Source organism: Taurulus bubalis, assembly GCF_910589615.1.
Source record: "Taurulus bubalis genome assembly, chromosome: 4".
In the NCBI taxonomy this organism is placed as follows: domain Eukaryota; kingdom Metazoa; phylum Chordata; class Actinopteri; order Perciformes; family Cottidae; genus Taurulus; species Taurulus bubalis.
In genome coordinates this window covers 31442356-31586534 of record NC_136592.1, presented here as the reverse complement: position 1 = coordinate 31586534, position 144179 = coordinate 31442356, and the positions used below count along the sequence as shown (strand labels likewise).

The 144179-nt window shown below is 44.5% G+C and overlaps 7 protein-coding genes across 8 annotated transcripts in view; 2 read left to right on the top strand and 5 right to left on the bottom strand.

Moving 5' to 3' along the window:
- syt14a (synaptotagmin XIVa) overlaps positions 1-15392 on the bottom strand; it is a gene marked incomplete at its 3' end in the record, with an annotated part of 23707 nt that extends 8315 nt beyond the window's left edge. The window contains exons 1-3 of the mRNA XM_079216609.1: positions 15350-15392; positions 9615-9767; positions 4704-4928 (exon numbers count right to left, since the gene is read on the bottom strand). Coding sequence (XP_079072735.1) covers positions 4704-4928; positions 9615-9714 — 325 coding nt within the window. The 5' untranslated portion in view covers positions 9715-9767; positions 15350-15392. The remainder of the gene's footprint in view (positions 1-4703; positions 4929-9614; positions 9768-15349) is intronic.
- A 21132-nt stretch (positions 15393-36524) lies between these two features.
- Positions 36525-39492, top strand: LOC306735207 (tripartite motif-containing protein 16-like). The gene has a single exon (XM_079216657.1). It carries the CDS (start codon positions 36540-36542, stop codon positions 38220-38222), a length of 1683 nt encoding a protein of 560 aa, XP_079072783.1. The 5' UTR covers positions 36525-36539; the 3' UTR covers positions 38223-39492.
- Positions 39493-42219: 2727 nt separating this feature from the next.
- On the bottom strand, positions 42220-45358 carry sdsl (serine dehydratase-like). The gene is made up of 9 exons (XM_079216610.1): positions 45288-45358; positions 44282-44469; positions 44144-44180; positions 43895-44034; positions 43696-43784; positions 43384-43617; positions 43183-43313; positions 42951-43037; positions 42220-42650 (listed from the first exon to the last, which is right to left on the bottom strand). Exons 2-9 carry the CDS (start codon positions 44426-44428, stop codon positions 42547-42549), a joined length of 969 nt encoding a protein of 322 aa, XP_079072736.1. The 5' UTR covers positions 44429-44469; positions 45288-45358; the 3' UTR covers positions 42220-42546.
- A 268-nt stretch (positions 45359-45626) lies between these two features.
- Positions 45627-78581, bottom strand: LOC306734971 (apoptosis-stimulating of p53 protein 1-like; the record flags this gene model as incomplete). Its single annotated transcript, XM_079216387.1, has 24 exons — positions 45627-47441; positions 49773-49972; positions 50069-50235; positions 50650-50783; positions 52229-52366; positions 52473-52810; positions 52910-52947; positions 53197-53347; positions 53626-53832; positions 53958-54179; positions 54926-55136; positions 55261-55328; positions 59221-59349; positions 59691-59886; positions 60002-60142; positions 60222-60431; positions 60548-60627; positions 60820-60940; positions 61146-61202; positions 62808-62903; positions 71486-71547; positions 73426-73533; positions 75782-75929; positions 78450-78581. 24 exons carry the CDS (start codon positions 78579-78581, stop codon positions 47400-47402), a joined length of 3396 nt encoding a protein of 1131 aa, XP_079072513.1. The 3' UTR covers positions 45627-47399.
- Positions 78582-85413: 6832 nt separating this feature from the next.
- LOC306735771 (protein tyrosine phosphatase type IVA 2-like) lies at positions 85414-89531 on the bottom strand. Its single transcript, XM_079217320.1, has 7 exons — positions 89462-89531; positions 89234-89359; positions 88254-88919; positions 88052-88144; positions 87650-87780; positions 87285-87359; positions 85414-87179 (listed from the first exon to the last, which is right to left on the bottom strand). Exons 3-7 carry the CDS (start codon positions 88347-88349, stop codon positions 87068-87070), a joined length of 507 nt encoding a protein of 168 aa, XP_079073446.1. The 5' UTR covers positions 88350-88919; positions 89234-89359; positions 89462-89531; the 3' UTR covers positions 85414-87067.
- A 4492-nt stretch (positions 89532-94023) lies between these two features.
- Positions 94024-99397, top strand: LOC306735095 (gap junction beta-4 protein-like). 2 transcript variants are annotated; one of them, XM_079216535.1, is made up of 4 exons: positions 94024-94152; positions 96676-96868; positions 97575-97876; positions 97996-99397. In XM_079216535.1, the coding sequence occupies exons 2-4, from the start codon at positions 96698-96700 to the stop codon at positions 98336-98338; spliced, it is 816 nt and encodes a 271-aa protein (XP_079072661.1). In that variant the 5' UTR covers positions 94024-94152; positions 96676-96697; the 3' UTR covers positions 98339-99397. The 2 variants fall into 2 exon arrangements, with proteins under 2 accessions (XP_079072661.1, XP_079072662.1); XM_079216536.1 differs by having other exon boundaries at positions 94030-94152; positions 96679-96868.
- Positions 99398-101431: 2034 nt separating this feature from the next.
- marcksl1a (MARCKS-like 1a) lies at positions 101432-104266 on the bottom strand. Its single transcript, XM_079217594.1, has 2 exons — positions 104161-104266; positions 101432-102891 (listed from the first exon to the last, which is right to left on the bottom strand). The coding sequence occupies exons 1-2, from the start codon at positions 104251-104253 to the stop codon at positions 102337-102339; spliced, it is 648 nt and encodes a 215-aa protein (XP_079073720.1). The 5' UTR covers positions 104254-104266; the 3' UTR covers positions 101432-102336.
- Between the last annotated feature and the right edge of the window lie 39913 nt (positions 104267-144179).

The following is a 144179-nucleotide window of genomic DNA, read 5'->3' as shown; positions in this document are numbered from 1 at the left end:
AGGCAAAGGAGTCTTAACTAAGTGTCATGGAGGGCTTGATAAAAGGAGCAAATCCATTTTGAGCAGCTTTTTTCCCCTCTCTCTCCCTGCTGAGCCGGGGGCGGTTGATTTGATGGAAGCTGCTGTGTAAAAGCACTGCTCTTTTCTCCAGCCCGCTAATTGGGATGGTTACCATTCCTCCTCTCGTCTAACCCACCCTTCCTTCAGAGTTTCATCCCCTCTGTACTGCCACTGTGTCGCCTTGTTTTTTCCGTCTTGTACCTCCCGTACGTGGGGAAACAGTTTGTGCTTTTGTGAGTTTTGACTGGGGAAAAATATTGTTGGTGACAAATGAGCAGAGCAGCACCTCATTGCCCTTTCCGTGGCTCCAAAGCACTCCCTTCTTGAGTGGCACCTCGCCCAAAACATCATCGGTAGCTATCAATAATACAAGCAGTAAAGGCTCCAACACCTTGAGGCAAAAGGCCGGCATCAGTTTAGGTAGTACGCTACTGTCTAACGAAGGTACATTCAAACAAGTAATACGTCATAATGCTATTTTTATAGCTCTACACATAGCTAGACAATAAGCACACTGCTTAATTTATGAACCTCAATCTCGGGAAAGGTGTACATTTTAATTCGCAGAGTAAGATCAGATGATCTCAATCTCTGTGCGTTGAGTGTGGAGATGGAGTTAGCATGTAATTAGCTTAGCATAGAGATGAGTAGTAGGAAGAAGGGAAATACATCTGGATGGTTACTAACTAATGCATTGTGTTGTGTTGAAGACCTTCTAAAAACAAATACAGTATGTCTTTATAAATGTTTCTGGAAACGCCACCGTTCCCTTGTGCCCGGTTAAAATTGTAGATTGTGTTTATTATCCGCGCCAACCATTTTTCACGAGTTGAAAGCCACCAGTTAACACGGCCACTCGTTAAACTGAACCGCCTGTCGCTCTGAACGAGCGGATCCCCTGGGGATCCCGGAGAGCTCGAGACCGGCGTTGCAATATTGGTTTTTCACAGCAACACAATGTCCTCATCGGGGCGGCCATGACGGAGAGGAGAGGAGAGCGGAAGCTCGGCACGGACAAAACCTCCCGATTATTTCTTTCTTGCCGCTCACTTCCTATTTCGGGCGGCTGCACCCGCCCTGCCTGATACTGCAGCCTCTGCACAACCGTCCTCATGTATAATACATATGTCCCGAGGATAGAGCTCTTCATATTCACAGACAAACACGCAGCGGTGGGAAGCCGAGAGACAATAACACAGACCCCATTAGACTCTTACGATAGGCTGTTTGAAATGGAGTGCGTCTGTCGTCCGTGTCACGGCCGCCACCTATGTCTACATTTCTGATAATGTCTGTTTTTTTATTTGGAGGGAAAGCGTGACCTGATGTCAGGGCTGGTGTGAGGTCACCGGGTTGTCGCTGCTGATCCATGACGGGTTAGCGGGAGAGAAAAGCGCAGCCATCAAAGCCTTACCTCGGGGAGGGAAATAACGAACCTCTAATACTTTCAAGCACAGTGCAGTCATGGATGAAACGGAGTTCTCGCTCCACTTCCTCTCCGGACTGCAGATCAGATTACTGCGTTGCTTATTACGAGTAAAGTGATTACAATAATCTGATGATCCAAACAAGTTCAGAGAAACTGCAAGCGTGTACGATTTTCTTTCCCCTCCATGGATACGTTTCTCTTAGTGAAGTAATAATGTGCATATTCTATATAATCCTACAAACCTTGAAGGCCGTTTGACTCAAAAACAAACACAAGACCTTTCATGGCTAAAATGTTGGTATATAAATAAGCAATTTCAAATGATTGCTGTCGGGCACACATGACTCAAATCCCTGCCTCTCTCTCTAACTGCTGTCTAGTCATATTTCCACATGTGTTCTCAAAGGACTTAAGAATATAATAATACAGCAAATGCCTTTACACACGTGACACATTGGTGACATTTAGGAGGTAGACTATGCATCACATACTTAGACATTGCATGGGACATTTGAGCGGCCTGGAGATGATGAACAGAGGTAGAGAGAGTGTTTGTGCTACGAGACGATACCCTTCATATTTTAGACTTCCTTCTAGTCTTTGCTTTTGTTCTTGTGAATTATCTCCTAACTACACTTTGGGACTTTGATTCGGATAAAAGAAGTAAACAATTGAGTCTGGTAGACATGGGGTTGGGAGTGGAGTGGAAATGATGTCTTGATTAATTGATCAAAAATAAAATAAAAAAGCAATTTAAATTTGTCCTAAATGACGTCTACGCTATTGAGACATTTATAGACAAAACAACGACTCAAATAACTGAGTAAATAGTTGTAGTTTCAAACAAATATAAAAAAGAAATATGTTGCAGTGGTCTCCTTGAACTACATTGCTGTTCATAGTTAATTCATTTAGACGTATTTATACTAGTTTTTTTTAAAGAAACTGAACAGAATATTATGAAACATTAGCAGGCCAGCAAAGAATGATCTCACTGTGAATGTGCCCTGTATTGTAAGTGGACGCTATGTTGTTAAAGACGACGTGTTCTCACCCTCGTCGGAGACACACTTGACAAGAATCACTGATTAGCTCGTGTCCTCCAAGTCTCAAAGCGAAGAATTACCGTGGTGGCGAGACAGAATCAAATCAGGCCATTGTGTCTTCAGATGTGTGCAAAAGAAAGGACCATAACATATATGTATGCAGCCCATCTGGTTCCACATCTCTGAGCCCAGACTGAGGATGACAAGGACCATCTAGTGGCGATGAGGAGACGTGCAGCTGTTGCGTAACGACAACCTCGTTCAGCGCGCCGCTTCTTTACTAATGGAGACAGAAGCATGTCATGCGCTACTTATCCCTCAGCTACACATTCAAACATTGCCTTAAATAGATTGCGCCAGACACTCTGTCTTGGAACCCAGTGTCTTATGTAACTCAGAGCTGGTTCAGACATGATTCACCGATCGAGGACCCTGGCAAAGATTGCATTGTTTTTGTCTTTGAGAAACACTGGCAGACTTTGACGCGGCTGCTTTTCTGTCGGAGGGTGTTACGAGCATGTCAGATGTGCATCTTAGTGTGCGTCCAAACATAAATACAATGTTCGCCTCCGTTTTTGTTCATTAAAAAGATCATTTGCATCCAGCTTTACATTTACAGTTCTTATGACTGTTTTCATCGATTCATTTCCCTGATTTCATTTTGTTCTAGTCTAAAATTTGCTCGGAAACAGATCAAATGCTCTTTAGTATATATAGTTTGACATTTGGGCACATATGTTGTTATGCTATTGACAAAACAATAAGATGGTGGGGAAAGATACAAACTTCAGCCAACAGCCAGTTAGCTTAGCTTAGCATAACAACTGGAAACAGGTAGAAACAGCTAGCCTGGCTTCATCTGACAGTACCTCTGAAGCTCACTATGACTTTTGTTTTTTGTACGAACTAAACAAGATAAAAAACATGTTAATCAGTGGGCTTCAGAGGTTGTGTTCCCTTTAAACAGAGCTAGGCAAGCTATAAAAGCTAAGCTAACCGGCTGCAGCTTCGTGCCTCTGAAGCTCACTATGACTTTTGTTTTTTGTACGAACTAAACAAGATAAAAAACATGTTAATCAGTAGGCTTCAGGGGTTGTGTTCCCTTTAAACAGAGCTAGGCAAGCTATAAAAGCTAAGCTAAGCTAAGCTAACCGGCTGCAGCTTCGTGCTTCTGAAGCTCACTATGACTTTTGTTTTTTGTACGAACTAAACGACATAAAACACATGTTAATCAGTGGGCTTCAGAGGTTGTGTTCCCTTTAAACAGAGCTAGGCAAGCTATGAAAGCTAAGCTAAGCTAAGCTAACCGGCTGCAGCTTCGTGTTTGGCGAGGTGAGAGTGGGATTGACCGTCTTATCCAACACTCAGCGATCAAGTGAATGATGGCATTTCCTTTCCTTTCTTTCAAATACTTGATCACAGATACATTTTTTTCTCCAATAAATTAATCTTCTCCGCCTGCCGCTCATTGAGGCGACATTCCACCTGAATACACAAGTCCAATATAACAACGACTGCAGTATATCATTTGATGTCAAGGCTAAATGATTGATTCACATTCAATGTGTGTCAAATAAAAGACTGATCCAAATAGGTCAGCGCCGGTTTTCTCCTGTGTCGAAATAAAAGAAAAACCTGCCTTGCATCCGCCGCGGTAAACGCCTTGTGATGGTGAGTCGGGCAGATGGGAAACAGAGATGCATCAAAAGAAGAAAAGAAAAAAGAGAGAGAAGTGGGAGGCTGCGGCTGTGTAGATTATGCAGACAGTTGACTGCTTCACAACCCTCCCACGGAGAGTGTGCTGAACGGGAGCTTCGCTTTGATCACCTCTCTGGATTAACTGACAGTGGGAGTGTGTGTGTGTGTGTGTGTGTGTGTGTGTGTGTGTGTAGTGAGGTGAAGGAGAGTCTGTGCATTTGGCTCAAGCCTGCTGCAGTGATGGGGGAGAGGGTTAGGGTCTAACTTCTCTGTGTTAATCAAGTAAACAAGTGCACTTGACCATTGTTTCCTTTGTGGATGTTTTTGGAGAAATGAACCCAAAAAACAAATCAAAGAGATTATGAATAGCAATGACCTTAAAGCTGCTGTACAACTCTGTAAGGAAAACTTAAAAAACAACAACAACAAGACTTGCTTTCTTTTTATTCCCATACAAGTTGAGGGCTTACCGTCTTCAGCCGAGGCTTCGCTGCTGTATCCGTCGTAAACAGCCGTCAGAGCGCTGTACTTCTGCCGGTTCTCCCAGCTGAAGCCTCCTGCGTGTTTGGTGGCAGCGGGCGCCTTGGCTGCTCCCCGGAGGCCTTGGGAGCGGCTGACCGCCTCCTGGTACTGACCCATCAGCTCGTCCTCGCTGTCCGACGACGAGCCCTGCAGGTCGCCGCCAGAGGCCTTGTCTGTTTGGGGCAAAGAGAGACCGCCTGGTTGCTGTGGCCTGAATCCCCAGCCTCCACTCGAGGACTCACAGACGTCGACGCCCGCTCCCCGTGAGGGTCTAGAGGCTGTCCGCCTGTCAAATCGTCTGCTGTTTATTACCCACAATTCATAGCAATGTGCCGTTAAACACGGGGTTACCAGTGGAAGCGTGGAGTCAAAGAGGACGGCACCTGTGTGCTCAGCCTGGCATATTCAATTTAAGATGGTACATTAAAAAACACATGAAATCAGAGGAGCGGAAGCAGAGATGAAGATATTACACAGCTGGTTTATTCACCAACCATTTATTTTCATTTTTGTTATTAAAGCCGTTTTGACAAAAACGAGTAAAAAGATAATTTGACAAATTACTCATCTCGTGAGGCAAACCTGGAAGACGTTCAAATTTAGGGAGTAAATATAAAATAACATGTTATGATAACTGATATGTTGCAGTAAAGTTGTTTTCTCGATTTTACACACTGCAAAAAAGGAATTTCAAGAAAGTAAAAAAAGCCTTGTATCAAGAAAATAAGTCATATTTGCCCAAAAAAAGAATATTAATCTTGTCAAGTATGTTTTGATTAGAAAAAATATCTAATTTTAGGAAAGTATGCCTTACTTTTTCTTGATTTTTGGCTTATTTTAAGAAATCTTGTCAAGCAAAAAAATCTGCCAATGGGGTAAGTTTTTTTTGCTTTGATATAGAATGATTTGATTGAATATAAGAATGTTTTGCTTCTTTCTAGAAGGGCTGTTTTTGCAGTGCATACTTTCTTAAATTCACCTTTTAAGGCACTTGCATATAAAGCTACATACGCATGTTTTACATCATAAATTGCAGAACAATCTCAGCTCTCTATATAACAAGGCACCATTGTCATAAGGCAAAAGTGTAAAGAGAAAATATGGCTAAAACTGAAAAATGGAATCTTGATTTTGGGAAATTCTTCATATCTCTTGTGAAAACTCGTCAGCAAAATCGCCGCTACAGCTTCCTGCGTAGTGAAGAGCGTCCTTCGCCATAATCTCTCTCTGGTTTATGAGTGAGGAACACCAGTGTGTTTTCAGAGCTCAGGTGTGTAGATACATGCTGGGTCTTTGTGAGTTTCTTGAGTGTTCATTGGTTCGTTGATTTCACCAAATGTCGACGGACACGTGATTCAACAAATCACGGTGAAGGATTTCGTGTGACGAGTACTTTTTTGACCCGCGTCATATGACACGCCGATGCCCCTACCTCTTGCCTGAATAATGGTAAACTGTTGCTGGGCGCAGGCAGCGGAAGCAGGAAGTAGGAAGCAGGAAGTAGGAAGCAGGAAGCAGGAAGTCTCCTCTTCCAGCTAGACGTCAAACCATATTTATGCAATGTATTATCGCGAAGCTATGAATATTTTAGAAACGTAAACGCAGTGTTTGAAGAGTTAAGTACAAATCAAGTGTCAGAATAGATTTTGTTTATGAATGTGTCAAAACTAAATTTGGCAAACGATTTAGAAGAACAAGAATGAGACATCTCGATTTGATACTTTCTTATTTTACTCTATTTTGTTTGACTATTTTTTTTTGCATTTATTTATTTTGTATTGTTCCTTTGTTGTTGTTAAATGTCAGGATTCATCATCTTATGTAAAGCACTTTAAATTGCCAATGTGTGTTGAAGGTGCCAGACATGAAACATTATGTTTCAGTGTTTTATTAATAGCATGATATCAAACCAATTATAATTACTGTAGTCGGTGGCATATACATTTGGGGGAAAAATGGGGGACATTTACTTATTTGTTTGGTCGAGGCAGCTGCTGCTGATTGATCATTCATACGGAGCTTTGTGAAGGTGTGCAGTTAAAGAGACATCTGCTCACTCAGCCTCCTGTTTTCTGGAGTTTATGTCGTTTCTCGTGCACCGAATGATCTAAATGATCCTTCCCGTGTTTCGCACGTGTTGAAAATGACCCGGCGTCGTGATTCATTCTGGGTGTCATGGCTCGCGATGTCATCCATTCTCAAAAGACGATGATGATTAGGTATTTTAGGTTTTTTTCCTGGTTCAAGTGATTCGGAGATGCTGAATATTGGGCGAGATAAAGGACCTCCTGACATCAACTTTGGATATTTGAACAGTTTAGTGTAATAATATCCTTTTCTTCCACTTAAATCCTTCATAAAAACATGTTGTGAGAATGGCTTTTTTTTTGTATTTTCTATGAAGCAAACTTTCAGGCAGGGAACAATATATCATGTGTGGTTCGGTTTCTGAAAGCTTCTTTGGATAACGTGTGACAACCCAAAGCTGAACAGGCCAGATGGTAAAGCAATGCTGCAAAAAGCCTTCAACCTCATCCACGCTTCCTCACGCTAGCACACGGCATTGGACATTTTGAGTCATAGATATTTGCACGCAACCACAAAAAATAAAGAAAATTGCCAAGGAGCTCAGCCCCTGATTAGGCACATTATGCAACAAAGTGCTTTGTTATGCAACAGAAGTATATTTATAGAAGTCAGCCAATAATGTGTTATTAATAAATTGTGGAATGCAAGTTTGTTAGATGCATGTCTCTGTTAAAGCTAAATATTCAGTGTCTCTGTGGAGATTTTTGAGGCTACAGTGACGTAATGTGGTGGATTGATTTGGACTGCTGCTGTTTCTAATATTTGGCCCACCCGAGGGGGAATGAGAAAAAAGAGAGAGAAAGTAAAAACAGTGGAGAAATCTAAAAAAGCAGGGGCTGAAAATCAATATATTTGAGTAATAGTTTGTCAATAGTCACTACAACACTCTTTCTTTTCTATCCACCAACCATTGAAATGCCAGTTGTAGCTTTGCGTGTGTTCCAGCAGGGGGCAGCACAGCTTCAGGTACTAGTACTTCATGCTCGGCGCAGACTGAACAATTTCTGTCCTCTTACTAACTGTATTTCCAAAAATACATTTAATTTCAAGAGCATTAAGTAAAAAGAACAAAAAAAGTATGCAAGTATGCATCTATCAAAAAAACGGCAGATATTTGTTCACTCGACTGCATTATGATTTAACACAATCAATGAAAAATAAACACAATTGTCCCATGTGTTTGTTATACCGTGGTCATTGCGCTAAAAGACAAACAGGAAAAGACACCAGGAACAATGGCCTCCCCCCTTTACGCTGCCTCCCTTTGTTTTTAACTGAATGTTTATCGGGTGGGCGAGCCAACTCCCTGTGCGGGGCTCCCTGGGGCCACCGGCCTTTTCAACTCCTGAAGCCCTGTGGATGGACGACAAGTAAACAGGCCCTACATCTGTCAGCAACAGTAATCCCTTCCCGGGTTGAGAAAGGCCAGCGCCAGTGGAAAATGTCCCCATGCAGAGGTCAGGCCTCCTGGTGCAGGCGGCGGCATGGGGTCCATCGTTTAGAGGCTGGAGGACACACATGACTTGACTCTAGGGCGTCTAGGGTTGGATATCTGGTCAATCTGGTGTAAACTCTCAAGAAGGGCCACTGTGCCGTTATGAATCTGTGCCCTAAACTGCAAATGTAAATTATATATTTAATACATGTCTCCTTTAAATCTACTTGGTATACACAACATAACGCTTTTGTTGCATGTAAGTGCCTCTACCTTTGATAATTGTGGACATAGTAGGATATTACATTTACAGGATATCAATGCTGTCCTCAGCTGTCAGATGGAAGGGGAACATATCTGAATAGACACATTAGTGTCACGCTAGTGGCCTAAACTCACCAAAAACAGTGTAAAGGGAGATACATAACCCGAGTGGAAACTAACATGGACATTCAGATCCCAATTGGGCCCTGGAGTATTGGTTGAAACCAATCCAAACTTAAATAGAAGTATATAAATCCTATTTGCCTAGGGCAGGGGTCGGCAACCCCCTTTTTTTTTTGCCAAGAGGAACATCTTTCAAAGGGAACTCCTCCTATCTTGGAGTTTGAGGTGATATTGGTTCACTGAAAATAACATTTTCCTTTTAAATATTTGTAAAATGTGCGTCACATCCTGTCACGTCGCTGTCAAGCCTCTTCCCCTGCTGGTGCGACTGGTGATTCCCAGAGCTCCGTCTGACCTGTCTGCTTGATGTATGGTGAGACATTATCAAACAATAAAACATGTAATGTTGAAAGACTTCCAGAACAAACACACAGCATCTGCTGAAAAGGATCAAGCTGCAGAAGAAGAAGAAGAAGAGCGATTCCTCAACTGCTGCAGCAAACTGAATAAAGTAAATATACTTTCAGGAAGTGGATCCGTCCTCTGGAGTGAGGACGCTCAGTGTTAACGTAGCAAAAGATATGCGTATTAAAATAAAAACCTCACGTGGGGATCGAACCTGCTACCTTGTGGTTCAAAGACAATCACTCTGCCACTTCAGCTACACATATTGATAGGAATTAAAGTCTGCAAAGTGGTGATCTCAATTGACCTCAATGTAGGTTGTTGTATACATAATTAAAATGACTATATATACAACTTTACAAGCTGTGATATCAAATAGCTTTTGCGGCTCCAGACACGTTTTTTTGGTGAAAAGGTTCTTTGGATAGGAAAGGTTGCTGACCCCTGGCCTAGGGCAATAATATGTGAAACATGTGTGAAATGCGCCTTGAAACTTTGAGTACTTTGAGTGCACAAAAGCGCAGACGTGTAACAGCGGGCTCACCTGGCAGCTCTTTCTTTTTCCTGAAGTCATCAAGGCACTGGAGGCTCCCTGGGTTCTCGAGAGCCAACTTGTTGTTGAGGTACCAGAACAGCAGCGTCATGAGGATGATGAAGAGTCCGATGGCCGTCAGGAACCCCAGCACCTCTGGAGAGACTGGGACGCAGAAAAAACAATCAAACTGAAGTTCCTGCTGTTAAATATCGCCAAAAAAGCATCGGCATACATTTTGGTAAACAAATTAGATCATTGGCTGAACGTATTTTCCCCAAAAAGCTGCAGTATTCTTTCAATTTGTAGGAGAAATGTTTGCATAGTAAGCTAACATTCTGGAGGAAATTAGAGCGTAGCCCAGTCTTCTCAGTTAGGTGAATTCATGTTAAATATTATAATCAATGTGTGGGCTCATGATGCATTTTTACAGTGTAATTAATGTTTTTACTGCAACACTCGAATGCACCTTAAAAAAACAAACATTTAACCCACTTTCCAAAAACGTCAGTTCGAGACAGACGAGAGCAACAGAGGCAGATAGATGGAAAGAAGCCCGGAGACAGAAAACAAGACCGCTTTGTTGCCATGGCAACATGTTCAGGTGCAGCGCCACTCCAGACTCCAGACACACAGGCGAGTCAGACCTCATTAAACACAACGCTGGCCGCCGCCACACATCAGCAGATACGGTTTGGTTTGGAAACAAAACGCCGAACGAAGACCCGTTGATGAAGACAACCCGAGGGCGTTCTTTCCACAGATGACCTTCCACCTCACACTCGACCTTCGAAACAGGGCGTTTGAAGGTCAAATGTGAGGTGGAAGGTCATCGTCGGGCGTGGTTACAGGGGAGGCTTCCCGACTTTCTGTCGCTTGTCTCTCTGACAGTAGATCAAGTCCTAGCAATCAAATGAGCCGACAGTTTAATGTGACTCTTTCAAACTTAAAATACTCAGGAAATTTATTTCACATTTTACACCTGCAAAATAGTGTGCTGTATGTAATGTGAGACATTGCTCCATAATACTAAAACGCATTCCTGCTTCATTCCCCCGCAGAATGATGTGTATCTGGCTCTTGTCGTACGCGGTCAGCAGAGTTCACTGTCCAACAAGTCAGAGCATTTTCACAACTATATTATCAAACTCCCCCAAGCTGTGAATATTGTTGAGAGAATATCACAGATCCAAGAGACTCTATCTGCTACTTCTTCAGCACCACGGAGAGCACCGCGGATTTATCACACAGCAGTCAGGTTGCTGATGTTTCAGAGCCGTGGGTTCTAACTTTTGTGTGTGTGTGTGTGTGTGTGTGTGTGTGTGTGTGGTCAGTAAGGACAATAAAGGCAAATACGGTGAAACAGTGAATTATGGGATGAAAACGGTCTGGTTTCTCAGCGTTGCAGAGGAGAATTGTATTCACACTTTTGACGCGTGAACACTGAGCGATCTTGAACGCTGCATACAAACTTTATCACACAGAGTTTGTGATTGGAAAATAAAGAAAAAACCTCATGCGCCGCTCCGTATTCTCTGCAGGACGGCATGAGGGGGATTTGGATTGTGGAAAAAGTGACAAAACCTACAGCGAATGGTTGAAAATGAACAAAGAAAACTCTCAAGGATTTCAAACGGTCAAGTTTAGTTATATAGTTCCATGTTGCACAAATACTGCTCTGAAGGGGAACTCTATCTATCCATGAAGTTTAGTGATTTATGAGAGAGAAACCCCCACAAAAGACATAATACGACTGATTAACACTGTGTGTTTTTACTCTACTAAAAACTAAAGCATCACCGGAGGACTGACATAGACCTCACTGGTAATCATTTACAGAAATCAAGTGTACATGTAGTTAGATTATCTACATTAGCAACAATCCGCAGCGCAAAATCTCACTTTACAATAAACTACTGAAGGGTCATATCAGTAAGAAGTGAGAGGGGATGAAAGAGATAATATAAGAGCAAAGGAGAAAAGGTTTTTTGGAGCAATCAGAAAGAATAAATTGTTCACTCCTCAAATGACTGCTGAGCTCATTCACAATGATGCGTTAAGCTCTTTGCAGCAGCACGGAAATCACTCTATCCATTTAGTTCAATTAAACCAAGTGGTGCAGATGGAGGGTAATGAGCTCATTTGACAAGAAAAGTGGACTTATGGCGATGATGTTTTCTGCTCATTATAATACCCACATAATGCCTGCAACTATTAACTGGACTCCCGACTCCCTGCCTGCTTGCACTTTTGCATTTGTGCGAAGGCCGGTTATTATCATTTTACACACATACACGATAAGATATGCTTTTTAAATGTTCTACATTATGAAAACAAGGGAGCTGCAAACTGTTCTCTCGCAATGCTACTGTTAAATATGAGCAGCCAGATCTAGAAAAGAAGGACACGTAACCTGCTGTGCTCTTATTTCCAGCGCCTGTTGGACTTGTTCAGCTGTACTTCTGTGTTTTATGATAAATAATAATAATAGTAATAATAAAAAGATTGAGTTACGGTCTGTAAAATGTGCCTGGCCGTGATTATTGTCGGTAGCCCACAATGTTTGGTCACATGGCGGCGTGGGAACAGGAGGATTCATCCCACAGGGATGCCCGTCTGCTGCACCAGCTTCTCTCTGTTGACTGACTCTTTCACAGCACAGATGGAGCACGATCAGCTCTCCAGAACGCCCCAACTGGCTCCACCGGGGTAACCAGGAGTCCGTTTCTCTCTTTACTTTGGGCTTCCTGACTCAAGAAGACAGTGTTGGCTTTTTGTTTGACTCTGTGTGCGTGTTCAACGTTGGACGCGATGCCAGCGCTGCGTGTTAGTTCTCCTCTTTTACCAAACAGAAACTCACTAATTAATTCAAATCAAACCAGTCGTTTAGAGCGTTTCAATTCTCACCTTACATAGGTACAGGTTGCTTCTCATTTAGTATTCACTAGCCTGAAGTCAAACTTCATGATTATGATTAAAACGAGACCTATCAAACATGATCTACATTAAACAAATGAGTCAAAGTAAGACGTTTTAACTGTAAATTAACTAAGATTAAGAAAGAAATTAACAGTTTATTTGTGAAGAACAAATAGCCGGCATCACTTTAAGGACACAACTACTGCAGCCACACACACAGAGCTCAGTTTCATGTGTATTCTGCTGTATTCCATGAAAGCATAAACGTGTGGGGGACTGACTCTGTTACACAAGCAGTTCAGGGATCAATAACGTGTGAAAAGCAAAGAAAGAAACTGTATCCCACACCTTTGGAAGATTATTTAACGTGAATGTGTGGAGTGGATTTGGAGGTGAGAAGATGAGAAACATGAGAATACAAAACATAAATCGAAACAGCATGACGGCTCCCGCTTGACACTGCTCCATCATGTCATTTTAAATATACGAATACTATGCCGTGATAACCTGTGATGCAAAAAGAAAATGGAATCATCAGAGGTCCCTGTTGTTAACGGGAAACTGTCGGTGGTATTTCTCATCAAAGGACAACTGAACACCGTTTAATACAGACTGTGTTTCAGATAAAGAGAGAAAGATTTGCATGAGACGCTCAGTCATGGATTAACTGCTGGGTTAGAGAGGCGATGGTAACTTAGCTCTAGCTCCCCCAGGACATGATGCGAGAGATTTCAAATCAAGAAGAATGTAAAGGGCAGTTACAAGACTTCCCTTTCACCGTCCAAGGACACAATGACCTTGTGCTTACAAATGGAAGGTACGGAGGTCGTAGAAAGGCTTCTGCACCGTGCTCCACAGTCACAGATTCCCATTTTGGGATATTGATATCGGAGCATCCATAATCATGACCCGACCAAACAGAAGGAGCTGAGTCTCATCCTTAGAGCTGGATAACCTTGACTGGATCTGACGGCTGTCATGTTGGTGTGAAGTGAAACGACAGTGGCTACAAATACTGTACATCTTTAGTTAGAGCCAATAAAAAGCATGTTTGTTCATCATATCATCATCACAATCGGGACAATGAAAGACAACCAACAATAAGAACGAGAGCCGGTGTCCCTTTCTTTCACGCTTCGGCAACACTGGAAGAACTACGTCCCCCACAATGCCCGGGAGCACTGAGCAGAACCCCCAGGAGGAAGAGGACGTTGCCGGGGGAAGAGGACATCTGGGTTACTCGACTGACCTTGTTGCCATGGCGATGTGACTCAGGTATGTAGGATGGCTGGTTCACGATGCCAGGCTCTTAAAGTCAGTAGCGTTTCGGTTTGTGGGCGTACGGAGGTTTTTGATGGGATTGTACAAAAACAACAACTGCACATCAGTGGAAAAATAACGTGAATGTGCTTCAGTCGAAAGTTCTGGGAGGCGCTTTGTCGTCTTTGTTGGTTTCTGTCCGCGTGGAAACAGTTGCCATGTTGGATGTCAAAAAGCACAAAATCATCTCGAAACCACAAAAAACACCCACACACTCCGCAGGCAGTCGGTCCATAAGCACTCCGCACACACTCCCACGCATGTTCATACAACGCCTACTATGTAGCCACACACACACATGGAATAACCCAAGTTATTCAACATGCACACAACCAGACAGACCATTCTGGCCCACTCACTGCGGTGAGCACCCTCTGAAAGTCCTTATTTCAGAGGGTGCTCACCGGTGTGTGTTTGGGGTTCATCTCCATCCAGAATATGAACACTGCCGTGGCAAAGCGAGGCCCTGAGTGCTCTGACTCAACACGCAATAATATGATTATTCTAACCAGCCCCGATATGATAAAAGCTTGTTATTACAGAACTTTATAGCAGCCGGTTACATAAAAAAAGAAATAATCACGTCCACTCACTTTTGTGTGATGACCAGAAGCACAACTTGTCCCTCACAGTGTGTGTTGCAAACTATAAGTTTAGAATCACCAATATAGTGAAGTATGGTTCATCCATGTAGGTCTTAATATGTTACGGTTACACCTCAGATTACCACCTGCAGATTACAGTGTCATTTTTTATAATATACTGGGTAAAAAACATAATAAATGACAGTGTAGGTACCCCGTAATTGTTACAAGCCATCAAGACAGGACAAATGGCTAAAACAGGCTGACAATGCAATAAAATTTGTTCGGACACTAACTATGACATAAAACTAAAATTATGCTAAAATGTACTTACTTATTATTATTATTATTATTAATAGAGTGTAAATCATTTTTGCCTGGGCAAAAGATATTAGGCTCCACCTGTGAAGAGGTTGTAGCTGAACAGTTACAGTCGGTTTATGCTTTTTAAATGATTATAAAACACGAAACTGCTTCTGGCTTTCTTTCTTTCTTTCGGTTTTAGTTTTCTTGTTTTTCGTAAAAGCGCCACATGAAGCATGTCTCCTTCTTTGCTATTGTTAAAGACCATAAAGGCAAAACATGTTATTCTTCTGTCTGCGCCCTGTAATTATTCAAGACATGCTCTGTGATGAAAAGATTACATATGATGTCATGTATTTCTGTCAAATAAAAAAAAAAAAAAATCTTTCATGCCTTGAATTTCTTTCTTTTTCTTTTTTTTTTTACTTGATCCGCCTTGAGAAAATATGGCATTCATTTTTTACATTTTCAGTTGACAAAACAATGGACACAAGCAGTGAGCACATACAACAACACGAGGCTGAAACAAACACACAAGGAACAAGCTCAACAGTAGCAGACGCTGATGAGGAAAGGGGGGGGGGTCAAAGGTCAACCTCCCAGAGCTCTGATCTGCCCTACCTTTTCTGACGCAGACCAGCTCATGCACTCCACAGTTACGCTCGCCACCTGGAAAGACAACGCAGTTTCAATGAGCCACACGGACGGCGGAGACGGGAGACAGACAAACATCACGGCAACGTCCCTGAAGAGGACACGGACAACACGGACAACACGGACAACACGGACAACACGGACAACACGGACAACACGGACAACACGGACAACACGGACAACACGGCGCTGACAGAGACGGGGTGGAGGCGGTCTGACGGCACAAAGCTGCTGGACACTTAGGACGTAGTCAAACTGTACATGAAGGCTGACTCAAACGCATCTTTGTGTGGCACTGGCATGGAGATTCTTGCCAGATCCTCTGTGGATTAACCATTATCTACACTTCACACTTCACATATTACATACATAATTTGCATTTTTGCACTCTCCTATTGCTTGATATTTTTATTTACACCTCACACACTTAATATACACATACATACCTGCACTTTTGCACTTCTACTGTTTAAGTTAATTTAATTCCTAAATTAATACTCTGTTCTTTTTTCTTTCATCCAGCTATTTTCATTTTTATTAGTATTATTAATGTAAATATCTTATATATCTTTCATCCCTGTTGTTTTTATATCTTATCTTATTTCCTGTGTAAATGGCTGCTACTCGACACCAAATTTCCCCTTTTTAATAAAGTATATATTCATTCATTCATTTAATTGTATTTCGGTAGCATTAGCTAAGCATGAGTAAACACTTAATTCATCATTTATAAAGCATTGTTCCCACATGAACCCGCATTGGTAACTCGTTAGTATTCAATTCATAAACACAGTTATAAATGTTTTATTCTTGATCGTTTCATGATTGGGTTTTCATAACAACATATAACTGTGTTTATGAATTGCATACTGATGAGTTACTAATGAGTGTCCATGTTGGATTAAGTGTTTACTCATAAATAGTGTGTAGTTATTATGAAGTGCTACCGTATTTTCTAATAATACCTAGAAGGCTCTAAATGCCCACATATGGTCCCCAAATGTTTTAACAGCAGACTGACCGCTCCAGCTTGATTTGTGTTCTTCTGTGGACACAAAGAGCTTCACATGATTGAAGGCTGGGATAAGCACTTATTATTATGGAGCATGTGTCTATACGGAGTAATAATAATTACCAGTTGCAGCATAATTAGGTGGACATCAACTCTTTTTGATCTTACGTCCCTCCCGCCTCAAACCTTTCCCTTTAGCTCCACTTTCAGTCCCTTTATTTATGATCTATGGCACTTCAAACAACACAGTTGCTGTGCGTTCACTTTCCTGCCGCGAGTCAGATGAACACTCCTCTCATGTTGTCCGTGAAGGAGGGTTAACAATGGAGATGTCAGGGCTTCATATCGTGTCATGTCACTGGGGTTCAACACAGCTGGGGTCAGCAGAGATTCTCCGTCCATGTGGAGGAGACCTTTGTGTCCTGAGACTCCACAGAGCATCGTCCTAAAGCAGGAACCGCTTACAGATCCTCCACCATGAGCACATTCTGGAGTAGAGACTGTCCTAATTACCAAGTGAACCTACAGTCTGGTTGATAGAGATGGAAATATTGTATTTGATACACACCGCATGTTTGTACTGTACGCTGATATCGTGTCCAGTGGAAGATTTAAGCTTAGGATAAATTACAGGTGCGAGATTCTCTCCTTTCAAGTGTGCTTCTTGTCATAAAGCCCTTTTCCTCATGTGCAGAGTCAAACCTTTGCAGTGGGCTGCACACGTGAAAACCGCTGGAGTGAAACTAAAGGGTCTGAATTGGGCCTTCTGTGAATTGCCAAACGCTTGAGGCACAAGTGCTTTGAACTAAATGCTAACTTAAGCGTGCTAATATTTCTCACATGCACTCACATGCTGCTGTTTAGCCGGTACAATGTCCACCGTGTTCGATATCTTAGTGTAGCGTGCTAGCATGCAAATATGTGCAACGTAGCGTGTTAGCATGCAAATATGTGCAACGTAGTGCTGCAAACTGAAGCAGATTTTTGGTCATAAAGGACAAAAAAAGACATTTGACCTGATTATGGCATTTTAAGGGGGTCACCAAAGTGATGTAGTATTCATCCCCAATAACAATTATTGAAGTGAGATGAAACTTGATCTTCTTAGATACAATATGTTGACGAAGTTTTCCTTTGGGGACAATTTGCGGTGGAAAAAAGGGAATAAATCGCAATACTCAATATATCGCAGTATAAAATAGAATCATGGGACCTCTGGTAGGTACAACGTGATTAAGGTATCACAAATATCAATAAATATAATTTTGAATTATAAACAAAGAAAGAAAAAAGTTATAATTGTTAATAGCTGTTTAACAAAATGTAATAACAATGAATTACCACAAAGAAATAAGAATACAATTGAATATGATTGTCTGATTTATGTTTTCTGTTTGTTCTTTTGTTAAAAAAATCTAAGAAAACACTTTGAATCTGTAGACTACTGTCTAATAGTCTTATGATTGCCATTTGATGACAATTGCTCATATACTTTAAGCCTAAATAAGTATATTTATTATTTTGAACAAAGGTTAAATGGTATTTCACAAGTTTCAAAAAGTGCCCCCAATATTTATGGCAGTGCCTCCTGGATTTCAGTCGGTGGGGGAAATTTTTGCAAATATGTAAATTTCCTACCCTGAACACCACAAATGTAAAACTATTGATGACGTCACAGGCTTCACAGGATTCATGCCATAAATACAACATTTCATGGAAATCCCTTTAATAGTTGTCGGGACTTAAGTTAGCGGCCAACAGACAGACCAACGTCGCTCACATAGCCACTAAATTGAATTCAATAAAAAAAAAAAAACACCAAAAGAAAATGTGACATTACAAGGAAAAAAGATAATGGCTTCCACGGTAACTGTAATTCAGTGCTATTAGTCACACTTGTGAGGGCCTCTCGGTCTCTGAGCTCTGCCTCTGGGATCTGCCTACAGGTTGAGGTTTCAAATAGCTCGGCTGCCTTCTGCCGTGACGCTCGGAAGATTGCAACCGTCTGAAATCTTTCCCGCTCCACCGGGAGCTGAGGAGACGAGCTGTTGCCGTGATCCGGCAGATCGATACAGCAGCTGTGTGTGGGAGGCGCCCCATCACTCCTCTTCCACTCACCAACATCAAAAATAACATTTCTCTCGCATGTGCTCTTCAACACGGTACGCAGTGCTGGCCAGCAATCTCTCTCCCCGTCTTTTAAATAACTCGGAGGTGGAAGTTCAATTCAATTCAGTTTATTTTGCAAAGCCCAACGTCACAAATTACCTCACATCGGATCAGAAAAAAGCCCTTTCACGGGGAAAAAAGGAGAGCAACAGAGGAGGATTCCTCTCCCGGGATGGACAGAAGCAATAGAGGTCATGTGACCAGAATGCACATTACATGAAGCATTGAACCAGCGCTCAAGTTTCCTCCGTGGCCTTCACAAGATCTTCGACAGAATTCCTTTCTTTTCAAGACAAAACATGAAGCGCTTTCACCTCCTAATGTCTCGTTTTAATTATCCACATGCACGTCTCAAAACAAGCTCTCTGATGCTAATTAGACGTCCAATGAACGCCTTAATGGGAAAATGTCTTGCCTGGAAAGAGCTAACCAGGGAGTCTGTTTAAGTTTGAAACTACGATTATATTTCAAGAATATTAGCAGAATGTTTACAGGGCTAATTATATAATGGTCCAAAATGATGTGAAATTGCTACATTAATTGGCAGCAGTTTTGATAGTAGATTCATGGTTTCATCTTTATGTCAAAGAAATAGCCTCATTGACAAATATGCTGCTTTTGAGGCCTCTGGCGGTAGATGGAAAAGATCAACCAAAAACAAGGTCTGCCTCATATCAAGGCCAAACAAGACCAGAAATGGGGTGTACGGCTTTGGATGGACCCCATCTGTTCATAGCACTCCCAGCCTTCCCTCCTGCAGACATCTGAGGCCCGCCTGGCACTATTTTTTAGGATTCGTCCCAGTTTCTTTAAGGAATCTCCTCGGCCCGCCCCCCCCTTCCCTCTAATCAGGTCAATGCGTCTGGGCTAAGGAGAGAGGGATGGGCAAAGAAAGTCGGGCTGAAGAAATTGACCTGACAGATATTCGGGTGTTTGGGGTCTTTAAAGGTTTGAGGTGGACATGGGGAAGTTAGCTGTCCTAATGTGCAATGTCTCAGCTTGGGTTAACTTCATAACCCTTCCATAATAGCGAGAATTCATGAGCCACATTTCATGTCAGCGGCTGTTAACATGAGCATCACTCACTCTCTCTTTGTTGGAACCGGCGGCGGGATTTGCATTCAGTGAGGTTGATTGTGAATAACGTGTTTGTATTGATATGATGACAGGCGCCAGGGAGACATTTCCGGATGAGCTCCGGCTAAGCCAATTAGTACACGGGGGATGCGATACGCCAAAGGTTAACAAGTTTACCCGACGGTTCTGCTGAAGTTCATGAAGCAGCAGCCGTGTCCTGCACCACAGCAGCCAGGACCAGTCACAGCCAGCTGCTGCTCTATATTACATGAGCCCGTCGCTTTGGGCCTTGGAAACACACTTTCAAAGTAGCGCAGTTGATACCTTATTTTTAGAACGGTCAAAGCAACATACACCCAATTTAGAACCAGAGTACTCATTTCACAAATACTGTGAAGTAGTGAAAAATAGCCAGAGCCTAGAAACAAGCAAGCAGACAACAATACATGTTTTTCTTTGAGCAAATCTGTTATTCCCAAATCAAACAACAGTGTCAAACACTTTTTTGGTGTATATTTATATGGGGATTAACGCTCCCTCCCGCTCTACAAAAGGATGAAACGATCGGCGCTCAAAACACGCCTCTGTTTCTTGCGATTCCGCTCCAAAGCCTCCCTCGCCGGAGAGCTGATCAATGGGTCAACTGCACAAAATTCCTCCAAGCAACAAAATCCCTCGCTTTGTCTCACAACAAGCCCTGAAACATCAAATATTAGGTTTCCCGCTCTCTTCTAGAGGACACTTTGCAGCGATGACCGAGCTAGTGCGACGGAAAAATGAATTATATCAACCGTTGCTGCCTGAACACAAATGATGGTGTAGCTTGAATATCAATATCTGACATCATAGTCTACAATCTGACAAATCTAGACTGAACTCTTCACACCTTAATGTAAGTTTGCAAGGATTACGGTAGCCTTCTGCTAGTAGTATTAAGTCGAGTCTTTAGGATAATGAAACCACTGTGAACGAAGCAACAGGGTCTGCGTCCACGATCACACTTAGCCTCTTTAAGCTAAGCGGTTTTATGGATTCCACAGGCGATGTCCACCATCTTCAGGGACTCAGGACGTTAAATGAATTAGTCATTACTTCAACAATCATCAATCTGAACCAAATCGACGACAAGTTGAAAAGCAGCATTAGCATTCAGAGTCGTGCTTCTCATCTGACACATAAATCCACTGTTCATTCTCCTTTTGGCTCCGTCTCAAGTCCCCACTAACTCCCGTTGGAATCGGTCTCGCTGCTCAGGACTTCACAAGCTCGTCTTCTGACCAGCCGCTACGCTGGTTCAGGGGTCCTGCCTGTCCGCCTTTTAGTGCCATCCTTTTCATTGAAAACTGCTGCTTGCGGGCGAAGGGAACAAACGACCTTTTACATTATGCACAGTCGTTTCATCCATTTTTAATACAAAAGATATTGATGAGAGCAGCTTTAATCACATCATAAATAATCAAGACTGTCACTGTAGAGACCGGCAGCCTCCTCTCGGCTCACTGAAATATGCGGGATAGACTCATCCACAACAGCAACCAGTTTCAAAGCAATGCATCGCTCCTCTTCCAGTAACACGGATTCATTGGGCACATTAGCTGGAAATGGTCCATAGACGTATTGGCTATTATCGCCACATATCCTGTTTCTCGCTCTACAAAAACAAGCAGCCATGCCAGGGAGGAGGATGGGGGAGGAACTGAAGAAAGAACGAGAAATCTTTGACAGGAAGCAACGTGGTTAATGGAAAACACGGTCTTAATGTTGCCTGAACAACATATGTGATCTACCACATGCTTCTTTATTGGCTTGAGCTCAACAGGTTTACAAAGGCATCAGAGGACAAATCACACGGCACAAGAGATTTAAAGGACGCTGTCAAAATGTCAGCACGGAGAACATATCATATTTCTACCTGCTAAACACCTCCTGCTCTGCCTTGTCTGTACTGGGCTGCAGCTCAGGGCTCGACAAGGCTTTCCACACACACACACACACACACACACACACACACACGCCAAATCTTAAGGCCCTTACTCACCATTGCTCCCTGCATGCTAGGGTTGGTTGGCCTGCATTGTCCATCCGTAGACTAAGTCATTGGCATCTCATTATTTATAAGGCAATTCTTAATGTACTTCCATCTTATCTGTGTGGTTTGATTGGTCAGAAGAATGCTGGAAGCTACCGTCTTCGCTCTGTGACACATGCACAAGGCCGACTCTTGCTATCTGTCCCCAACGTCCGTCTGGAAATGGGAAAAAGTTTTTTTTAGGTTTGCTGCAGACTGATTTGGGTCTCCGGCAGCCGGTCTCTTGTGTTTTTAAAAAAAGATTTGAAAGAGTTGGAGGAAGGTTCATCTGGTTGTAGATGTTTTTGACTGAGGATGTGCACCGGTGTGAACTAGGATACGCTGACTTGAGACTTGAGTCTTAGTTTTGTTTTTTTACTCATGCTGTGATCAAAAAATGTTCTGTCACTGTTTTATGTTGTATGTCTGAAACTTTGTTTTAATGTGCTACTGCTGTCTTGGCCAGGTCACTCTTGTAAAGGAGATTTTTAATCTCAATGAGGCTTTTCCTGGTTAAATACATTTTAAAATAAAAAACACACACACACACACACACATGGATATACCAAGTCGGGTTGTGTTTTCATCTGCCGGCCAGAAAATCCCGGGGCTCAAACCAGGAGACGTGAAATCCATCTTTGCCTCTCGAGATAACGTTCACACGAGACAGCCTTCTTTTTGACGAACGAAGGCAACGGCTTCTCTGAAAGTCAGCCGATTTTGATTCGCATTTTTCCTTTTTTTAAATTTCTATTAAACGGAAAGCTTTCGTGACTCTCAGTCGCTCGGTGATCTAGCCTCAGGAGCTCTGATGTTTTTGGGATTCAAGGCAGCGCACTTTCATGATGGTAGTTTTACGATGACGATTGGGGGGATTAGTGCAAACTAGCTAAAGCGACAGACTTGATCGCACGCATGGATGTCAATTAATACATGAGGAAAGTCTTGAAAAAGCTCAAAATGTTGCGTCACACTTGAGGCTGTTTTATAAAACTACTGTAAGTGGAAATGTTATACCGTCTAAGAGAAAAATCTAAACCTAATGCAATGCTTGAAATGAGACTTCATCAATATGCTCAATGAGTAAATTATTAATTTAAATAATATGTCATCTTAATTGAAAATGGAAATATCTGTTACGTGCAGCTGTATTGTGCTTTTGTATGTGTGTATCTGTCGTATAAGTACTTGATTTGTTATTTAGTGATGGTGTCGGCACAGAAAGCATGTGAACTTTAAATGAGACGACAAGTTGAACTGTAAATAATTGCTACTTTCCTACTTCCTAGCCCATTACGGCCATCTTCAAACTCAACCTTTATTTTGATCTCAACTACACAACTGTAAAGTTCCATGAACACATCTTGCGATACAACCGTGGTGACAAAACCTGTCCAATCCAAGCGCTTCTCAAAGTGTCTCCAGGACCACAGATTGCCTCGATGACTCACACACACACACACACACACACACACACACACACAGACTCACAAGGCAAAAGCAATACCTACGTAACTGGGAACAAGAGAATAACTTTCAAACACGGATTCTTGCAGCCACCAAAATGTCAGGCCGAGACAACTTGTTCTTATTTTTTGGTGACACCTCATGATGTTCACCCAACCTAGCATCACAAGTGCAGACAAAAACCCTGGATGCTGCTGGTGTCAGTCAGCCCAACAGCTGCTGCATAAAAACTAGCAATGATGAAATGTTGCTGACAGGAGGAGTGACCTGTAATCAGGGCCTTTAAGGAAAGGGCACTTTGGGCGGGGCAGAGTTAGATAACCCAGGTGAGGTGGGGCGGCTTGATGAACCAGAGGAGGTATGATGGTAGTGATTTAGTAATGCAGGGGTATAGAGCTGACCCTTATAATGTGTCCTATGGGGACGTTATGGTTATGGTTAAAGGACTCTGTTCTTCAACCATGAGGACTTCTTCCCTAACGTGTGGAAAAAAAAGACTCAATCTCGGGGGTAAAAATATAAAAGTCTATGATGCTAAGATGAAATTCAAAAGACTGGGATCAGATTTGTTTTTAATACCTCCGCCCAATGGTTAAATGTCAGCAAAAACTGTTCAATAAGGTCTAACACTTATCCACGGCTCAAACCAAATTAATCGCACTCTTGGGGCGACTGGCATTCATTTTAACTTCACTTGTTTTTGTCAGACTCTCCTTCATGCACTCGATGAGTCTCATACTGAACAATAATGTGTTTCTGAATTTCACAAGTGGTGTCAGCGAAGCCCCGAGGGCCTCTGGCTGGTCTAGTTGCCTCGTTCACAGCAGGGACTGGATAGTTCACATCCACTGTGCTCGTTTCCAAACACAGCCATCCTGTTTTCCTCGTGGCCTACTACTTTCTCTCTTTCTCCTCAGACTGGTGACCTCTAACCTCTGCAGGTTTGGGGCGTCCTACTGGTTTAAATGTATACTATACACCGTGATTACAGCGTTCCCCGCTCAGCTTCCCGGCTGGGAAACTTCTTTCTGTATAATTTTCCATCCCTCTCCTTCCTCTCATGTCTTGTCACCTCTCTGCTGCCCACTTATGAATAAAGGCATCACTCCACATGAAATCAATTCTAAATGTTAACGGCCATCAGATAATCACACAATGTGACGGACCAAGCATAACGTTGACTCGTTTTGGGAACACCCCGACATTTTTTTTCAAAACACAGCTTTATAATCTGACTGAAACGTCAAAATGCTTCCACTCCGTCCATTATCCTGAACCAGGTCGTTTGTAATCGAGCTATGTGACGTCCTCCTTTTTGGGTGACATTTAAAGCTCTGCAAGCACTGGGATATTTAAACTGATTGAATAAACACCAAAGCTGCTTACAACCTGTGAAAGTTACATAAGCAGAAGGTGTACAAAAAAATCACAGAAGCTATTAAACGCAGAATGATACACACAGGAAATAATAAACAAACACATCTAAAGCTGAAATAGAGCTTCTCCAAAAGCAGAGGCTTCTGTCCTGGCTCTGCTTTCCACAGCTGCACCCGCTCTGAATGAACCCCATCTGAGGGAAGTTTGCCCTCATCTCGACCCAAAGTTGTGAAGTACCAGCATGCAGTGGGGCGACAGGACGACCGGGCAAAGACCGAGAGGAAGACGGACGATTTTTTTTTTTTGTACCGTCGAAACACGACCAGCGGATGGAGGCGTGACGCGTCCGTCGCTCTCCGGCTCGGTAAAGGACGGACTGGAGCTGTCCGTTCAGCACCGCCGTTATAAACACACCGACACGAGGACCGTCTGTCTCTGCTCCTCTCACACACACACAGCGGTGAAAACACACACACACACCGCTTCAAAGACATGCAAAATCTACTTTTCACGGATTCCAGCCGAAGCGAGTATCATTTGCACTTTTTTTTTTTTTTTTTTTTTTTTGTTGAAAGAATTCTGCCGTGACATTTGTTATTTCCAGCCGGAGTCAATCACGAGGAAGGGAGAAGCGTTATTGGCCTACTTACCATCAATCGCCATGATGTTCTGTTTGGGCTTCCACCAAAGCGGGCGGTGAAGAAGGGGGAGCGGCCCACTGCCGGGGCGAGGGAGGGGAGCTCCATGGCGTGGTACAGTCCACGAGGCACCGGCAGGATGGGTATACACACACATATATATATATATATATATATATATATATATATATATATATATATATATATATATATTGTACATATGCAGTTTCAGGTATAGCTTTATATGTATACACACATATATTAATATACTGTATATATATGTACTGTACACACACACACACACATACATACACACACAAACACTGTATATATATATATATATATATATATATATATATATATATATATATATATATATATATATATATATATACACACACACAGTTTCAGGTATAGCTTTATATACTTGAAGCTATACCTGAAACTATATATGTGTGTGTGTATATATATATATATATATATATATATATATATATATATATATATATATATATATATATATATATTGTACATATACAGTTTCAGGTATAGCTTTATATGTATACACACATATATTAATATACTGTATATATATGTACTGTACACACACACACACATATATATATATACATACATACATACACACACATATATTAATATACTGTATATATATGTACTGTACACACACACACACACACATATATATATATACATACATACATACACACATACATACACACACAAACACTGTATATATATATATATATATATATATATATATATATATATATATATATATATATATATATATATATATATATACACACAGTTTCAGGTATAGCTTTATATACTTGAAGCTATACCTGAAACTATATATGTGTGTGTGTATATATATATATATATATAAATAATGGCTCAAACCATTCACTTACAGTTAAACGCTAATGTGCAAATTATTGTGGACAAAGCGCTAATTCATCGTAATATTGGAACTTAGCTGACCAAAAATCTACTTTTATGAGAAAAGAAAGGTATCTTATCCTTTATCCGGATTAATGATGAAAGATAGTTTTGCTAACGCCAGAGTTAATACATATTTAAGATTTATTAGATGCGAATACAGCAATAGATGCTAGGTTAATACATTTAGCTACCGATGCTTGTTTTAGCCCACCGAAAGATATATTTTTAGGAAGGTTAATTTAGGTTATGACGCTTCATAGATTCTAACATGCTTCTATTCTAAATCGGCAACGTTTGAGAGGCCCTAAAGTGACGTTAATTAGGTAATTAACTATGTCTTCATCTTGTTTTTGGGCTTAAAGACAGAGTGGCATAGTGTCCATGTACTTGGTTCTTAATGCTTCCTAGAGCTGCTGGCTCACCCAGTGACGGTACCTTGGGTCTAAATCACCCCCCTGGTTTGCAGATGATGGGAAAAGCGACCAGCAGGGCTCTGATTCCTGAGAGCAGACTGCCGGCAGACAGGAAGAAATCCGTCATCGGTGAAAAGCATTCTGGGAGTGACAGGAAGTCAGTAACAGAAGTACAACTACTAAACAACAGGAATAGCAACTCCTCATGTATCTCCTGAAATGTTCTGATTAGCGTGATGACTTACGGGAGTGTAAAAGCATGGGACGCTTGAGTTGTTTCCCTGGAGCGAGAATCCTAAAGGTCAGGTGTTAAATACAGAACTGGAGAAAAATATTCAATTATTATAAAGTGTTATTTGTGTGTCTTTGTAATATTGGGTCACGTCAGAGGCAGCAGTGGCCTAGAGAAGTCTCTCTCTGGCAACACTTTATAATAACTAATGCTTCATAAATGATGAACTAAGTGGTTACTCATACTTAACTAATGCTTCATAGTGTGCAGTTATCATAAAGTGTTATCAGTGCTTGCTTTCCATTTGTCATCCAATCCCACAAGCTGCAGCACAGCCCAGTGTATTGCTTCAATATGGTATTAATGTTCATAAGAACCTCAGTGTGAAAACCCAGTCAGTCCCAGTTTGAGGTTGGATTTACACTCCTGTGCCGTCACCAGGTTTCCATGGATATAGCAACTGCTGAGCTCTACCGTGTGAAAAGAGAGACGGCGGATAGAAGCCTCACAGTAATCAGGGAGGAAAGAAAACCATTATGCTTTTGGCAGTATATCTCCACAGTTCCCTAACTGTATGAGTGCAGCTGAAAGATGTCTGATGTGTGTATATTACACTGGCATGCTGCATGCTGAACATGATTTAACACACAGAATGGTAACCTTTCAATGGAGGAATTATAATAACTATAATAACAACATTAAGCTGCTCAACACCTCTTTGTATCATTCTCAATAACCCTTTGTCATAGGTTGCATATGAATCAAAGAGTGATCCCCCCCTCCACTTACATTGTTTTAATATGAATTATTTTTAGTGGCCTTAAAGGAAATAAACAAGTAAAGATTATAGAAAAGTCTGTTAACAAACCATATTTTGTGTACGGGATACAAACAAGGAATAAATCACCAAAACATGTCATGATTAATACTGTTGGCTTCAAACATGCACAGGAAGGAATAGGTTAGATTTTTTTTAAAATCAAATTATAGTTCACTGGTACCAAATGTTTTTTTTTGACAATTTTCACACAGTCTGCTGGTGGGAGATCGTGCAACACGAGCCGAACAAATGTGTGCAGGAACATGTCCCGTTTCCATCTCCGCCTTTCGCTCCATTCATTCTTGTTTACTTCATCCTATTTTTAGCCGCAGCTCGACTCAAATGCCCTCTGCTGGGTTTATCAAAGCAGCTCCTTCCCGTTGTCATAGAAATGAGCCGGCACGTGCGTTCGCTTTTCCGGTTTCCTGTCCAAAGAAGCACCTTCGCCAGCGGAGGGGGCGCAGCTGTGGGTCAGGTGGATCTTTTACACCAGGAGAGGGGTCTGAAGAAAAAAAAAAATATATATATATATATATATGTATATATATATATATATATATATATATATATATATATATATATATATATATATATATATATACATATATATACACATATATATATATATATATATATATTTCTTTTTATTTCAGACTCATAGGTCCATAGAGCAAAAAAAACACAAATACAACAACAATATATAAAATACAATACGAGGACACAGGTATAATCATTGCATTTAAAAAGTCACTCGTGTTTAAAAACATACAGACACTTGTTCCAATGTTTCCAGAAACAGGAAGAATACCTCGTGTCACTCTGTGTTGGCTCAGTTAAGGCTTTTATGATTACATGTTCCGAGTCATTTAATCTACATTTGAAGTGGGAACATTAGGGGTCACAAACATATGCCTTCAAAAGATCACTGCGCCAACACAACATCACAACATCTCCCGTTTCCCCTTCAGCCGTCTCCCCGATGGACTGTGTTTTCATCACATGTTAAATCGTGGTTGCACTGGAGAGCAGCATCTCCCAGTACAACCATGACAACTCCATGCCCTTGCGCTGTGGAAACCAAGGGAGCGCCTGGGGGAATCACGCACTTCAATCAGGCCCCATGCTGCTGTACGGTGCTGCTGGGAGGAGGGCTGCTTGTTCAGAGGAATAAGAAGCGTTTCCTAACTGCAACATACTGGACTAATAACACCTGTTCCATATTGAATTTACTCAAGCCAAGAAAGCAAAAGGTATTGCTTAGCAACATGCGCCTCGGAGTATAACTAACCCTTTTAAAAATGTTACGAACCGAGTCAGATCCCTTGCCAAATGCAAGGGATCTGACTCGGCCAAATAAAGCTGATTCTGATAAAGGTCATGACATGTTCAAGGCTGTTTCAAAATCTATTCATACACACAGGATGCACAGAGCTTTAGGAACACCTTCCCTCGGGATGGATTTGACACGAGGGAACGAGTGAGTGATGATGGATTTTAAGCCCTTTAATATTCTCAGCAATCATATATATGGAAGGAGGAATACTACAGTTGGTAGTGTTCCTCGAGGTAAACACACCTCCAGTGCATGAAGGTTGGAGTTGTATTTTTGCCCCCATAAACAAGCCAGGTGATGCTGTACATTGTAGATTTTTTGTTGTTGTGGTTTTTATCTACTTATTATGAAAGCCTACTGCCAGCAGGCACATTTAAATAAATATAAATCTGATTGATTGGCGTGATGACGCACTTAAAATTAGCCGATACATTTTCCCAACACTTAGCATTTAACTTCACACTTGGTGTGAACGCAGCTTTAGACTTTGCCATGATTATGCTCTTCACTTCCTCATATGCATCCATGATCATCTGCTCCAATTATCCAGAAGACTGACGTCTGGTTCGAATTAACAAGACTGATTGAGCGCGGATCAGCCATAGAGAAACCGAGTCAGCCTGACGTCAACCATCGGGGTAATTTAAGACGGATAATAGGACATTTGATCGACGTAGTTGAACCACGTACGAGGAACGGGGCCCTGTTGCCAACCATCTCCATCTGCAGATGAAAGCTCCAGAACAAAAGCTGATAGAAGAATTTACCAAAGGGCAAATACCAGTTCACGTTTATTTCAGATACGTCTTTAAATATGGAGTCGCTTTCTTTCCAGGTTCTTGTTTGCTATATTTCAAAAGGAAATCTTCTGTTTTGATCAATAAATCCCTCGAGGAGCTTTTTAATAAATAAGGCTGTGCTACAGAACGTCACCGTTAGCTGTGAAGTATCTTCTGCTTGTACTCCGTGAACCCGATGTCTTATGCAACCGTCTGAGAGTGAAGAAGGCAAAGACTAACAGCGGGTTGTTAAGTGCAACACTTTCCACCGACTTCTGACGCAGACACAGCAGCGAGGAGCCGTTTCCATAGTAATAACTTCCTGCATGCAACTAAAGAAATTGACTTGAGCTGCTTACTTTCATGAAAATGACACAAAACAATTCAGCACTAAAAAAGGTGCCGAGGCTGTTAATGTAATTAGAAAACGACCACGGGGAGACTCGCTTCCATTTTCTCCCACCCTTCTGTTACCTCGTCAGCTCCATCACTCTCACCTGCCCACTCTCACAATCAGGTAGTCACACCCATCTCGTCAGCTCCATCACTCTCACCTGCCCTCTCTGCTGCACATTCCCTGTATGTAAGCCCAGCTCCACTCAGTCACTGCCAGACAATCCAGCACACAACATCAACTAGTGTCTGTTTACAGCAAAGGAAAGAGCTTTTTGCTTTGTGTTCTGCATCAGACTCCAGTGTGTTTCTGAATAGTGAACGCTGACACCACCGTCTGGGGGAATGTAGTCATTGAATTCTGACAGTTTATTGAGCTGAGCACGGTTAAAAACACATTCACACGTAATAACTACATTATTTGTCACTGAAGAAATGTGTTTTTTCCTCCTGAAGTCTCATTGCATTTTTGTATTTTGTGACAAAAAAATAATCACACCAAATCACACATTTGCTTCTAAATGAGATGATGCATATCTGTAGTTATTTTATTATTAACTGATCTTCCTTCCAGTCATCCATCCACACATCATTCACTGAACTGATGCTATCTGTGTAGCCGTTGTAGCTTCACACACACACACACACGCTGAACAGAACCCTCAGGGACACCAGCCTGCTGTGAGTCCTCTTTCACTTAACCCTGCAGACATGGGGGCCTTGTTAGTTTGCGACCCACCTTAACCTCACCAGGTCCTTGTGAAATAGAGCAGTAGGGTGTGTGTGGTGTCCAAAGCCTTGTCTGTTGTGCAGAGCCAGTTTTGAAACTTCCTTTTTTGGAGAGAAAATACAAGGTAAACATTGCCCCCTGTAGATTGAATCGATAAGCAAATTATATTCAAATGTTTCATCATAAAATCTCTCAAATAAAATATTTGCAAATATAATACCAAATGAATGACACCTTGAGTGGGATAGCCTTCGACCTTCAGCCCCATCGTTCCTTCCTTTAGTGGAAGAGTTCAGAAGTTGTGATTCTGTGAAAGTCATCATAGATCTGTAAGATAAATAAGGAAATTAGCTTTAAAGCAACTCATGTTTGATCAGTCATTAGTCTATGTAGGATTTTGTTATTTTCTTGAACACTAATTCAGTTTGGAACACCTACTGTTAAATGGGATAAGTTGTGGCAATGTTCTTAACTTCAATTTTAACATTTTACTATATATTTAAGAATGTGATGCAATTAATGTCTGAAAGCCATCTAAAGTCCAATCTTTTATTATTGCAATTGTTTTCAGTAAAACAAACTGAACTACAAAAGTGAAGTGATATGTACTTATTTTAGAAAGGAAAAACAAATATTTGAATGTGTTCTAAGTTCTACTGCTTCTAGCTAAGCTTGTTGCGGTGGGGGAGGGGTGGAAACCACGTTAGCTGACTTGTGACTTAAATAAAGTTACAGGGCAATAAAGTTGGCATGATTGTTTACTTTCCAGGAGCAAACAATGTTCAACTGCTGCAACAACTTAGTAATAATTTGTTCATTAACTAAGAATAATTAAACAGGTCTTACCTTTGGGAAAGCGGTATCCCTACTGCATGTGGCAGAAGATGTCCATGTGGAACAAAATGCGTTAGGCGGAATTTTAAGTTTATTAAAAAAGACCTCCAAAGGAGTAAAATTCATTAATTTCCTGCATCTTTGGCTCACCTGATAAAATATAAGTAAAGTCTACTCAGTGATTCACAGCAGATTTTACTCAAACAAAATGAGGTAAAATGTAATTAATAAACAACATTTCTTGAATTCAGCTCAATGTAATAAAAAAAAAAAAACTGTACAGCCTTTTTTATTCTGTAAAGGTTACTATTTTTTAGTAGATATTAATCAACACGAATCACAGGTTGTACAGCGGAAAAAATATTAAGATGGGCCATGAAACGAATTAAAGTACCGAAATGTGACTTTGAGAGTGTACCGAGACACGAGCGCTTCCCTTGCCAGAAAGAGAGCGGCTTTCAATGACATTACACAAGAGCTGTAAAAGGGCTGCGCTTCGGACTGTTGCACCCGGCCTGGGTCACCCTTTTAACTCTTTAAAAACAGGGTGCGAAAATCCCCCTGCAGCTATTATCAGACAAAAAACAACAACATATTATCTCCGGAACCACATCGTTGTTTAATTTATTAATGTTCATTTAAATTGCTACAATACCGCAACCCTTGTGAGAAGATGCATCTGGTGTGAAACATAATTCAAGTAACCGTTACGTTTAAGTATTTACGTAAACTCAATTTGACACCCACATGCTGTGTTCCACTATTATTTTTGTTGAAGATTCCGATTCTTTAGGTCCTAATCGTTCCAAAAAGCTGTGTTATTAGTATGTGGGCTGTTGTTAGGGCTCCATAATACAGTTTGAAAAACTCGGTGACCGCTCAAGAAAGGCATTTTTGGGAAATCTTGCTCATATCGTGCTGGATCAAAATATATATTGTAAAAGTGATTTTTTTGCAGATATACATTGTTTTCGCAAGACTTTGCTTAACAAATACATACAATAAACACAAGTATTGGAATTAATTTGGGATTCCTACGACGATTCAAACACAAGGAAAAAGAAAATCTTATCTTCTCCAGGGTGTCATTTAGTCTCTGGGTCAGAGTAGCCTGCAGTTGATTGTTCTTCTCCCTTTGCTGAGCCAGGTTGATTTCGGTTGCTTTCTGGCTCTTCTTTTGAGTCTGAAACGCCTCCTCCAACGGCTTTAACTCATTGCTAGTCTCAGCTTCAGTGACCTTTATTGAAAGTTGAAGCTCCAGGTAACTGATCTCATCAAATGTCTTCAGGCCAGACTCCTTTTGGAGAGCCTCCCTTAAACTGCTCCACTTGAGCTCTCAAAGCCTCCACCTGTCACGGGATACTCGGAGAGTGAGGACCCAAATGCAGATGCGTGGGCAAACACGCCCGGGGGCACCGAGCTCAGGGGGACCGGGCTCAGGGGGACCGGGCTCAGGGGAGCAGAGCTCGGAACAAGACTCGGGGGAACAGGACTCTGAAGGGGAACCCGGGGACACCGGGCTCAGGGGGACCAAAAGTTAATTTATTCTCAAAAACCTAGCAGGATACCAAAACACAAGCGGGATTCCGGTGGAATGGAAACAAAAGCAGCCATAGGAACACACAGTAAAACCAGACAAGGGGACAAGAGACAAACAGGGTTTAAATACAAGGGGAAGGTGGAGGTAATGACGCACAGGTGGAAACGATGAGGGCAGACTGAACTGCCTCAATTGTAAAAGCTTGCAGTGGAGCATCCTGTGGTGTAGAGGCCGGCTGGACAGAACCCTCGGGGACCCCAGCGTGCTGTGAAGGTTGTGATAAGTCCTCAACGGTTAGTGGATCATTCTGTTGCCGAGTATCATTGTGTGAATTAACCTTCTGGCGAGCATCCTTCCATGAAGAATCCTGCTGGAAGAACCCTTGGGTGCTCCAGCTTGCTGTGAAGGTTGTGATAAGTCCTCTTTCCTCACATGGTCCTTTCTGGTTAGAAAGGTTTTGGTCTATTTAACACACTATCAAATCCTGCACCATACTTAATAGCAGTTTGCAGAAGTGTTTTAAAGGATTTATAATCTGTAATGTGGGCTACTGGGAATGTGATGGTGTCTGTGCAAGCACTGACACTTGGGTAACACACAGTGTGGTCAGGCATGGCGTTCAGACACCAATGATCACATTTCACTTTGAGTTTGAATGTATGCCGCTCTTCCAAAAGCAGATGTCCGTGAGCTTGACCAGTCATCCACTGCATGACTGAGGATACAGTCAAAGCCTCTCCTGCAGTGTTGCCATCAGGTTGTGCATCTTGTGTCAGGCCTGGACTAAAAGGAGGACCCAGATGCAGAGGATATACGTACAAGTGCACTTTATTGTTTTTCTTGATCCTTTTTGAAGAGTGACAAAACCATTGGGCTATGAAAACAACTCACTAAATCCTTAAACATAAAACTAGAGATGGGCAAACAATACCAGAGCTCCGAAGCTTGTGTCAGTCTACTGAACCGCTGTGTGTCGGCGCAAAGTGTCGGAGCTTGTATCAAATGACAACTGTCACGTGACTGGTGACGTCCGAAGCTTCGGACGTCACCAGTGCTTCACGAAGCGTTTCATCGGTTTGACGCGTTTGACAGCTTGAACGTGTTGGCACCAAACTCTGCTTCATAAGATGCCTCAGTGTCAATTAACAATGTGGGTTTGAGAGAAGAGATACCGATAATTGTGAGTTCATAAGCACGTTCCAATGCCACTTCCATGAAATCTTACCTCACTAAAATGAGCTATAAAGGACAAATACTATTTATAACTCTGTTGGCATAAAAGTTTAGCGCGATAAAAATATAAAGAAATCTACTCATTTGTAAATGTCTCCATAGTATAGTGGGTTATGTATATGTAGAATAGTCTTTTTTGTTCTGTGTGGAGAGGTTCGAATCCCATCATGAACACGTCGTTTCATGTTATTGACCTGCATTTAGTTTTATTACAATGTAAAAAACAACAGAAGCAACATTGATAATGGTTGTATATAACTTCAAATCCGTGAATGAACACGCAGCTTTCATTGACTTTTACTGCAAAGATGTGAGATTGAAACATTGAGGTGTTCTAGTGCTTTGGTCACACTGTTAAAGGGCTGCTTTGACTCCAGTCGGCCACCAGATGTCGCTGTTTTTCTTCAAAGTGAAGCCCCAAAGCTTCGAATCATTTTCGGTACAAATAGGAAGAAAGCCTCAATGCTTCACAAGGCTTCATCCGCCCATCCCTACATAAAACTCTCCCGAAGGAGGGAAGAAAACAGACTACAGAAACACAAATCAAAGCTAGACTAGAAAACTTTAACAAAACACAAAATCACTCTCGAAGGAGGAAACAGAAAAAAACAACTTACGTGGCGAAGCACAAAAACTACACAACTAGGACTGTGTATACGGGCTTAGGGACAAGGACAAAGACTTTGGCACAAGTCAAAGGGGAAGCACAGACTATAAGCACATGAGGGTAATGGGGAACAGGTGGTAACAATCAGATGGTGACACATGAGGAAGGGCAAGTGACCTGAAACGAGAGGAGAGTCAGGCTTCAAAATAAAACAGGAAGTTACGAGACCAAACCCCAAGACGCGACAACGGGGAGCCAGTGGGTGTGGGTGAGCAGGCGAGCAGCAGAGTTCTGGATGTACTGGAGTTTATTGAGGCTTTTGGATGATGTGCCATAGAGAATCCTGTTGCAATAGTCAATTCTGGAGGTGATGAAGGCGTGGGTCAGGGTTTCGGCAGCAGATGAGGAGAGAGATGAGCGTGGAGATGGACTGTTACACCTGTTTTCTTGCTGAGTCTTTCAAGCTGGCGCTTACGGGATTTCATGATGTGACTCAGGAGTATACCAGGGAGCCGAGTGTGTGAAAGAGACCGTTTTGGTTTTAATGGCAGCCAGCTGATCAAGACAGAATACTCTTTATTGCGCAATTTAAAGTGTAAAATAAAGTGTTGCCATAATTGATTCACAACCTTTCTTTGCAATGCTAATTTGGATGTATTTTCCAACAGCGTGGAGAGAAATGCCTGTGGCAGTAATGCATGCTGGACGTAAGATAGATCTCACAGAAGAAGCCCACATTGAAGACGAGTGCGCGGTTAGCTTTGTAACACATGACTCACCTTGTGAAACGCTCCCTGTTTACGTTCACACGGTGGTTAGCGACAAGGCAAGGGCTATTATTGGAGGCTCTGGCCTAGCTAGCGGAAGTCGGGCCGAGACGTCCTCTCCTCTCATTGTTAACAGTCCAATAAGCAACAGAATAACTTCATAGAAGTTACCACCAGCACAAAAGTGCAACAAAATAAGATAATTAAATGTGGACTTCTGAATATAAGATCTGTCATCGAAAGTAGAAATAAATTATAACTCATTTGAAAGCTTGGTTCTTAGTTTCACACCAAACCTGGTAAAACAATACAGCCACATCTATTTGTTATAGTGTACAGAGCCCCAGGTCCGTATTCTGAATTCTGAAAAACATAAACACTTTCAAACATGCAGCCGGTTTCAACCGAGTCTCCGTCTGAAAATGAGGAAACAAAGTTCACATTCACAGCGCGGCTCTTCTTCCTGGATAAGCCCCTCCCTCTTCCTCCTGCTCTCAAACACAGCAGCTGCACCCTGTCCACATGTTTCCTCGTTCCCTCCCCTTCAGATCTACACCTTCAGAGATGGGTGTAACCGACATGGTGGTGAAGCAATAGAGCTGACGCGCCCCGTTCACTGAACATCAGGTGTTGTTCAGATCAAGTCAAAGCAGAGTCGCTTCTCAGGAAGTGAAACTCAGACAGTCGTTGCTACTGAGAGCTGAAATGGCGCAGCAAGGAGTTCAGCTGGATCGGGAAAGCTTCTCTTGTCCCATCTGTCTGGATCTACTGAAGGATCCGGTGACTACTCCCTGTGGACACAGCTACTGCATGAACTGTATTAAAAGCCACTGGGACGAAGAGGACGGTAAGAAACTCCACAGCTGCCCTCAGTGTAGGAAGACCTTTGCACCGAGGCCTGTGCTGCTGAAAAACACCATGCTGGCAGTTTTAGTGGAGCAGCTGAAGAAGACTGGACTCCAAGCTGCTGCTGCTGATCACTGCTATGCCGGACCTGAAGATGTGGCCTGTGATGTCTGCACTGGGAGGAGACGGAAAGCCTTCAAGTCCTGTCTGGTGTGTCCAGCTTCTTACTGTGAGGAACACCTGCAGCCTCATTATGAAGCGGCTCCATTAAAGAAGCACAAGCTGGTGGAGCCGTCCAAGAAGCTCCAGGAGAACATCTGCTCTCGTCACGACGAGGTGATGAAGATGTTCTGTCGTACCGACCAGCAGTGCATCTGTTACCTCTGCTCTGTGGATGACCATAAAGGCCACGACACAGTCACAGCTGCAGCAGAAAGGACCGAGAGGCAGAGAGAGCTGGAGGGGAGTCGACTAAACATCCAGCAGAGAATCCAGGACAGAGAGAAGGACGTGAAGCTGCTTCATCAGGAGGTGAAGGCCGTCAATCTCTCTGCTGATAAAACAGTGAAGGACAGCGAGAAGATCTTCACCCAGCTGATCCGTCTCCTGGAGAACAGAAGCTCTGATGTGAAGCAGCAGGTCAGATCCCAGCAGAAAAGGGAAGTGAGTCGAGTCAAAGAGCTTCAGGAGAAGCTGGAGCAGGAGATCGCTGAGCTGAAGAGGAAGGACGCTGAGCTGAAGCTGCTCTCACACACAGAGGATCACAACCAGTTCCTACACAACTACCCCTCACTGTCACCACCCAGAGAGTCTACAGACTCCACCGGCATCAACATCCGTCCTCTGAGATACTTTGAGGACGTGACGGCGGCTGTGTCAGAAGTCAGAGATGAACTGCAGGACGTCCTGAAGGGGAAGTGGACAAACGTCTCACTGGCAGTGACTGAAGTGGACGTTTTACTGTCACCTTCACAAGCAGAGCCCACGACCAGAGCTGGATTCTTAAGGTATTCACGTGAAATCACTCTGGATCCAAACACAGCACACACAATGCTGTTATTATCTAAACGGAACAGAAAAGCAACATCAATGAGTAAACATCAGTCTTATTCTAGTCACACAGACAGGTTCACTGGTTATCCTCAGGTCCTGAGTAGAGAGAGTCTGACTGGACGTTGTTACTGGGAGGTGGAGTGGAGAGGAACAGGAGCTTATGTAGCAGTCTCATACAAGAATATCAGCAGAACAGGGAGCAGTCTTGAATGTCTGTTTGGATTCAATGACAAATCTTGGGCGTTAAAGTGCGACAAAGAAAGTTCTACATTTGTTTACAACAACATCACAGCTCCCGTCTCTGGTCCTCCGTCCTCCAGAGTAGGAGTGTACCTGGATCACAGCGCAGGTGTTCTGTCCTTCTACAGCGTCTCTGAAACCATGACTCTCCTCCACAGAGTCCAGACCACATTCACTCAGCCTCTCTATGCTGGACTTCTGATTTATCAGCATTATAAAAACACTGCTGAGTTCTGTAAGCTCAAATAGACAGACGTGATTGAAAGAGCAGAGGGTTAAATTCTGTGTTTTAATTCTTAAACTCATTTTGTGTCCATCATAGTTGCCGAGAGCTGATTGTTCTTCACCTGTCAATCAAACATTGTGGGCGGTACTTTGACGTCTCATTATTGTCCTGTAAATGTTTGACTTTCTTGAGGCGGCGCTCCGTCTGTTTAGTCGTGGAGGCTCTCACTGCTCATGATGCTCTTTGTTTACCTCAACTCATATTTCTCTGCAGGAAAATGTAAACTTCTCTGAGCTCCAAATGTTTGATGAATATTGTTATTGATGTCTTTGTTGGTTGTTGTGTCTCTTCCTCTGCATGGGTCTTAAGAGTGAAAGCAAAAGAGCTTCTTTGTCATAGATATTTTATTCTCACCACTTTCTGTAAAGTATTCTATGTTTACATTTGTGTTCATTAATTTGAGACTAAATGTTGTTGTTGTCGTCCGATTCAACATGCAAATGATGTACTATGTTGTATGGTAGGTTGGCTCCTTCCTGTCTCTGTGTCGTCCTGGAGCCGCTCACTGCTCACGATGACCTTTGTTTAACTCATAATTCTCTGCAGCAAAATGTACAGTAAACATACAGGGGTTAGCATCAGTTATACGTGTCTTTTAGTTAGCATTTTAAATATGTTGAAATGGTGAGAGTTGTACTTTGCGCTACGTTTTATCATGCATGTTAAAACGTTTTCATTTTTTTATTATAATAAGTTAATTAAGTTTTGTCATCAAACTTGAAGCGATGCAGCATTTGAAGCACCTGACGTTCCCCAAAGCGTATCATATCTCGTGGAATCTTCAACTGGCACACCTGTCTGTCTTCCTGCAGCTCATTAAACAACGAGTATGCACTCTTTGTTTGTCCGACAGCTTTTGCAGAACTGGTTCACGATAAGAAAATCTATATTCATACACAGTGACTGTATACTGGAAGTACGGCCTCACGTGTCCTCGCCTCCTGCGCCGTCTGGATGTCTGAACTTATCTGATCCAACAGGAGGCGACTGTAGCAAAATGCCTGGTTCCTCATCTCAGAGTGTGTGTGTGTGTGTTGACACCGTTGTTGAAGTGTTGCATGTTTTTTTCTTATTTTTATTCATTTACTTGCTTAAACAAGCTTTTTTTCTTTCTTTATGGCCCTTCTTGGCCAGATGCATGGTTCATTTATTTGATTCTTTCTTATTTTCGAAGGATTTATTTCTTGTTAAACTGTAAAAATACCGAAATAAAATATGAAGTATCAAACAATATCAAACTCTTTTGAAGAGGAGAAAATAAATACACTGGCATGTATTGGCCTACATTGAAGTCAATTAAACACACAACTATGCAGGTCTATTTGGGACCTCCCTATCCTTTTGGAAAATATATTAGATAAAAAGTCAGTCAGGGTCAGAAGACAACTGGGGTTTAAAAACAGGTGCAGGTGATGAGACACAGGAGGAAACAAACAGCAGACAATGGCCCAAGCCCAATCTCCACCCTGAGGGACTCACAGACTTTGAGGGTTTAGGGGTGTCCCATTGTCACATCCTCGAGTGCTTGAGGGCTCTCTGGCAGACATGTTGACCCTTTATGAACCCTTTCCGCAAGTCGGAATTAAAGATGGAACATAAAAACACATAAAATCAGAGGAATGCAAGCAGAAATTATATTTATAATATCTATTTACATTCATCAAACATTTTGCTTTGACAAAACGAGTAAATAGATCATTTCAAATGACTTCTCATCTCGTGAGGAAGACGTTCAAATCAGTGAATAAAAAGTATAAAATAAATACACAATTGTACACAATATTTTTTTATGTAGTCACGTGATATGTTGCAGCAAAGTGCCGTCATTCATATTCACACCAGTTCAAGCCCTCACAGCCTCTCACACTCCATTACCACACAACTAGCAGCAGCAGTTGAGTTCAGAGACTTGATCCACTTATATATATATATATATATATGTATATTTACTTTGCTGCAGCAGTTGAGAAATCGCTCTTTTCCACTTATTTCCCGCTTGATACTTTTCAGCAGCGGCTGTGTGCTTGTTCTGGAAGCGTCTTTCAACATTGCATGTTTCATTGTTGTTAGTTTTCACATATCAAGTATACAGGTCAGCCATGCAGCATCATTGGCAGTGAAAGCAAATGAACACGTCCACACAGAATTAAACTATGTAGTTTACCGAGGGCGGGAATCTGCAAATCATTAAGAGCCTCCTGCAGGGAAAGACGCTTGACAGCGACGTAATTGGATGTGACTCACATTTTAGTTGACAAAATATTAAAAACATTTTTATTTTCAGTGACACAGCATCACCTCAAACTCCAAGATATGAGGTGTTCCCTTTTGAAAGTGTCTACTGTGCAAAACATGTATTTACATTCTACTACAGGCTCATCAAAACTGCCTTTTCTATCCAACGTCTTAGTGAAGGTTGTTGCCAGCCAACTTACTGCTGCACTAGAGGGATAACATGTTCGACAAGTTCCAGTCAGGGTTTAGAAAACACTCGACTGAAACCGCTCGGGTGACATATTAAAGTCCTCTGACGCAGGTGATCTATTGTTTGTCTTTACCATGTAAAGTGCCTTGAGTACTTTTTTTAAACGCTATACAAATCAAATGTATTATTTATATATATACTTTTTATTTTTTTATTGAAATTAAAATTGTTGACACTGACTGGATCAGATCAGATTTTACATTTTTGAAGTTTATTTTGAAGCGTTTCCCTATTGGTCACTAACCATGACTCCCAAGAGGACATTAAAAAAGATAAAACCTGTTAAAAGCTACAAGCGTACCTCAGAGGATTCATTGATCTGTTGCTTCATTTGTTTGACTGTTGACACGATTTACAACATTTACAACTTACACTCACCGGCCACTTTATTAGGTACACCGGTTCAATTGCTTGTTAACACAAATGGCTAATCAGCCAATCACATTGCAGCAACTCAATGCATTCAGGCATGGAGACGTGGTGAAGACGACTTGCTGAAGTTCAAACTGAGCATCAGAACGGGGAAGAAAGGGGATTTAAGTGACTTTGAAGGCAGCATGGTTGTTGGTGCCAGACGGGCCGGTCTGAGTATTTAAAACACTGCTGATCTAGAGAGATAGATCTATACTTTATTCATCCCCAGGGGGGATTTGTTTGTGGCAGCAGCAAGCGCGTTACATAGTAAACATACAAATATTAAGTATGGGAAATAATCAATATATACAATACAATAGCAGAGCAGAACATATTAATTTAAGAAAATTAAATAATAGAGAAGTTGCAAGTGAACTACTGGGATTTTCACGCACAACCATCTCTAGGGTTTACAGAGAATGGTCCGAAAAAGAGAGAACATCCAGTGAGCGGCCTTGTTGAGGTCAGAGGAGAATGGGCTGAGTGGTTCAAGATGATGGAAGGGCAACAGGAACTCAAATAACTCGTTACAACCAAGATCCCAGAATACCATCTCAACACGTGGAGCCTTGAAGCAGATGTGCTCCTGCAGCAGAAGACCAACCGGGTGCCACTCCTGCCAGCTAAGAACAGGAAGCTCGCACACATGTGACACTAGAAGATTGGAAAAACGTTGCCTGGAAACGGGAGATCGGCATCAGGGATGTGCAGCCGACAAATCTGCAGCAACTGCGTGATGCCATCGTGTGAATCTGGACCAACATCTCTGAGGAATGCTTCCAGCAGCTTGTTGAATCTATAATTTGAAGAATTAAGGCAGTTCTGAAGGCAAAGGGGGTCCCAACCCGCTACGAGCAAGGTGTGCCTAATAAAGTGGCCGGTGAGTGGATATCACATCAACTGGTATCTGTATGAAGCAAAGACAAGTTTTTGTTTTCATGAAGTGTTCTGGATCAGACTCCAGTGTGTTTCTAAATAGTGAACTCTGACACCACCGTCTGGGGGAATGTAGTCATTTCATTCTGACAGTTTATTGGTTAAAAACACATTCACATGTAATAACTTTCAATTATTCACTTAAAACATTTCTTTTCTTTTCCTCTAAAAAAAAAAAAAATCTCATTGCATTTTTGTATTTTATGTGACTTAAAAAAATTAAAATCACACATTTCTAACACATTGCAAATTACACATTTGTTTCCAAATTAGATGATACATATCTGTAGTTATTATCATTTTGCATTATTATTAATTGATTTTCCTTCCAGTCATCCATCCACACATCATTTACTGAACTGATGCTATCTTTGGAGCCGTTGTAGCTCAACACACACACACACACACACACACACACACACACACACACACACACACACACACACACACATTTAAGCCTGCAGTTTGTGTTTGAGCTGGGTCAGCTGCTCCATGTCGATGCAGCTGCCACCGCACACGATCACCAGCAGGGGGCCCAAGAGAGCCGGCAGCCGACCTAAAAAGTGGTAGTATTGCAACGAAAATTATTATCTTCTCTCAGAAAATAATTACATTCTATACAGTAAGTTTAAATTCTGCTGACATGTCTGTAGTCTGAAAAGATTGCTATAATGCCCAAATGTAGAAGAAAAAGATCCACGATAAAAACAAAGTAAAGTACCACAAAGTACCACTAATGGTGCGTTCACACCAAAAGAGTTGCGAAATATTCACAATGGATTGTGCAACAGACTGAAAACGCTGCGACGTCCCGTCTCAAACACGATGTCACTGTTGTATGTTGACGACTGGTTACCTTCATCCTGTAATCTGCGTATGAGTCCGCTGTAGACGGCTGCTAGCGCCGCGCCGCACGCCATCTCCACCAACACACGCTCCTCGTCTACAAGGGGACACCAGACAGAGATTTAACTTAAAATGTAGAAAGGAAAAGAAAGGATTATTTCATTTCCCCAGATGTTAATTGGGCTGTTCGTTCCCGTCTTTTAAGCACACACACACACACACACACACACACACACACACACCTAGGAATGTTTCGACGGCGCTCAGGGCCTGCTGGTCCGTCACGAGTTCAGAAATGACGGTGATCTCGCTGCTTTGGCTGTATTCAAAAGCTCTCCTGCAAACCGTCTTTGCTCCGAGACATTTGGCCTCACTGCGGAGAAACAGAGGAGGATGAAGTAAAAAAAAAAAAATGTAAAAAAAAAAACTTTTCACCCTCTCACCTGGTGATGTCATCCAGGGTGACCAGCCTCCCGGCCTTGACCGCGGCGTTGAAACTGTCGGCCCCCGCCGTCTCCATGGCCACGATGGGTACATCCGTCCAGCCGGCGTCCTTCAGGCCCTGGGCGACGCCGCAGAGGAGCCCTCCTCCGCCCACGGACACCAGCACCGCTCCGGGCTTGGCGCCGGGACCCATGGAGGCCGCGACCTCCGCGATCACACTGGCGTGGCCCTGCCTGAGGGAGAAGAGCGTTTTGCAGTCGCATCGCAGGAAAACCGTAAAAAACACGGATCGTGACCGAGCGCGTTCGTACCAGAGCAGCGGGTGATCGAATGGAGGGACGTAGGAGAGTCCTTCCGTCTCCTGCAGCCGGAGAGCCTCTGCATTGGCGTCATCCCAAACCTAAAAAAGAAGATTAGAATTCACTTGCTCTTCTTAACTTTGTTTATTCTGAAGACGGATGTCTGTGCTACAAACACGGCACATGCATACATTTGACATTTTGACTTTACTTTGCCTGCAATCTTGACAGTGGCCCCCTGATCCTGGAGTCTCTGAACGACCAGCTGAGAAGACGAGGAGGGAACTACGATGGTGGCCGGGACGCCCATCTTTCTGGCGACGTAGGCTGCAGCCAATCCTGCATTACCACCTGCAAAAAGGACAATATAATGTTGAGTTATAGTCAACGCTGTCGCCTACTGATACTGTAGAGTGCATAAGTATATATATTCTTTATTTATTCTGTGTTGGTGTGTCACCTGAAGAGCAGACAACTCCTTTGGACTGGCTGCTGAGCTGCAGAAGAGAGCGATACAATTAAAAATGGGCAAGTTAGGGTCTGGAGGAGATGTAAAAAAGCTCTTTCCAGCCCCAGCGGTGACGTACACGGCTCCTACCTGCTGGCAGAGGAGTCCGATGCCCCGGATCTTGAAGGAGCCGGAGGGCTGTGCGTTCTCCATCTTCAGGTACACGGGGGTTCCCACGCGCTTGGCCATGCTGACGCTCTCCAGCAGCGGAGTGTTCAGGTGGAAATGCGTGGCCATGGCCGCACCGGGTTTCTTTTTGCCGAAATATGCAAAATGATCTGTCGAGGCGAGGAGACGGTGGAGTGTGTGTGATGACAACTGAAGGGAAACGCCATTAAACCACCTGAGGGGGACTGTGAAGTGTGTTGGAAAGCTCCAGAAGAAGAAATAAGGAAACTACTACAGAGTGGACCTTGAGTTGAGGTCAAAGTAGAAAGTCTTTCAGGACATATTTCAATCAAGGCGGTTTGGAAATTAGCAGGAGGCAACAGGTACAAATACTTTACTGCAGTTATGTATTAACAGGTGGTCATACTGTTTCCTGCCCTATTGTGCGCCAGGCACGGCCAATGCTGCCTTCAAGTGCGGCCAGTAATAGTAGTGTGTATATATATATATATATATATATATATATATATATATATATATATATATATATATATATATATATATATATATATATATATATAAATAAAAGAAGGTGTGTACACATGGAAAAGCAAGTTAAATAGTTGGAAACATATTGAACATCACCGAGCGACACATGAAAACAGGCTCAAAGTTCAAGCTGGGCAATAAAAGTCACGTTTGTTTAATCATTGTTTGTTGTTGTTCAATGGAAACATTTTTCTGATTTGGCCGACAGAAAGTACCAAACCAGAACAAACTCCCGCCACGTTGCTTCCACAGTAAAATCATTTTCATCCTGAAGTAAAAGCGCATGGAAGCTAGCTGGCTGGACCAGATGAAAGGTTGTCGCTGACGCACAGACACAAAGTAGCGCGACGCGCAGGACGTTCCCACGTAAAAACCCCACGACGTAACGGCGCATTGTAGGTATCGGTGACACGTGGTTGACTTGAAACGAGCCTCTGACCTTTGAAGGAGAAGTTGATTAGTTGACGCAAAGGGAACCACAATGCGCGCGCTGCGTTCTGCTCGGCTTTATGCGGCGTCTCGCGCGCAGCGGAGGCGTTTCTGAACGAGACACACTACCACTTCCGGTTGGATTTCCAAAATAAAGTCCCTTTTTCAGGAAAGGTTTCTAAAGTCCAAGGCTTATATGTGCATGTTTTTGTTCCGTCTCTCTGCCTGTTTCTTCTTCTTTGTGTTTTTATCACACAATCTTGAGTGAGTCAGTCACAGCCATAGTTCTTGGTAGGGATTATAATATCTTTATTATTATTATAATACATTAACTGAATAGTTACAGGTTGCATATACACAAATGAAATGAATGGTTCTCCACTCCTCACACCAATATGACATTCACACTTCAAACGTCACTCATCCCATTGCCTCGTCTTTTACGCAGCACGTGAAGGGAAGCGAGGCTTTGTGTCAGAACCCTTTCTGAACACTGGGGGGCAGCAGTGAGTGGCGTCAGCACTGACTGATACAGAAACAAGATCAATGTGTCTATTAGGAATAAGAATAGTAGCAATAGAACCCCCCACAAAAAAACAACAATTGTTTAAATAAAACAAAAAAGCGAACCGAAATTTGTAAGTATGAAGAAAACAAACAGTTGTCTTCACACTTTGGGTTCTTCATTCAATCTTGGCTAATTGAGCCCCATTTTAACACTGAAGCCGGTAGCCCAGAGATAATGTAAGCATCATATTTTCAACTTCTTTTTGTTTAAAATGTGCTGAGCGGTTTTATAATATTGTTCGTGTTAGAGCCCGGTACCTGTACTTCCCCGGCATGAGGACCAATATGTGCCAGGCCCTAGTCTGGGCTAGGTGTAGCTTGTTAATGGGCTTACAACTGGCAGATGTTTGATGAGGACAATATTGTCTCTTCAATCCCCTCCCATGTTGTAGCTGCTTTGGTTTCACAAAATCCTTTCACTAACACGTTTCTCACTTTCTAGTTTTCCCTCTTTCCTCCACGTTTCCACCTCCTCGCAGCAGCAACCATGTTGCCGTTGAACAGATGTTGCCGTGACGTGCATGCACCACCGCTGAGTCGACATAAATAGACTAGTAGTGAAGGGTTGAGACATCCCTAACTATTCACAGATGCTTCTTTTATCATTTTATGTGAATCGAAATATTCTTCTGATGTCAGTTCAAACAAAAACTTTTTTCTTCTTCTTTACCATGCCATGATATTATTATATTGTCAGCATCTGTTCGTGCTCGCGTGGGTTGATGTGGACCTGAGCCACCATGCATCAAAAGCTGGCTGGATTTAGTTTCTTAGTCTTAGGGGTTGCACTTCCGTCATTATTCCTGACCAACACTGCTGATAGCCGCTCCGCTTACAACCTGAAAAGAACCCACACTTCCTTTAACACACATTCAGAGTCGCGCTTTCCGTTGCTCTCCTCTCACCTTCCTCTCTACCAACTTCACATCTCACACATACGTTCACCTGATCCGGCCTGTAACTGGACTGCACTTAAAGCTTCTCGCCACACAGTGTGAAAGCGTTTTCTTGTTCATTGCCATGCGGTCGGATGGGCTTGGCTTCACGAAGATCCATCTGCGTGTTGTGAATTAACACCGTACAAAAATAAAGTGGCGTTATTGGGATGAATGTCAGATAGAGGCCTTGTAGAATCCAAGCTCATGTTTTCATGTTCTGACCTCGAAGAGCCCAAAGCTGCTTCCAAGCGATAGATATTTTCTCTATGCAGCTTCTCTCATGCGGCTGGTGTGAAGTTGCCAAACTACTGTTGCTAAAAATGAGATCCAGGCAATTTCTTCTTTTTTTTACTGCAGCAACTCAGTATAAATATATATTCATGATTCTACCATGAAGTGGCTCTGTGGTTCCAGCATCCAAACAAACAGGGAAAACGTTGCTTCATTAGAGTCGTGCGCTCCGGCTTCGTTTCCCTCCGTCTGCCTCCATTGTTCTTTCTTTCCCGGCTAATGCTCACGCCCAGATGCCGCTGCTCCTCTCCTGCTCCGCGTGCACGCGCCCTCCACGAGCGTGCACGAGCCCTCCACGAGCGTGCACGTGTATCCCGATCTGGGCTTTACGCCAGTGAGCGTTGTCTGGGTTTGATCCTTGGATACAGCTGGAGAGGGGGAGAGAGAGAGGGGGAGAGAGAGGGAAAGGTCATTGCATCATGTTAACATTGTTCTCAAGGTGGCTGAACATCATGAAGGCTGAGCGTAACACGACTGTGAGGAGTCCTCTGCTGAATCGGTGAATTCTCTCAACGCATTTTGGTCTTTGGTGTAAATTGAAACTTCACATGTACCTGCGACTGTAAATCCAGCATTCAGTCATTTACACCGAATGTAACTCAGTACAGTCGGTTGGAGGTTAAGGGGCACTCTGACGTACGGTTATTTCAAGCTATATTGTAACTGGAACAATAACTGCGTTCTCAGCGTCAGAGTGCGTACATACTGAACTCCACGAGGCTCAAATGGCGCTGAATTGAATTAACTATCTAGTGAACATTCCTTTTTTAACCACCCACTGATGAAAGCTGTTCATTCATTCAGCTCGATCGGTTCACCAAATTCAATTTAATAGAATTTCTGAACCATGTGAAGGTGCCATGAGACGAGAATAACCCATGTGAAGGTGCCATGAGACGAGAATGACCAGTGTGAAGGTGCCATGAGACGAGAATGAACCAGTGAAGGTGCCATGAGACGAGAATGAACCAGTGAAGGTGCCATGAGACGAGAATGACCAGTGTGAAGGTGCCATGAGACGAGAATGAACCAGTGAAGGTGCCATGAGACGAGAATGAACCAGTGAAGGTGCCATGAGACGAGAATGACCAGTGTGAAGGTGCCATGAGACGAGAATGAACCAGTGAAGGTGCCATGAGACGAGAATGAACCAGTGAAGGTGCCATGAGACGAGAATGAACCAGTGAAGGTGCCATGAGACGAGAATGAACCAGTGAAGGTGCCATGAGACGAGAATGAACCAGTGAAGGTGCCATGAGACGAGAATGAACCAGTGAAGGTGCCATGAGACGAGAATGAACCATGTGAAGGTGCCATGAGACGAGAATGAACCAGTGAAGGTGCCATGAGACGAGAATGGACCATGTGAAGGTGTAATGAGATGAGAATGAACCAGTGAAGGTGCCATGAGACGAGAATGAACCAGTGAAGGTGCCATGAGACGAGAATGACCAGTGTGAAGGTGCCATGAGACGAGAATGAACCAGTGAAGGTGCCATGAGATGAGAATGAACCAGTGAAGGTGCCATGAGACGAGAACGAACCAGTGAAGGTGCCATGAGACGAGAATGAACCAGTGAAGGTGCCATGAGACGAGAATGACCCATGTGAAGGTGCCATGAGACGAGAATGACCCATGTGAAGGTGCCATGAGACGAGAATGAACCAGTGAAGGTGCCATGAGACGAGAACGAACCAGTGAAGGTGCCATGAGACGAGAATGAACCAGTGAAGGTGCCATGAGACGAGAATGACCTGTGTGAAGGTGCCATGAGACGAGAATGAACCAGTGAAGGTGCCATGAGACGAGAACGAACCAGTGAAGGTGCCATGAGACGAGAATGAACCAGTGAAGGTGCCATGAGACGAGAATGACCTGTGTGAAGGTGCCATGAGACGAGAATGAACCAGTGAAGGTGCCATGAGACGAGAATGAACCAGTGAAGGTGCCATGAGACGAGAATGACCCATGTGAAGGTGCCATGAGACGAGAATGACCCATGTGAAGGTGCCATGAGACGAGAATGAACCAGTGAAGGTGCCATGAGACGAGAATGACCCATGTGAAGGTGCCATGAGACGAGAATGAACCAGTGAAGGTGCCATGAGACGAGAATGACCCATGTGAAGGTGCCATGAGACGAGAATGACCCATGTGAAGGTGCCATGAGACGAGAATGAACCAGTGAAGGTGCCATGAGACGAGAACGAACCAGTGAAGGTGCCATGAGACGAGAATGAACCAGTGAAGGTGCCATGAGACGAGAATGACCTGTGTGAAGGTGCCATGAGACGAGAATGAACCAGTGAAGGTGCCATGAGACGAGAACGAACCAGTGAAGGTGCCATGAGACGAGAATGAACCAGTGAAGGTGCCATGAGACGAGAATGACCCGTGTGAAGGTGCCATGAGACGAGAATGAACCAGTGAAGGTGCCATGAGACGAGAATGACCCGTGTGAAGGTGCCATGAGACGAGAATGAACCAGTGAAGGTGCCATGAGACGAGAATGACCTGTGTGAAGGTGCCATGAGACGAGAATGAACCAGTGAAGGTGCCATGAGACGAGAATGAACCAGTGAAGGTGCCATGAGACGAGAACGAACCAGTGAAGGTGCCATGAGACGAGAATGAACCAGTGAAGGTGCCATGAGACGAGAATGGACCATGTGAAGGTGTCTGTTGTGTGTTCACTCACCCCCAGCAGGTTTCTGGGTATGTATCCCTCGCGGTCGTTAAGCCGCGCCCACCACCACTCCGTCTCAGTGTCGTCACGCCGACGCAGCACGCTGAGGGCGTCCCCCTCGCTGAAGGACAGCTCGTCAGCTTGCTGGGCCGGGTAGTCCCAGAGGGTGTAGACCAAGCCTTTGTTCATCACGCCCAACTTCTCTTGAACACCTGGGAGAGATGCAGAGAACTAGGTTCACATGTCTCTAGTGGAGGGGTCCTGTTTCGTTTAGTCGACCCATCGCGTGCCTGTTCGTATCTACGTACCGTAGAGAAACTGAGAGCACTGTGTGTAGCCCTCCTCCATTTCTTCACATTTGTCCGCCGCAGTTTCGACGTCGCTGATCGTTGTGGCGAAAATGGCGGCCCCCGACTCCACCAGCATCTTACAGAGGTGGACGCTGTTGCATGAGGCCGCACAGTGCAGAGGAGTCCTGTGAGGAACAATAAAACAATTAATATATACATGACTTTAAACCGATTTACTGAACAAAGTTCATTCATGACAGTGTGAAGATGTTCAAGTGATGCACTTGAGGCTGACATTGAATAGACATGAGTTCAGACGAATGCATCGGTAATTAAATAAAGTAACTTCTGAATGCGGATCGGCAGTAGCTGCTAATCTCTTCCTTCAGTACAGCAAAGGCAGCTCGAGTCCCAAAAAAAAAAGAATTTAAAAATGCAATTATCTCTCGCCATTGTTGCCTCTGAGCTGAGCTCCAGTCTCGCCGCCACAGAGCGTGTTCATTACCCAAACACCCTCTGGCCCTGCAGCAGCAGCCACTGTTCTATTATTAGCCCGGCCTATTGAACGCAGGATTGAGTGGCTTGCTGAAAGCACTGACCATCCGTCACTGTCGGCTGCATTTACGTTGACTCCGAAGTCCAGCAGGAACTTAACAATGTGGTGGTGGCCGGCGCAGACGGCGTTATGAAGAGGAGTTATGCCCTCGTCGTTGGGCATGCTGGGGTTTTCCACCTTAAAGACAGAGGTGATGAGAAAATATACGGAGAGATATTATACAGAGAGAGCGATTGGCTATCACAGCAACAATGAAAGACATCAACCTTGAGAAACCCTTCCCTCAAACCCACTAAAGCACTTTCTTTGAGCAGCTTGGGAAGCGTTGAGTCTTACTGCCTCTGGGCTTGATGACGTCAAACTGAGCTGGAAGCATCTGCATGTTTCCTTGAGAGTATCAGCTGCAGTTTGCAGTCTTGGTGAGTCAGTAAGCACTTTTGTCCGCTCTCCAACCGAGAGATGGTTGCCTTTTAAAGATGTCAGACTTTGTTCTTTGTTCTCAGCTGTGCTGCTGTGATACAGAGTGTAAGTGCGTCCTCAACATTAACTTTCCCCCGCCTCACAACTGAGACCACCTCTCCCCCGACAGAGCCGCCGAGGATCAAAGCCGTCTAATACGTGCGGTCGTGAAGGTTTTGGAAAGCCTCAACATCTCCCAGCTATCTGTTGAGGAACGTTGTGTGTGGGTGTGCAATCATCGTTGGCTTGTACCAGTGTTCTTCGCTTGCATAAGGAAAGGTGTTTTTCGCAGGAAGGATTAAAACCAAACGACGGACAACATTTGAAGATTATATTGTGAGATTACCGCGAATATATTCTAGAAACCCTCTGTGGCTCCAGAAGAGACCTCTGCATTGCACGGGCCTTTGGCTGTCGCCGACCGGCCCACGATATGTCAATAGGAAATTAGGACTAAAACGTAAATAAGTGTACATAATGCACGGAATACAGCTGCATTGCTTTTATTTTTAAGGCGACTATTACTGTTTTTTTTTCTCAATTTCCGTACGTTAGTACGTTGGTGAATGTGTGCGAGCAGCAGCGTCACTGCACTGAGCTTTCGGGAGATGTGAGCTAGCTGTCAGCGCTCAAACGTGAAGCTCCAGAGTGTAGATTTTTAAGAAAACACTTCTAAATATGTAGTTACTGAAGTTGAAGGTAAAGCCGTGTGCTTAGTTTGTGGGGAACAGATGGAAGTGTTTCAAGATTACAATTGAAATCGTCATTACGAGCCGAAACTCACGGAGCAACACACAAATTATAATCTTTGGTTCAGAAGACGTTGTTTCTCTTTGGATCTACCTCCATGTGTGTGTTCAGATAATCACCTGTCTCACCTGTCTGCTGTCCTTTGCATATCCACCTCAGCCATCAACACACTGTGCAGCTCTATTTTGAATCACTTGTCCGTACAGTAAGTGTCTCTATAGAATTTCTCGGGGGTGTTTTTGATCTGTTTTCTTGTGAAACCCTTCGACTCGCTCTAATATTGAGCTGTGCAAATAAACGTGGCCTGGATTTGATTTCCAGCTCTGCATCCAGGAAACACGCATTCCCCCCTCCAAAAAATCGAGAATGTATTATAATACAAATACCGTGACAACAACGTAATCTTGTGTTACCTCATATATAATCCTCTGCACCAGATCAAACTCTCCCTCCAGCGACGCGTCCAGCAGCAGAGCCAGAGGGTTGAACTTCACTCTCAGACCGTGGCCGGTTCGCTCTGACGACGGCTTCTTCAGGTTGGTTCTCTTCACCTGCGGCACCGAGGGAGGGAAACGGAAACGTGTTAGAGCTTTCACAGGGAGGAGGCATTTTGCTCAGGTTCATATGTGCACCCCATCCCAGATACACCATGCCTACCTTAGGCAGTGAAGGGGGGGCAGGAGGTGAGGGAGAAGGGGAGGCCTGCGCAGGACTAGACCCTCTCTTGTTGTTGTTGTTCTGGTCCTCTGGCCTCTCCGGTGCCGGGGCCGGCGGCGACGCGGTAACGGCGGTGTCTGCTTTTGCCGTTGTCTCTTTGGGGGTTTCTATAGCGACGGAAGGAGGGGACAAGCGGCGGGAGCTCGCGTTGACGTTTTGAACCTCGCCCTCCACGGCTCCCACGCTGGCGTGCTTGTCACTAGATTCTACATTTCCATTTGCTGAATGGATGTTGTCCATTTCCCCCAAAAGGCAGTCCGGCTGGTAGAAAGTATTGCCTGAGAATTAAGAGGGAGACATCACCGAGCCCTTCAGATCAAAGGGAAATACTAGACAGACCAACTTATGCCACCTTCAGTGTCACATCAGTGTCTTACCTGAGCCGCCTTCCATGCCTCCTGCTAATGTGTTGAACCTACACACCACAACAGAAACCAGCTTTAACTATGCGTCAGAGACCTTCATTCATGCAATGTATTTATATTTATGGTACAGTACGCAGCAGGGGGTTTCACAGGGAAGGGAACACATCAGATCCCTTAACGTGGGCGGGAGTAACGGCCACAATACGCTTGTTTTATTTATTTATTTAATTTCGTAGACCTCCTGACAGAGTGCCACGGAGCTCCCTTTGAGAGTAACTGTCATGCAGTGAGGAACAGACCTCTGGTACAGCAGTTTTTGGATGTTCGGCCCCTGAGGGCCCTCGGGCTCTGTGATGGAGCTCCGCTTCTTCAAGGGCCGTGGAGCGTTGCTGAGGCGACGGCGGAGAACCTCCAGGTCAGCGTCACTCTGGTAGCGCAGCTGGGAGTGGGCTGTGGAAAGGGATTCGGTATTGTGTAAAAACTGCACTTCTTCTTCTATTATTTGTTGATTGAAATGTTGTTATGAATTGATCAGATTCCAAACCATTCACAGTTTGGCACAGAGGAGTTTTAGTACACAAAAAGGAAATGATCACAGGGGCAAGGAGCCCTTTAACTCGTCATTACAGTCACACATCTACACTCAAATTAAACTACAAAATCTAAGAAATCTGACGGAAACGAGATTCTGGCGGCACACGGAGTTTGATTTATTTCCTGGCACCTACCAACTGGGGTGAGCTTAGTGGGACTGAGGGGACGAGGGATGTTGTCCACAGTGGGCGGTGGGAGGATTTGCCCATCGCTGCTCTCGCCTCGCCCTCCTTCTTTATCCGTAACATCCTCTCCTCCTGCTCGCCCTCCTCCTCCCCCCTGGAGAAAAGGGACGGGGGACGGGGAGGTGGAGGAGGTTGGGAGGATGGGTTTACCATAGACTGCGGAGGGAAAGAAAACGGGACAGAGCTCGGTTGGATTATTCATTGTGGACATTGTTTCGCCGTAAAAACCTTCATATGTGGCACAATCTCCCAAAACGCATCTTAATCTGCTGTTAAATGACCTGCTTTGACCGTAGTCCTGTTGCTGAGAGAGCCATAGTTTTTGGCCTGAGGCTGCTGGAGGTACATGCTGTAGATGGAGCTGCTGTTCATAGTGGCGGGGCCCTTCCTGGGGGACTGGGGTCTGGAGGGGTGGTCCGGGACGTAGGGACGCACAGCCACTGCTGGAGGGGGGTCTGTTCGCTCTGTTTGCGAGGACAAGGAAGATGGCTGGGAGGTGGAGCCTGAAGGGAGAGGCAGAAATATACAATGAATTCCCAGACGCAACACCGATATCTCCATTTTTCTAGAAATGACCCTTTGTGCATAACTAGGGCCATTTTGTGGCTTTTTTACTTCTTTTTTTAATATCATTTGTCATTCAAAGGGTTGACACTGAAAATTAATGAATATTTGGTAGTAGTAAGGGGATATTCTTCTCTTCCAATCTGACAATGCATCAATAATCAAGGTTGTTGCTAATTCTTGACATATTCCAAACTGATATTTTCTTTAATCAGAATCATGTATACTCTCGTTAAGAACCAGGATATCAAAGTCAGGATATACACAGACTTTGAGAAATCGACTGAGGATCATAACAATGTCGTGAACTCGCCTCAAGCGAGTGTCATTGTGGAGCCCTGAAGCGTAGCTTAGTGTAATCGAAAATTATTTTTAGGCAATGGCTGAATATTTTGCTGATTCGACAACGTCCTAATCCTCCCACGAGATTTTAGAGGAAGACTTTTCCTTGGACGAGACTTGGTGAAACACAATATCAAACTATATTCTCTATCGGGTGCTTCTTATAATGTTGTGGTGCGGAACAGCCGAAGGATTACATTGCAGCACGTTTAATGGCTGCCGGCTGCAATGTTCCTGAATTAATCTGAACTGTTGTCCAGATTAGTCACTTAGACTAGAATAAACATGGGAAGAAATAGGTTCAGATTGAACATTTGTCCCTTTAAGTAACTCTTTAAATTACCTTGCATTGAACTTGGAGGGATGGAGATCCGCTGCTGTATTTGCTGTAAAGCAGACGATGACGATGATGATGATGATGAGGTGGCATTTGCAGCATTGGATCGGGGCCAGCCCAGTGTACCAGGGGCAGAACGGGGCAGGGAGCTGGTGGCACAGTGGTGCCCTGCCACCTGGTGGGTGGCACTGGGGTACGTACCATAGCCAGAGGGAAGCTGGCGAGAGGGCGGGACATTGCAATGAAGAGAGAGAGAGAGCGAAAAGGAAACCGATTTCAGAATGACTATTTCCATGATAACTTTCCCCACTATCTCCCCATGTGTAGAAACAGTTCAGTACCTGTTCTGGACTGTTGGTCCTCCAATCCGACACATTCTTACTGATGCTAGGCCACGACGCTTCATTAGCTGAACAGACAGAGAGAGTGTGTCGAGAACGGTTCAGACGAGGAGGGAAGGAGGTAAAGACAGACACAAATATACAAGTACAACAAATGACTAAAATCAAACCATATTGTTATCCAAATGTATTGTTCAACACATGAACATGGCCGTCGGGCTTCAATACCTTCAATACCTAGGTAAATAGCTGAAAACCTTTTAAAAACAGGGTGTGAAAATCCCCCTGCAGCTATTATCAGACAAAAAACAACAACATATTATCTCCGGAACCACATCGTTGTTTAACTTCATTTAAATTGATACAATACCACAACCCTTGTGAGAAGATGCATCTGCTGTGAAACATAATTCAAGTAACCGTTAAGTTTAAGTATTTACATAAACTACATTTTTGAACCGGACGACACAGTTTTTTAATTGAAACTCCTTTGAACACCCAAATGCTGTGTTCTATTATGATTTTTCCGATTATTATTATTATTTTTGTTGAAGATTCCGATTCTTTAGGTCCTAATCTATCCAAAAAGGTGTGTTATTAGTGTGTGGGCTGTTGTTAGGGCTCCATAATACAGTTTGAAAAACTCTGTGACCGCTCAAGGAGGCATTTTTGGGAAATCTTGCTCATATCGTGCTGGATGTTAATAGTTTTGATCAAAATATCTTTTAAAAGTGTTTTTTTTGCAGATATAAGTTTTTTTCCCAAGACTTTGCTGAACAAATAAATACAATAAACACAAGTATTAGAATGAATTTGGGGTTCCTACGAAAAGTCTGGAACCAAAAGTGGTTCCACCATGCTTAAAGTTAACAACTACTCTCCATGTCTACATTGGTGATTACAGTGTATTCTCCACTGCAAACATGTGTTTAGCTTCCTGTAAGTAGCACAGAGCTGGGACTGAAGCATCTGCTCATGTGCCTGGTTGCTAAATTCATGAGGAGCGTGTAGTTGTTGTCATGACTGTATCTGATAATAAAACAATACAAACAAACATGCATAGTAACTGTCATGAAATTGACTCTCGGTGCTGTTCTGATAGCTTTTATTTCGGTTAGAAAGCTGCTACCCTGAAGCTTTGACACATGAGTGCTAAAAAACGCTGAGCTCTTAGAACAAGAAGCTTTCTAGTGATGGAAGATAGCGGTTTAACCGGCTCTTTCTCCACAGACGGGGCGATGCATGACTAAGTGGCACCGTTCAATACAGCACTAAGGTCACAGTACAGGTCGATCGCTAAATCTTGATCCACTGTTGCTTTTTAACTCGTGACAATCCTGGAAGTCAGGGGTCGAGATTAATGCTTTACAGTTTCACGGCAGTTTAACCTCACCTTGCCTCCATATGAACTGAAGACTAGCGGAGAGGAAATGGCCTTGTGAATCATATCACGAAGACGTTTAGCTCTGATGAAGAAGAAAAAACTGTATGGCCGTATATAGCTAGCAGGCTTTTTAAGACTGATACTGATACCAATATTGTCCTGAAGCTGTTGGCTGGCTTCATGTGTACATTAATATTTACAAAGCCTTTGTGTGAACATGCTGAGAAAAAAAAAAAAAATATCTAACACAAGTGCTGTACTTTGGCCCGGCGCCGCTTTGAGCTCAATGCTAATGCCAGCATGCTAACATGGTCCACTGAATGTATCCAGATGGATCCAAAGTGTGTGTGTGTGTGTGTGCAACCAAGTGGACAGGCACACATTGCCGTCTTCTGAGCCACGTTGCCAGACTGGCTAACAAGTAACTGAAAAAAAGTGAATTGAGTGAAATATTGGAGACGCGTCTCAGATGTTGTCAAAGTGTCACTTTCCTCTGTTACCCAACCATTTGGCTTAGCTGTCGGTGGTGCAGCCGCGTCACAGCTGTGGCACATACCAGACTAATGCTGATTAACTCGAGACCCTGGATGTCCCGTTCACTGCCGCTGTAAACTGTTGACCTCGGGATGAGAAACGTTCACGACAGGAAACAAACAGCCAGCTCTGTGTGAGGTGGAAACTTGGCCGTCTGCCCGATTGCCGGATTATAAGCAGTCATGCAGTGTCTTAGAGGAAAGGCAGTGCCGTTTGCAGCACTGCCACCATCACAGTACGCCCTGAGGCCACAGACTGAAGGACTACGGTTGAGATTGAGGGTTTTCAGATCACTGCTCACACCTCTTATTTAGGGAACATAGAATCTGAGTTTTTGAAGATCAATCTCTGTATTCTTGAACTGAGGCAAGGTAATAATTATGGGCAATATGAAATACAAGTTAGTCAACATAACACACACTCAATAGTGGGACTCTCTCGTATCTGTACCGTAAATATAAAGCTACTGCCAGCAGCTGGTTAGCGTAGCTTAGCATAGTTTAACATGAGGACTGGTAGGAGGGGCAAAGAGATAGCCTGGCTCTCTGTTGATGATATGAAGAAAAATGCTCCTATCAGCGTAGTAATCAACAAGATAAGACTTCAGGAAGTCACTGATTGCAATTCAGGTCATTGGAATACAAAACTATTTCTCTCAATCATGCAGATTTTCAATGAATTAATAAATGATTCCCTTCTAATGCTCAGAGTGATTCAACTGTAGAATAAGCTCACGCTAAAGTAGCATTCATACAGTATAACAGGTATTCAGCACCAACATTAATCTGTCTGATGAAAGCAACAACAGCTACTTTGACCCTCCCCTTACCACACACACACACACACACACACACACACACACACACACACACACACACACACACACACACACACACAAAGCTACAAGCGTACAACTGTGTGCTTTCCACATTACATAAGTTGGGACAAAAAAATAGCGCTGTGGTATTTGTTCTGGCATTCAAGAGCACAAAGGGATTTATATCAGAGCTGCTTCCACACACTTATACACCCAGTAGTTAATCTAAGTGAGTAGAAATACTTTGCTGGGTGTACTGATGTAGTACTAGAAGTATACTGCAGAATGAGACAGTACAACACAGCAGTGTTAATGAGGCAATGCTATGTTGAGGAAGGGGATTCTAGCTATTGGAAGTGGATGTTGACATGAATAAGTTAAGTTTGCGTATTTATTAACCAGACTCAATAATTGGCCATGTCCCACATTTTGGGTAATACACTCATTTGCATGCCGAGCCTAGGAGGGAGAGAAGATTGACACCAGTCTTCACATATTACATACATAACTTGCATTTTTGCACTCTCCTATTGTTTATTATTGATTGTTTATTTACACCTCACACGCTAAATATACACATACTTACATACTTGCACTTTTGCACTTCTATTGTTTAAGTTTAATTTAATTACTAAATTAATACTGTGCTTTTCTTTCATCCCAGATATTTTTATTTTATTAGTAATATTATTGTATATATATTTCATCCCTGCTGTTTTGATATCTTATTTTCTGTCTGTAAATTGCCGTTCATTCATACGGAGCTTAGCTTAGCGTAAACGGTGGAAACAAGGGGAACCGGCTACAATTCCCCTTCTCACACCCGGCAGGAGGACAGAAGAAACAATTCAAGGCGTCTCAGTCCAGACTGCCGTCGGTTTATTTTCTTATGCTGGGCGTCCTAACCCTGAGCAGCTGCTTGGCTATCAGATGTCATGTGACTCATGTCGGTGTCCTCATACACATGACCCTTACATTCGGAGGTCGTCTCTCTGTGGCTCATTCAATTATGTTCTCCTAACCATCTGTTCGGGTTAGTTAGGTTTGAATGCACCTTTTGATTTTCCAGCCCAGGACGTCTCTGCTTTAGGATTAAGACTCAATAAAGTGAATTTAGAACAGACCCACTACACCTTCGAGTGCAGATAAAAGGGTGAGGAAGCAGGTGATGGAGCTCGTGGTGGTGGGAAGGGGTACGTTTCTCTAGCGCCTTCTAGGGACTCACTGTTGTTACCGCCGCCCCCCTGAGGGGACCGAGGTCCCGCCCACGTCTCAGTGGGCTCTGATAGGACGATGTCTAAATCTGACTCTTTCCATTGGCCGGGAGGCTTCTTGCTGCTACTTCTGTCCTCTTCTGCACGGCCACGCCCAACCACGACAGACGGTAACAAGACCAAACCACGACAGTGACAGCCATCGCGATGAACAAAATCGGCACGTGACGAAAACAACGATCACGACATCCAACACAATATGAAGACATCACATTTAAGATAACGACGACAACAACGACAACAACAACAGATAAGGGAAGAGAAGAAAGAGGAGGCAACACACGGAACAAGAAAACAGACAGAAAGTTAGAGCCCAGATAGAAATAAGAGATTTATGAAACTCTGAAGTAAAAAGGCGGCAAACAAATGATACAAGGCGAGTGCTGCGCCAAAGGAAAAAGGAAAACGTGACTCTACCGACCTGAGAGGGAGCGGATGTGGCCGAGCGGCGTGGGTTTGGGCGGTGGGTCGGCTGGCAGCGTGTAGCCCGCCTCCTTTCTCCCCTCCGCCGGAACCTGGATGTAGGGGCAGACGGCCGCCACTCGCCCCGAAACTCCAGCACCTGGGTGGGACGAGGTCTGCGGCGAGGACGGGCCCACGCCGTTCATGCGGCTCAACTGAACGCGTGCAAAGACAGACGGACAGAATGTGTATCTCCGGGAACTGTCGAGCTCATTTCCTGCCAAGCGTCGAGAGAAACGAAACGCGAGCCTCATCAGGCGAGTTGTGTACCTCTGCCCTCTTCTTATGCAGTCGCTCCCTCAGGTCTCCGATGCGTTGGTCCATCACCGTCACCTGGGCGTTCCTCTTGTTCAGCAGCTCCTTGTTCTGGGCCAGCTTGCCGCTCTGCTCCAGGTTGTGCCGGTTGCGAGCCTGAAAACCGGAAGTCTCAGTCAATCTCTTCTCTTCTTCCTCGTGCTGGAAGAAGGAGATTATGAATCGGATCATTTACCTGCAGCTCCTGGTAGAGTTTCCTCAGCTCCAGGGCCGCGGGACCGGACAGGGGTGATCCTTTCTGGCCAGCGTGCGGCCCCTGGGTCCCGGTGTGTGGCCCCTGGGTCCCGGTGTGTGGCCCCTGAGACCCGGTGTGTGGCCCCTGAGCCGGTGCGACCGAGTGCAGCTGAAGGCGACCCCTCCTCAAATCCTCCAGCTGCTGGGTCAACTGGTGAGAGCATTTAGAGACAGCTTAACAACTCGGCCGACCTAAACTCAGTGTTGCTTGATTTCGACATCCTGAGAACTCACTCCACCTCAGTGACAGAGGGGCCCCCGCATTACCTGGTCGACTCTGACCACAGCGGACTGCAGTTCTGCCTGCTTCTCCTGAAACAGGCTGCTGACATGGTTGATCTCTGCAGCTGCACACGGACAGTAGAAACAAGACAAATGAGATCGCTACCATTGTCTTTGCCGACTAATGAAGCCAATTTAAGTTTGCCTCTATGTTTGATGTATAAATGTCCAGCAATGAGCACGGGGTTCCCTCACACTATTCAATATGATATGAACGTGCAGTGTCTGTACGCCATAGTGCTACTGTGATCTCTTACAGAGGTTCCCGTTGATCAGCTTGCTGTAGTCAACTTGTCCCCTCATGGCTCGGATCTTCTTCAGCTTGGCCTCCTGAGTCTCCACTCGCTCCTTCAGCCGCTGCAGCTTCTCAGCTTCAGACTGAACAAGAAGGGAGAAGAAGAAAAAGCTTAAATACCCGTTTGTGTTTTTCAACTCATTTTAAAATCGGCATCTAACGTGGCAAAAAACTACAAAGTGTCTGGACCGACCGCCCCACAGTGTGAATGCAAGATAAAGGGTTTCAACCTGAATAGGTTTGAGTGCTTTGTACTGTTTAAAGACTGATAAAAGACAGACCGCACACCTGCGTCTGTGCCTGATTAGGTCTGCCTCCCTGGTGAAGGTACCTCAGTCTCTGCTCCTGGAAGAAGAGAAATAAAGGTATAATAATTTAATGCACATTTTTAGATGTTTATTTCCAGACGTTTTCGGTTTAGGTTTGAACCGTTTTGATTATTTCACACGACAAATATCACAATTTGTATATTTTTTTTACCTCACTTTTCTCACTGTTTTGGACTGTCGGTTTGCTGTCTGACTCTTGAACCGCCACTTAAGCTGTTGCAACTTATTGCCACACACAAACCAATACAGTTGACTGGTTTGCTGTGTTGCAATCGAATCACGTATATTTCTCAGTGAGGAAGTGAAATCCAAAAGGCTTGAAGGTGGCTTGAAAATGTATGGTCTCAGTGAGGCCTTATCGGTGCCTGAACACACTGAGATATGCCATTCCTCATGACTTTGTACCAGCAGCATGGGGCATCACCCTCCCACCCTTTTCAACATATCATGTAAACATGTAAAAAAAAAAAAGAGAGAGAGAGAGAGAGCGCTGTCAAGTGTGATGCTGACTGAGGCAGTTTGCACCTCTCTCTGTATCGTGCTGGCACGAAGTACAGCTGACCTGAGTGTCCACACACACACACACACACACACACACACACACACACACACACACACGCAGGGAAAGAGGGGAAACGGAATGTTGGCAAGAAGTCTCCCATCATTCACTGGCAACACACACATTCACACACGCTCACACACACACACACACACGCTCTGATAACATTACATAATGGTAGCTTGTTTCACAGCACAGACAGTGCGGGAGTAAACGTGCATGCTGTGGGTGACACAGCTACAGTACAGGAGCTGTGTTCAATAAATCATTTTAACGGTGCGAGGCCAGATCTGTTGCCACATGGCAGCTGGGAGCCGTTTCCATTCGGTAAGACAAGGGAATACTAGAACACTTTAGGACACACTTTATAGCTGTCGTTTAGTGGCGTAAGGTTGCCAAATTACAAATTAAAAAATCGTCTGTTGGGTAAGTGGCGGTTGTTGAAAAAATCCCAGTTCGCTTTCGACAAACGTACCGAGAGACGTTTAATAATTCAAAAGAATCCGATTGCTTTGTTGGCTTCCCCTCCTGTCTGTTTCCTGGAGTAGAACTCTGCTTCAACTTCCCAGCAGCTTCCCCGATGACCTCATTTCCTGTCAACGCAAAGGTCACTTCCTAGTGTGGGAATGGCCATGATCGGTCTCACACACACACACACACACACACACACACACACACACACACACACACACACACACACACACACACACACACACACACTGAAGCTGAAGCTAAAAGGTTTTCAATTTGCTCAAATGGAGCTGTTCTTTCCTGCCAGTCCTTAAAACCTTGACCTGATCACATGTCCTGTTTCCAAGGAAGACATATGACCCGAGATCCTCACACACGCGTGCACACACACACATACGCATGCACACACACACGCATGCACACAAATTCCTACAAGGCCGAATGGTGCCTCAAAGCCGACCTTTTCAGACAGACTCTAAAGTAGATAACCTTACACCAAGTGACAGGCAATCCATCTAACAGCTCTGTCTGTGTGTGTGTGTGTGTGTGTGTGTATGTGTGTGTGTGTGTGTGTGAGCGTGCATAAGTTACCTTGGCGACCAACATCTGTTGCTGAGCCTCTATTTGTTGCTGTTGTCTTGTGGCCATTTCCTGGAGCTCAGAGAGGGTCAGCTCCACACGGGGAACCTACACACACACACACACACACACACACACACACACACACACACACACAGTACATATATTAATGCATTGAGCCCACAGAAAAAGCCTTGTGTTTCCCCCCTCTGTGTATCTCTGATTCAAGTCTCCATACATCACATATAACTGAGTTACTGACGAGATGAAAACCCCAAACAGCGGCAGGAGATAAATGCTCGACCACAGCGCACAGCTGCACACACAGATCACCTCACTTCAGGTCACAGAGCCCCTCCAGTGTGCTACAGAAATGTTATTAGGCCCGCAGCTGGTGGCCTTGGCAGAGTGACAGAATTACAGTATTGGTTTGAGTGGAAAAACTGGCAGAATCCTATCCACTCTGGTCATTTCAGGGGCGTGACACAGACATCAACATCAGCGGAAAAAAAAGAAGTAAAAAAATCTAGTCTCGCTGATCATTTTCTATCGAACCGGGAAGAAAACTTGCTGCATACTTAGAAATGTGTATATAATATGCGTGAGGGGCGTGGGGAAGGAAATGCCTTTTTGCAGACAACAACGGAAGGTTTCTGCCCAGTCACATCCTGCTATTGTGCACGGTCACTCACGGACACACACACGGACACACACACGGACACACACACGAACACACACTGCACCTGGTCTGTTGTGTCCATTTACAGCATGCCTTGGAAAATGACTCTCCTCCGTGTTAATAGTCAATACGTCGGATAGCATTTCAACGGCTTCTAAGCGGTGTTTGATTGATTATCTGAACAACGGCTGTTTCCAGAAGACGGCTTGTTTCTAGACCCGTGACTAAATAGTTGGAACGCCTTACAGCTTCATCCCTACGCAGCTCTGCACAGCATCAAATAAAACCATGATGTGGTGTAGATAGAACACAATACAGTGGCAGGACGTCCACCCGATCTTTGATGTAACATTATCAGTATAGCTTATTGAGTAATGTACATTCCAGGCCTACTTAAACATGCCTGGGACCAAAGCTGTGAACATGTAGTTTCTAACTGGGATTAAAACAGACTGACGCACCGCCAAATGTTGTTTAATTTCTGTCTCAATCCAGACGAGGAACATTGATCGATGCACCTAGAGAATACGTATCAGTCATTACGAGACTAATGATTACGCTTGATATGCATATCTTATACGAAGGTCGCAAAGTATAACTGTTATGAGTTTAATTTTCTGAAACTCTCTTTGAAAGGATATAGAAATAAATAATAATATGGATCACAGAATACAAATGTCCATTAGCTCACTTGCAGTATACTGCTCTCTGTGCAACAATACATCTTTTTGACGTTTTATTGGCTTGCCTATGCTGTCGAGCGCCTCTGTAAAGGGAAATGAGGATGAGAAAACATCAGCGTGTTGAAAATAGAATCGTCCAATACGACACCATCTCAAAGTACAGGGTCAAAAACGACAAACAACTACAGAAGTAGCCTCAATAGACACGTGTTTAGGTCAAATCAATTGCAGTCCATTGCGCGGTTTCTTTGAAGAATGTAAATAGATCGGGAAGGGGCCTAAGATGAAACCCTGAGGAACTCCAAAGTTAACAAAGTTGAACCCTTTTCTACATTTGTGATCACTGCCAGCCTTCCGGCACAGCGCTCCATTCAACCTCTTTATCGAAAGAATAACATCGCAGTTACACTCAATAACACTTACGTGCTGTGAATTTGAAATCTGAAAAAGGTAAAACTGTCAAAATGTTTTTATGAAATAGATTTTTTGGGGTTGGATATACCAGTGGAGTCTTTAAATGCCACAACTCAGAGAGGAGCTGATGGAAAAACGCCATTACCCTGAACTGACTCAATTCATTGACTCAAAAAACATAATGCAGAAGCACAGTATTTCCAGCATCATGCATTTTAGGCGACGACACTGGTTTTCCAGTCAGCGGTGACACGTGTCATTAGCTAATTGCTGACCTGTGGTATTCTGCAGATTCTCACCTACATGTTCATTATGAAGAGTCTGCAGATACAAACTGCTCTCTTGCCAGAGTATTCTAGTTTCATCTTAAAACCCGGCACCGGCAGTATGATGAGAGAACACCACGGTCTCCGTGAGCACCGGTGCAGGGATACATCAACTTATCCCTGAACATCTATCATCACAAAACGTGAATGTACCTGTATGGAAGCACAGAGAGGACATAATAATTAGAATTGGTGAGGGGTTGGATATGACATTGCGAAAATGTAATGCTATGGAATACTGAAAGCGGACATTTTAACTGAATAGCATTGAGATGTTTTATTTTGAAAAACATCAGGGTGGATTTATGTGGTCCAAACTCTTTAAAAAAAAATCTTGATGGCGATTTCAAGTTTGAAATTTATGAATATTTCCAATTCATAGAAAGCGACAGTTTCCGAGTCTTGGAGCTACACATCTGGCTCTCAGGTAAGAGGACAGACATCTGACATCCTCGTCCGTTGCCCAGATGTTTGAATATTCTTGAAACTTGAAATTTGCAAACAGGATTTTTCTTGATTAGATTGATTGATTTACTTGATTTATTTTTGTTTTTTTATACAGCCTATTGTAATGGACTCCTGTCTGAATTTGCAAAGCCTAAAAACATATTTAAAATCAAACTATGTAAACTAAACTATACTTACCACAAACCTTTACAAAAATGGTTTTGAAAGCTACGAATTCAGTGGAATCCTATTCAATTCAATAAGCTTTATTGGTAAACAAGCAGAACAATCAACAATGAAATACTATATATACGTTTGATAATAACATCACATCTTTAAACCTGAATAGTTCTAATCAACTTGTTTTCTCTAGTACGTTGGCAGAGTATTTACATAGTGTGCATATTTTCAACACTAACTATAAAGTAGTGACTCAATTTCACATTTAGTTGCTTTTAAGATAAAAAAATCCTTGTGGCGTTTCTTTTTGCTTCCCTTTAATTGCACACGATGCATTCAAAAAAAGTGAGTGAACAGATACTCTGAGCTTTCAAAACTGCCTGGTAAATCATCGACTCCTCCCCCTCCCCCAAAAAAAGCAAAGATTTGAAAGAATATGTGGATACAATAAGCCACACTGTCTGTGTTCTCAACACTCAGGAGTTGTTGAATGAATGAATGAATGAATATGAAAGATTGCCATCGGTTGGAATAAAGATCACTTGACTGCCCAAACAGTTTGGTCAGCAGTGTGACTTTTGTGTCCTGCTCTTCCTAAATCTCTCTAATGATGACGTGCACCTCACGGCTACAGAAAAAAAGTTAACCATTTATCCAGACGCCCAAACAACGGCGCCATTCATTCCTCTGCGTCTCCGCTGTCAACACACTCCCCGCCTGCGGACTGCGCTGCCGTTAACGCGCTGCCGCTAACGCGCGGTCCTCTGCCAGCCTCCCCCTGTGTGCCGTGTGCGTTTACCTGCAGGCTGTCCCATGTGATCCTGCAGGAGCGCACTTTAATTTTGCTGCATTGTCCTTCAACAGTAAACTCCTGCACCAAATCCACCTCGTTCCACTCCATCCTGGCGGAGAGACAGCGTTGTTTTCCTGGCGGGAGGAAAGGCGCTGCCAGAGGCTCGGCACGGAGGAACGGGAGCGAGATCCTTATCACAACTTTCCCTTCTCGCCCGCCCGCTGATGTGCTGTGATTTACGACACACTCTCTTCCCCCCCTCTTCCTCTCTCTCTCCCTCTTGCTCGTCCCACCTCTCTCTCTCTCTCATACAAACTCTCTCCAGCATTGGTTTGCTCTCATGTGATGTGTAAAGCCCACTAATGTGACACTGCGTTCAATTACTACAGTAAACAAACATGTACACCTATGAACTAGTCCAAAAAGAGGAGAGGAGGAGTCATCACTATCCCTTTTTTGTATTTACTGTATCTATCCTTCCATCTTTCCATCCCTCCTTCCCTTCTTACACCTCTCATCATTTTTCTGTATCACCCTCCCCCTTCACCTTCTCCGTCCTTCTTAATCCTCTTTGTATATCTGCATTCCTTCATCTCTCAATCTCTCCATCCTTGTCATCCATCTGCGGCTGGCTTTTTGCTGCAGCGACATCCCCTCCTCCCCCCCTCCTCACACCTCCCTCTTTCTTTCTCCTACTTTCTCTCAGAAGGGGAAATCACTGCACCACAGTAGCTGCTCTCACTCAACCTCCCAGATGCTCCAGATGTGTGTGTTATGAAGAAGAAGAAGATGATGATGATGATGACCATGGTGGAGACGGCAGATTAGCAGCCGCGGCGCACATTCCCTACCGGCCGCGTCCGACGACACACACACACACACACACATGTCTGTGTGCACACAGTGGAACAACAGCTGACCGCTGCAGCGTCATATTGTCCTCCTCTTTTACACTGTCTCTTTCTCTCTCTGCAACACACACACACACACACACACACACACACACACACACACACACACACGTGCCTTAACTGCTGCGTCACCCATTTTTGTATTCACTCTGTGAAACAGACACACATCTGTCTCACTCAAATAGACACACACACACACACACACACACACACACACACACACACACACACACACACACACACACACACACACACACACACACACACACACACACACACACACACACAGGACTTTTTGCCAGTGCTGCTGTTCTGGGTGCAGCCATCTGTGAAAAACATTAATATTGATGAGGTATGACTTTGCACATTGCATATTCACAATTACGACGGATTACGGATCTGTTTCCAGGAAACCTTTTTAGTCGCTTCTGCCAAACTTACTTGTAACTTGTTTGGGCTCTTAACTGGTTTCACAGCGGGATGTAAGCATGTCATTAATCTAACGGCTCAGAAGCTGGACTTGAGTCATATTTCTTGCCTACATGTGAAACACTATGAGACCTTGGCAGAGTTTAGGATTGGAAGTTTTTTCTTCCCAAATTGGAAAATCTTCTTTAAAAGTTGATCAGATAGATGCAGATGGCTCCGGGTGACTCGTGAACATTTGGGGCTACTTGGTCAGTTTCCCTTGATTAAATGTTAATGTGAATGTCGGCCGTCAGAGATCGTAAAGGACACCGTAGCTGCTGTCCAATCTGCCGCAATTTCAAGAAAAAGAAAAGGAAGAAGAGCCATGAGGCTCGGCCTACTGTGATTACTCCTCATAAAAGCTTCCATCGGATCCTACAAACGACTGTTTCGTTGTTTGACGCGACGATATCCGAGAATTCACTTGGATAACTAACTTTTTCAACACAATAACCGGCTTTGAGTTTCCCCAAACCACAAAGCCCACTCTAGTGAAACAGAAGAGCCAAGGGAGCACGTCTTCTGAACACTGTCAGTGTGGCATGTACAGACCATGTGACCTCTGTATCTTAGCGGGACCGATGCCATGCATTCAGCAACGTAAGGTGCAGGACAACTCAAGAGTTGGGTTCACAACTGTGAAAAGCTCAGAACATAGTACATTGTAATGTCGTCTCGTGTCGCAGCTGTTGGCTGGTCTTCTGCGGTCTGTTTCGTATGTTTGCAATCATGGATATAATCTGAAGCACATGGGGATGTTTGACCTTCTCAGTGTGCGAGTATTGCATTTCCAAACAGTGTGTATGCACACATATACGAGGCGCACACACTCACACAAAGGCAAACACAGACACGTTGTTCTGATCACACGTCCCTCCAGTAATGGAGAACCCATCCCCTTCCCATCTGCTGTACGCCTCCAGTGAAAATATTCCTCCTAATCTGCAATAACAGCCCTAAGACGCTCCTGCAGCCCTCGGCCGAACCAAACGGGGAAGCTCTTGTTGTGGGAACCGCTCCGGTGACCCGAAGGTTCGCAAAGGTTTCCTCCCTGGGAAGAGCAGTGATGACCGTCGCCAGGATTTAGCAACGAAAAACGGGGACTTTCCGACAACTACGGCATTATTTGAAATGTTCTGGATGTATGAATAACGTCAAACCGTCATCACAGCATTAGTGAACTTTAGTCACATCTAGGGATCCGAGTCCCTGAGCCCAGACTATCGCATAACATACAGAGGCCTGTCTAGCGATGACATACAGTGAAAGCATTCATCTCGATCTGCGTCAACACGACCCCTGACATGTGCGTTTCGTCGAGAGCGTACAAACACACACAAATGTGCACCTGACTTCTCGACATGTCCGTCAGCAGCTGCGTGGGGTAGAGTTACTCGCGGTCGGATCAAGAGACTTAATCGAGTTTGTCCGTTTGTGTGAACTCAAAACTCGCGGCAGTCTCCTGTTGTCGTTTTGACTTCGGGGGCGGGGCTTAAGAACATTGATTAAAACAACGACATCAACACAGACCGGTTTCCCGTTTACAGACGGGAGGGTCGGCTGCCTCGTCCTGAATTTACTGCAAAGTGAGATTGAAAACACATTCTGCTGCAATGAGTAATGTCATTAGTGCTGAACTGAGTGATGAACAACACATTTCAAACTGCTGTGCACTACATTCGATATGTATCTCTCACACACACATGTCAGCGCTGTCATGTTGACATCATCCTGTGGGAGGAAACATCATCTGACCTGAGTGTGTGTGTGTGTGTGTGTGTGTGTGTAAGTGAGAGCTTTTGGATATGATTATATATATAGCTAAGAGTCACACCCTGACTTGGAGTCATGCATCCACACACCTACACACACACACACACACACACACACACACACACACACACAGAAAATAACACTGTCAAGCGTAAACACAAATGACCAAAAGATGCCAAACCTCGCCTGCACATAGCGTCCACACACACACACACACACACACACACACACACACACACACACACACACACACACACACACACACACACACAAGCAGTCCCGCCCTGACACACAGACAAACTGCCTTGCCAATGTGTGTGTGTAGTAGTGTATTTTGGATCGTGAACAAAGTCAGAGAACAACTTTTAAAAAACTTAAAAAAGGAGGAAAGAAAGTTAGTGTGTAAGTAACACTTACACACACAAAAACACATTTCAAAGTCACCTCTACATTCACTCCTACTTCCTGTTTTGGAAGTGTTCTATTATGTACGGCAAGCTGATGGGAGAAGAAGGCAAAAGAGTGGATGTGGGTAGACACGCGCACACACACACACACACACACACACACACACACACACACACACGCACAGAAAGGAAACACATTTCCAGAACTCACCCCCAACGCTGCTGTCTTGTCTAAAACTCTCTGTTTGGGCTTTGAACCAAATGTTTAAAGGCAGAGGACGAAGGAAGACGAATACCTCAAGGCGACAGTGAAGGAGTGTGTGAAGTGAGAGGAAGAGGAGAGGGAGGAGGAGGAGGAGGAGGAGGAGGAGCTGTTTGGCTAGCAAACAATCCTCTTAGCCTGGTTATGTCATGGGACCAGGCTAATCCCACCTTCACTGACTGACCGACACATACACACTAACCCGCAGACTGACCAGCACAGATACGCACGCCAACGCGGTCGGTGGCTGGCTAACCGAGGCCGAACCAACGTGCACAAAAGCAGCCTCGTCTGGGGTTGAACACAATAGCTGCCATGGTTGAAAATAGCCGTTAGTGACGAATAGAAAGCTGCCAGCATGAGGTCAGCTGCTCTTTTTACCACATGACACATTATTTTGCAGAGAAGATAACAGGATAAAGCTAGCAAAACAAAACACGGTTAGCTAACGACAATTAGCCAGGCTACTGACAAACGGTTAATTCCTATTTTATATATTTTCTCTCAGTCTGTGAATACAGTAATTATACTGTATGTATATAATAATGTGTGCCATGTGTGTGTGTTGCTTTGTACTGGTAGAGAACTATAATCATCACTGTCACTAATCCGTGGGCTAATCCGCTAGACTACACATACAAACACATGCGTTGCACTGTATATATGTGGACACTCACACGCACCAACAACCTTTTAAACGTAGGAATGGCATTAAATGAGCCGAGTTTAAGAACTCGTAAGTCCAAGCTCTCTCTAACATTAAGCTCAGAACACTTAATTTGAAGTCCGCCAAATATCCAAAGCAGCAGTTTATATGAAAGGAATTTCAAAAAACCTCACTCGGTGGATTAACAGTGGGCTTTTTTCAAAGGCGGGAGTTTTTTTTTAACATTTAGACAGAGCTAGGCTAGCTGTTTACCCCAGTTTACAGCCTTTATGCTAAACTATGCGCTAAACTATTCTTTTAAATAGTATTTGTATGTGCAGCTTTAAGGAGGCTTGCATGGGCAATAGGTTTAACATAAGTGAAAGATAAAACAGAAGGTTTAATACATATTGTTCTTTGAAGGCTAAAGATAATGGACACATATATATATATATATATATATATATAGTATTTGTGTCTATATACATTTCTATCACATTTGGGAGGATACATTTGGGTACAGATCTTTACCGTAAACCTGAGACGCAGGTTGCAGTGTAGAGATCTTAATATACACAATGCACAATAAATCCTGGATGTTGAGATTGAGTTTATTAGAGATGCATTATACGGACTGTCCAGTGTGTGTGTGTGTGTGTGTTTGTGTGTGTGTCTGTGTGTGTGTGTGGGTCTCCCCCTACCTTGTCATTAGCAGTCTCTGCTGTTTCTGTGGTCCAGCTCTGCTCCAAAGGCTGCGGACTTCCTGCTTATAGATGAACAATGACAAGAAAGTCTAAGCATGAAATGTTGATACAAGGTACGGGCGAGTTGAGCCTTGTGGCCTTTTCAAGATAAATGGAACATATTTTGATATTTTTCCCCCATCAGTCAGTTCTACAGTGTATTCTGGTGCTGTGTACACGTTACTGTGTGTGTGTGTGTGTGTGTGTGTGGGTGTCCTGTTATGTTTCTCACACAAAAACTATGTTGTGCTGCTGGATAAAGATTAAAGCACATTTCATTTTGAGTGGGAAAAAACAGTTGAAATCTCCCCCATCTTATTTGTTCCTAGCTCCATCTTCCTCTCTGTGAGTAATCTATGAATAGCATCATTCCTATCATTCTATTTAAACCAGATAGGCTTAATGTGAGCTAATCCCAGCCAGCTCCAAGTTTCACCTCCAGTCAATAGAGCAGTCGAATTAGTATCTCACAATCAATAAAGAACTCAAAACAGTATTTACATTCAGTTGAGGAGTATATTTAACAGAGAAGCTGTCGTTAAAATAATATGCTAATAATCAAAAGTATGCAAACAGGTAGAAATACAGCATCATTAGCTGGAGTGAGTCGGGATTCACTTGTGCCTGATTAAATACCCCTGATCCATCCCAATACGACCATTTCGCTGATTATCTGGAAGGTGAGCAGTGTCAGCTTCTTAGAGGCGGTGTCCTTGTGTGGGAGGTGCAAACTCGCAACGGGCCCCTTTCGCTAAGCCACAGAGGGCGGATGATGTTAAATTAGCCGGGGTGGAGGCAAGTGCATTACAGTAATGTGTTGCTCCGCTCCACGGAGAGCAGTTGGCTAGGTTAAGAAAGTTATTTTATGACAAGAGGTGAGGAACACAAGTTGGCAGCAGACTGCGGGGACGGTTTGGCCGACGCAGGGGAGGGCGGGCATCAACCTGCCACTGACTATTGCGTGTTGAACAGTAATCATTCATATCAAAAGCACATCTGTGTTACAGCGTGCTGCTGGATATGAGAAAAAAAGCAGTATCTCTCTCCACAGCTGCACTTTTTTGTATTTAGTTTTTTTTTTAATCTTACTCTCGATCTCACACTGCTGATCCTAAACCCATTACAGATCGGCTGGCACGCAGACTGTGACTGGGTGGGAAATTACAGGGATCGGAAAAACCTTCGCCAAAAGTCTGCTCATTGTCGCATAAACGCGTTTAGATGCAGCCACTAAAGCTCAGATGTTATGACAAACAATCAAAACACACGAGGGAAAACTTTAACCGCCTCTTTGACTCAGACGGGACCGAAATAGGGTTGTGATTAATGTATTAATGTATTATTCACAATACACTTCACAGCTCACAAGCATATGATAATGATGGGATTCTAATGAATGGTAATGATGTTTTTTATGGGGGGGGGGTGTCCTGTCTCTCCCACTAACATGCACTAATATTACACTATACACAATAATGCAGCATTCATTCATTATGTTTTGCTGAATGCGTTTAACAGAGAAAGGAGAGCCATTTTGGGTTAGCATCAATGTTAATGCTGAATCTATAGTGAGCTGTCTGGTCTGGTCTCTGCCCCCCCTCCCTATTCCCCCCCCCTTCTCCCTCTGGTTTACCCTGTTCATGTTATGTAACACTAATCATCTTACCTGGCTAATTACTGACCGAGCCCCTGACCTCACCTCTAAATAGACACCACTGGCTCTCCGTGTTTGCGAAATTTCTACATTTTAGTTCATGGTGCTTGATACTGGGAGAAAAAAATAATCTAATTGTAAGCTGTAGCTGAGTCAGCGAATATATTCATATGAGGCATATGGGTAGAATTGTTGTGTGTGTGTGTGTGTGTGTGTGTGTGCATGTGTGTTTGTTTTGCTGTACCTTGGGTCCAGGAGGGGCAGTGTCGGAGGTAGAAGCTGACCTCCGGCCTCCTGGCGCCCCACTGCTGGAGCAGATCCAACAATAACACCTCCTGAGGGAGAACTCGCTCTGAGGAGAGACAGAGGGTGAGAAAACAATCGGCAGGTTATTGCAGAGTCTGCCTTATTGTGGTTTATCCAGAGAAGTCACGGAAAAGATCACTGTGTTATAAAGATGAATTTATATATATTATGTATATGACCATTACATACTTTAATATGAAGTTCTATCAGGTTTTCTTTTATGTATTGGTATTTAAATAATATTTTATTATCATTATTATCATCAGAGACTTGTTCTGTATTTTTTCTTTCAATTGTAGATCCGAAAGTTCCCAAAGATGTCAAATATGTCCAGCTGAACTTTGTGAAAATGTGTATGAAAGTCTTTGGGTTTGAATATTTGACTCAGTGTAACGTATCGTATATTTCAGCTTAAGTGGGAAACTAAAAAGGGACCTGGATGTTGACAGTTTGTATTAAACACAGTATTAAAATAATACCTATTCTTAAAAGCTCACTCCGTGATACAAATCTAAACAAGGGTTCAAACCACTTCACACAAAAATGACTTAGTTAGCATTCTTTATCTAAAGTGTTTTCATAAACCGAGCAGCGACATATTTTACAGCGAAATCAATAAATATCTAACAATACACACACATAGACAACGTCTTAGCGCCCACACACGCACAGACACCGGTGGTGAGGCCAGTTGTGGCCTTGAGGCATCGGCCTCTCGTTGCACAGGCGACACAATTTACACCACCGTTTATTATGGGCTGCTTCACGGCGTCGCCCTCTAAGAAACAGCATAGTATTAGAGCCATTTATAGCCTTCCAGACCGCTCAGTCACACCACAGGGCTGCACAAACACACTGTGTTGTCGCGCGGGTCGCTACTTCAACAGCTACGATTGACTGAATGTGGGCCACGCTTTAATAGACACCGCGGCTCCCAGTGTTTGCATGTGTCAGACTGGTCTATTCACCTTTACAATGGCGTGCGGGTACACAGTCTGCACTCTATTGATTTCTCGAGTTGTAGCCGACATATAGGCTTGGCTTTGTTTGCGGTCAACTCCAAAAGGAGGCGATCTAGGCCGAAACCAGACTGTAATTATCCTGTCATCTAATTCCAGATTATAATCATGTAAATACTTGAATGCTCGGAAGATGGTCAACAGGATGTCAATAGTAATTATATTAGTAATTGACATGGTGATGAATGATGTCTGTGTATAAATACAGGTCTAACTACTGTGAAAACAGCAAAACAACAACAATAATTATTATCATCACCATACTTATTTAATGGAGCTTTATGTTTCCCAATATCAATGTTCAACAAAAGGACTCAAACAAAACAACTAGATTAGAGTAATATCCGTTTAATTCTTCTAATTATCGACTAGCAGTCTGTTGGCGACTTATTACATGGCTATACTACTATTATGTTACTGAAAAGCTTCAGATGAGCTCATGTGCTGCAGGGAGCTGATGCTACAATTGATTTAGATCTTTATTTATCATCTGCATAGATGGAGACTTTCTGAAGATCATATTTTACCTTTCTTAATTATGCTTTTCATCATCCCTGGCTAAATTTGATTGCTTTAGAAAAGTTCAAAAGGTCCAGTTGACTAATCTGACATCTAAGGGTAGATGTCAGATTAGTGTAGATGTATAGATGGGTGTAGATGTATAGATGGGTGTAGATGTATAGATGGGTGTAGATCAGGGGTGCCCAATACATCAATCGCGATCGACCAGGCGATCGCGCGGGTAGATCGCATTGCCATTAAAAAAAGATATATATTTATCGACAAAACCCAGCTCCCAGTGTGCAAATTAGTGTCAATCACCACGGACGCTGCGCCCCCAATGGTCGGCCGGTTGAATGGATTTATTGCCAAGTACAGGACTATGTTTCCCCGACTTCCTTAATTACCACTGAATAATACACCAACAAGCATTATGCGCTAAAATGCTAAACATGAAAGAGATCATGGATGTGGCAACGAAGATCGCCTATAGATATATATAGATATATATGTGGCAATACACATATAGATATATATATATATATATATGTATGTATATATATATATATATAAATAGATATTTAGCATTATTAATGTAGGTAGATCCTTTTGACTTGAGCATTTCAAAAGCAGCTCGCGAGCCAAAAAAGTGTGGGCATCCCTGGTGTAGATGTACAAATGGGTGTGGATATATAGATGAGTGTAGATGTGTAGATGAGTGTAGATGTGTAGAGATGTACAAATGTGTGTAGCTGAATGAACGGGTGGACTCACCATGCCCATTCCATACTTCAGCGAGGTGACACTCCCCCTCTCCGGCTTCTTTGCAGTATTCGACAGCGTCAATCACTCTGGTTGCCGGAGTAACTGGGACCTCAGTTAGCATCTGCTGGGTGTCATTGAGGTAAACCGTCAGGATCACCTGTAACCACGGGAACAAAGATGTTAAATGTCGTGAAACATCTTAACGTTTACCGTCCTACCTTTTCGGGAACCAGATGGATGACGTATTTCTCATTGATTACTAATTGGAATCACATAACTAACTCGGCTAACTATGTGTTTAATCACTCAAACACATCGTCAATGATAACGACAGATGAATGACTCCGCCCTGTTCCAATTACAGCAATAAGGCTTTAAATAACTATCAAAAGCAGCTTGGATACACACGGACACACACATGCAATTCCCTCTGGGTTTAAGCAATATATGACTTTAAAGTATCAGCTGGGCAGTAACGTGATCCCCTCTGAAATCATTTGGTTATCAAATCCTCAGAATTCTGCAACCAAAAGATTAAAGCAGCAATCAGAAAAAGGACATCCTGTGTTATCGCCAGTGACGTCATTGCCAGTGTCACTGGTGATGTCATGTCAGATAGTCAGTCGGCAGTTGAAAGATAAATTTAGGGTAATCTGGGATAGGAGCAGCCAGGCACACGTACAGATACACTTTTACTCTCCCAATGTGGCCTTTTCTCCCTCCCTCTCCCTCTCAAACATTATAAATATACACTGTATAATCCACAGTATTCCATACACCTGTCCCAGATCATGTGAAGCAATCTCTGTTTGCATGCAGACGGACTGAGCGGGCACACATCCTCTAAAGCTTGGATTAGACACACACACACACACACACAGAGAGAAACCCCGTAGACACAGCAGGGGTTTTACTAGTCCACAAATCGTTTGAAGCGCGGCTAACCGAGGCCTCGTGAGGGCTGTAATGTTTCTGTTTTACATGGTAGGAAACAGCTTTCGTTGCCGCCAGAGATGAAAGGGCGTTTCATGTACTGAAAACCATTGGTGGTTTTCTCATTTGAGGCAGATAGCAACAAGATAGTCATTGTTTTAACTTCAGGCGCGATCCAAAAATGTCGCTTTAAATGCAGTGCGCACTATCATTTGGCGTTGGACTCTCCGTGTGTTCTGATATCTGCCACCACACACTCACAGTGACAACAGCCGCCATCATTGTTTGTGCCCGTAATGATAGTTTTGGGTGAGAGGCTTTGGAGGGGAGGCCTGGAGTCTGTCAGTGTTGCCGACTTGGCAACTTTCTTGCTGGATTCGGTGACTTTTGAAGCTAGTACTGCTCGCTACTTTCATTGGGAAAGACTTGGCAGCACTGGGCCGGGTTTTCCACTTGGATGCTTTTTAAAAATCTAGCTTACTCTTGCTAGTTTCTAGTTTTCTTAACATTTGCCAACCAGTTTCAAACTCTGGAAACGTTTTTGCACTACAGAACTACATAAGAAGCAAGAATCTTTTTTTTTTAAAGAAGAAAGAAAAGAGGGTCATCTCTGAGATCACTGAACTGGACACTCTCTGATATTTTAAATTTCACTGGACTGCATTCACACGGCGCTTTCCCCAAAGCACTTGACATTCTCCCACGCAAACCATACATCGAAAGTGTCAACCCTGCCATGCAAAACAGGCCTCATTATTGGGAGCATTTTTATGGTTATGGTTCATGGTTTCCATCCCTGCTGTGTACCTTTGGTACCACAAATGAGCTGCTTTGTGCAAATGTCTCAAATTCCTTGCTTTTTAGTATCAAATTACGCTTAAAGATTAATACTCAATACTTGTGGTTGTTGTGAAATTATGATTTTCCTCACGTATACAGACCATTTTCACAGCCTTTTGACTTTTCAATGAAAGAGAAGTACAGGTGTTACTAATAAGTGTCCCACCACGTCAAGGCACAATACCAGGAAGCAGCTCAATGGAATTCCTCCTCAATCATATTAGAAAGCCTGTGTGCTGTTAACACACACACAGGTGGACTTTAAATATGGCCACTACAGTGTAGGTTACAATACTGTCTCCCACCCGAAGAACCCTCTATAGATAGACCAGACTATATAGGTCAAAAGCAGGCCAGATTTACCAAAGCACCCGACCCCATAGTTTGGTGGCTCCCATCAGCGCACCGGCATATTATAGCTTCCGCATTATATCTGTATGAGACGGAAGGTGTCCGTGTCTATGCCTGCTTAATTGTGCATCCCAGAACATGTCATGAAGCGGCTTTCTTTCTATCTTTGTGCATTTTGAACATCTTGATGAGGACAACTTCTTTCTGTTTATCAGTAGATAAGACTCACATAGAATAACACACACATGGGCAGATTGAGTTGTGGTTCCTAAATGGCCCCTGGTGCTGAATGGAGAGACTCTATTTTAGGCATTAGCGAGGGAGAAAGAGATGGAGTCAGACCGCCGGAGAAAACACACAGCCTGGTCTTCTCTTAGTTAGTGTTGCTGCAAAAACCACATCAGGGCTCATTTCATCAGTTACTCCAGGGCAATGTCAACACAGGGTTTTTTCCTTTTCGGCGGTTGTACTACTACTACTCCTCCTCCTCCTCCTCCTCCTCCTTCTCCTTCTTCTTCTTCTTCTTCTTCTTCTTCTTCTTCTTCTTCTTCTTCTTCTTCTTCTTCTTCTTCTTCTTCTTCTTCTTCTTCTTCTTCTTCTTCTTCTTCTTCTTCCACTGACTCAGTTTGAGGTTCTTAGACAGAAACACCAGTCGCTCCAACACCAGGCCAAAGAAACACTTCATTGGAGAACCATCGGCCAATAAAACACACAAACACACACACACGTGCACGCATGTGCACACGTACATATGTGTGTGTGTGTGTTTGGTATCGATAGCTATTCAGTGGGGTCCGATAGAGAAAAGGTGTGTCTCTGAAGGTTGAGAGTGTGTGTCAATGCGGGAGGGAGGGAGGGAGTCGCCTTTCAGTAAATATGAGGAGAGGGAGAGCGGGTGATGGGAGAGAGGATCGGACACTTTTCATGGATGTTGGTGGGAGTGGACCGTGATATTGAACTGATATTGCTTTTTATTAGAAAGACGATGCGGTCCATGAACGCCGTCCACCTCTGATGTGACGGAGGTGCTTCTGCTCTTATTGTTAGAAGTCGGGCGTGACATTAAAAGTGATTTGAGTCTTGTGGGAGGATTTTACCCATCAGCCTTGAATGTAATCCTTCAGAGGCCTCGTGGACCTGTAGCAGGTTATACTTATACTTATCACAGAGTAATGAAACGGTTAAAATGATGCCATAATCAGAAAATCTCATGTAATGTAAACTTTTTATGTTGTGAATATATTGTGTTTTCATGCTCATTTCTTGCCATATTTTTTCACCACTTATTATTTATTTGTAGTTGATGAAAAAAGTATATTTGTAATGCTTAAGTGTTTAAAAAGTAGAAAAGTCTACACAATCATCAGATATGAAGATTATTACACAACTGATTTCTTGATTAGTTCGAGCATGTGACAGCTGATTTGTCCAGCATGCCTGCAGCCGGCCGGGTCACTTAGGGTCAAGACCAACACCCTCACTGACAAGATCATTAATATACACAATACTGCAACATGTTCAATTTTAACATGTTTGTTTAACTTCTACTTGCATACTAATAATTTGTGAGCTTTTTATTTGAATGTAATGTCATAATTGTGCTTAATAAGTATATTTAAAGAAAATAATAAGCATATATTTTAACTGTACGAGCTGGAGAGGATTTATCTTAACCGTCTGTTCTGGTAAATCTGTTATCTTCTACAAATCTGAGCTGTATAGAACTTTTTGTTTCGCAGGCAATTACTGTAAAACAACAAGAAAAAGGCTGTAACAGTATTCTGAATGACAGGCATGACCACCAGTATTGATTTGACATGGAATGTAACTTATTACTGGCAGCATTAATGTCCTAATAAAAATATGTCTGTGTATTTGTTCGTGTGTTGCTTGGTTGTGGTGCGGAGTGAAGCTGTCCAGAAGCAGCAGTGGAAATGCAGGAGGGGAGAGATTAGGGAGGCTACACTGATATACTGCAGCATGACTGCACACACACACACACACACATAAAATAAGGTCAGCTGACCAGTGTGAATGTGTGCGTCTCGGTTCGGCTACTAGAAGTGCTTTAAAGTCACATGGGCTCACCAGCTGCGCACTGAAAGGACAACTGTTCCAGGTTCTGTTCCAGGCGTGAGAAAAAAGAAAGCCTCATTCAAAAGCCTATTGACAGTCTAACGAAGGAACAATACCAAAATAAAAAAGCCTTGGAATCGAACCTCACTCCAAATGTTTAGAAAACGATGCTGAATTATGATATAATGATGTATTATTTCATTTTTTCTTCATCTTAGAATATGAAAAGTAAACTCTGAGTGGAGACCTATTCAGTTGATTATGCATGGTGAAGACATATACATGTTTTTTTTGTGTGAATGTGAATTATGTAATAGATATGATTGGATGCTGTCCAGATCGCTGAAGCTTTTTTTGTGTGTGCCAGTAAATCATTTTAAATGATGAAGGACTCTGTTGGGATCTGGGGTGTAGCGAGCTAATACCTGCTGGGCCGACCATTCAAGGACAGTTATCCTCCTGGGAGTGAAATAGATTCACAGTCGGTTCATCTGTCAAACTGATCTGGTGTCAGTCCAGTCCATTGTCCCGGCTCTTACCATGTGCTTCGTTGCGGCCCCCAAAATGAATGAATAAAATCTCATCCTCCGCGATCTCGGGCTGCACCTGAACTCTCTCTGTTCTTAAATCAAATCGGGAAGATTATTTGAGAGCAGCTGGCGGAAGCCCACATAATCTTTAATTTGATTTCTGAGACATTTCAAACAACGGTCGGCTCGCTAATGATGCATCATGGGAGGGCAGAGCAGCGAGGTGTGGGAGTGGAAGAAACGGCTGCCATTTAAGCACCACACGTGAAGACGTCCTATTTGTATGCAGTGCATCAACCGGAATTAGGAAAGTATTACACGGCGGGGAGAAAATAGCTCGGCACGCTGTGTCTGCAGGGAGGTCAGCTTCAAGTAACACCTGCTGAGAGTCGACGATGAACCAACAGTGGGAGAAACTCTGATCACGTCCCCGAAAGTGAATGTGCTTCCTAAATCTGCACAATGAAAAAACAAATATATATATAGATATGGTATTTATCTGACAGCAGAATGAAGGCTACAAAAGACGGAAATACATTTGAAGGTTATAAGGGTTTCCAATGAAAACAAGAAGAGTGGAGCTAAAGAAATCCCAAAGACCAGCGTTCCCCGTTGGCTGTGTGTGTGTGTGTGTGTGTGTGTGTGTGTGTCTGTGTGTGTGTGTGTGTGTGTGTGAGTGAGACACAGTGGAACACAGTGACAGCTGGAGGTGATTTGCGTTTCAGACACCCCCAGCTCCCACTGCCCACACACACACACACACACACACACACACACACACACACACACACACACACACGGTGCCGTCTCTATAGGAACCGCATGTGACCAGTGAAGCACGAGCTTCCAGCTCATCTTTCTCATTGAGAAAGAAAACAATCCCGACACTTCTGAGTAATACAGTTATACGCTGCTATATTGTTGCTCCCCGTTTTGTGCGTCAGCGGATCAACGTTTGATAATAAGCACTGAGCACAACGTGAGCTTGGCGGTCAAGTCGGCAGCTATTTAGTCCTAATCCAAAGTATTGGGCCAATTGTGTTGGCTGCTCAACATTTCAGAAGAAGCCCTAGAAGCTGAAGAAGCTGTCCTATGTTTTTGAAGGCAAAAGCTGAGATGAGAGACGCGGAAAAGGCTTCAGGAGCAGATACGGCTTTCCAAGCTGTCCGAATAATATGTTGTAAGTGAACTTGTTGAAAGCAGCTTGAGGCAAATACGTTCACAAGGGAAGTCAGAACTAGAGGTGGACGCCGGATGGTAGAAAAAAGGATGAAAAGAAGGTCTGAACCAGGAAGAACATTCAGGGTGAGGTCAGAGGTCGAAGGGTTCTCTGTCTCTCTGTCTCTCTCTCTCTCTCTCCGCTGTAAACACATCTCTACATCTTCAGTGCATTGTCCGAAGCTGACAGCAGCCCAGGCCAGCCACAAAGCAGTGTAGTGTTTTCAGTGAGAGAGAGAGAGAGAGAGAGAGAGCTATGAAGAGAGAGGAAGGACAGGATGGAAGCAGGAACACTGATGGTTTACTCATTTTAACAGTTGGTTTTGCAGGTTTTTACAATAAAGATTTTTACAATAAAGTGATACAATTTGAAAACGTTAGCCTCCATGTATGCTACTAATATCTACCCATCTACTGTGTTCGTCACCAGAAACGTATCATGCATCAATAAGACATATTTAAAACTATTTGACAACTTCATAAAAAGCATGCACGCGCCATTTTAAGATTTTTCAAGGGCCTTCAGTATTTGGGCTGATTAATGGTACATGAATGCATTTCTATGTTTATGTATTATTTATATATGCAAATACATTTCTCTTAACCCAATATGAAAATGTTTCAACCAATTATGGATGAGAGAATCTCTCTCTCTCTCTCTCTCTCTCTCTCTCTCTCTCTCTCTCTCTCTCTCTCTCTCTCTCTCTCTCTCTCTCTCTCTCTCTCTCTCTCTCTCTCTCTCTCTCTCTCTCTCTCTCTCTCTCTCTCTCTCTCTCTCTCTCTCTCTCTCTCTCTCTCTCTCGTGTCAAGACAGCCAGAAGAAAAGTAGGACTTCTGATTGTAACCTTCAAAATAAAAGCCTCATTCCTAAACATGGCACTCCTTTTTGGAGAGGTGCAACAAAAGTGAAAACCTCAAGCGCTTTTTCAGGCTATCTGGCAGTTTCAAAGTCCAGGACATTTAACTTAAGACTGTGGCACAGGTTTGAATTCTGCAGATTTAATAATAGTAGTTTACAACCATCCTGATTTGTTCGGATTTTGTTTTTTAAAAATGTGACTTGAATTTCACCTCAAAACGCAAACTCCAATACTTACTAAAAAAAACCTGCTTAGTTAAGTTTCCATTTAAAAAGCAGAGCCGCAACTTCCGGTTTTGATCCGTTAACATTGTTGCAGCTCAGACACTGAATACACTCACGGTGATTTATTGGTGTGCAAACGTTTGTTTCTTTGTGCATTTAATACACATTACCGTAATTAAATAATAATTCCGGGGGGGGTTCGAACATTCACAGGTGAAATAAAAGCACACTAGCTAACGTAACGTCAGCTTCTCTCTCCCAGCGGTGACGTTAGCTTTGAAGTCTTTTAGCAGGGAGTGTGGGAGTGAAGACGACACTTCTTAACTTTAGTGTATCAAGTTGTGTAACTACATGTCAAGAAGGGAAACTCACCGGCAACATCCCTGCTGGTCAGTCTTCCTGTCCCGTTAGAAAATACAACTTTCTCCTCTTCTCTGTCCTCCACTCTTCTTCTACTGATCTTTTTCGGTCTTTATCGGGTAATTGTCCATACATCCAAATTCTTCTTCTTCTCCTTCTCCTTCTCCTTCTTCTTCTTCTTCTTCTTTGCAGCCAGATATCCAGATGCCCAGACAACTAAAACTCCTGCTCCTAACCACTTTCCTCTTCCAATCCCTCCCTCTTCCTTCCCCTCTCTCTCTCTCTCTCTCTCTCTCTCTCACGCGCACGAACACACGCGCGAGTCTTCTGTTTCACTCCGCGAGAGGAAATACAAACTGGATGTGAGGAGGCTGGAGACACAGACGTGTCCGTGGTTTCATCCTCCGGTTGGGTCTGCGGGGTGAACTGGGTCACCGTCCCGGTGATCCCTCCCATCTGCCCCCGGTCTCCTCCTCCTGTGCGACGAATAGCCTCCAGGTTTAGTTACAAATGTAGCAACAACGACACAAACTAATAGTTGGTGGAACGATCACCAATATAAAAATCGATACTATTTTCCGGAGATGTGATTTTGAGCGAGAGCGCCCCCTGCGGTGTGAAGATCAATGTTTACCTTCAGTGTTACAGCTAATATGTGACAGTTCAGTGCTCCAATTTACAGTATGTGACTCTAACACACTCATAATAATGATCTTTAATGCAGATTTTAGTACAACGTCATGTCATTATATGGTATTTCTAAATGCAATCCTTTGAGGACATGTCTATAACAAACACCGCTCACATCCATGTATTTCTAACCCTAACTTTCGTCTTTATATCGCTCCATTTGTAATGTTTTTTTAAATTTTTTAATCAAATAAAGAAAAGATAGCAGTGTCTTTTAACTCCACGGGACCCACACACACACACACACACACACACGGTGCCGTGTAGCTTACAGCGAGCTTAGAGATGTTCAGCTGTCATATATTCAGCAGATTATCACAGAGCTGTCCTCTGCTGCCAAGGACGCTGTAGGCCTGTGTGTGTGTGTGTGTGTGTGTGTGTGTGTGTGTGTGTGTGTGTGTGTGTTCTCTGACTGATCAAGTGACATTGTACAAACTCTAATAATATGGAGCGTCACATTGCAGTTCAGTAGTAACTTTGCTGTATTCGTCTAACACTCTGAACTGCAGGACTTAATCAGTTATTCTCACTGTGTTCGACCCTTGAGAACAGAATGGAATCACCAATCAGCGCCCCCAAAAAACATGTCAAAATATTGAGAAAGTGGTATTTGTTTTACATTTGAACCAAAGTGCAAAATGACTCAATTATAAAGTTCACTATTTGGCAGGACGTTACCGCCCTCTGCTGTTTGTAGTTGGCACTACAAACACGCCTGACTGCAATTTGTACTATTTCATTTTTTTAATGGTAGTTGTGCCAGAAAAGTGTGTGTTGTCTGTATACCTGGAACAATCTATTTTCTGTTTTATCACTCTGTACAACACGTTAACTACATTTCAATAAGATTGTGCTCAACAGATCAAACCACACTTGAGCGAATAAGGGAAATGAAATGTTACTTTCCTCACACTATGAAGTCCACCTAGATAATAATCTAGGTATAATAGGACGTAGAACTGAAATCCAGTGAGGCGTTTCTGTCTGAGCATGAACAAGGAAAGCAATGAAAAGCAGCATTGTCGATACGCCTCTTCCTCGGATATGTATTTTAAGAATGAAGTCGCGGTCATTCACTGTGGCTCTTTTGTTCAAGGTTGGTTCATGTGTGTGTTATCGGGTCAGTCAATAAAACCAATCAACCTTGAATTGGCTCCACGGGATGCTGTCACTCCACTCTGACGGCCACAGAGAGAGAGAGAGAGAGAGAGAGAGAGAGAGAGAGAGAGAGAGAGAGAGAGAGAGAGAGAGAGAGAGAGAGAGAGAGGCTTTGCATCACGTTGGGCAGCTGCCATATTCCAGCTACATCCCTATACGCCGTCCTGTTAGCGCGACCTGGAACTGTTGTGGACGCAGATGGTTGAATTCTTCAAAAGGGATGTCCCTGTTGTTGACCTCTTATCGGAAACAGATCGGCGCTACGCTAGTGGCTGATAATCGGGAATAGTTTTTTGAGAATTTAATCAAATTAAGCTGGAAAATAAAATAAAGAACACTGCTTGTTCTCTAAACTTCCATCTAACTAAAATCAGGGTGATGAAACATGTTCCGCAACAAGCAACAATTACTAAACACTTTAATTGTTCAACAAGACTAGATTTCTTCTTCTAGCATACAATACATTTCACAAAAAAGAAAAAGAAACACTGTGGAATCAATCAATGACAAGTACAAATAGTTAAATAGGGTACAGGGAAAGAAAAGAAAAACCTAGATGAATAATAACATCACAAGGACCCAACAGCATCCTACAAAGCACAGCAGCTGACCAGTAGCTGTTAAGTATTCTTAGAACCTTGGGTGCGAAGAGAAGTACAGAGTTCTAGCTAATAGGTACAGAGCCGGAGAGGCGAGAACCAAAGGTTTCCGTGGCAGCCAGGCGTCGGCTCGGCAGTCCGGTTCGGTGGTGGTCGTCGTCGTCGTCGTGATTCAGAAAGTATTCAGCAGATTGTCCTGCTTGTACTCATGTTGCACTACATGGTGCAGCAGTGAAGTAAGCTAACGGGACAATCCACCAAAACCTTAAAGTGATCCACTCGTGAATATCTTAAACGCTGGCCCTCTTTGCCTTGGCGACATTATGAAGGACAGTGTTGAACATTTACAGCCAACAACAGGTGTGTTTTCTAGAGAAGCAGACGGCCGCTGCCTCCGACATGAGACATACGGCGGACGGGGCGGATGGTCGCGCTCGTTGGACACAGCACACGTCACATGTAGAACTCGCTAATGCCTTTAAATGGCGGACGCTTTCTAACTCGTCCGAGTCGTCCGGCACCGTTCCCGGTGCAGGGCATCGATTTGGTCGAGGGGGAAATATTGGAATGAACAAAATCCAGTCTGAACCACTGCGTGGATTGATTTGCAATAAACCAGCAGGCCTCTGCAAGCACAGATCAGCAGACGAGCTTCGACATCACAAGAAGGAATCTACGGCCGACCATACCCGACTACTGACACAGAATGTTCCATGTTCGAGGAATACTTCAACACTGAAACGACTTCTTTGATTTACACACCTATTACTCGCCCCCGTGTTACCTTGAATTCTCCACGGCGAACAAAGAATCCAAAACCGGAGGAAACTCTCGATGGACCGAGGGAAACTATATCCCAACATACGCGATGTTTTTGCTGCGGTTGAACGCTGCCCCACCCTTCTGTTTACTTAAAAAACATCCGGACTTTCCTGCATTTCATGATTCACGGTTCCCTGTGGAGGCCGAGAGGAAAAAACTGAGGGTGACTGACTAACAGAAGGTCATTTTGGGGGTGAAGTATTCCTTTAACATCAACAGTATTTATTGTAGCTGCAAGTTTAATAGTGTTTTTAACTGATTAACAGTGACGCTGACAGTTCAAAATAATTCTGCGTGGGGTCTCGTTTTAATGGGCTATGTGTGTGTGTGTGTGTGTGGGGGGGGGGGGGGTACATATGAAGGTGAGGTCACAGACCAAGGAACAGTAATACAAACTTTTATACAACCTCTACTTTTTTTAATGTAAAGTTGCCTGCCTATGTTTTCAAAAGATTTTCAGAAAATGTCACATTAGGTCCCTTTTATTTTGGTAAATACATGAAATTTTGATTGGATTCCACCGGCCCCAATGTTACCAACCAATGTTTACCCTAAAATGCCAACTCTCCATTTGACGTCACGCGGTGAGAGTCTCCGATGAAGCTGCGGTGAAGATGCATGGGGTTGTAGATTCCTACTGTATAGAGCAGCTCTGACCGTTGGCATCCTTGGAGCGCAGACACAGTTTAGCTTTGTAGCTCTCCAGGTACAGCAGCTGCTTGGAGTTGAACGCTCCGCGGCGCTTCCTGACAACATTTAAAAAAAAAAGAATATGTGCTCAAAACATTTCTTTCCTTCAGACGATAACAGATTGTGTGTTTGTGTATGTGTATGTGTGTGTGTGTACTCACAGTCTTATGAAGTGCACAGCATCTTCATACTCCATCCCACACTCGATTAGAGCCAGGGCCACCAACACAGGAGCTCTGAGGACAAACGGCAAATAGATGCAAGCGTGCAACCATCTGTTTGGACAATAGTCCTGTGGCTCCACTTCAAAAAGGCGGTGGCCGGTATTTTACAATTTTGCAAATCAAATCAAGTGCAACAGAGCTTTATACTGTGCAACACTACTACAACTGACAATGATTGCATTAAAACAACAGGTTTTGTGTACATTGGGAGACAAAAACAACATCTGAGAACTAACAGACCTGGGTAGATATTAATATGTGGTAAACACAACATATCTTTCCCGTGTCTCGCGCATACTAACCTTCCTAGTCCAGCGACGCAGTGCACGGCCACGCAGATGCCCGGCTCGTCCCTAAACTTAGTCTGCAGCAGGTTCAGCCAATCGTCAACCAGCTGTTCCGGGGGAGCGGAGCCATCGTCAAACGGCCAATCCTGGAGGGGACATCGAGTCGTTATTTTATCGCATCAATTTGTTGAAAATGTTTGGGTTTTCCTGGTTATGACTAAACTGACAATAACTTTCCCCATTTTGCAGTGCTGTCCAAATGTATAGTGAAAATAGTTATACGTTATATAGTGGAAGCAGTGTATTAAGGGTTCATTTCGACCAAAACCTTGTTGGATTTAGGATTAGCATTGTATTTTAGACGTTGATAGTAAGTGAATGAGTAGGCGTGATCTGCTGTGTGTCTGTGCCACTTACCAGGACTTGTATACCTTCTTGCTCCACTGGTGTCTTGTCATATGTGGCAGCACACACTCTCACCAGGGTGTTAACTCCATATGCCTTCAGATCCTGCACATCAAAAACACGCTTTTAAAATGCAGCATGTCACTGTTGCTCCCTCCATTACTAAAAGAAAATGACTGATGGATATGCATGAATTATTACAAAGGTGCGCTACCTCAATAAACCTTCCGAGTTGTGCATTGGTGGGGTTGTGCGTAATGAGAAATCTCAGGCAGTCATAAGAGATCTCCACTGGAGCCGGTCGGTTCATTTTTAGACCCTCAAGAGGTTTATTGACACAGGGAAAAAAGGTGAGAAAAGTTCTATGCTTATAATGGAGAAGATAAAGAAATAATGAAATAAGTGTTTCAATTGTTTAAAAATGTAAAAAGCAAAAAATAAATAACTGTTTGCCAATAATTTAATAACTAATGCAGCCGTATCAATTATGGGCACAAAAACTGTAACTATTCTATTAATAAATAAAAAATACAATACAAATTTCCTGGGGGTTTAAATTGTTCTTGGCAATGAAGAAATAACTCAAATTGGCTTGGTTAAAAATAAATATTAAACTCAAAAAGACTGGAGCGGACAGCCAAAATCCAGAAGGCAAAAATAAATAAAAATGAAGACAGAAAAAAAGATCTGCCCTTCCTTCCTTTCAAATCTGCTAGCCCATTCAGAGAAGACTTGGCCGAATCAAGGCAGAAGCAGAAAAGGAGAAGAGCCGTGAGGAAACCCCTGGGTTAAACCCAAAGCCTCTCCCACTCCCCAGGACAGGTGACAGGCTGAAGGTTGGCTTGTCTTCATATGGATTGAACACGATGGCAGTAAGGACCTATGAGGACATGGAGACGGCCATTAAGGTTTCCTTCCAAATTGCTTTTTGTTTTGTTACTGTATTATGATATTTTCTTTCTGTATAGAGCTTTTAGTGTGAATAAGAACTGATAACCATATACCTGTCCTTTTTCTAGGCCAACACTGGATAACTTAAACGACTAAGTACATATATGAACATGAACTTACATCTCTTCTGATTCATTACACCGCTACTCTCTGCTGCCTCATATACATTCAACAGTGGGAACTGTATTCCTCCCCATTATGCACCTGAATAAATGACACAACCAAGCCATGACACCTACACACCTGTGCACGTACACGGCAGTGTTTGCGCGTGGCTGGCGTCTCCTCTTCACTTGTCCACAATAAACAGCAGGTGCTGGGCTTGGCAAAACTCCCCTCCGAGCCTCGCAAACGCCATACATGTGCACCCTGAGAGAGAGAGAGAGAGAGAGAGAGAGAGAGAGAGAAAGTAGTTTGCATGGCAAAGATGCACAAGAATGGTTTGCAGCGAGTCGCGGGCGAGACACTCACTGTGATGAGCGCTGAGGAGGTGGTTCATTGAGCGTACACAGGAAAATGTGTCGGCTCCGGGATGTAGACACACCATTGATGATGATGCTGCTGCTTCTCTGGGTCCTGGCTGACAACGGCCCGCTAGCGTGCTGCTAACCTGCTGCGAGAGAGAGAGAGAGAGAGAGAGAGAGAGAGAGAGAGAGAGAGAGAGAGAGGACGCGTTAATAGTGGCTCAAGTAACGCCAGCTAGCTCCCTGCATTGCGCGTTCACGAGACCGTTTGGTCACGTGAACGCGGAACATTCCATATTCAACCTGTGTCTTATAAAATATATACAAATAACTGACTTTTAGAAAGCTAAGATGTTCCGTTAGCCAGCTAGCTAAACTATACGAATTGACACAATTAATAAACGGCTCGCCGAGCACACATAGCTAGCTAGAGGCTACATGTTTCTAGCTAGCTCGTCATGTAACTATAGTTACGCCCCAAAAAAGCTACAACGTTAACTTGGCATGTTCAGAAACGACTTACGTCAACGTTATTTAGAAACTAGCAACGTCATATATACTAACGTAACGCTATATATATAACGTATGTGTATGGGCTCAGCCGCCAGCCAGGGCATGTAAGCTAAAACCAGGTCAACGACCATGTTCCTAGAATAAACTTCCACGTTAATGCGTTGGCTGGTTTTCAATGGCAGCCTAGTGACAGCGGGAGATGGAGGTCTGTGACACGGTAGTAACGGTTGCTAGCTGTATCAAACGCACACGACTGACACAGGTAACGTTACTTACAAAACGCAGGTGTTTCACCGAAAATCCAGACGATTCTACTGGCAGGGAAGAGTCTGCGGAGACATGTTGAACAGAAGTGTCAAGTTAGCCCCGATTTACAAAACAAACGCGACTTCCGGTTGCGAGCTTTCCATAATAAAACTAATTGGAAAAAAAGGAATTCACCCTAAAACTGTTTGGAAAATCAAGCCTGACCGTTTTAATTTGCAAGAACACTTTATTTATTTTTTATCATTCAATCTTCACATTATGTTGATTTATTAAAAGAAATACAAAGTGCCATTTTATTCCTTTGTAGTTAGTTTTAGATAGATAGATAGATAGACATATACTTTATTTATTACATTTCTTGTCATAGTAGCGCTCTACAACTTGAAGATACAAATAAACACACAAGATACACGTTAAAATATATAAAGAAGCAACAGGGATGAAAGATATATAAAAATAAAATAAAATAAAAATAAAGTAAAATATAAACGTATATATATATATATATTTCATTCCAGTTAGTTGTATTCTATTATTTTGTGTGTGTATATATATATATATATATATATATATATATATATATATATATATATATATATATATATATATATATATATATATAAGGTAAGTAAGTAATAAGAAAGTAAGTCAACTTGAATGGATTGGTATATGGTCTCTCTCCTGTGTCACGTTGTATTAATCCAGACATAACAGTCTAACTTTCCAAGTCATATTTACTTCATGTACTATTACTGTATGATCAAATAAGGCTGCGTGCAGGCAAATTGTGACTGTCAAGCAGATGTTGAAGTCATTGCTGCCATCTACAGTTTGCAAAAAGTAAACAAGATATATACTGGCTGTATTACATATAATAATCCTCTATCAGTCTCTCTATCTCAATTATATTCAATTCAATTCATTTTAATTAAATGTTCTTTTGGCTAATGCATCATAACATGAAAGTAAAACACAATTTTTCTCTTTCTCTCTCTCTCAATTAAACTAAATTAAATTCAGTTCAATTCAATGTGACTGTCTTTGGGACTTTGTCACTGTGTTGAAGGTACAGCTGAGGCGGATAGGAATGTCATTAGTTTTGGCATTTAAAATAACAAATGTGACCGGATGATGTTGATGGATCAAAAGTCCAGTGATCGGCCAAGTCATTTCACTTAATACAAGTTGCTGGTTGCACTGGTGACCTGGTGACCTGGTGACCTGGTGACTTGGTGACCTGATGACTTGGTGACCTGATGACTTGGTGACCTGATGACTTGGTGCAGACAAAACAACCTGCAGCTCAACACTGGAGATGGTTGTGGATTTCCAGAAGAACCGTTTCCTTCGTGCTGCAGTCGGGTTCTTGGACAAAGCCGAGACCCCCACTGACGCCCAGGACTGTCTCCTCCAACATCTTTTCTTTTCTTATTAAAATACACTTGCCACTTTTATTTTATAACATAAACTTGTTTAAAGTACTGTTATCGGTTTTAAAGTACTGTTATCTGTTTGTCGTTTACCACATTTATCTATGTTTATTGTATTTATTATATTATATTTATTATTTTATTTTTATTGTTTTATCCTATGTCTATATATATATATATGCATATATATATGCATATATATATATATATATATATATATATATATATATATATATATATATATATATATATATATATATAGCAGAAATACCTTAGTTACAATACTGTTAACTTTTGTGTATCGGTGTACATGAAGGTTTCATTATTTGCTTTCTCTATTTCTCCATGTCTACAGGTGCTGGGAGGGAATTTTTTATTTAATATTTTCCAAAATGATTGGGAGGTCCCAAATACCTGCATATTTGTGTGTTTTATTGACTTCAATGTACATGCCAGTGTATTTTTTGTATCCTCTTCATAAGAGTTTGATTTATAGTTATGACAGGTACAACAACAATACAATGACCAGAATTGTCTTTATTCTTGGTTTGTAACTTCATAAATACAACAAACTATAGTTTTATATATAATATGACTATATATAAGGCTTTATAAGCTTTGACGACCCCTGGTTTAAACTCTCGAAGAAGCTACATATCAAAATGTATGAACAAGTGTGATTCAGAGACATCATTTTGAATATTTATACTCATGTTGAAGTCATACCTCAGACTGTAAACGCTCGATGTCCTCAGTAAAAACAATCAACATTTTAACATGTTGGTGACGTGACATTAGCCACGTCTCTGTGACGTTATTATAGGCTACTTTAAATCTAATTCTGCATGTGTCCCATGATGTTCCAGCAGGACAGGTGAAGGACAGAAGGTCCCAGATGTGTTGATGCATCGATGTTAACGCATCAATTATGGAATGGAACTAAGTACATTTACTCAAGTATTTTGAGTTGCTTGTACTTTATATGTTTTCCATGTTCTGCTACTTTATACTTCTACCCCACACAATATCACAAGTAAATATTCAGCTTCTTACTCCACTACATGTAACCAACAGCTTAAGTTACTTCACGGATTTATATTTTTTTAATTTGCTGCAAAAGTATTTAAAATGTGCCACAGCATAATCGTCTGCAATATTCATGTGTTGCATACAGTAATGCACCAATAATCATAATCCAATAATGTTTATTATTGAGTCATTTTATATTTGATACTTTAACTCTATTTCTATAATAATTATTTATTTTTATTTAAAAGCAGTTTTTCAAGGACTTTCCCTTGTAGAGTATTTAAAGGCGCTCCAGGAACAACTTAACTAGGGCCGACAGTCATTCAAAGACTATGACACACACACACGCACGCACACACACACACACACACACGGGTATTTAACATCTTGTAGTGAGCATGTGAACCTCCACAACATGTTTTACCAGTTTGACCTCCCAATCACATAATCTGTGTCCTATTAAGCTTCTCGGCTCGTTTACCGATAAACCTGAAATGCTACAATTAGAGAATATTGTATGTCCGTGTATTCCATGATGACACACACACACCAACAACGCAGACTTTCCTTTTTTAAATGTGAATGTGTTGATGCTTTCTGTCAGCCGTATTTACAACTTGACCTCTAACCTTTATCTCACTGGCATGACCATGTTTTCTAAGATGTTTAAACGAGATCTACGGGACGAAATTGTTATTTAATTCAACTTAACTTTATATATATATATATATATATATATATATATATACAGATATTACAGCATTTATTCTATTTTATTTGATGCAGTTACTCTATTTCTCTACTGCAACAAGTTCCTGGAAACTGTGCCAGAGTTTGACACACTACTTAAAAAAAAACTAAAAACCTGATCTAGTTCTGTGAGTCTGTTGCCATGTGAACACACACATTGCTCACTGTAAAAACACATCTGCATTACTCCCTAAAGGGTGTGGCATCTGCCTGCCTCCTTCTTTCTTACTCTATTTTTCCTACACACTCACACACACACTTACAGACACACTTACACACACATACAGACACACAGGCATTCTGTATGGGACGGATGGATGTTTTGTCCCCCCGGTCAATAGAGCATATGTGTCTTGTTTCTTTCCCAGTGAGGTGTTGGGTTGCATAGCTCACAGGGAGTGGAGCCTTCCTGTACCGTGCAAACTGACAAGACAGGGCATGTGAAGTGTGTGTGTGTGTGTGTGTGTGTGTGTGTGTGTGTGTGTGTGTGTGTGTGTTTGGTGACGTAGCAGCCCTTGAATCTGGTTTGGCAGGATTTTTGGAGGGAAGGGCGAGGGAGCAGAGGCAGAGACAGGGAGAAAAAGCAGCAGAATAGTTTAAACCAGTTTTCACGGAACTGTATTTAACTGTAATCTCCTGTGTTTATCAATCTCCTCCTGCTGGTGTCGACATACTGGATTTGGGTATTTGAGTCTGGTTTCAGCACTAGGTAAGGATCTTTTGGTTTGGTTTTCATACATTTTGTATGCTTTAAGTGAGGACTGAGCGGTAAACAAAATAGCCAGCAGTGTTTAGACTGAACACAGGCTGAGTTACAGTGATGTCTTTTTCCCTTTTCACCCTGAAACAGAACGATACTGTTATTATTTGTGCCAACATGTGTGGAAAACCTCCAGGTTATTTCCACCTAAAACGACAAAAAAAAGGCCCAATGAGAGTAACGTTTCCTTTTGCTATGACTAAGACACATAGTATGTATGGCAAGATGTTGCGCAATCAGTTTAAGGAAAATGTGGTTTTCTTATGGAGATTCTTATGGTTTTCTTATTTCTATAAGGAGAATGTAGTCCTCTTAAAAGTTTAACATTTACACACACAAGCTGGTGTATATCAAGCAATCAACTTTATAAATAGCCTACCATGCAATTGGTATTTTAATGGTAGATTTAATGCCTTCATGAAATTAAAATTGTTTACTTTGTTTACTTCTATATACGGTTTAATTTGCCACGATATCCCTCGCACCAACAATACATGTAACTAACCATATATTTTGCAACAACACTTAAATATATGAATTGTAAACAGTCACTGCTTGTTGGGGGTCAAAAACAAAAGACACATTAATGTAGAATCTAAAATGGTCCCATCACAGTCTCATCCTGACAGCAGTGTCACTGGACAAGTGTCATTGCTGTGAAGATGACTAAACTAATGGAGTTAATCCAGAGTTTAAAGTGTTAACAATGAAAAGTGCTCAGCGGTAAGCCACTCCTTTGTGGTGAAATCTAAATATCTTACTCGTTTCTAAACAGCGCGCGATCCCTCACTGCTCCAGAAACCATACACGCCAAAAAGGATGGTGTCTCAAATCCCATATGGATTTTAGTTCTCCTCGTGAACCAGTGATGTGGTGGCACTTCAAGCAAAAACTAATGGAGAATGTACAAAAAAGCAGTGATACTTCCAGAAAAGCATGTATTAAAAAAATAATTAGAATCTATTAATTCATCTGGATTAAAGCTTTAGTGGTTCACGTTTATTTGACTCGCGAAGAAGAACTATAAGTGGCAAAATACTCAATGAGGAACACACTTTCAGGGAATTAATGTAATTGCGTTTTCCAATACAAGGACAGATGAAGTATATCGTACAAAAGAAGAATCTGTACAATGCCAGCCCCAAAGTTACTCTAAAAAACATGATTCAATAGACTGAGCACTGACTGTGTAACCCACACTATCTCGTTTGCAAGGATAAAGACACATTTATTAAACACACACACACACACACACACACACACATGCGCCAGGAGGTTTATGCTTATTATATTTATACTCGTCTGATAACACGAGACTGTTTCATTCATGAACCTCATTAACTTCGCACACATCACATGCCATTGTTCCTGCTGAGTTCATTCAGCAACGAAAACAGCAGCGATGGTTACTGTGAACACACACACACACACACACACACACACACACACACTCACAGCAGCTGTGTGTACAGAATAAACCGCGTCCAGGATGGAGCATGACGATAAATGAAGACTGTTTGGGTTGAAACCCCCATAATACAACTTTATTCAAGTTCCACATTCCAAAGTGCTCACTCCCAGCTCCTCAAACTGGTTTGGTTAGCAGTGGAAACTATTTGTTCTTTCTTCTGTTAGTTGTTTGTTTGAAATGTGGCTCTAAACTCTGAGCATAAAATCTATGGTTTGAAGAAATAGCAAATGCTGCGCATGCAGTCACCCCTTCAGCTTAAACAAACACATTTCTTGCCTCACTTCAGATGAGCAGATTGATACCACACTCCTGTGGGAAATGTGTGGCAATTAGCCGGTTAGCTTATCTTAGCATGAGGATTACATACAAAAAAAGGGGGAAGTCAACCAGCTTGACCGATAGTGAAAATATGAAACGTCCCTGTTGTGTGAGGATGTTTGTGCCTGACTACTTCTCTTCTGGAGAGCAGTTACCGGGCAACCGGTGGACACTTCAGGAAGTGGCCCCGGCACATTAACCGCAAAATGTTGTTATCATGCTTCCTGATCAAAAAACAGTCTTTGTGCTAGGTATGCTAACCAGCGGCTAACTTGATCTTCTCTGTCCTGTGTTCAGCACACATCTTGTTGTGGCAAAGGAAGCATGGACCTTCATTAGTGAGGGCCCTGATAACGTCATTTAATCCTGAATAAAAGAACAAAGAAACATGAGACAAAACTCTGTTCCTAAATTGCCTCCCTCTCCTGTGCAGTTGAACTATTTCAGACAAGCCTGTGCTAGCTCTGAGGTAAACACACCAGTACTGGGTGCAGCTGTGTTTTAATCCGCAACCAGAAGCCTACATTTGATGTAACTGTAGAGAACAAAACCTCCATTTGTCCATATCTAAATCAATCACACCTGCAGTTCAGCTATGATCTGTATTGGGTGCGGAAACACGCTCCCTTCTTTTTTCTTTCCTCCTCTCTGTGAAAGAGTGTACATTTGTGTGTCTCGCCCAGCAGGCCCAGTGCAGCAGCAGTGATGAACTGGTCGGGACTGGAGGGTTTGTTGAGTGGAGTCAATAAATACTCCACTGCGTTCGGGAGGATCTGGCTGTCCATGGTGTTGGTGTTCCGGGTCATGGTGTTTGTGGTGGCGGCGCAGAGGGTTTGGGGGGACGAGAGCAAAGACTTTGTGTGCAATACTCGACAGGTAAGAGGTTTTCTTCTATACGGACACTATATTCTTACGTAAAACCAGGAACGTTTTAAAAGGACTTTCCTGACTGTTTACGAGTCCAACCATGTGAGAACCAGTGGAAACGACAATGTCTATATACCGTCACCCTGAATGATGTCATCGGGGTTATCTGGGATTGGGTTGAAAACTTGAGATAACTTTGATTGGGTTGCATTATGGGAAATGTAGTTGCCAGTATTTTGTAAAACTCTAGAGACTAAAAGTAAGGGCAAATCTGGCAATGTTGCATCAATTTGGACCTTTCTTGTTTCTAATTGGTCTCTAGTGAGTCTCCTAACTTTGTGAAAATTGCCCTTTAAGTGGGGCCAGCCTTACCAAAGAAATGTGCAGACTTCTTGGGACTTTGTCACATTTGTAAGCATACACCCGTGACTAAAAGAGCCTCCCTCGTCAATTTATGAGGTTCACTTGCTCATGTTTTAGCATATACGACACAAGGTAGCTTGTAGCCAATCAGCACCATTCATTACTGCAAAACCTTTTAATTGTATCCCAAAAGTAGTGCCACCTTGTTGTTGTTTTTATTTATTTTTATCTCTGACACAAAGGCAACTACCTACACTTGTTTCAACCACCAGACACATTTTACTAATGACAGAAAAAGCAATTGCACCTCGTGTTTACAAAAAATAGCCCACATCCTTTACTCTGTTTCCAGCCTGGCTGTACCAACATCTGCTACGACCACATCTTTCCCATCTCCCACATCCGCCTGTGGGCGCTGCAGCTGATTTTTGTCACGTGCCCGTCCCTGATGGTGATGGCTCATGTTAAACTCCGCGAAGGAAAGGACAAGAAATACGAGGCGCTGCACCACGGCTCTCACCTGTACGCCAACCCGGGCAAGAAGAGAGGGGGCCTGTGGTGGACCTACCTGCTGAGTTTGGTCTTCAAGGCTGGATTCGACATGTCGTTTCTGTACCTTCTGTATCGGATATACGACGGATATGACTTGCCCAGGTAACGCTCGCACCTTTTACTCTTCAGATGAAAGCATGGTAATCACCTGTTGCATGTCCGGATATCGGAGGGATCAGCCAAAACCGATTGTCCGTTGAACCTCTACCTTTTCCTCTTAGGTTATCCAAGTGCTCACTGGAGCCGTGTCCCAACACCGTGGACTGCTACATCAGTCGCCCCACCGAGAAAAAGATCTTCATGATTTTCATGGTTGTTTCCAGCGCGATGTGCATCTTGATGTGCTTCTGCGAGATGGTTTACCTCGTTGGAAAGCGCATCGCCAAACTGATGCGGGTCCGCAACAACAACGAGAGGATCCGCTTTGCCGAGGAGCACGAGCTCACCAACATGGCCCTGCCCAGGTCCCAGTATCGCAGGACCGATCCCACGCTGACAGAGAGCCAGCTGAGTTTAAACAAGGTGGACAAGGTCAGAGATGGCGGGATAAGTACGACCCTGTAGGACTTAGGAGGGGTGGGGGTGTCGCCGAACTATGGGGGTTGTGTCTAGCTGGTGGACACATTACAGGAACCCTGATAGAGCCATTGAGCCGAAAGGCCGTGAAACACTCATGGCTCTCTCGTTGGAAGGATCTCCGACACCGGCCGGTTGCGTGTTGAACACTTTCAGGAGGAGAGGACTACCGGTATCACTACGTTTGGATATCACAATTCTATCTCGATACGTCTTACAATATGTCTCATCTCGACAGCGCTGTGGCAGTGCTCAAGAAAGGGCTTCAAGCGTTATCATTCTGGTATAAGGGTGGGAGAATTATTTAAAATAATAAAATGCTCTGACTTGTTTGTATTTTCTTCAACACAATCACATTGGCCTTGGCTTAGCACAACCATTTCCTTAAGTCGTAGTGGTTTTCACACCACATGTCTGACCGGCATTGTGGTAGGGGTCACACACACACACACAACACACACACACACACACACACACACACACACACACACTGCAAGAGCGTCCCTAATGAGGTCTCTGCATTCAACGGTTCACACATGGCGCAAATGCAGACTTTGCTTCTGATTGGCGGAGGGGCTTGTGTCGAACCGGATCTGATTGGTCTGCGCTCTAGACACCAAAACATAATTACCTGAAGCCCATGACAAGATGGATTTTTTTTTTCATGTGATGTGTGAATATCCTGCCATTCTTAACTGCAGCGCAATCTAAGATGTTGCCAGCAACAGGAAAATCAGGGACTAAAGTCGTGTAGTGTGACCAAGGTAAAAAAAAAGGGAGTAGTCAAGGTTTAACTCTTTACACAAAGAAAAGACGGTCAAATCACGATTTTTTCTTTCTTTCTGAACAATAGCCGAGCTGGCAGAGTGACGTTACAGGACAAGGTCACCATGTGTATCCCAGACACACAACTGCTTCTGTTCGGACTAAAGAGCCGACTGGAATGTCGTAATGTGGTCCAATAGTTTATTTTAAGACTTGTTTTTATTGATTCATATCGTGCTATATTTAATTGCTTGTAAAATAAAAACATGTTGATCAAGCGCAGTGCCTTTAGACTGTCCCTCTGTGCAGAAAGGTCTGTTCTGTTTGTCCCACCCACACACATGTTGAGCCCGAAGGAGCGGTACCACGACTTCTCCCGGAGTTACAAAACGTCAGGATGGATGTGTTTCAGAATATTTATACAGTTTAGAAAACATGGAGTCTTCAGCTGTCAGAATCAGCAAACTATGTTTACTGTAAAATAAAGTAATTATTTATACAAGGCTTGTTTAAGATAAGCCGGACCTTCGCAGGCCTGCACAACTGGGATCACCGGCATGCTTGGTGAATTGCATGCTGGGTAATCATCCGGAGGTTCCTCTGCACGAGACACGGAAATCTGTCCGTGATAAAAAACGCGTGCAATCACTGCTGTTGCTGCTGTACATTATCTCAACTAGTTTTTATAATAATTATATTTGTATTTATTGTTATTGTTTATTGTATTGTTGCAGCTAAGTGTAGTTCAGCAGGCATACGTTGTATTATTTGCACTTATAAAACAGGCCATTGTGCACATAAATGCACTTATTTTGTTGGTTAATAAAAGGCAACATTTTGTTTTTATCCCAGAACGTCATCAAACATAAGTTGGACTAAAACAGTTTAGTTATGTTCAGTTTCCACTAGATGGCAGCAGTTCCCAAGTGGACAATATCTATCTATCTATCTATCTATCTATCTATCTATCTATCTATCTATCTATCTATCTATCTATCTATCTATCGATCTATCGATCTATCGATCTATCTATCATCGACATTTTAGGGATTTTGTCTCCAGATAAGTTATTATACAAGGGACAAGGGGTAAAAGCAGCCGCAGTGAACACATATTGATCATCCATCAAGGTAAGGAGCACGTGCAGTCCTATCGTATCGTGTGTAAAGGCGCGTGCCGGTGGCGTGCGTCAAGAGCTCCAAACGCAGGTGCGCGTGTGCGCGGCGTAGCTACTCCGACCGCACGAAAAACTTCTTTTTGCTTCTTGAAAACACATGGATTTCCCCCAAAGCTTCTCTTTCATACGGTCTTATTATGTCTTTCCAAAGCGCAACAGTTCACGTTTAGTGTGTTGATTGAGTGTTCCCTCTGTCCGCCTCACCCGCTGTATTCCGACATAAATTGTTATCGCAGTGAAAATATCCGACGAGGATGGGATTCGAACCCACGCGTGCAGAGCACAATGGATTAGCAGTCCATCGCCTTAACCACTCGGCCACCTCGTCTACTTTGACTACCTTACAACTGAGAATATCTCGACACAGAAGTCGTTATTATAATATCTGTGAACGTCGGAGATATTTGTGTTTTACCCAATGTATTAATGTCGGTCGAGGCTTCTGCTTTAATGTGTTGTACGGAAACGCGCGCGGTCAAATCTACTTCCACATCTCATAAAAGCGCAGCATAAAAGATTTTAAAAAACCACACACAACTAGCTGACTTTGTCTAATAGCAAAGCAGGAACCACGTGTGAATCAGACGTTTATGTGTCTGCTGTCACCGAAGAGCAACAGTGTGCTGACTCATGAACAATGCATATTTATGTCCGCCACAGGGAGCCAGAGACCAACTATACACAATGCTATTTTAAGGATGTGATCAAGAAGAGCTTATTTAAGGTCACCTTAGCGTCCGATGTCAAACATGCCGCCATAATGAATTGATAATTATGTAAAAAAGGAATGAAATGAAGCAAAATCCGCTATTTGGCTACACATGTTTGTCATAAGTAATGCATAGTGAAATTATGCAACGAGATGTGCACCTAATGCGTATCATGTATTATTAATTATCTAAAAAGAATATGCAAATATTGTTATATTTGCCACACAATATTAGCTTATTATATGCAGAGCCCGCATGAATCAAGTGCAATTCAGGGCCTGAAACTACCAGTGATCATGTTCACTATTGTTTTTATTTATTCTTCCATGTTGTGCTCGTTCTTCCATGGTCTCACTGAATGTTTGTGCAACATTGTGAATGTCAGCCAAGGTGTCCTTGAGGCGCGAATCAAAAGGCGAAACACAGACAGAGGGGATCGAACATTTATTTACCCTTATTAAAAGTTACAATAAAACCATTAACATCTTCAAACGATAGCAAAATAAAAAGAGAACCAAAAATATTGGCCAAAACATATTTACAGAGACGGTTTGCAGATAAAAAGCTCACATTTTTGTACACAACCCCAAACCCCTGCATCATAAACTCTGAAATGTGAACACTGCAATAGTCTAGAAGCTTGAATGTGTTTTTTTTTTTCAGCCAGAAAGAAATTAGAATCGAAATGCACGAACAAAGACATTGGTCTTCTTCCACCTCCCCTCCTCGATTTTTCACTTTTCTATACATGACAAAATACTTGAAATTTGGGGGTAAAACATAGGAATGTAGAGTTCTAAAAACGAATAAGATCTTTTGAAAAGGTTTTCATGTGTCCATATAACAGTCATTTCGAGTGGAGGAGACGCTCTGCCCCGCTCGGCAACGGCGACAAACTTTTAGATCCCAAAAAAAGATGAGAAAGAAAATAAAAAAAATGTTATAGGGCTGCCACGCTGTTAAAAAGGATGCTTCTCCATGAATTGGGAAAATAAGTCAGTATTCCTGATTCGCTCCACATCCAATCCATTTACCTTCGCCACACGGCAGTCCCCGTGTGCACCACCAGGGGGCGACACACGCAGACACTTGGATCACGAGAGGGCCCGGTGAGATTCCGTCTGTCGAAGAACTAATGAAAAAAGGCAGTGAACTGGTGGTTGAATCAGCAGACGTGATATATCCTTTGTCTTCTTCTCTAGTTGTGTTTATAACTTTTAAGAACATGGCACGCGTCTCTCTCATATATATATTTATATACTTTAATCTTGGAAAATCAGTTCAGGTGCCGCGGCTGGGGGTGCGGGGGAGGGTGAGAGGGAAGGAGGGTGCAGTCACTCTGCTTTGGCCTCGCCCTCGGGGGCCGCAGGTGTCGTGTCCTCGGCGGGGGCTGCGGCGGCGGCGGCCTCCTCGACCGGGGCGGCCTCTGTGGGTTTGGCCTCCTCGGCCACCGCCGCCTTGGTCTCTCCCTCGGGCGCGGCATCGGCGGCCGGCGCGGCGGCTGCCTCGTCCTCTTTGGCCTCGGCGGCCGGCGTCTCCTCTTTGGCTTCCTTGGCCGCGTGGCCGTTCTCCTCGGGCTTGTCCTCGGCCGCGGGGGAGGCGGCCTCCTCCTTGGCCTCCTCGGCGCCCTTCTTGCTCTTCTTCAGCGAGATGCCCTTGAACTTGAAGGAGTTCTTGAGGGAGAACTTCTTCTTCTTCTTGCCCTCCTTGGCGCCCTCGCCCTCGGGCTTAGCGGCCTCCCCCTCGGCGGCGGGGGCCGGCTCGATGGCGTCCCCGGTGCCGTTCTCGCCCTCCTTGGCCGGCTCGGCTGTCCCATTTCCGTCCGCGGCGGCCACCTCCCCATCGGGCTTGGCCGACACGTCGCCGTTGGTCTTGACGTGACCGTTCTCCTGCAGAGAAGAGGAGCCTTTAGTAATCAACCTGGGCCCAAAACACCCAAATAAACAGATGGGACTGTGTAGGTGAAAATGTGCACAGCATTTCAAATACATCTAAAAAGGGATCTGACATTCTGACATATGACAGATTAGCATTAGCCTATTTAGCCCAATGGTTAATCCACGCTATACTTGAGGAAAGCTGCTTGCCCTGACAGTGGTTTGGGGAGGGAGGGGGCGGGGTTAACAGCTGTTTGCATGACCACCAAGCAGACACAAGGGGGCAGTCGTGCTGCGCTCACGCGTCAATACGGCCAGCGAGTTTGAGGGAACAAAGGAATTCCCGTGAAACCTGCTTTCTGCTCTCTTCCCCAGAGCTGCGGCTCTTTGCCTGGATCCAGAATCCGGCTGGCACCCACCGGGCACGGCACAGACTCCGCCCGCCTTAAGAGTCCCACTCAATGAATCGACTGCTGCTCGATATGAGGGACCACGTTTCGGTCCAACGACTCAAAGCAACACGTATGCACGCGCTTCATATCATATCAAATAACGCGTCTTCGGATCCGGGGTCAGATTCAAGCGAGCCGCTCGTTATCGGCACGTTATCAGCAATTAGCCATCGCCTATCGGTTGTCAACGCACACCTTCCGCTCTGGGTTTTTGATACACACATATGTGTAATAGTTGGGGGACAGAGAAGAGACGAGTAGGGGGGGTGGGGGGGTTGTTGAACCGGCCGCCCGTCTCCGGCGCTGCTTTGTTTGCAACTCTGCAAAATGCGCCTCCAGCAGCGGCGCGCATTTGTGCATCCTTTGCGCTGCTCGCCTCGCGTCTTTTGTTCGACGTCGATCGCGACGACCGACTCGAGCAGCAGCAAACTCATGAGAGAGAACACGGTCCAAACGCACGCGTCCACCCGAATATGTGGTTCTTTAACGTCGAATTTGCGGCTAAATTGCCCCCCTGGGACCGGCGGATTTTAACAAAAGACTGTCTGGTGCGCGCCCCGACGCGCGGGGACGAGCGTGGCTACTCGACGGACGGCCGCTCTCTCGCGCTGGAGGATTTTTTTTTTTTTTTTTTTTTAGACAACCCCTTCTCCATCCCCGTTATTCATTCGCTCTGCGGCCATGTGTGTTAACGCAGGAGCGGGTGTGTGAACGCGCAACAGCTCGGTCTCCCCATCGCAGCCGCGCCGTGCTGCCCATGCTGCCGGTGGGCGTTGGGTGCCATGTGGCTCCCCGCTGGTCCTCAGCATGTCAGGCCTACTTCACTCACCTGGCCGTTGGCTTTGGCGACGGCAGGGTCTGCAGCGGCGGCGGCGGCTTTCCCCTCAACAGCTACTCCACCCTTGGACAACGGGGCTCCCATTCTCGACTTTGTGTGGTGAACAAAAAAAAAAGGAAAAGCGAAAAAGAAAAACCTCTTGAGTTTTTTTTGGTTGTTTTTTTTTGCGTGTGGAGATTTAAAAATCCAGCGCCGGGATGGGTAAAGTCTTGCCAAAGAGGTGGGAAAAAATCCGACCGGATCTCCTTCTCCCCTAGCTAGGTCTGGAAATGAGAAGATCCCCCTTCGGTGAGTGCGGACCCCACGGCGGCTGAGCTCAAATTAAAGGACGTCGGTGATGAGGCTGTGAGTATTTCTACCGCGCCTCAAAAAATCGACCGGAGTCTCCTCCCATGGGCGTGGCGGGCCGGGGTTTTATCCAATCTGCAGCCGGGGGACGGGACTCGTTCACCCCTCCCCTCCTCCTCCTGTCACTGCAACAGCCGACTGGCCCGATCAGCAGGACGCGCTCCGCTCTTTCACACGTCTGGAAGTTTTTTGGGGGGGCATTTTGAAACTTTCTAAACTTTGTTCATCAACAGAAACTGACATCATGCAGGTCACTGACCATTTTATCAGTTTGATCGGTGCTAGGTATGCGGCAGCGAGAGCAACATACATGCACAAGTATTCCGTCATCAGATCAGTGGTCCCCACACCTGAGGGTCAAGACCTCAAGAGGGATTTTTTTTGTTTCTGGAGGAGTTGCAAACATACCTTTTTAATAGCTAGAAAGGCTGAAAAGACCAACTTCGGCAACTTCTTCACAGTTTCAAAAAAAACTCCATTGATGCCTCCTCCCCGCACCCCCAGATCTGTTTTGGAGCGACAGGCCCGGCTCTCCAAGAGTACATAACGCGTTGCGTAACGCCCAGCCCGGCCTCGCACTCGGCGGAGCCCCTGCGACGGCACTGGGGCTGCTTTGTCACCGCCAAGAGACGGGGAGACAGTGAATCAGCCTGTCAGCCGGTAATGAGGTCTCTTGGCCAGACGAGTGAATCCCACGATCGCAGCAATGACACTGCATTTTTGTCCTTGTTTCCTTCTTCTTGGGAGCCCAAAGCTGACGGGTTTTCTCTTGCGACCCAGTGAGGTCAGGGGTCATTCAGTGTTTTTAAGCTGAGAAATAAAAGCTAGTCGACCGCTTCCCATAGGCCGCCATGTGATGAGACATGAGGGGGGGCCACGCATGCCTTCACGTATGCCAGCTGCCTCGTTTTCAAGCCGTTACTCTTAATTATGGCAACTTTAACCAAATTATCCCTTCTTTCCCATCGACGAGGCCCTCATTTATCCGGTCTCAACAAAATGTCTCTCTGTCTGCTTGTCATCTTTATGGGACTTCATTAAGAGGAATTTATGATTTCCTCTTATGAAAGTCCCGTATTCTTTAGAGGCATCCCTTTATAGCTCCATTTGTGTGTGTGTGTGTGTGTGTGTGTGTGTGTGTGTGTGTGTGTCTCTCTCTACGCTTTCTGTAATTGTTTCCACCGATGGCACACTGGACGACCTCCTCCTCACACACTCGCACATCACAGCCGTGGTATGCGGGGCATGCATGCATGCGCACGCACCCCTCCGAAGAATGATCTCCATCCATTCAGTGGGCTGAGCTTCCCACAGTGGAGTACACCCTCAGGAGTTTTGTAGAAAACAATCTGCACTCCCACCAAAACCAACCGCCGCCACTCCTCCATACATTTCGACCCAATCAAGATAAGAAGGGAGAACGACATGTTTGGAAGATGTGTTTTAACCCCAACACTCCCTCTGCTCACCATCCATTGCATAGCTCTCCATCATGGCTTTGGAATTCCTCGCTGCTCTCTGATGTGGGCCGTCTGAGGTCTATGCATCGGGGTTGTCAGATTTCAAAGGGTTGTTCAGCACAAGAAAGAGTTGCTTTCACAGCAGACACGTGGTTAACCTCATTTTGTCAGTCGTTCATTACAGTCTTAAGTGATATCTTTATAGTCGTGGATACGTTTTAAATCACGTTTTCACCATTTTTACAACTAAAATATATTTAAAAATCTTTCTTGAAAGTAAATCAAACTGAAACAGTCTGTAAACGTTAGAAAATGATGTGTATCATTCAGCAACCATACCTCCAATCATTCAAACTTAAACTATTAGTTTAGTGTCTTGGGTAATACAACAAGTAGCATTCTAACCATGATTTCTCTGTATGCTAAATGTGAAGCTAGAACCAGCAGCCGATTAGATTAGCTTAGCTTAGCTTAGCGCGCAGACTGGAAACAGCTAGCCTTGTTTTTGTACGGATTTGAAAACCAGATAATACATGTTCATTAACGAGCTTCAGAGTTACATACGTGTTACCTTCAGACGGAACCGGCTAGCTGTTTCCCTCTGTTTCCAGTCTTGGTGCTAAGCTAAGCTAACCGGCTTCTCGCCGCTACAGCTACATATTTAGCACACAGTGGTGTGAATCTCCTATCGAACTCCTTGTCTTACGCACACGCTGATGCAGATGCAGACTCAGTGAATGAGCACACACACCTAGTGATGACAAGGCCTGATTTCCATGACCTACCTACTTATTTCTGTCACGTTTAACGTGATGCTTCGTCTCCCCTTCACACACTCCCCCCACCCCAGAGCTAGTCAATGCCCCCGTTTGTGTGATTGCCCACTTCTCATGCCCTGACACAGGATGAGCACTCAAATCCCGCTAAAAGCCTTCATTGTCTCTCTCTCTCTGTCTCTCTCTGCGAGACAACTGATGAGCATCCCAAGTAGAAAGAGAGGAGAGAAGGAAAAAAAAAGAAGAGAGAGAGATGGAGCGAGGGAGAAGAATCAGAAACATGTCTCTGGGGTTCCTTTTGCTTGAGGGAGGAGAAAAGTTATCTTCATGACAGTCACCTTGAACACATCACTTGAGCACATCAGCGTGATGAATGTGTAATTTCCCTGGGTTCCTCAAATCGTCAGCAATTCATGCATAAAAACGAGAGTGCAGGTTGTTTGTTTCCTGTGTGTTTACTATGTGAGACACTGATGGTTACAAATCTTTCCCAAATACCTCAATACATTATGCAATGCCATCCTATGAGGCGCAATCCCAACATAGCGTTTACAATAAGAAATATTGTTGGGGATAGCACATGTTACAGTTTCAAAACATTTTAATATATCACATATGTGGTGTCCAAGCAAACATGTAAATATAAACAGAAGATTTGCATTGCCAAGCACCTAATTACAAGGAGAATCAGGTGCACAGCCCTCTTCACTGCCATGAATAGGGGTGCGTCGACTTAAAAGAAAGCCCTTTGTAATGCTAATTCATTCGATCAACTGGCTTATTGACTGCAGAAAGGCCCTCAGCAGCCGGCAACCACAAAGCTGCACATGGCAGCCATCTTGGCCGGGGGCTGGTGCAGATGATTCTGTCTGTCGGGCTCTGGCAGTGGCTCTCGGACGGAGAGGAGGAGGAGGAGGAGGAAGCTTGCATGTTGGACTCGCCTCATTGACAAACCAGTCGTTCGAAGCGTGCAAACACAACCTCTAAAAACCAACAGCAATCATGTTGATGCGAGTAGATTTATCTCCCTCTACCCCCCCCCACACACACACACACACACACACACTGTGCCTAAGGTGGCAGACATGACGCGACACACCCCTCCCCTCCCAACAGCTCTGCGTGCGCCGCAGACATGCCACAGAGCCGGTTGCCATGGCAACTGCCGCTTTTCCATCGACGTCTCCGGCTGATGCGGTTTTGGTGGGAACCCGACGGAAGAGGATGCGGCTCCGCCATTGTTTTTGTTTTTGCCTTATCATCCCCGGCCTGTTTATTTTGAGATGACTTTGACTCCCACAAGTTATGCTCAACCCTCCGTGGCCTGCGGAGAAATGAAGCGTGGTTTCCTTTTAACCTTTGACCTTCGCCATCTCCCCAACGGACTCCTTTCCCCCTCCCCTTTCCTCATCATAAATATTTTCTCTCAGCGTTGCCTCTCCATGTGTGCATCAGGGCTCGGGCCATTACAGACGAATTCACCCAGCGGTGCTTTGTTTCCATCTGTGGACATGACATGCGGCCCAGGTAGGAAGCCAGCGAGGGATGGAAACAGATGGCGAGACAGGCGAAAGGAGAGGGTGAGGTGTTAAGAAATAGCGTTGATGAGTGAAGCAGAGGGAGAGTATATGGGGCTGGGCATAGTGTGTGTGTGTGTGTGTGTGTGTCAGACAAGGGCATACAGTAGTAAAGCAGCTCATCCCCACTGCCAACGGCACTGCGGCGTTACTAGGTCAGTGTGCCATCATCTCATTCATCATTATCACAGCCTGCTCTTCCTCCTCCGCTCTCCCTCCTCATCCCTCCCACGCCTTCTTGCCGTTGCTCTCTTCTTCCCACAATGGGAGACACGTCGAGCTTCAAGAGGCAGAAAGGGAAAGCAAACGCACTGAACGGCAACATGACCTTCCTCTTATGAGCATATGTCTCATTGTGCGCGTATAGCTTAGTATAAAGATGGGAGAAAACAGCTTTGGTTTCAGCGACGTAAAAAGTGTGTAAAAACAACAATTCATGTTTTTGTCATGGGTAATCGGACACCACACAATGTCTTGTCCAGGTCGGTCCGAGCGACTTCCAGAAGACTCCGCCGGTTGCCTGACAAGAACTTTGGCCTTGGTAAGGGATGTAAAGCGGGGAAACCCGGTGACCCCTGCGCCTCTTTAGAAATTGGCAAAGAACGGCACAAGCACCTCTGAAGGACGCGTCAATGTCAAACAGTGGAGACAGTCCATGACATACCAGTCCGTCAAACATCACAGATGCCCTGTGAGATATAGAAAAATCAACAATCTCCGGGGAAATTCAGTTTAATTCTGCGCGACACGCTCCAGACCGATGGAGCATAATGGGCTGTAATTCATGACAGCTTTGCGTTCCTGCATATGAGAGAAGGGGCCGAGTGATATCAGTCCACACAGACATCTCCCCTGCTGCTCAGGAATAGCTGGCAGCATAAGTGGCGTTTGTTTGGTACACACAAAGACATATATATGACAACAAACACTTGCGTGCAGCCGCATGCAAATCCATCCAAACCCCCCCCCATCACAGCTACACACACAGACTCATTAGCTCAGTTGTGGGTTGTCTGCTAGCTGGGGCTTTTTTTAAATTGTATTTGGGCCAATCTGTGAGATCATCACTCTCTCTGAGCCCCCGTCAGTTTTTGCCGCCCCTCCTCCTCCTCTACCATCCTCATTGTAATGCAGATTTGAGGGTCGGGTGGGGGGATGGGAGCCGAGAGAAGAGGTTTGTGGGGAGAGGCTGTGGTCGGTGTTAAGTATGACCTGGCAGCCCTGCTGGGCCTCAGCGGGCGGTCTGGCGTGGGCTGGGGGAGGGGAGCCCGAGAGAAAGAGAGAGAGAGAGAGAAAGAGAGAGCTTTGAGGGTTATCCGACAGCCTGTACATGACTCAGACATCAGATAGCAACATCCCGGGCCCTTTTGGAATAAAAGATGGCAGACGCGCCGCTCGTATCTCCATAATCTCATCCAGGAGTGCAACGGAGAAGAATAGGATGTTCGATAGGCATTTTACTCCGTCTAGACATAATGAGCTTAATGTCACGAGGTCCTGTTGTTGTTCCCCTCCGTCATACACTAATACCATGTCAAACTAACTGGAAAACAAACACAGATCCTAATTTGCAAATGGCAGAGCATTCATGTGTGTAATCATCTGTTTAGAAAGCAGTGAATCTATTACCGAAACATCACTTATTTGCCCACGCAGGATTGTTCAGCTGCTGCTGAATGATGTTGTTGTTGTGGTACGTTTGGGTTTCTTTTTTCTTCTGCGAATGTGTCAGGGTGTGTGTCACTGTGTGTTTGTACTCATCGTGTGTGTCTGTTCATTTGGGGTCTGTCTAGGACTTAAGGCTGCACTTTTAAGCTACGGCCCAGCTGTCGGAGAAGTCAAACCTTGACTTATTTACAGAGTGACAAGACCCCCTCTCCTAAAGAGTAGTCTAGAGGCGATACTAGGCCATTGTGTTTGAATGAGCCATGTGTGGGATGGATTCATTGACTCTGCACCTCTTTCTGTGCTGGAAAAAGAGCCTGAAAAAAAGAGACTCCTCATCCCCCATTAGATTACGCTGAGTTGCACTCGAAACGGGTTCGAACAAAGTCGCGCACAGTTCCGTGCCTGTTTCAATTCGGGTGAGACTTATTATTATAATAATTACAACTATGTGATCATTTGTAATTTCCTGGCCGTCGCCCACGTGGGTCTGAGTGCAGAGTCAATGGCACATAAGAGAGGTGGATGTCTGCCACAGGATGCAGGTCCTCCAGCCGAGGGATGCCCTTCCCACTCGACTTAACGCGACCCGTTTTGGGATAGTTCGCTCAGCTTTGCCGTGCTTCATCCTTCAGTTGTCATTTTGCTCCAGTCCCCCCCCCCCCCCCCCCGTCTGCCGGTGCAGCTGTGTTGTCATGGAGCATCATTGCAGCGTGTTGCGCTTGTTTGTGAGTGACCTATTTATAACCAACCCCTTTCAATCCCTTGCCCCCGATTCCCTCTCTCGTCCTTCTCTAGTTTATCAAAACTCTATTACGTAAAAAAAAAAAAAAACGCCAGGTCGTCGCGGAGGCATGAACATCTCTCTGAGTTATTAAATAATTCAGGAGAAGGGGTGAGGTGTTGAGTCTGGGTTATTGAGAGATATTCTTAGCTCAAAAGTGGCATAACAGAGACCTGAGTGCCATGTGTTTATTCAAAATGTTGAAAGTCACCTTTAAACTGAAGCTGGAGCTTTTTCCTTTTCATTAATCTGATGTGTGTCTGAGTGAAATTTACATATCTACATTGTTCGATCAGTTGAGATTAGAAAGCCCTTCTGCTTCTATGATATTGCTCTGCCAGCAAGCGGTCAAGTGCAGGTTTATGTGAGCGGTCGGGATCCAAAACCACTATTTGATATTGGATACATTTATGTATAAGTCAGTTATCAATAATATGCAACAGGAAGAGAAAGAACAAAAGCATTTTGATTTTAAAAGCACATTATCTGGCACACGAATTCTGAAAATGTATTTTTATTTCTCTGCATGTTTACATGATGGTCTCTCAACTGTGTTGACCTCATCTCCACTTCTAGCTTTACCAACCTGCCCAGTTGAGTCTGCATGAAGCTACCGCTAGCCCACCGGTTAGCCCTTAGCACTCGCTACACTACGACCCAAAAGTGATTGATTAGGGATTGATTGGTTGAAACAGGGGAAAGGGATTGAGGCGGAGTGAGGTGAGGATGTGGGGGCTGCGGGGGCAGCTATTTGCACTTTGTGTCACATCAGGAAGTGGGCGCAAGATTTACTGTCACTGCCCGTATTATTCTCTGGAACATTCACTCCCTGTCAGCGCCTGAGAAGAACAAAACGGGATGAATGTATCTCCCGCTGACAGGTACAATATGAAAGGCACCTGCTCCGGACGAGAAAATAAATAAAAAGAAGCCATTTGTCAGTTCCAGAGGGAGACACTTCCGTTGACTTCCCCCTTACGCAGCTTACGAACACGAACAAGGTTATCATGGGTCAGTGATGAGCGCTTAGAAGACCCTCTGTATCTGTCCACGACAGCCGGAAAGGTATTGGGGTCAAGGGCATCGTTTGCCGTTTTCCCGCCGTATGATGAGTTGCTCCCGGCGGACTCCCAAAGCATCCGCAAATACCCAACATGTAAGCCGATCACACACCATTCAGGCAAGTGTGGGAGTTAATCTGCTTTAACCCGACGACAATGGTCTTGATACATATAGGAGCCCGCAATTTGATGAGGCTGTCAGTTCCTTTATTGATGTCATTCAGGATTTAAGCCCATGGACGTGGAACACAAGCACATTACCTGTGTCACGGGGAGATGACCGGAGCAATTTGATCGCTGTCCATTGTGGCCTGATTCCTGTCGCCTGCCGGTGAGACGCCCCCCACCCCCTCACCCGGCGGGTTCATTATGGGAAGTAAAGATGGTTGAAATATCAAGGCTATTCGGTGTCATGATTTTCTCCCTGTATGATGGATGTCGGTGTGGCGGGTTACGGGGCAGCTCCTTTTTCATTTGCTGAAGAAACATTCCAGGGTGTCCCATTTTCTCTCCTTCACACTCTTACATTCCAGCTGTCGGAGAGTTGGGGGGGGGAGGAGGAATCAGAGGAATGGCCAGAATCTTTGACATCCCCAGGTTGTTAGGATTTACTAATAATGGGCGGGTCATAAACCGGACATTTAAAAGGGCTGTCTGTGCTTTACGCTCTCGACCGAACATTCGGAGGATTCTCAATGGGAGATTTATGGGAACGTCATGGGAAAGTTTGCTGGGTGCAGCCAAGTTGTCCTTCCTAATGTGCCGAGTGACCTCAGTCTCCTCAAGGAAAGAGTTATCCGGAGTTAATTAACAGCGGGCCGCTCTGACTGGCTTTATCTCGGCTCCGGTGCTATCATCAAACACCTCAAACCTTCAGAGGGTCCTGCTCGGCCCGGAGGTGACTCAACAATCCTCTCCGCACGTCCTCCCGCGCTCACACAGACACTCTCAAGGTTGTCTAAGGACGCAGTCTCGGGCTTGATCGATGAGCATGTCACACGTGTGTGTATGTGTGTGTGTGTGTGTGTGAGAGAGTGTTCCTAAAGTGCTGTGTCACAGTATAACGAGAGGTGGTTTCAGGGCAGTGACGGCTCGGCGAAAGGCGGAGATGGCGCTTAATGAGCCAAACGCCACACAGAGAAGCGGCAGCTCTCGCTGCTTGGCGCCTTTCTATCGTCCCAACCTATAGACCCATCTCCTTCCTCCCTTGTCCGACCACAGACTCAATCGCCTTATAAGGGCTGAGAGAGTTCGGGGGCCTCGAGTGGCTTGGCAGCAAGCGAGTGTAGCGCCTGATGTATGGCCTTGTTATTCCGAATGGAGAAGAGGGAAACGGCTGATTATTGATATCTGCTAAGTGTCCAGGATGAGTAATGTGGCTGTCCAACCAAGCAGCTGTTCACCAAGCTTTTGGCAGGTGGAGAAAATCAATAGCAAGACACACCTTTCAGATGAGGATAACGGATGAGAGAGTGGGGGCCTGGGGCACTGTAATGGAAAGATACCCATCTCTTGCTCCGGCTCGGGCCGCTCCGGCAAATTGCACAGACAGCGACGACACGGCTGTGATGAAAGCCGGTCCGAGAGATGTCGGACTTCAAAACGGTCTGTGCGTTTGACCGCCGGTGTCCGTGGTACTGTTGAGGTAGACGCAGACTCTTTCACATGTTCCCTTCATCAGTTCACTGTCAGAGGCGAACGGGCCATGATCGCTCTCGGAGTGGAATCAGCCAGAGTGACTCTTCCTCCAATTGTCTTGCCCACCTCCCAAAGGCTTGGATGCGTCCTCTCAGAGATTAAGACACCAGTACCTCTCTGAACTTCACTGTTTCATCAGCTTGCATCATTACACGTCACATCTCATCCACCGATTCGTTACAGACGTGGCGATGCGGTTGTGCACGCACAACTACCCAATTGTGGTCAGTAAGATGTTTAGTGGCCCCCAAGGGGTGCCTGACTTCTTTGTCTGCCCGATAGTCACTGTCTGAGTGAAATAGATACAGTCACGTCTCTGTTAAATTACAGCAAAAGCCACATCGCGACTCTTTCCCCACCCTTTCCTCCCCATGTGGGTCCCTCTGGTCGCTCCTCTCTTCCCTCTGCTGCCGTGCAAATGGAATAATCTTGTAGCTCCCAGTCTGAGGGGAAGGTAGAGTGGTGCGCTTGTGTCAGGGCTCAGTTAAATATGCATGTGTGTGTATCCACGTTTTGAGTGTGTGAGAGAGACAGCGATTTCTACGTTGTGACGAGGATGAATAAAAAAAGAGGACGGGATCGTAAAGCTATGTAAAGATCAAGTGTGATCTGTACATAATTTGCTCTTTCGGTCGAACGCTCCTCACAAAGAATCCTAAAATCGAGTCACATCCATTAATAAACCATGTACTCGCTGTGCATCCCTGCTCTTTTCCCGTACCCTGCAGCAGGGAGCATGGAGGGGACAGTCAAGGGGGGTCTGACGTGAACAGAGCTGGATCTGTGCAAAGCCCTCAGTCACGGGTAACACTTGAGTCAGCAGTGCTCGCAGCTCCTCTACATTATTAAAAACGGCTTGATGGTCAAATCACATTAAATATTTACTCTCGTCTCGTCATTCACTGTAAATTCTGACTGCACGTCTTCCCCTCGCGACCACCTGCTGCCCCTATATTGCTTTCTTCTCAGCCTCACTCTCCGTGTTGACTGAGCAGCGGCATCGGTGACAGGGATCTAAGTGGTTGTCATGACAATGCCATGGCGACAGTGATGGAATTAATTTAGCACGGCCGTGGACCACATGAATGGACGAGTTTGAACCCGAGGAACCTCTCATCTGGTAGCTGTCTGTGGACGGAGAGAAAGTGGACCCCGTCACCCCCGTCTGTAAACAACAGAAGTAATACAAAGAAAAAGCAGAGAGACGGAGCAGCGTGTTTAACTTACTCCGCTCTGTTGCTGATTTAAGTATTGTACAATTACACAAAACCTCAGATCAAGTTCAATGCCTACATTTTACAATTCCTTTTTTCTGCAATATCTGTGCATGGCAACTAAGTTGCGGTTAACCTTTGGGAAACTTGAGGGAAATAAGTTATAAATTAGGTATGGTTAGAGTTAGGCAACTAAAAACAAGTGGTTAAAAAAACACTTTAGCATTGCACTTTGCTAATGCCGGACTCTCGCTTACGCAGTTTTAGAAAAGTATCAAAAACGATGCAGCGGAACCTGAGATGTCGTCTTTTTTATCCCACGCATTCTTCCCCCTGCTGCCTAAGTTACCCACAATGCAACTCGACCCCAACTTCACCACCTTTCATGTGGATGTCAGTGCTGAGGGTTAATGTAGTCCACTGACGAAACGAAAGTTCCATGTGTGTAAAGCTGATTCTGATTCTGAGACGCTCTTTTTAAAGCTCTTTATACAACTGGACAAAAACAAAATAAAACTCACCAAATATGCTGAGTTAGTCTCTTGCTGTTTTGAAACACTGCATAAACTCTGGTTTGGTTTGGATGAATCCCAAAAGTATCCCAAAGTGTAATAATGTGAAAGTACACCCCCCCCCCCCCCACCCCCCCCCCCCCACCCCCCCCCACCCCCACCCCCAATTTGCCGGCTCTCACCCCTTCTTCTTCTTCTTCTTCAGAGGCAGACCATTAAATTAGAAAAATGCAAAGACAAAAATAGCCCCCAAAATCGCTGCGCTGGTCTTGGTTGCCTTTTCCAGCTTCTCTTCAGAATCCTGAAGGTCTCCAACACACCTCTATCTGACTGAGGAGTACAACTTTATTCTCTCTCTCTCTCTCTCTCTCTCTCTCTCCCGGTTGTCGTCGTCGACAGCATCCAACAAAAACTGCCCACGCTGACATTCATTAGAGGAGAATTATTCAGTTTCTGTTGACATCAGAGGGCAATATGAGCACCGGCTCTACCAGTAGGTGTTTGCTCTTGAGGGTCCCCGCCGGCCATATCCTCCCCACTGCCTCCAGCGGCCCTGAGCGGCCCGCCTGTCTCCGGCTGAATATCTGACTCATCCAACAACACTGTAGAAATCCCCTTCCATTACAGCCTCTGCACACACATAGTTTAGCTTTTTCATTCCCGCTGTTGGAAACGTAACTGGTTTACAATGCAAAGAGAATGAGAAGGTTTTGAAACAGCTAAGTGAGGTAGCACTCTGTGGTCCTTCCTTGGCTCCAACGACATCACTGGATGCAAGAAGAAGAACAGATTTTGCAACATCAGCAAGAAATGCAGGCGTTTTTCATACTACATCTCAAACGCCACATTTTATTTCAGACTAAAACTTTTGTTTGAAGTTGGGGAAAGATCATTAGACCTAAACACAAATTCGGAGGAGCGTGATTGTTCACTTTGGACGTAATTCTCAGGGATACTGAGCTGGTTGAAACAGAGAGTGTGTGAGCGCTGTAAGCCTGGCCGAGGCTTAGACATACAGGACAGATATGATTACCTGAAGCAAAGGGATACGAGTCGGTGTGTCCGCTTTGGGGTAAAGAAGCCGGTTCTGCAGTGGACGATCATTCCGCCACTCTCACCCTTCTCCTGGAGGCTGCTGCAGATGAGGAATCATGGGAGGTGAGGGTGGGCGGGAGTTGCGATATGACATCACATCCATCATGGCTCCCAGCTGCCACCAGCTGTTGTACATTAAGCAAAGTGCAGCAGGCGGATTTGGCTGAGCCAGTTATGGGATAACTCAATAACATTACTCCGTTAGGGGCCTGCCGTGAGCTCTATTTCATAATGCATCGTGGTTTTACCGCCCGGCCCGCCATCTAACCCCTCAGGAGCTGTCGTGAACTTCTAAGCTGATTACCGTTTAGGGGTCACCATGATTGGCCTCTGCTCATCAGTCAAGTCTTACCACACCTTGTCGTCTCTATACGTGAAAACGGTGTTGACATTGTGTTATTGTGCAGATGGAAGTGCTGCATTTCATCAAGCAGGGCCATCAAATCAAGCGCTCCATGTTTCCCTGGCCACTGGCTTACACCCTCAACCTGACTGGGTCTTAATGCTTTCATGGAAGTAGGTTAAGTGCCCTGTGCCAACCCAGAGAGCCACACAGCGAGCCCGCATTAATCTGAGCCGCCACCGCAAGAGTTCCTCGGCGACTACTGGGAGCTCACACGAACTCTGGAAGACTACCGAGGAGGGAAGTTGTGAACGAAATACCGACATTTCTTGGCCCCCTACTGGTTCGCTGTTGGTCCGTGTGTGTGTGTGTGTGTGTGTGACTGAGAGAAACAGAAAAAAGAGGTAGAGAGTGTGTGCAATATGTAGCGGGGAATTTTGACACTAATTGCTCGGGCTGGAGGTGGCAACTGTGGGAGAACTCGGGGGCAGAAAGGTGATCGCTTGACCCCGCCCACCCTCGGGGCTCCACTCAAGCCGTGTCCACGCTAATGGTGATGCATTTGAAACACCATCTTCTTCTCTCCGTTTAACCTTCAGCCGTGCTAAATCGGCCTTCCGAAAACAGAGCTTAAAGAAAACAAAAGAAATCTGGGGAGTGGACAATAAATAAGCTGTGATGACAAGGAAGATTTAGCGGTTTGAAAACAGTTGTGAAACCTTCCCAGACCCGGTCGAGTGCGTCTGCATTGTAGTTAAGTTAAGAAGCCAAATGCCAGTCCTCCCACTGGTCACATTAAATCAGCTAATTAAACAAAATAAACGTTCTAAAAGTCTTTATAAAGACGATCCTCCAGTGACAGGTATATCGGTATCGATGGACATCTTTTGGGGCCCTCTTCAATCTGAAACAAACATGTATTTATGCTCATGTATGAACATGTATTTATGCTCATGCTTGGTATCCGGTCTAAATTGTGGAATGTGGTGAAGGACAGACAGCGTACGTCGCACATAATCAGTGCTGCGTTTCTCCTGCCAGTCAGATTATTCAACAAGAAAAACATTTTTCCACTCGCACCGCCCTTTTAAAACATTTTGCTATATCTCGCTGCCAACCCGAGGCCCTTAATCATAGGTTTTAGTCAGTATTTTGTCCATAAAGCACGAATTACATCAGTAATAGCGCAGGCTTGTCCTTAAGCGAAGATTTGATCCGAGCAAAGTGGTTAAACAGTGCCAATAAAACAAACCATAATACTAATGAAATGTATGATAAAGGTTTGAGTCATTTTATAGAGCTCTGGGTTGTTTCCCTCACCGGTCCCGAGCCTCATTATTGCCCCTGTACTCAAAATAACAAGTCCCCGTGTTGGCGATCACCTCCACCCTGCAGACGGCATCAGGCAGCCTTTACCTGTTGCATGGTGTCGGGCTTTGGTTCAGACCACGGAGGCTTCCTCGGCTATCTAAAAATGCCACCCTCGGACTCTCCATCTTCACTTGTGATTGCATTCTGTCTGGTTGAGCCACCTGGCTTTATTCCTCTGCCTCTATATTGGCTGCATACGCTTGTTAGTCTGGCTCCTTGTCTGTCCTCTAGCCGGCTCAACTGGAGGTTATAAATACCTTTTACAAGCTTCCCTCAGTATCTTTCTTTACCTCATCCTGTCCTTCACATCCTTCCCTCGGCTTGATTCGTCTTTTCGTCTGCCTTCCTTCCTTTCTAGTCGAGCCTTTTTTTTTCTGTATTGAGAAAAAAGCACACAGCGGAGTTAGAAAAATCATAATAAACATTATAAATATATATATATATATATGTGTGCATCTGAAAAAACACACAGAACAAAGCAAACACCAGGCTGCACTGCTTGACATTTTTATATTACGGCGAGCCTGCAAGCGCAGCATTCTGCAGCGGCATGTGTGAATGTCATCAGTGGTTATGGTTACCCGTGGACATGGAGTAGTCTTCAGTGACAGTTTCACAATGATAAACCCAGTGGGCACGAGTAAGGGGTGAGGAGTGTGGAGTGTGTGGCTCACATGCAGGCCTTGGGGCCCCGCTCTGTCCATGTGTGTGTGTGTGTGTGTGTGTAGGGGGGTTGGACCAGCATTTGCTTCAGCCGTTACAATAATCTGGGTCAGTCAGAGGCTGAGAGAGAGAGAGAGAGAAAGTGACCTCATTGCTCCTGCATTATCATTATTTTCCCAGTCAAACCCTACGCTGGGACTCAGGGAGACCCCGCACCAGGAAATACATCCAATCCCCCCCCCCGTGACAGTACACACACACACACACAGAGGAAACGTAGTTACGACAGCACCGAACTGAGGGGTCGAAGGTTACCATTACAAATGGCTCACTCTCACAATCGGCCTCTTCAACGGGCACACAAATCACGCTCTCGGTGACCCTGAACCCGTCTCTCCTGCGGCGTTGTACACATTCACACACATCTCGCGGGTGGAGCTTTCATTTGTGAAGCGGGCCCCATTTTCTCACCATCCAAGTGCCTCCTCTAAAAATCTCGGGCTCCGTGCACGATCGAAACGGTTAGATGAAACACCAATGGCGTCAATGAAAGAGAGGTGGGGGGTGGGGGGGGGGGGGGAAGAAGAATGTGCCACTTCTTTAACAGAACATCTGTTTAGATCTTGAGGACACAAACCAGCAGGCCTCTCCTCTCTCATTGCCTCTCTGGCACTGTCTTTTTGCACCATTTCTCCAGTCTCTCCCTCCCGAGCCCTGAACTCCTGCCAATGACTGTTGGAGGAACTCTGATTTGCAGTTGATTTGCATTAACATTCTCCAGATGTTCATAGTCAGAGATCTGACACCTCTGTCCCACAGCTGTGTCGTCAAGGAGAGCGAGGAGATGCACGGCTACGTCGCGAACAGAACACGGGCCGACGTAAGAGATGGACTTGGATGGGGTTCAAAGGAAATGAGGCGTGAGCTTTAAAGAAAAATACAGCGGAGCTGTATAGGAGGAGCAGAAGGAAAAGATGCAAGTGAGTGAGACAGAAAATGAATGAGCTTCATGAAACAGGACAGAAATGTGTGCAAGAATAAAAAAATGAAGCCCGCAAACAAATAAAGAGTAATCTTGATAGGACTTGACTCAGTGCAGAATAGCTTTGCTTTTGCTTTGAAATAGTCAATTCCCTTGACTCTGTCCAGCCCATCTGGTTGGTCTTGGCTTCATGGTGCTTGCCACAGGAAGTAGCCCCCCCCGCCGGGTCTTCAGCAGGGAACGTGATCCTTTTAATATGCCCTGAAACAGGCCCTCCACCACTGCTTTTCTCTTCAGTGGTCCCCTCAGGCTCCGCTGGAAGCCTCACTCTGGCCTCCGCGCTCAACGCCAAACCGGGATCAACGCGGAGGCCAGAGCCGGCCTCGTAAACAAAGCCGACATTTTTTGGAAACAGAATTACGAGCTGCAAAACATGTCGGAGGATTGGTCACTACGGGGTCACCTGTTGTGTAGAGAGTGGGGTTACCTGTACGCTGCATGGATCTTACCCATATCACCAGTGTTGCTATCGGTCTATTTCCCCCATGTCTCTTAGACATGCTGTCTTGTACTACTAATTTGTTTTGAGTAAAAATGGAATTTCTCCCTGGATTATGGCCCCCGGTAACGCACTCACATCCTGAATGCGTGGTTGGGTTTATGCAACAAAATCCCTTTGGTTAGGGCAAGGAAACTAAAACACTGAGTCGGTCATGTTTGTAACTGTTTGCTATTTGATTGGGTTGGTAACCAAAGCCACATTGTAACTGTGAAACGGTAAAACAACCTACTGTATAGCTGGTATAAGGCGTGACATTTATGGTGTGACATGGGCAGAGCATCACTCGAAAGAAATGTTGGCAGAAGTGGACATTTATCATGGTTGAATGGTGCAAGATTGGAAACAGTTGGGACATCTTTACTGTCACCGCTAGATATGATCACATGTGTGCGTGTGATCATGTTTCCACCACATTTTCCTTGTCAGCGCATTCCAGATCGTCCTCCATGTGTTGTGCATGCATGCGTGCTGTGTGAAGCCATGCGTCACTGCAATGCATCCTGTGGTGGAGATCAAAACTGTACATCAAGTGAAGGAAATTACATTTTTGAAAGTTCGATTTGATCAAATCCCAGCCATGTTCCCCAGTATTGTGACAAACATCCATGAGTTTGACTTTGTATTCTTATCTGCTTCACTTTAGTCCCTGGCTGGGATCGAGACCAGCACTGCGTTTCAAACTTGAAGTCCCTGTGCATCTTGGGCTGTGCACACACATGCGCATAACTTTCTGTGGGACTTTTTTGTTGTTGCGTGCTTCATCTGAGTCTCGTGAGCTCCAGTTCAAACACTGTCGTATCCCTTGTGGTGGCTTACAAGAGGCGGAAGACAGCGAGCTGAGGATCAGAGAATCGACTTGAGTGTGAGATGAAGAGCAAGAAAACAAATCCGAACTCCAACCTCAACTCGACTCAAAACTCAAAACAAAAAAAAAACTCACTGGCGTCAACTTCTGGTTAAATCTCGGCGCTATCTAATCCCCAGCATTCTTGCAGCTTCATCTCGGGGTGGAGGGAATACGGCCGGAGGACAACCTCTATCAGCCATCTGTAAACATGGACAACCACAAGAATCTGAGCTCTGAAAGCTACGGTTTAGGTACTGTTTACACATGCATGCAAAAGCACACAAACACACACACACACACACACACACACACACACACACGGCGATAACAATCTGGTCCAAACAATCTGCCACTTTTGGGGTGCCAATTTTCACAGCGGGCATGTGCGTGCCTGACCGCATTCTCTGTCACGCCGGTGTCAGAATGTCAGAAGTGACATTTTGTTGTGGCACCTCCTTCGCCGAGAATGGAAATCTGTAACCTTTTGATTTTCTTTCACAAAGAAGACAGGAGGATAGTTGTTGACTGCGTACTAATTATACTACTCGTCTGCGAGTGCATTCTTTGGTTGTTTGGGATTCCCAGTTGACGGGGCCTGAGAGAAACAACAGCAACGCCGACCGTGGTGACCTTGAATGGCTGGTTGAAGGTGTGAAGGTGGAATTATTACATCTTCAGAGTGACCGTACATCATTATGAGCTATTGCTATGATTAGGGACTTGAGTGTTTCAGTGGAGGTGAATTGTGATCCTCACACCGGAAAAAAAGAGTCAAAAACCAACCTTTGCCCATCCATCTCTGCAGAATGTAACAAACCAATCCAAATGATTGAGCCTATGCATTTTTTTGATGTGCATTATCAACCTTTGCTGTGTTTATACACTATGGGTAATGGGAGAAAGTCCTCTTGAGGCCTCTTGTAGATATGATGGATTGTGGATTTGGACAGCCCTCTGCATTGCAGACTTCCTGGGAAGGTTCCGTTGCGTAGACGAGTCTGCAACTGTGGTGAAGTCTTTCACCCGAGCCATGTCGAGGGGTCTCACTAGTTTGTAGAGACACTATAAAGGTGTTAAATTCAATATTCAGAGCATGTTTATTGCCTCCACACATCTCTTAACTAGGGTGACCAGACCTCCTCTTTTTCCCGAACACGTCCTCTTTTCTTTGCGTCCGGCAGGGATTCCAAAAACGTCCGGGATTTTGCCTCGTTGGATATTAGTGTTTCTCTGGGTCTTTCACAAACTAGTTATTACCCCCTTACAAGTTTTGGAAATGGTATCTCCCTTACGTTCCACCTTCTTGCGCGAGCTCTGACCGTAGAGAGAACTGTCATTGGTTGATCGATCTCAGTGTTGCCAGATGCGCGATAATTATCTTCCAAATACGACCATTTTGAGCCTTTAGTACGATACTTCGCCATTTCCAATCTGGCAACACTGAGCACCTTGCCACCTCCACTAGTTTCAATGTTTACAACAGCACATGACATCTGCAGCCATGCAAACGTAAATGTAAGTTCACGGCATGCTATACACTACTACCCCGCCCGCGACGACGAAGTGTCCTCTTTTTCACAAACTCAAATCTGGTTACCCTATCTTAACCTGGCGACGGCTCAGCCAGCGGTTAGCAGCTAACGGCGCTAACTGTGCAAACAAATGCAACAGTGCTGACAGAGCTAGCTGTGTTAACCTGGGACGTTATCAGCTGCAAGTGCTGTATGAGTGCAGTGTACCGCGGCGGCCATGAGCGAAGCCAGTGAGGCACGTTACTACATCAACGCTCTGAATGTCGAATAGAGAACCTCGGCGTCTCACATCCTCACAACAGCAGAAGAGAAGGTAGCCTCAAACACTTATTGTCTTGCGCAACACGACAGGTAGACCACGACAGGTCTACCTGTGAACTACGGTCTGTTTGCTGCCGCTCTATGTCGCAGCCCATAATTACAACAAGCTTGGTTTTGCTCTCTTTTACGACCATGCCATATTTAGTACGACGTGCTTCCAGTTTTTCAATTAATTTCTCTCTGGATGTTGCCAAAATGACGGTCTTAACCATTAGCATTAACACATGATGGCAATTAGGAAACCATCTTCTTCACACCCTCGATTAAATCCTAATGATTACATTTTCTAATTATGTCTACAAATAGCAGTAGAGAGAGAGAAAAAAACATGAAGCAGGACCCTTGCCACACACATCTGTACATGTGAGTATTGTGGATCCTTCAACATGTTTTTATATTCCATCATATGTATATGCATTGTTGGGTAAAAGGTGTATTTTCCTCAGCTGGAACCATTTTGCTAAAGTCTTAAAATGCTCCATGGCAGCAACAAAGTGGGACAAAACCTGTAGAATGAAAATGAACTGACTAATGACTCACATGTATGTGAGTGAGGAGCCACTGCGAGCTCATTAACTTCAGTCCCAGCATCTCTGGGGCTCTCTAAGTGATCCCTTCATCATGTCGCGATGACGATCTATATTCAGCCTCGCACACCACCTGGGATGCTGCTCACACTTTGAATAACATTCATGATTTTACCTCTTAGCCAACACCCTCAGCCCCCCAGGTCATACAGGAAGCGACAGTACCCCCGCTGGGCAGCAGAGCATGACGCAGGATGCCGGGTCAATCATCCCCGCAGGAAGAGGAAGAGCCTTTGCATGTTTTCCCCTGGAGATACCAAGGGATGACACGCGTGTGAAGGATTGTCAGAGGGGGACAGAGCGAGATTTGAAGAGCCCGAGTGGCAGGCTGATAAACGTTCAAAGAATTTACAACGTCTGCTGGAGCCAGGACCAGAGGATGTTGTGCAACAGTGGCAGCTTGAGTCACAGACTGCTGAGACTACTCAGACCAAACACTGATAACGGTGCCATTCATTCTCAGAGACAAACGGAATGAGACACCCTGATAAGTGGACTCAATGAAGTAGCAGATATGAACGATGAGGATATGGAGTTCAGGTCGGAGAGAACGCTTTCCGGCCTCGCTCCTGGGAGGAAAGAGGACATCCTTTCATAAGCGACGAGCATCCACTTGAGAGCAACAACACCATCTGATAACTGGACGGCAGATTAATCATCTCATTCCCTGACTTTGCCACAACACGAAACCTTGAAGGACCGTCTCAGTTTGGAGAGCTGGCTTTCTGCGCTTTCCTTTTTGCAGTTCGGAAATGTGTCGTCCCACCAGGTTTGACAGCTGGTGTTTGACAACCGGCCACACGTCAATGGCCCTGACACACACTCGTCCTCGGGGCTAAGTGGATGACCGGAGACCAGCCGGTCTGTTCGCCTGATCCCGCCCCCGCCCCCGCCCCCGCCCCCGCCAACCCACCCCCATAAGACATCACAGGACTGAGTCTCATGAATGTGGCCCCGACCCGGCTGCCTCCCGAAGGCAGCCCTCCACCAATTAGGGCCTCATAAATAAGAGGTAGCATGGGGGTATGTTGAAAATGATGGGGGAGTGGGATTTGAAGGTGGTCAGGAATGGGGTGTGTTTGAATCGATGACAATAATCTAGACTTTCTGTCTGAATGATGTCCACAAAGAGATAAAATATTGCTGAGTGTCCCAGCTAACTGTGATCTTTAAATGACTGGACCACATTCTTTCACAATGAAAAAGACATGACTATCACGTCAGTCATCTCACCACACACACAACCCCACCCTTTCTTATCCGATCTCTCTCCATGTTGTCCACGCAGGTTTTCTGAGGATAAAACTCAGCGGACTGTTTGGATAAACGCACGGCTGACTCACACCGACGGCCCAGAGGCAGCTTATCTTTCAGTCCGTCACGAGCCAGTAACAACAGCTGAATTAATATCGGCTCAAGAGAGGCAAGACAATGCTTTTGTGATTTCATTAATTGAGACGTTTTTTTTTGGAGATGGACTTGTTTAAGCGTCTCCATCCTTCGTCTCGTGTCTCTCCCTTTCCGTCTTCCTTTACATTCCTGACATGCTTGAGTAGAGCGATGACACGCGGCCATAAGAATGTGGACTGAGAGTTTAAAGGACTCCTGTGTGTCTCACTCCTCGTGGACCTCGGGGCCTTTAATCAGCACGAGGGAAAAAACAAGGAGGCGGCTCAGCAATTTGACGGATGGGAACTTTTAATGCTCGATAAATTCGACGGGGAATATATTTCTTTCCATTTCACAATGATTCTCTGAAACGTGACCATGAAACTCCAATCATCTTTTACTGTACTTTTGGGATATTTAGCTCACAGTGTTCCTCCAAGCAAAGGGTGTTTTCCCAGAGCGCTTCACAGCCCAGCTGTGTGAGCACGGGAAATCACATATTTTTTGACAGGAAGTTCCATCGACACACACACACACACACACACACACACACACAGATGATCTTCTGACAGGATATGGGAAGGTCGGAGGCCTGCGGAGAACTGGGTTTAAGTTGGGATCCGTGAGGGCGGTTTTAGGGGTTAAAACATACAGCGAATGGATGATCCTTTGTCTTCGGATGCATCCTCTTCGTCTTCAGATGGAGCTGAGATAGGCTGAGAGGATTTTCCTGGAAAGATGCGTATCACATGTGTTGATAGCTCAGCTTTTCAGCTTGCCTTTGCTCACTCTTATGCGCAGAGAGGGTTCATGTTAAAGGTGACCCCTAAGATTAAATACATTTTACTGTGCACACAGTTCAGTAGATCATTATCATAAAAATAGTCAGATTGCAAGGGCCCTTCTAGTTATAGAGCATCTGGGACCTTCTTAGCAATTTTATTTTGACAAGAGTCTGACCAGCTGTTATTAAAGGAGACCATAAAAAGGTGGATATTACAAAATGACCCTCAGGTGAAGAAATATCTTCCTGAAGTTGTCAAGCTACAGCCTTGTACATCAACACTCGCATAAGACCCTCTTTCAAAGGCGGAAGCACAAAATGTTTTTTACAAGAGCCCTATTTTTTAGAATAGTAAGACAGACAGCGAGGCGTGTGGCAGAAATATCAGAGGAAAGATCTGCCTGGACTTGCCCTTTACATGGCCCGTGGTCTTGAGTAATGAATGGTTCCGTGTGTGTGTGTCGGGGTGTGTAGCATGTGTGACTACATGTGAGTATAGGTGAAGAACATCTGTCTTGTGCCGCCCGTGGGTGACGAGGATTTCCGAGGTAGGAGGGGAAGTGTCTAGTCAGTAAGAGGACATATGAGTCAGGGAAACAAACAGGAGCGTTCACGACATCACCGTCATGACTTTTGACCTTTGGTCATCCCACATAAGGTTAAACACAGGCTTCGTATTTATGCCCATAAAAAGAGTACTCAACCCATTTAGCAACGCACTTTTATACCATTATTGAACCGCTGAGAGATGAGGAGCCCCCATTTTCCAACCTGTAGTATTCAACCCAACCAACTGACGCTGACTCAAGCAATATCACTCGAGGCAATTTATGAGACTTCACACAGCTCTCTCTGGAGACACAAAATGCTATATGCAACTTTCTTTTCACATGTGCAAAAGTAGGCTACTCCCCAAGTCCTGTAAACAGGCTTTGATGTGTAAAATGAGCACAAAGGAGGGCAACAACAAACGTTTTTTGGGGGGCTGAAGTTTTTATGAAGTTACATTAAGGACATGATCAGCTTAGTTTAGCACAAACAGAGACGGGTCTTTATGCTAAGCTAAGTGGCAGCTTGCTGCAGGCCTTCAAAGAAAATAAGCGTAGCTGCTTAACATTAATAAACCCATGACATCATGATAGACAGTACTGTCATTCTGTTTTGTGACCTTCACATTAAGGGGAAAAGTGATGAACTTCAGACGTGTACATTCTGGGTTTCCTCTTAAAACTCCCCCCTGTAACTAAGAGTATAATGCCTCAACTGAGTGCCTAATGTTGAAAAAGACACCACTATCTACTCTCGGCAGTTAAATCAAGCTCCGTCATGGTCCTTTCCCCTATTTCCAGGGTCATGACCTCCTCCCTCCACCTCTCCCCGCCCTCTCTGACCCCTCCTGCCCGGGATGCTCATCCTGTTTCCTATAGTTTCCTCCTCCCTGTGGACAGGAAATGGCCGGAGCTGGAACGGATACTCACACAGGGGGGAGCCGGCAGGAAGTGATCTCACTGCAGCACCTGCAACCAGGAAATAGTACAGACCCAGCGGGGAGGTGGAAGAACAGGCTGTGTGCGCTAACACACACACACACACACACACATGTATTTATATATGTATATACACGCAAGTGCCTTACCCACAAAACCCCTCTTACTTCCCTTACAGCTGTTGGCACTGAAACCACAACACAGGAAACAGTGTGAGCAAACTCTCAGACGCACAAGCACATCATCAATGTTCAACTCACACGTCTCAGATATCAGAAGTATTTTTCCACAAGACTAGGGGATTATTTGCACCCTTGCTCAGGCTGAGGCTGAGGTAAATAACTTCTTCATTAAAAGCTGGGATGGGCCTTTCTGGAGAGTGTGTGTGTGTGTGTATAACTCTGTTTGCGCCGGCGGCATATTCCCCCAAGCGCCGACAATAATCCCCAAAGTTTGAAATTCCATTACCTTTTCAGGAAATACATTCCAAGGTCTTATTGATCGCGCAGACGGTCGGATAATGAGAGCTAACGAGGAGCGGCGTGCCACCTGGTCGAATGGGATCAATGTCCCCGCTGACTCCGAAATCTGATCTAAGAGCTCGGCTGATTTGACAGAAGAAGAAAAAAGGAATAGCTTGACATTTTGGGAAAAGGTGTGAAGATGGATACCGCTTTTGTGTGTGTGTATAAATATGAATCCACATCTAAATATGAGTCCTATTAACCTCACAGATATCCATTATTCAGCACGACAGCTTGACGAAGGCCCCTTTCTGATCTAACATGACAATGCCCCCTTGTAAAAAACAAATAAATAAAAAGTCAGAGTCCCAGCGGTGTGTAAGAACTAACACCTTTTGGGACAAAGTGGAACGCCGACTGTGAGCCAGTCCTTATCGTCCGACATCAGCGCCCCCAACCTCACGAATGCACTTGAGACTGATTAGGAGGAAATCCCTGCAGCCGAGCTCCAAAATCCCAGAGAAAGCATTTCCAGAAGTGAAGAGGCTGTTACAGCAAGTCTGCTAATGCCTGTGATTTACTCATCACGCAACTATAGCATCTGAGTGTGTGAGAACAGGATGTCACGGTGGAGCGACTGTGACTTAATGAGGTGAGTATGTGCTGCCCGGACCCCTTCAGCTCGGCCATTAGCCCGTCAATGGGAGTGTGCAGTGTGCGCGGTACGGTAGTGCGGAGCACGCGCTCTGAATATGAATTGGCTGCTTTGGCAACAGACTACTGTACTTTGCTGCACTGAATCAGCCAAACTCACAAAGAGAGAGAGAGAGAGAGAGAGAGAGAGAGAGAGAGAGAGAGAGAGAGGGCCAGGCAGATAGTGCAGCCCACTGGCATACATTCTCCAGATGGAAAAAGAGACTTTTACTTCTTTTTTTCTCCCACCTCCCCACCGTTTAATCAGACTTACTTCAGCCAGATCATTCCTAGGTGTTACGTCCCGCTTTGTATTCAGCGCAGGAAAAGCTTCATTTCTCTTGTGTTATTGGCTTGTCGCTTCTTCTTCTTCTTCTTCTTCTTCTTATTCTTCTTCTTCTTCTTCTTCTTCTTCTTCTTCTTCTTCTTCTTCTTCTTCTTCTCCTTCTCCTTCTCATCCTCATCCTCCTTCTTCTTCTTCTTCTCCTTCTCCTCCTCCTCCTTCTTCTTCTTCTTCTCCTTCTCCTCCTCCTCCTTCATCTTCTTCTCATCCTCATCCTCCTCCTCCTTCTTCTTCTCCTCCTCCTCCGCCTTCTTCTTCTTCTCCTCATCCTCCTTCTTCTTCTTCTCCTCCTCCTTCTTCTTCTTCTTCTTCTTCTCCTTCTCATCCTCCTCCTCCTTCTTCTTCTCCTCCTCCTCCACCTTCTTCTTCTTCTTCTTCTCCTCCTCCTTCTTCTTCTCCTCCTCTTCCTCCTCCTTCTTCTTCTTCTTCTCCTTCTCATCCTCATCCTCCTTCTTCTTCTCCTCCTCCTTCTTCTTCTTCTTCTTCTTCTTCTTCTTCTTCTTCTTCTTCTTCTTCTGCTTCTCATCCTCATCCTCCTCCTTCTTCTTCTCCTCCTCCTCCTCCTTCTTCTTCTTCTCCTTCTCCTCCTCCTCCTTCTTCTTCTTCTCCTTCTCCTCCTCCTCCTTCATCTTCTTCTCATCCGCCTCCTCCTCCTCCTTCTTCTTCTCCTTCTTTTCATCCTCATCCTCCTCCTCCTCCATCTTCTTCTCATCCACCTCCTCCTCCTTCTTCTTCTTCTTCTTCTCATCCTCATCCTCCTCCTCCTTCTTCTTCTCCTCCTCCTCCACCTTCTTCTTCTCATCCGCCTCCTCCTTCTTCTTCTTCTCATCCGCCTCCTTCTTCTTCTTCTTCTCATCCTCCTCCTCCTCCTCCTCGTCCTTCTCCTTCTCCTCCTCCTACTCCTCCTCCTCTTCCTCCTCCTCCTCCTCCTCGTCCTTCTCCTTCTCCTCCTCTTCCTCCTCCTCCTCCTCTTCCTCCTCCTCCTCATCCTCCTTCTCCTCCTCCTTCTCCTCATCCTCCTCCTCCTCCTCCTCCGCCTCCTCTCCGACTTGCCGCTTATCTTTTAAAGTACATCTCCTCCAGTCTCCTCGGCAGCACATTCATTTACATTTTAACGCATTCTGTCGTCACACAGTTGAATAAAGTGCAGCAACAGGGCTTCTTCTTGGCCGGAACGCCACATTTTTTAGTTTGGTACCCCCTCAGCCCTTCTGCGGTCCTCTTGCCCGTTGTCAGAGTAAGGACCCTTGTGATTCCTAAAATTCCAGACCGCCAAATACAGAAATATGTTTCCACTAGAGCGCTGGTGTATCGGTATGTATACATTATAAACATGCCACTGTTGTTTTTGCACTGCAGGCAGAGGAGTGAAAGAATAGTGTTGCGCTGCCAAATAAACTCACTGCAGATATTTATAAGATGGGTCACCCAGAGTCGCACGCAGGATTAAATACCAGCACAAGAATGATGCTGCATCAGGAGAGTGGACGATTTACTAATCTGTTGCCTTTGAAGGCTTGGCACGCTGGGCCTCCACTTTACAACACCGCAAGTTTGGCCCCATACTTTCACACGGTTGTTATGATTTAATAGCAAGTTTCTCTCTGCAATATTAACGAATGTAAACACATTATAGCTCAGCATCATCAAAGCATTGCTACTTTAAAACCGTGTCCAAGCTAATAACTTTGGGGAGACCACCCTACGGTGCTGTGAGTCCTCTGGCCTGCTGCGGGTTGCTTTCAGCAGCATGTTGAGTGAGGCAATGCATCCTGGGAGGAACAGGCCTACGCTATCTGCCACCTCTGCCAGTCAACAACCCCATCATCATGTGGGAACTGTACGTATGCATGACTGTCGACCCAAGAGAGAAAGAAATGGGCCGAAGGAGGAGGTGAGAATGGATGGATGCATCAACAAGACATTGGCCTTTAACACGGGAGACTGCTGTTTGTTTCCAAATAACTGAAACCATGAGGTTTCTCTAACCTGAACCAAGTGGTTATTTTAACCCAATGATCTCTCCCTAACCAGGTGTTTTCATGCACAAACCTAACCAAACCATGCAACTTTTGCTGGCAATTACATCACAGTAATAATATTACATTTTATGATATAAAAACTCTTTAAAAAGGGGATGAATTTCAGTTAAACCGCAACATCTACATAAGAAGTGGATGTTGTGACCTTTGAAGCAGGGTCAGACCCTCAGACTTTACAATCAGACTTTAAGGTGCGCAGCTCTAAGGCTTCTCCGCATGGGCTTCACTTTTCGGAGGTTGCTGCTGGTCATACCAGACCAAGTGAAGCTTGGGCCACACTGTTCTGAACCAAGAGAGGGTGCATATGTATTGCTTATAAATTCCTATTTTGAAGATTGTGCCATTTGTTTTGTTAAAAGTTAACGAGGTTGACTTTAATCACAGCCGAATCCGATCAGAATGCAGTTTAATAGGAGGCCGCTGACTACGCTCATCTGTGTCGTTGTTGGACGGCAGCGTCGTCATTTAACTTGGAGGACTTGTTCTGGGGATAATGAGCTCAAATTCAGTATTAATGACCCTTCCGCAGTCTCTCAACACGACAGAAAATCCATCCTCTGATTATTTATTTCCTCCTGTACACAAACAAAGGTCAATAAACAGAGCGGTCCACTCAGAGACTCTCTTCCTGAGTGGACCCCCGTCATGAAACATGGCTGCCTGCCAACGGAAAGAGAGGGGAAAGAAAGGGACCAACGGCGTTTTTAAACCGTTTCCAATACGACCGGAGGCTCAAAGGAAACAAATATTCTGCAAAGGGGAAAAGTAAGAAAAGTCGGAGTAATGGCTCCCAAGTTAAAGGACAAAAGGGGCTCGGCCGCATGCTTCCCCATGCAGGGTTTTGCTGCTGCATCACTCCTTTATGTTGTTTATCCGTCAGACCATCATCGATTTCATTCGCTGCCTCTGTAATTCTATGTGCGGTCAGAAAGGTGATATTAGAAATTTCGACTGGTGTTGATATTTATCGACCGCCCTCCCTCCCTTCTCTCTCTGCCCTCTCTTTCTCCGCCGTTTATTTCCCTCTCCCTCTCGCTCTCTGCCAGCTGTCAGCGTTGGCAGAGCGCCGCGCTTTGCCGCTCGGCTGGTGACAGATGCAGCAGCAAGTCGGGCAAAGAGGAGAAAAGGAACAAGAGCCGAAACAGAGGTAGGTCGAAGGAGAACGCAAGAAAGAGCGCGAGGGAGAAGAGAGACAGGGAATGAAAAAAAGAGTGGTGGAAGAAGGATGAGTGAGACAACAGAGAGCTGGCCCTCCCCATTGTGTCAAAAGGGACACAGCGCTGGATTAGGCCACGGCCAATAATCACAGCCAGATGGGCTGTGGAGGGGCGTGGACAGAGGGGGAGATTGAAAAACAAGATAGCCAGGGACATTTTCAGAGTAAGGTTACGGAGCAACTTTATTCTGACATTTTATATTTACAACCTTGTGTACGGTCGTCAAGTTAACAGCCCTCCAACGCAACGCTGCGGCTGAGCGCGCTACACCTCATTTCCTTGCTAGATTGCATCACTGATAGGCCACATCTGTGTGGCATTTAAGTCCTGTTGGCCTTTTTTTCCCTCCCTTATTAACATTCCAGGGCCCATTCCTGATCCACTGACACTGGGAGATTACCTTGACCGAAAACATGGCCGTTTCCCTCCAGCTCCAAACGCAAATTGCAGCAGTCGTTTCTGTTTTTGAAGGAGCGACTTGTCACGCGTATAATATGAGCGGATCAAGTGTCGGGGCTCCGCGGGTCTTAAGTAACCTCAGAGGACAAGAAAGTTACTGGAAGAGACCAAAAGAGAAAAAACATCATATTAGAAACAGCTTGAGGAATATGGGAAAAAACTAAACAGGCGTCAATTTCTTACTCTCCCCCTCAGTTTTCGCCAGCGATAGCTCCACCTTTTCAGCCAGTAAACAAAGCACAAATTAGCATGTTTGAGCAGCTTCACATTAGCATGAAAATGAGAAGTGTGACGCGTGCGATCTGGCCTATTAATGAGTCGGTGAACGGGTGTGATCGCAGTCGTCGAGGCCCATGAACTTGGCCAAGGCTCGCATTGGGCCAACAAAGACGCAAACACGCACAAGCAAACAAACAAGTGAGCTCATGCAAAGCATAACGCCCCCTACACACACACACACACACACACACACACACACACACACACACACTGCTCTGCCTTTATGTCATTGTTTTTCTCCAGTTTCTTTTGTCTCTTCTTCTACCCCCATCTGCTGTGTGTGGACACGGCCTCTCTGTGCTAATTCACTTCCTTGGACACCATCTGCTGTGTGACTTTCTACAGTAAACTGAGCCTGCATGGCTGGGCGTCTCGGGGAGGGACGGGGCTGTGCGTTGTCACCTGTTCATCACGCCGCCTTCTGCCGGCCGGCATCGTCTTTCACCGGAGGCTCGGCGCGCCGACGCAGAGGGCGCAACGGCAAGGGGTGTTTGTCAAGCATTAGCACTTCACTTATCTGATTTTCAGCCCCTAATGACTAACTCGTGTCTCGGAGCAGCCAGGCAGAATCATTTCAGTCTAATCGCGTCCTCCACTCTACTCCATGACGAAAAGTGTTAAAATTGACTTTTTAATTACAATTACGATACAGTAACGAGACAATTTGAGGGTCTGCTTGTTCGCTGTGTTTAACCTCTTAACTTTCCTGTAAAATGTGCTGAAAAACGCCTATCCAGGTATACCCAAAGTAAATTGGAAGCTGTACTTGAACTATTCGGAGTAAATGCATGGTCTTGGTCTCTTTTGAAAGGTTACAATCTGAAGCTTTTTTCCCTCAATAATCAGAATCACTTTAAGTGCTGCTGACACTGAGTTATATAAGTTTGAACACACTAAAGTATAAGGTTTTTATTTCCGCCTGAACATTTCTTTGTAAATAGATGCCTGTAAATGACTATAAATGTGACTTATGGACTGGAAAACACAATGCAACCATAGTCTGAAGCCTTTTCTAGTCTAAGTAAAAAGCAGATAACAATATCACAGAAAATGAATATTTTACACATGTTTTTCTAATGAAATGTCTAGGCGTTTTTCCATTTTGAGACTGAAAATATTCATGATATATATACTATATACCTATTAATGGAGGTTTTTTTATTATCTCGGCCTCCGTGCCTTCTGTGGACACGCTGACATGTTCGCTTGGGGCATGGTGGGGTTTTGGTAGACTAGCCTCAACCAAAAGACGTAAAGGTCCTCGGAGACTCCAAATGTGCCTCATTGGCGTTCTTGCTAACGGTAGCAAACGGTACGCCTACACACACCGCTAGGAAGGTTGTGTGGATGGATGAAAGCAGATTGGGTTGTATTTGCATCATGTATTTATCTCATTTTTGTGTGCAAACATGAGATATTTACACAGCTAACAGCCATGTTTAGCATTCTGAACATGTGTTAGCTCGGGTGTTTGGAACGAGAGTCGCCAGAACTTGCGTGTGTGTGAGACAAAGAAAGTTCTCTCACAAAGTTTATGTTCGAGGGATGTGTGGCCCGTGAGAAAGGGGTTCAATACGTATTATGGGGCCGTGAAGCAAAGCAATCAGTCACAATATTAACTAACTTTTACTGAGTAATTAGTTCATTTTAAGTACTTTTTTTCAATTAATAATGCGCCATAAGTAATTGATTCTATTTGTCAAGGCTTGCTCAATATTGAGGCCCGCTAAGAGGATTTTTTTTCATTTGCTGGAACAATCCTCACGACTATTCCCTGTGAATTTAATTATATATCAGGTCCCCAATCAGCTAACTTAATTACCAAAGACTTCATTATTGAGCATGTCAGACGCTCGGAGGTGAACCGGGATAATAATAGCAGAACAGCGCCGTTCAATTACGGAGCTCAGCAGGTGATTTTCTCACAGCATCGAGAGGCCCGACTTTTTCTTTTCAAAATGTCAATGGATTAAAAGCCTCTTTTCTCAAAGGAGCTATTCACAGGAAAGAAACCCATATAGGAGTCTTGGTGATCTTACCAGCGTATACATCACCGCAAAGTCGACACTGTTACGCAAGTTAACCCTGGAAATTAGGTATGAAAATGAATATGCTTTGAAAGAATACCTCATGATCTGTAAAGCAACACAGTTTCTGGCTTAATCCTAATGGATGTGTTCCAGCGCGTGTGTGTGTGTGTGTGTGTGTGTGTGTGTGTGTGTGTGTGTGTGAGTGCTGGGTTGTGGAAACAAACGGCCTGTCTCTGCTCAGTTTCCTCCCTCGTTTTCCAGCCAGATCCATTTCTTTTTCCCCTCTCTCTGCTTTTTCGACCTTCTAGCTCTCCAGCCCTGAGCGGAGTTGGATTTCTCCAAAACTCGGCCCGGGTTCTGCCATCTGTGGCTTGTGCTTTGACCCTTTTCCACGGCTCAGGAAGTGAGGGATCTAAGCCCCAGCGGAGTCTAGGGGGGACGAACCGCATCGCTGCCTGACTGTTGACGTGACAGCTGGGTGAGGGGAAACGGAGACGTTCCCTTGCAAGAGGATTGCCAAAACACAAGAGTGGACAAGGCGCTGGATTGTGCGAAGAGTCGAATTTGTGAGCGAACACGTGAGTGACACATGCATGTGTGCACAGATGAGCGCACATGCGGCGGCAAACAAGCTCGCACACAGTAGCGACGGGAGTCTTGCAGCTGTTGCCAGTGCAGCATAAGAGGCTTGTGTGTCTGCGAGCGTGACCCGGCGGCAGCATCCCTGCTGATAGCCGGAGCAGAGAGCTGAACATCTATCAGTGCAGACGTCGGCGCTGTCCTCCAGGAGCTGATAGCGGCCTTCCATTCACCCCAGTCCAAGCAGCCTGTCACTGGATTGCACTTTCTTCCCTTTAATCTTATTTAACAGGGCCAGCCGAGTGCAATTTATGACACCGCTGTCTTGTTTGGCTACAAGATAGTAAACAAGCAGTGATGCTGGGGCTATACTTGGCGGAATAGAAATATGACATTGTTGGTTTCTATGGTGACACTGTTGCTACAGGGGTAGTCGATTCACCGTGGATCGCAGCGTCGTCTTTAGTATGTTTAAAAAGAAGAAAAAGACAATTTTCAGTATGAACTACACCATCTAGTCTTTAAATAGCACCCATTTTCCATTTTTTCCATTCATTACCCTCTTGTCCGTTTCTGTCCACATGCTGTGGGTTTGCACAGCCGTGTGGAAAAATGTGCGTCTTTCTTGCCGTGGTGGCACATCATCGGATTTATACAGTAATCTTGTATAAATGGAACCGTTTCTCCTCTTTCTGCTCGCTGAGGTCAAGTGTGCAAAAAGGACCATGTGGCTGCCTGAGCAGTAACTCACTCAGCCTCCAGCGATCGATCCCAGAGCTCATTTAGTCCGATCAATCCTTATGGAGAATCAATATACAACTGATGCTGCACTCACACAAACCCGTCCATGTCAGGAATAGCAAGATGGACCCCCCCTCCCCCCGATATGCACGTTTGTCACACGATAAATGGACTGGGAGATGTGGGTCTCCGTACCTGTATGTTAGGCGTCGTGATGCTGGGTGGGGGGCACCCAGCATCACATCAGGTTGGGTGCTGATGTGTTCCTGCGCGGTGAGTTAGGAGCCCGAGAGTCAGGGGAGACCTAAAGCGGAAGGATGGTCTCCATCTGTCGGCCCGGCCCACTCTAAAGTGGCCATCGCTCAGGATTGATTAGCCAAGAGCCCATTAGCCCCCTGGCTTTTTCTCTTTTTCCACTTCTTTCCTGTTTTTTTTTGTACTCTCTCCCTTTTCCCTCCTGGCCATCAATCTTTCTACCTTTCGCTCAAAACCATCTCCTTCCATTTTTAGTGTCTCTCTTTTTTATCTTCCTGCTACGCTTCCTGAACACTCCGGTATCATATCACTTTTTTTCCCTCTCTCATGGTCCCAACTTTTTCTCTTTCTTCGTCTCTCTCTCCTTTCCTCTTTCTTGCTGCCTTGATTCCTCAGTGTTGTTCTTCAAATCCCTCCCCGGGACCCTCCTCTCGTACATCACACCGCCTTCCTTCTGCTTTCATACAAGTCGCCTTGATCGCCGGAGCGGCAAAAATCACATCAGCGCCAGGGAACACCCGGACGCTCACAACCATTTCTGCTGTCATGACAACACGATGCTCTGGGGCATGGAGACCATTACTCTGCCCGTCCATTTAGGCCATTGTCCTCTGGGTTATCAGCCTGCCGGGGGGGATTTGGGTTTGATGTGGAGTAGCTGGAGGGGTGGAGGGTATCTATATATACTGTATAGTACGCTGGTGATGGGGGGAAGGGCTGTGAAGAGACATTTCAGTGACAGATTAAAATAAAGGTATGGGGTCAATGACGGATTTAAGCTTCTCTCTCTTTTTTTGCCACACAAGCAGCCAGCATGAGGTTTACATTTGGGTTTTTAAGTGACCTTTATTGGTTGGATTGCCGTGTAATTTGGTGCAGATATCCATCGTGCCCAGAGGAAGAATGTTAACAACTTCGCCGATCTCCTGAATTTTCATCTAGAGTCATTATCAGATACATTTTTGTTACTTTTAGTCATGTTGAAACCTTAAAAGTTACTACCAACTATGTAGCATAATTAAAAATATCTCTAAATTGTTACTTAGGTGCAGTATGTTCTGCCTGCGGCTGACTGTATAGAGCCCCCAAAATAAATAGTTTCCTCTTACATTCCCTCTGGTTTCTCCCGACATCATTTGACTCCTGTTCGGCCGACATTATAGGTTAGTGACGACCACAGCACCGACAGGAGGTGGGCAGAAGGCTCTCGGAGGAGGAGGTGAGCCTGCAGGCTTGCATGCTTTCTGACATGCCTAATGGCCCCACGTGTGAAGACGTGGCCTTGGTGACATACAAGCGGGGCGACAGCGTGAGGAGAGGCTCCACGCCTGGCCTCTGATAAGCCGGGCAAAGTGCTGATTGAGTACTAACCGGTCTGTCGTCTGCTTCTCCCAGAGTGCTGACAGCCAACTTCTACTTAAGGAGGAGGCTCGTCCAAAGCAGGACACCAGGGCACGAAGTCACACACACACACACACACACATACACACACATGCACGGGGGGCACGCTTCAGTGGTCTACTCACGCCAAGGTGGGGCGGATGTGGCAGTAGCCCGCAGTCAGACTAGAGCGCACATCAGAGAAGCCAGTGTTTCCAGGGAAGACCACTCGGCGTGGGTGGGTGTCCCTCCGCGTAGACCCCACCTCCTGGTACCTCTGGGGACTGCACCAGTACCCGCCCTGCCCCTGGTGTGGTGAGGATAAGCTGGGCAGCTCCGGCCTCCAGCAGCGCCTCGCGTACAGGGGCTCATTGCAGGCTCAGGTGAGGCTTCCTTCATGAGAGGAGGAAGGGGAGCAGAGACAGAAAATCAATACCTCCGCTAATACCACAGCGTTACTCGTTTCCTAGCAGTTCGGCCTTATTTAATCACAGACATAAAAGCAAGAGCATGCACACTGAGAGGTCTTTTCATACTGTATTTAATACACTTGTAAGACAGAAGGATGTTGACGCCTGTGTTTTTTTTAAACATGAGACTGTGTGACTACAGGAAGCGACGAGGCTTCCCTGAATGACTCACAAGCCGACAAAAGAAAATGAGCTTCCTTTCTTCTTCTTCACCTTTTTCCTTTTCTGTCTTTTTTGCGTGTGTGAATTTCTCTCGAAGCAAAAACACAGGCCGGCATTGTTGTCACGGTGCCAGCTCTCGAGCAGGCGATAAGTGATTGACCTTGTTGGCATCGCTCATTAAGGACACTGGACCTGTGATGAAGCGGCCCGTACTGTAGCATTGGAAGGGAGGATTAGAGGTGGTAAGAGGAGTCGAGGTGAGAGTAACACTGTATGTGTGTGTGTGTGTGTGTGTGTGTGCGTGGCTCAGTGACTGCATACATACCAACCAGAATATGATGGCGGTGTGGCTCCACTTAAAGCTATCTGGTTACAGTGGCGCTTTAATGAACGCGGTGATGTGAGACACGCCGGCCGCCGCCGCCGCCGCCGCCACAGACAGTGGGTAACTTTAGAGGCACGCCTTGGGATACGATGGCATGGAAGTGGGCCCTCAGAACCCCCACCCGTTCCACCATCACCCACTCCCCTCTCAACCCCATGAGGCCCGTTTGGCTTGACTGCTCTCTCTCTCTTCCACACACACACACACACACACACACATCCTTCCTTTCCTCCATCTCCATCCGATGAAAGAGTTTCGATCCATCCACATCCACCCGAGGCGAAGAAGAGGACCATTATAAAACCACTAGCAACACACACACACACACGCACACGCACACACGCACACGCACACAAAAAGAGCCAGTTGCATGGTAGAATATGTATGCAGTTTTAGCATGAGAAAGTCGAGTGCGCTCCGGCTTGTATCGTCCCACGAGGAACTGAATACATTACATCAAAGCATACTGCTTGGAAAGCACACACACACACACACACACACACACACACACACACACACACACACACACACACACTGGTGTGTCTCCAGTTGCTTTTGAGAGTGCCTCTGTGGATGTTTGAGCACATCCTGTATGAATGCCATGTCCCAGCCATGATGGGGATGTGGGTATCTGATGTCAGCCGGTGTGTGTGAAAGTCTGAGTCGGCCCCACCAGGGGAGGCTGTAATCAGACAGCAATCAAGATGCGCTCCGAACAGCATCCGCCTTTCATTCCCCTCGACTCCTCGGGCTCACCCGGGGTGAAAGTGACAGGCGGCTGCAAAGTGGACGTGATGAGGTGCATTTTTTTCATTTCGGGCTGAGACGGGAGAAACAAAGATATGCGTAATGACAAGGGCCTGTTTTTGACGTACGGATGAAACATTGTGCTTTTATGTTACAGCGCTCTGGTCTGAGGCCATCATTACATTGCACGCAGAGATGCCGAGACCGAGTTGGAAGTAAAACCTAAAGGACGAGCTGGATGGAAGCAGAGGGCGAGATTGTTTTTGCTGAAAATCACATTCTAATTGTCTAAACTTTGGATCTTTCAATCAATGTCTGTTATGATGTTGGTGTGTTTGCTGTCTTGTTTTATTGTGAAGTTTGTGTGTGTCCTCTGTGTTCCTGCACTTCCTGTCCCTGTGATTGTCCGTCTGCCCTGTTCCCTGATTGTGTATCCCTTCACCTGTGCTGCCCTCATTGTTTCCACCTGTTCCTTGTTACCTTCCTCTTGTATTTAAACCCTGTTTGTCTCCTGTCCCCTTGTCGGATTGTACTGCTTGTTCCTGTCAGTTTCCCCGTTAGATGTCCCGTAAGTTGCCTGTCTTGATGCCTGTGTGTTTTCTGGTCATTCCCCATGCCTGTTTTTCGCTCCCTGTTTTTGTTCCCTGTTTTTCGCTCCCTGTTTTTGTTCCCTGTTTTTCGCTGCCTGTTTCGGATTGTTTTTGGATTCGTTCCCCGGCCTGTTTTAAGCCTAACCTGAGTTCTGTTTTGGACAAAACATTTACTTTCAACTGTTGCAACGGCATTTGGGTCCTCTCCTTACCCCACACCTGACAATGTCACACTGCAGTAAGAACAAAGACAAACCAGTTGGCAGCCGCTCTGGTAGATTCTGCATGACCGACACCTATTGAGTCGCGTCGCCACTCGCCGGCCCGGTAAAGCACGGCGACCTCGTTGGGAACGACCCATGTCATCAATTATGGACCCAATGACTTGGTGTAAAATCTGAGGGAGCTGGGACGTACCTCAAGGTGTAATTAGTCACGTATTCGGCTGTTTCTGGATACATTGCTGTCTTGACTCTTCGCTGAGTATGTGCACTTGCCGTGAAGTATTAAACTTGTGCCTTTTTTCTGCATGTGGGTGTGTTCTTTACCAAAGGGACAGCGTGAGTGTGTGTGCCCCTCTTTTAGCCACCAGAAGGTGAAATAAGCTTGAGCACATCTCTACTAAAATAGAGCGTCTTTTCAAAGCCATGCAGGGACTAGCACCATGGATCCTCAGGCTGGTTTGCCCTCAGGCCTCATGATTGAATTTGTCGCTGTCACTTTGGCACTTTGTGCTAATTGCAGCAGTTCGATTTCCAAGCTTTTCAAGCATTTCCCTCCCCTGCAGATCCCGAATACGAGGACAACTCTTGAGTTAATGACGCCGGAATAATTGTCCCCCACAACATTGCATTGTAACTCAACCTAATACACATCGGAAATGAAAAGGGGTTTTGAGATTTAATACACTGTAAGCCCACTCAATGGGATTACGTTCTAAAAACGATCAAAACGTGATTACGGCAGCGTGCAGTAGATGGGACTCATCTCTGGCCTCCGTCCCGCCGTTCAGCATCAACCAGAAAAAGAAAAAAACTTGTTTCACAATTTGAAAGAAACCCTATGAGATGGCCTCAATAACGTGGAGTTGTGTGGCTGCATGTCAGAAGAGAAGGGAGTCTGTCTTTTGAAGAGAGTAGCTCTGCTGGAGGAGAAAACATAAGCTTGTCGTTTTTTTTTTTTTTTTTGCCTCATTAAATCTGCAGACGTGCCCTACTTTTCCTCTTCCTCCTCCGTTGGACTCCCGTGCTAGCGAGCAGATTTGGTGGAGGATGAGAGTGGGGGCGTTTCATTAAATATCCATACACCCCGAGCCTTCATGTGTGTAAGACGGCACGTATTGTAACGTGAGCATCGCAGTCTCTTCCCTTTGGATTACTTCTCCATCCTGTTGTGGTTCTCTTCCCTTCCATCTCCACAAACACACTGATAAGCCTCTCACCTCCCCCATCCCCTTCTCATTTCCCCCTGCAGTCCTCCTGTAGTGTGACATTGAGCGGCCCAGGATTCCTTCATTGAGCCACACCCACCTCCCCCCACTCCCTTTTCCTCTCCCCTCCCCCCACCCCTCTTTTCTTTCCCTCTCCATCACCGTCTGAAAGCTGTCAAAACACAGCGCTGCCTTCTCCATATCAAAGACCGCTGAAAAACACAGGCACATGCACTGCAGCTTGGACTGAATTCCAGAGCGACGCAGAGAAATGTTTTGACTCCGCTACCAGTGTTAAAATAAAATATTCACAATGCAACCACACCAGAGAGCTGTCACTATCCCAGTCATACTCCCATGTAGAGCTTGTTTACGGCCTCATGGCATCGACTATAGTGGAGCTGGTTAAGATCCTCACTGGGAGTAGAGAAGGAGAGAGTATAAAGTATAAAGCCACAGACTGAAGAAACCCGACAGCTGGCTCGGTCAGATAAAGGCCAATGGAAACCCTACAGGTCTCTCTCTCTCTCTCTCTCTCTCTCTCTCTCTCTCTCACCCAAAATACCCCGTTTCTGCTGCAACAAATCCCCAGACTTTTTTGAAGTGCGACAGAGGAACAGAGCAGAAACTGTTGAGGAACTGCCGAGGTCAGTTTCGATTTGTATTTCGAAAAATGGAAGAAAAAACGCTGAAATGTTTAAAATGTCTCAATGTGAGGGACAAAGTGAAGTGCTGCTCATCCGGTTGTGTTTGTAGCTACACGTTTGTGCAGTTTGGTCCGCTGAAATATCTCAACTGAACAAATGGATTGTCATCAATTTTGGAACAGACATTCACGGTTCCCTGACATGGACTTCTTTTGATTGATTTATTCCTTTGTCTTCTCCTCTAGAGCCACCAAGAGGTTGGCACTGGTAGTTTTGAGTGAAATATCTCATCTGTCAAATTTGGTCCACGTTCATGATCCCTTCCGGATGAATTGTAATGACTTTAGTGATCCCTTAACTCTTTTATAGTGCTAATTAGTCAATTACTTTTGATTTAAGATCAAATACCAGCAAAACGTAATACCCGTCAGCCTCAGCCACGCTTTGTTAATTGGTAATTAGCGAATGCTAGTATGCTAACACACGCAGAACTATGGTGAACATGGTCAACATTGTACCCGCTAAACATCCGCCTGTTGGCATCACATTGGCACTGTGTCTAGTGATGCGTTCAACACAACTCGGAAAGGCAACTTCCCAACCTCCTACCAGAAAAGTACAATGGATCACCACATAAAGTCGGAAATACATCGACCCTGACTTCATAAGCAGCTGTTTGACGTCACACAACAATGGAAGAGGACATTGCAAATGCTAAACCATCAACAGAAGGCCTGCGGTAAGTATATTTGCTTGAATTTAATTGAAATAATACACACCATCAGGTGGTAAAACCGGTCCAACATGTAAACTGATGTCAAAATAAGCTGCCAAAGCTCTTAAGTAGCTGGTTAGCTTAAACAATCGCCGAAAAGTTAGCTTCTCTACCCTGAAGTTTTCTCCCAAACAGTGTCCAGGCCGCTGGCAGCCCTTCCATTTATTGGAAACATGTTCTTGGTGGATTACTTTGTAATGTGAATGCCATATTTATAATTTTCATCTCACGATTGCCACAACGGAAGATACAACAATGGCCGCCGGGACTTTCCAGTGTTGTAAAATCACTCAAAGAAACTGGACTTCTTGGATCACTATTACCTGGAACAACCACGACTACCTCTCCAACGCCGGTGGCTCACATGTAGTTTCAGGGTTGTGAAGCATTCTGTGAAAACAGACTTGACGAGAAGCAAAAGATCTGCCGTCAGGAGTCCTACAGCTTCGCTCTGCTGAGGGTCAGTATGATATTTATGGTATTCATGTTATTTTCTTTATGGTCAAAGTCGACTTCATCCCCGATTAGTTGCCATTGCAGAGCTGCAGGCCTTTTTCTTACTTACTACCGAGTAAAAACCAGCTCCCTGGAAACATTCATCACTCTCATGACTTAAAGAACATTTGGGGTGAGCGATGACTGCAGTGTGCTTTAGTAAATATTTTACAGTGCGTCTCTATAGCACATATTTAATCATGGCGGGTGAAATCGTATTAAGGCAGAGACTTTTATCACCCAACAGATAAAAAAAAGTTTATGGTATTGCTGCCAAAAAACGTCATGTGCAGCACCAGTTAGAATATCAAGCGTAAACAGATACAGGCTAATATAATGGCCTGAAGGTTTTCCAATACTTATCTTACTGTGGAAAAACAAGTTTTGATAAACGCCACGTCTCGAGAAAAGTTTTCACTGAAGTTTCGAGCTTGAGCTCAGATCACGACCACGATCAATTTGTGAGAGCAATTAGATCCCAAATATCATCTAGACGAAGTGAGTAGAGTTTTAAGGAGGACATATCTTTGTGGATTTGTTAGAAACTACTAAGTACTATCTGAAAAAAAAACACTTTTCAAACAGCTGACGGAGACACAGCGCTGTACCTACGGATGCTATGCATCATGTTAAATGAGACAACTTGTAGCTTCTCCCAACAGCACTTCACCAGCCTGCTAATTAACACACTTAATATAACTGGTTTCTCATTTCCACTGGTACACATACTTTGGGTGACAGTGAAGAGGCAGCCTGACAAGACAGATAAG

What these genes read in the sequence shown, in the direction of transcription:
- LOC306735207 (XM_079216657.1), top strand. Translation starts at nt 36,540, where the DNA reads ATGGCGCAGCAAGGAGTTCAGCTGGATCGGGAAAGCTTCTCTTGTCCC.
- LOC306735095 (XM_079216535.1), top strand. Translation starts at nt 96,698, where the DNA reads ATGAACTGGTCGGGACTGGAGGGTTTGTTGAGTGGAGTCAATAAATAC. An exon ending in TTGTGTGCAATACTCGACAG is followed by an intron (nt 96,869 to 97,574) that starts GTAAGAGGTTTT and finishes CTCTGTTTCCAG; the next exon opens with CCTGGCTGTACCAACATCTG. An exon ending in GACGGATATGACTTGCCCAG is followed by an intron (nt 97,877 to 97,995) that starts GTAACGCTCGCA and finishes TTTTCCTCTTAG; the next exon opens with GTTATCCAAGTGCTCACTGG.
- marcksl1a (XM_079217594.1), bottom strand. Translation starts at nt 104,253, where the DNA reads ATGGGAGCCCCGTTGTCCAAGGGTGGAGTAGCTGTTGAGGGGAAAGCC. An exon ending in TCGCCAAAGCCAACGGCCAG is followed by an intron (nt 102,892 to 104,160) that starts GTGAGTGAAGTA and finishes TCTTCTCTGCAG; the next exon opens with GAGAACGGTCACGTCAAGAC.
- sdsl (XM_079216610.1), bottom strand. Translation starts at nt 44,428, where the DNA reads ATGGCCACGCATTTCCACCTGAACACTCCGCTGCTGGAGAGCGTCAGC. An exon ending in TTCGATCACCCGCTGCTCTG is followed by an intron (nt 43,618 to 43,695) that starts GTACGAACGCGC and finishes CTTCTCCCTCAG; the next exon opens with GCAGGGCCACGCCAGTGTGA. An exon ending in ACCCTGGATGACATCACCAG is followed by an intron (nt 43,314 to 43,383) that starts GTGAGAGGGTGA and finishes GTTTCTCCGCAG; the next exon opens with TGAGGCCAAATGTCTCGGAG.
- LOC306735771 (XM_079217320.1), bottom strand. Translation starts at nt 88,349, where the DNA reads ATGAACCGACCGGCTCCAGTGGAGATCTCTTATGACTGCCTGAGATTT. An exon ending in AAGAAGGTATACAAGTCCTG is followed by an intron (nt 87,781 to 88,051) that starts GTAAGTGGCACA and finishes TGTCCCCTCCAG; the next exon opens with GATTGGCCGTTTGACGATGG. An exon ending in TGCGTCGCTGGACTAGGAAG is followed by an intron (nt 87,360 to 87,649) that starts GTTAGTATGCGC and finishes GTTTGTCCTCAG; the next exon opens with AGCTCCTGTGTTGGTGGCCC.